This window comes from Drosophila sechellia, chromosome 3L, assembly GCF_004382195.2.
Source record: "Drosophila sechellia strain sech25 chromosome 3L, ASM438219v1, whole genome shotgun sequence".
In the NCBI taxonomy this organism is placed as follows: domain Eukaryota; kingdom Metazoa; phylum Arthropoda; class Insecta; order Diptera; family Drosophilidae; genus Drosophila; species Drosophila sechellia.
In genome coordinates this window covers 21,293,233-21,435,946 of record NC_045951.1, presented here as the reverse complement: position 1 = coordinate 21,435,946, position 142,714 = coordinate 21,293,233, and the positions used below count along the sequence as shown (strand labels likewise).

The 142,714-nt window shown below is 43.4% G+C and overlaps 8 protein-coding genes and 1 non-coding gene across 24 annotated transcripts; 2 read left to right on the top strand and 7 right to left on the bottom strand.

Annotated features, from left to right (window-relative positions):
• Positions 1-2,499: 2,499 nt before the first annotated feature.
• On the bottom strand, positions 2,500-13,171 carry LOC6616530 (delta-1-pyrroline-5-carboxylate synthase). The gene is made up of 12 exons (XM_002040853.2): positions 12,968-13,171; positions 8,724-8,888; positions 8,459-8,599; positions 8,290-8,397; positions 8,048-8,215; positions 7,802-7,990; positions 7,553-7,748; positions 6,802-7,043; positions 4,633-4,890; positions 4,301-4,526; positions 3,963-4,241; positions 2,500-2,993 (listed from the first exon to the last, which is right to left on the bottom strand). The coding sequence occupies exons 1-12, from the start codon at positions 13,061-13,063 to the stop codon at positions 2,731-2,733; spliced, it is 2,331 nt and encodes a 776-aa protein (XP_002040889.1). The 5' UTR covers positions 13,064-13,171; the 3' UTR covers positions 2,500-2,730.
• A 2,375-nt stretch (positions 13,172-15,546) lies between these two features.
• Positions 15,547-22,858, bottom strand: LOC6616529 (chitin synthase chs-2). 2 transcript variants are annotated; one of them, XM_032718961.1, is made up of 10 exons: positions 22,801-22,858; positions 22,497-22,738; positions 22,266-22,435; positions 21,669-21,795; positions 21,361-21,567; positions 20,672-20,847; positions 20,000-20,563; positions 18,935-19,184; positions 16,837-18,066; positions 15,547-16,715 (listed from the first exon to the last, which is right to left on the bottom strand). In XM_032718961.1, the coding sequence occupies exons 1-10, from the start codon at positions 22,845-22,847 to the stop codon at positions 15,550-15,552; spliced, it is 4,179 nt and encodes a 1,392-aa protein (XP_032574852.1). In that variant the 5' UTR covers positions 22,848-22,858; the 3' UTR covers positions 15,547-15,549. The 2 variants fall into 2 exon arrangements, with proteins under 2 accessions (XP_032574852.1, XP_032574853.1); XM_032718962.1 differs by lacking the exons at positions 20,000-20,563; positions 20,672-20,847; positions 21,361-21,567; ... (2 more) ...; positions 22,497-22,738; positions 22,801-22,858 and adding an exon at positions 19,246-19,340.
• Positions 22,859-24,466: 1,608 nt separating this feature from the next.
• LOC6616528 (organic cation transporter protein) lies at positions 24,467-27,360 on the bottom strand. The gene is made up of 6 exons (XM_002040851.2): positions 26,925-27,360; positions 26,615-26,861; positions 26,024-26,127; positions 25,191-25,960; positions 24,950-25,131; positions 24,467-24,888 (listed from the first exon to the last, which is right to left on the bottom strand). Exons 1-6 carry the CDS (start codon positions 27,170-27,172, stop codon positions 24,721-24,723), a joined length of 1,719 nt encoding a protein of 572 aa, XP_002040887.1. The 5' UTR covers positions 27,173-27,360; the 3' UTR covers positions 24,467-24,720.
• Positions 27,361-30,191: 2,831 nt separating this feature from the next.
• Positions 30,192-33,636, bottom strand: LOC6616526 (solute carrier family 22 member 3). Its single transcript, XM_002040849.2, is given in 7 exon segments — positions 30,192-31,109; positions 31,171-31,352; positions 31,411-31,547; positions 31,549-32,172; positions 32,784-32,887; positions 32,940-33,168; positions 33,224-33,636. Coding segments are annotated over 7 exon segments (1,668 nt in total). The 5' UTR covers positions 33,454-33,636; the 3' UTR covers positions 30,192-30,947.
• Positions 33,637-33,735: 99 nt separating this feature from the next.
• LOC6616525 lies at positions 33,736-41,315 on the bottom strand. Its single transcript, XM_002040848.2, has 7 exons — positions 41,082-41,315; positions 39,488-39,809; positions 37,431-39,432; positions 36,500-36,904; positions 34,983-36,438; positions 34,707-34,800; positions 33,736-34,647 (listed from the first exon to the last, which is right to left on the bottom strand). The coding sequence occupies exons 2-7, from the start codon at positions 39,798-39,800 to the stop codon at positions 34,307-34,309; spliced, it is 4,611 nt and encodes a 1,536-aa protein (XP_002040884.1). The 5' UTR covers positions 39,801-39,809; positions 41,082-41,315; the 3' UTR covers positions 33,736-34,306.
• Positions 41,316-41,704: 389 nt separating this feature from the next.
• Positions 41,705-44,879, top strand: LOC6616524 (DNA polymerase eta). The gene is made up of 3 exons (XM_002040847.2): positions 41,705-42,191; positions 42,245-42,741; positions 42,800-44,879. Exons 1-3 carry the CDS (start codon positions 41,760-41,762, stop codon positions 44,538-44,540), a joined length of 2,670 nt encoding a protein of 889 aa, XP_002040883.1. The 5' UTR covers positions 41,705-41,759; the 3' UTR covers positions 44,541-44,879.
• Positions 44,858-48,441, bottom strand: LOC6616523 (organic cation transporter protein). The gene is made up of 5 exons (XM_002040846.2): positions 48,227-48,441; positions 47,901-48,138; positions 46,253-46,356; positions 45,237-46,188; positions 44,858-45,171 (listed from the first exon to the last, which is right to left on the bottom strand). The coding sequence occupies exons 1-5, from the start codon at positions 48,439-48,441 to the stop codon at positions 44,974-44,976; spliced, it is 1,707 nt and encodes a 568-aa protein (XP_002040882.1). The 3' UTR covers positions 44,858-44,973.
• An 8,957-nt stretch (positions 48,442-57,398) lies between these two features.
• Positions 57,399-104,112, bottom strand: LOC6616522 (poly(rC)-binding protein 3). Of its 15 annotated transcripts, XM_032718830.1 has the most exons (12): positions 103,778-104,112; positions 75,744-76,321; positions 68,811-68,867; positions 68,634-68,750; positions 68,447-68,540; positions 68,218-68,381; positions 67,987-68,106; positions 65,107-65,247; positions 62,641-62,725; positions 62,301-62,586; positions 61,003-61,066; positions 58,589-60,954 (listed from the first exon to the last, which is right to left on the bottom strand). In XM_032718830.1, exons 2-12 carry the CDS (start codon positions 75,840-75,842, stop codon positions 60,457-60,459), a joined length of 1,725 nt encoding a protein of 574 aa, XP_032574721.1. In that variant the 5' UTR covers positions 75,843-76,321; positions 103,778-104,112; the 3' UTR covers positions 58,589-60,456. The 15 variants fall into 15 exon arrangements, with proteins under 15 accessions (XP_032574727.1, XP_032574726.1, XP_032574729.1 ...); XM_032718836.1 differs by lacking the exons at positions 58,589-60,954; positions 61,003-61,066 and adding an exon at positions 57,399-58,468; XM_032718826.1 differs by having other exon boundaries at positions 58,589-61,066.
• A 31,253-nt stretch (positions 104,113-135,365) lies between these two features.
• Positions 135,366-135,437, top strand: Trnac-gca. Its single transcript has one exon. It is a non-coding gene; the product is annotated as a tRNA-Cys (tRNA).
• The last annotated feature ends 7,277 nt before the right edge of the window (positions 135,438-142,714 follow it).

Genomic DNA, 142,714 nt, shown 5'->3' with positions numbered 1-142,714 from the left:
TGAATTCCGCGATATGCTACGCTGGCTGGGGATCAGGCGTTTCCGGGGAGGGTGGCGAACCGGAGGGTCGGATGCACATCATTTCGATTTCACAAAAGTGTTCTGATTTCGGGTATTGCGCCTACGACAACAAATTGGATTACGTATTAAAGAATAGCCGCAACATAGAGCAGAGAAATGGGTACTACATTTTGGAGAGTTACAAATCAAAAGTCGATTTCAATCTAAAATAAGCTTTTTTGGTTTATTCTTAGAATTTTAATCCGCAGCTTGTGAAATTTGGGAAAATAAGGGTTGTTCTGGTCTCAAATTGTTAACAAATCAAAAAAGGCTCATGGAAAAGGCGGTCTTCGTTGTTATATTAAAGATATTTAAGCCCTTAAAATTGTAAAACGCTGAGTTTTAGCTAGTTAGTTTTGATAAATATCAAATATAATATATTTTTTAGAAATACAATATAAATATAAGTATAAACATACATAATATATATATTTTTTTGACAATAGCAAAATTGGGTATTCCAATTACTTTTAATTTAAGCATCAAATGACAGAAACAAAGCTGACAAATGGACTTATCTAACGAGCTTCGATTAAAGCTCTGACAATAGGCTCCCCGTTTTTTGATAGAATAATTTATTTCCATCAGGCCCTAAGTCTTATTAGTCAGAGCATTATCGGGATTTTGCGCTTGTTCAGAGTATTCAATTTGCTCCATTCCCAAATACCATTTATCACTTAGTTTCATTTCGTTTTCGCTAAATTATGTCTGGCTGCCAACTTTGCTATGACTTCGACAAAGAACAGAGGAGAGAACATATCGAAATATGCGCCAGGACTTGTATAGGCATCTGTAGATATATTTTTAAGTTTTTATATAAATAAACCCCCGCAAAACGGCGGCGGCAGCAACAAGAACAACCCGTGAACAATGCAATGCAGTGGCCAGCCTTTCCCCCAAGTTCTTGTTCTTGGTCTTGTGGGCAGCTTTTCCCTGCTCGAGTAAGAGAAATTGGTGCCAATGCTCTTCGGGGCCCCCACTCAGTCCATAGATGGTGTGGCCCGAATGTTGTCACACTCAAAAATGCAGCCAAAGCACTTGCGTTTATACATCTTATAAATGTTGACGCTGTCGTGTGGATTTCATTGAAATCAAATTGAAAAAATAGAATCAAATAATTTTGTACGGCTATGCACGGCACATAGCCCTGGGAGCCCAAAAGGGAAGCGACGTTGGGGGGATAGCGTAGTGAGTGCATGCGGCCAACAGCAATTTTGCGCCTGTCCACCGATATCGCTCGATCTCATCGTGGCATTAGCCACAAGATTAATGCCCGCTATTCTAATTAAGTGTGCCCCATCCGAGGAGCTGCATGCACACTGCTTCCACTGCAGCGAGTGCATTCCCCAAAGGAGCAAACTTCTGAGCTCCAACTTTGGCCCGTTAACTTTGCCAAGTGCTCGCCAACTGCGGAACACTACGTGACCACCCAGCGGATCAGGTACGGACACCATCCACGTATCATTGGCCGTACGCGCGTCGAGCAGTTGAAAGAGGTAAAAATAATGCCCGCCAGCAGGGACTTGTGGTTCCTCCGACTCAGTAGATAACTGCAACCAGGGGTGGTGGAGCACTGAATGCTTCGATATATTGCAACTTTTTCAGTTCACAGCTTAATGTGGCAAGGGATCGGATCAATTGGGTGGGCAGATAGTATTTGTAATCAGTGCTAAGAAAGTCTTAATTAGTGCTTAGAAGGTCTTGTTTCAATTAACAATTAGGAGTTACCTTTTAGGACATCACATTTTAGTTATTTCTTTTTTTAATAGATAGTTTTCTTCAAGTAGATATAGACGGACTTACCTCCATTCTGGGCTTTTGGTACTGCTCAATCTTCCCTTGCATCCTTACGGGCTGACCCCAACATCAATTTAACTTGAAGTTTCAAAAGGAAAATTCGGCGAAAAAGTTGGCGCGTTGACAGGACGAAGGAGCCACCTTTGGTGGCAGAACCAAATGGCACGCCCTGCCCGTCCACAGCTCCACCTGCTGCTCCTCCACGCCTCCTCCGGCCAGCACGCAATGCAAAAAGTTTTTGGGCGGAGAAAGGGAGCGAGGGGAGCTGAGCTGGCCTAAGAAACTTGCCCCAGTGCACAGAAAAATTAAAATACTTGCCACGCGGTTGCATTCCAAGCTGGAGGCGCCTCCGAGTAGCCGCGGTGCAGAACTATGCTTAGCTGCATTTCACGTTCCATGGCTAATTTATGATTTGTAATAGGAATACGCGTTTATATAGAACATAATACTTGCGAGAGATTGAAACTTAAAGCGCAATTCCTCCAGCTTTCTTCCAGTTAATTTTATTTTCTTGTATCCTCCATCTGCAGCGCGGAACTTTCGCTGCAAACTTTACGGGCCCAAGACAAGGGCTGACAGTTTTAACAACCTTCGCCCACTTTCCCCCCTCACTTTATTAATTACACAAGTTGTCTCGGCAAATATTTTTCACTCAAATTAATATATCCCATGTGGCCACGACGGCAGCTGTCATCGGAGCTGCACATCCTCGTCCTCGCCCTCATCCACATTCGGATCCGTATCCGGATCCACCTATCCCCACGTAATTACCCTTCGCTCAAAATGCACTCCTCTAAAAGATGACGAAAGAGCAATCTACTTCGGAACGCGATTCGGTATGCTACATCTAAGTACAGTTCAGTTTAAGGTTATTTAGTCCAACGGCAGGGTCTCGTGCAGCCACGTGCGGCCACCTCCCTCGGCAAAGTCGGCGGCGGCGTGGTCCTGCCCCTCGAGGATCCACTTGGTGGTCAGCAGCCCCTCCACGCCCACTGGCCCGCGGGCGTGGATCCTGGCGGTGGAGATGCCCACCTCGGCGCCAAGGCCGAACCGGAAGCCGTCCGCGAACCGGGAGCTGGCGTTGTGGAACACACAGGCGCTGTCCACGCTGCCCAGGAACTGCTTGGCCGCCGCATCTGCGAATGGAAATGGAAAGCGGGGGAGAGTGTGTGTGGAAATTTAGAAACTGCACAAATTGTGGCACTACGGCACTTGGAAGTATGGAAGTGCGGCAGTGTGGCAGTGCGGCGGGGAAAAGTGTTGAATAAAATTAATTTCCCAAATGATTTAAATTTGTTGTGGTGAGCTGCGGGGAATGGGTAGAATGGCTGAGAATGCATGCATGCAAAAGTTTGCACGCTAAACTTGCCCGACTTGAATTAGGATTCGGCTTTGGTTTCGGTTTCAAGTCGGAATGGCTGAATCGCTGAAGAAGTGCCTGGTTGCATGGCATTGAGGGCCAAATTGAATTACTGGTGGCGGTATGAAGTGGTCATGCCATCCCCCACACGAAAATGTACGCTCAAGTAAACACTGGCATTTAGAATAATAGCACTGGAATTCTTGAAAACAAAATTAAATATTAATTTAGCACTGTCGTGCATTACGGACCTTCAAACTATTGCATAAGGTTGTGATGAGAAATAGTAAAAATTCAAAAGATGCACTTATAAGCGGATACATTACCGCAAGTATGTTTGAGTACCACAACTACGTGCTAAGGAATTTCATAAGCAGTTAGCACGCTATTTCCTATACTATCTCATAGGTGGTGTCACACTTTTTACAGACACCCTGTTCACTGGTGCATGCCACATAGATACAAACACATTTTCAGATGCAATTTTAGTTATTGAAAACCCCGCCTGTCTGTCACACATAAAATCGGACATTCTACCTACTAACGCGCAACTGCAGCAATAGCCATTATGATGACCATCCCGACAGCCGTTTGCGATTCTCATTACCCCACAAAGCCCCAATCAAATCGGAGTGGAATGAGCGCAACAAGGGCTCAAAATGGGGGCTCGCAATGGGGGAGACCATTTTTCAACTTCGATTGCCGGCAATCGAAATTAATTTTCAATTTTCGAACATTTCGTTACCATTTTCCGTAACAATGACATCCGTGTGGCTGCTGCCGTACGTATGGATGTGATTAATGGCCTCGTCCAGGCTGGGCACCACCTCGATGCAGCACTCGAGGGCGCCGTACTCGTGCTTCAGGCTCTTGGCCGCCGGCGGGCCAAAGGTCAGCTGCTGGTTCAGCCGGGGTCCGGCATAGATTTTGACGCCCTCACGTTTCAGCATGTTGCAGACATCGCCGAAGATTGCGCCACTCATCAGGTCCTCATGGATCAGCAGGGTCTCCATGGCGTTGCAGGCTGAAACGAAGGACAGCTGCAGCCGGCTTTATGGGTTAATTGAGTGGGTGGTGGCCTACCAGCCGGATAGTCGCACTTGGCGTCGCGTGCAATGCGCAGGGCCTTCTCCAAATCCGCATCCCTGTCAATATAGACGTGGCAGACGCCTTCGGCGTGGCCCAGCACGGGGATGTGCAGCGACTGCTGCTGGATGCTGCGCACCAAGTCGGAGGAGCCGCGCGGGATGATCAGGTCGATGTGGTTCTCCATGGACAGCAGATCACTGATCTCCTCGCGCGTGGAAACCTTTTATGGAAAAGCAAAATTAATTGAAATATAAGTCATATTCATAATTAATTATATAAGTTTGAAGTTATTTTAAACAAAAACGAGTTATCTCTCTCGATCTCACCAGTGAGACAGCGTGCTCCGCTCCCACGGTGGCCAGCGCCTCCTTGACCAGCTCCATGAGAGCCTTGTTGCTGTGTGCCGCCTCCTTGCCGCCCTTGAGGAGCAGTCCGTTGGCCGAGGCCATTGCCAAGGCGGCCACCTGAGGCAGCGAGTCTGGACGGGATTCGAAGATGACCAGCAGGACGCCTATGGGCACGGTGACCTGCTTGAGCTCCAGCTGATCCGCAAGGCGGGTGCGTCTCAGTACACGGCCAACATTCTGCAAGAAAAGCAAGTCCGGATGAGATACGGAATGAGGGATATATATTATTATTGGGGTGGAACATGGGGTGGGAAAGTCAATTCACAAGTCAGCATAAATCGCATAATGCATACGCCATGTGGGACCGGGCCATAAAAATAACTCGATATTTATGCGACAGTTTCATTCGCAAGGAGAACCGAAAGGCTTCTCCTCCCACCGCATCTCGATTCCCCGGCGTCCATTTTGAGGCGTTACATAAATCAAGTCGCTCAGCGCGTCGTAATCTTTATTTATTTTTAATGGCCTGCTGTCCAACGCCCCCGCACTTCTGCTGACCCGCCCCTTGAGAGGGCCCTTCCTCCTCCTCCTGCCGTCGTGAAAAATCTCTAGAAAATTGGCTGCAGATAACATAAAGAGATTGCGGGTTGGTCTGGGCTGGACGTCTGCCGACAGCAGTTGGCTGGCCTTGTTTACATAGTATGGATGGAATGGATGGGATGAAGTGGTCCTCCTGCTCTTGCTTAGCCATTAAACTCGACTCGGGCGCTGGGTAAATTTGGTTATATGGCCATTATTATTGACTCCGGCATTGCAGGACGTCAAACTTTAAATTATATTTGCAAAGGACAATTGGATAAGTCAGAGCTTATGTACGAGTAGTGGAGCCAAGCTTAAGTAGAAGTATCCAAAGAAAAGTTTGATGAGGTTATGGGGACCTGAAATATGCTGGAAATACATAGCTTTATGAGAAGTCCTCACTGGAAATGGAAAAATGAGTGAAAAGCAATTTCGTCGAGCCAGCTCAGTATATCCAAAATGCCCCGGCCTAACACTATTAAATTATTCAGTATTTATTGTGTATTAAAACTTTCCGTGCGATGCGTAAGTAGCCCGGGTAATTGAAAACTGAAGCACTGCCAGGACACTCACCTATCCAACATGCGAAGGCTTCTGTGGGCCAGAGGCCAAACAATGTTCGTGGCATTTGTTTGTCGCAGGATAATAAAGGACAAAAAGAGGGACAAAAAACAAACAACACTTTTCGCCATCCGAGCGACATTTATTGAGTGCGTTATGGTTTTTCAGTATTCCCAGCCCGCTTCTTTATGAGTGTGTGCGCGCTCGCCTTTTTATGATTTTTCACGCTGCCGCCATTTTGTGTCACAATTTCGCTTGCCATTTTTACAATAAACTCATGTCCCAGCTCCACGACCCGCCCCTGAACCCAACGGAAAACTTTTTTTCTAGAGAAAAACATGAAGGAAAACTTTCTGCGTTTCCGCACAATCACATCCAATAAAACGGTTGGCTTGGGAGGACCAAACTCAAGCCCCCGGACCTCCAACCTCCATACCTCCCAAGCGATATTCGATCAACTCAGTCTGCTCTAAAAGGGGACAAGGGCACGGTGATGGCCAGGACCAGGACCAGAAACAGGACCAGGATGCGGGCTAATGTCACTGGCAAGACACCAAACGAGTGCGCATACAAGAAAGTGTCTTTTATCTTCCACTTGCTTAGCTCCAGCCCCATCCCAAAAACTTCCGGGCATTTAAGGCTGCTCCGGTGGCTACTTCCCGGGTGGATTGGTTAGGTCACCAGCAAGGCGAGCATCGCTACCGACTGGGGTGTCAATTTTTGTTGAAGTGTAAAATTGCTCGGAGATTTCATAATGCTGTTAAGGTTTGGAAACTGCATATGGCTCTCCAAGTCCGCCTTTGTTGCAGCTCATGAAATGGCCATTTTGCCAGTTTGCCATCTTGCAGGCAGACAAATCCCAGCCCGGGGCTAACTCAATTTGGGGCTGACTTTTCGACACTGCAACAAATGCAATTTGCTCGAACTCAGGTCCATTTCCAGGTCCAGGTCCAGGGCTGGTCCCTTAGCCACCACTCTGGAAAGTGGCCAGTAATTAAGTTCTCCTACCTTGTGACTGTCCTCGGCGATTTGCTTCAGGCCAACGGAGAGGTTCTTTAGCTTGGCCGGGTTGAGCGAAAGCCGCGACAACAACGGCTTGGCCAGTCCGCTCTTTTGCGCCTCGGCCAGGTCCTTGGCATTGGCGTCCAGGATAAACTTTTCGCGGCTCACCAGCAGATCGGCCAGGGTGTTGACAGCACTGGCCCTCTGAGCGGGCGTGAGAGCTTGCATCTGGCGACTCCCGGTTCGTGCTGAAAAAGGGGGGATACAGGGGGTAAGTCTGGGACAACAAGTTGGATCCGCCTAATTAACAGGCACTTTCGCCCAGCTGCTGCAGTTAGCCCTAATAACAATTAAATTGTTTTCGCCCCACTCGAAATAGCAACAGTACCGCACCACCACCCACTACCTAGGATTCTTCAGCAGACCCAGTTCTGGATGACCCACTTTCTATTTTTACCACCCCTTGCGGCATCCTCCTGCTGGCCTTCTAACGACCATTTGCCTTGTCACTCTCCGTTACCATCTTGCAAGTTGTGCGCCAGTAAATGTTACTATCTGTATGAGCTGGATACGGCTTTGGTCCCCGCTCCGGATGATTGGCCATCGATGTGGTTGGATGCCCGTTTGCAAAACCGCTAATTATGCGCCCTACTTGAGAGCTGAAAGCCCTTGCTAAACCTCTTTTCATTGTCTGGCCACATCATTCTCCGTCATTATCCTGTCGTCCTATAAGCCATTTGCCCTGCGGTCCACTCACCGTTCTCGGCCATCACCTCGACGGGCACTGCATTGGCGCTCTCGGTGGCCTCCGTGAAGAAGGTGCCCACCTTCCGGCCGCCAATTATGGTCTTGATGGCCTTCTCCTGCATTCCGTTGCAGATGACCACGCTGACGCCCCGGTCCAGGGCCCAGGTGGCCGCCTTCACCTTGGAGTCCATGCCGCCAGTACCCACCTGTGGGTGTTCAGATAAGTGGGTTAAGAACACAGAGGACGAGGCTGGATTACCTTTGACTTTTTGCCAAACTCGATGCTGTTGCTGTCGTCGCTGGTGTAGGTGTGCATCAGCTTCGCCCCGTCCTCCCACGGCGGCTTATTGTAGATACCATCGACGTCCGACATCAGGATTAGCAGATCAGCCTGCACCTCGGCGGCCAGCATGGCAGACAAGCTGTCGTTGTCCTTAATGGGAATACCCTGGAACAAAGGACCTGGTCACACGACGGCATCCCCGCACTCCAGCATCCAACTCACCCTCCTGGCTCCGCCGGCTGGCTCGTCGTCACGTATGAACATCGGCGGGGAGACGGCGTCGTTAGTATTTATGATTGGCACAATATTCAGGCTAATTAATTCGGAGAGCGTGCAGAAGAGATTGTTGCGTGTCTCCTCGTTGTAGAAGTCCGGCTTGGTCACGAGCACCTACACCCAAACAGCCATCATCTCGCTTAAATCTGTGTGTTCTAATTAGCTGCTGGATGTGCACCTAGGCTTACCTGGGCTATCTTGACTCCGTACTGGGCAAACATCGCGTCGTAGAGGGACATCAGACCCGACTGACCCACCGCAGCCGCCGCTCGCGGTTCCAGCGTGGCGCCGTCGAACTAATTTGGGATAGCAAAACATTTGAGTTTATGCTCAAACTTGGCTAATTCCAGCAGATACCTCTTTGCTATCTTTTGGGTTCAGGGTCTCGCGCATGGAAAGCGACATGAGGAGCTCCTGGGCGAGCTTCTGCTTTCCGAAGGCCACCGCTCCGCTGGTGACCATCATCACTTCACGTCCCTCCAAATGGCACTCGGCAACCTATCGAGTTGTTGGGTGAAGAATTGAAGAAATTGCGAATGTAATAATATATAAGAATATTACTTTGTGCTAGTTGTAACTTTTCCTGGTGAAAATTAAGATATAACAGATATTTAATGCCTACCTGCTCCACAATAGACGCCAGTCGGCCGAGTGCTAGTCCATGGTTGTCCTCTCGAGTAATGACTGCACTGCCCAACTTGACCACCAGCCTCCGGGCGTACTTCAACTGACTCCTTTCCGTGAAGGTGGGATGCGCCTTTTCCAAGCGCCGCTCCGGCGACACCAGCTGAAACAGGTCGAAACATAAGGCAACTTATTCAGGGCCAAATCGGTGTCTTATCGCCTCAATCGCCAAAGCCATAGAACTAAGGGAGGTCATAAATTGCGACAGCAGAAGAGTAAGCCATAAAAACAACAAATCGAGGCATAAATTGCAATCCAATTAATTAAACAGTCCGCGTCGATTGCACCTAATCAGTGCGTAATCAGCTAAACTGAAAACTGCAATCCCGAATTCCCTTCCCCTGTGGCGTGGCTCTTTTCGAATTCCTAATATTCGTTGTGTGTTAATTGGTTTTTTAGCCAGCGGCGTGTGTCCCAGAAGTCAGTTAGCCCCACACGCAGTGCATAATCTATTTTAAATCGCGGCTAATTAAATTGCACAATTGCGACATGGGATCATTACCACATAATCAGATCTTAAACACGACGGCCTCTGATGTGAAGGGCTTTAACCTTAAATTCAAACTTTTTCACCTGCCTTCTGGGTATTCGGTGTTCTGAAAATTAAATGCCGAAAAGAAACCCCAGATTGATTCGTGGAAAATAAACTTAAAAAAGTCTTCTCCAGAGTCCCGAACTGAGGCGTAAGAAAAGTGATTATTTTTTAAAAAATTAACGACGAGAAGTCTTAATATGAGACTCGATAGTATTTGTTTAATTTAAAACCTAAAGTTTATATGTATACTCTTTCAGGGAACTTTTCAATTTACTGACCGTGAAATTATTAACAAATATTTGCGGCTGAAATTGGATAATTTTTTAACCTTCGTTCGATTCATCAATGTATTTTTCAAAAGCAAATAAGAAGAAAGCGACTTTCTAAACAAAGTCAAAATACCCTTTCAATAGAGTACAGAAGGAGGATAAGATTAGCGCGTTGAAGAGATAACTGCTCAGAAAACAAGAGAGTAAACAGCGAATTTGTTTTTCCTACCCCAACAGCTGCAGCTCATCATCCCACCTCGCTCGTCCATCAATCAAAAGTATTTTTATTAGCTTTTTCTTTTCTTTTTGGCCCCAGCTCCATCGGTTTGTTTGGGCGGTGGCTTTGATTGCCTTTCAGGCGCAATAACATCAAATCGGGGCTTTTTGTACGTAGAACTCGTCGCGTTTGTCGTGTCGATTATTTCAGGAAAAATCAAGTCAAATTGAGGCGTAAATATTTTGATTTCGTTATGTTCGTCAGACAATTCTGATGGCAAGTGTCAAGTGCAGCTCAATAAAAGCAAACGTCGACAATCACGAATGCTCTGTTTGTTAACTTGGTTTAATTGTTCGCCCGCGTCTTATCACAAAACAACTTTTTATCACTATCGCAAAGAAATCCAAAGCAAAACGACCAATAAGTTTTACGACTGCGTCTGCCTGAAAACCGCCGCTGGAACCAATTTTTGTTTTGGCGGCTCTCATGGCGTATGCGTGATACCGAATGCAATTAGTCGAAGGTCAGGAGTCGCCTCGGGCCTCGGCTCCCATTTCGATTGTTTTCTAATCGAAGTGCAGATAGTGACCGGAATCGACTGCCCGCCCCATCTTCTGCCCCTTCCGTCCCGTGTCTGAGGCCTGTCAAATGCGATGACAGTCCGTGTAATTACTGAGCAATTAATGCTGGTGCTGCCACATACATGAGTTGTGGCTCCTCGCGGGCTTCACACTTATCTACAGTCGGGCCCAACCTTGACGATCTCTCGCAGCCCTCGACAGATGTTCGGCAATGATGTTAGTGGATCCCCTGACACGATGTCTCCCCTTCGCTGGCTGCCATTTCTGATGGGCTACACGCATGTTTGCCAGTGCTTCATGTTTACACGACATTTTTTGTTTGACTTATACCTGGTACTCGTACAGCAGTAGATGGGAGTATTAGAGGCAAGGGAACTTATACTGGAACTCTAGGGTTAAACGGGAAATGTGAGTCCCAAAAATAGTTTTATTTCTATTACTAACCAACGACAATGAACTTTGTATATTTGCTACCCATTACCCAAAGAATTTGCTGATTTTGGGAAATACAATGAGCGGAGACTTGAGTCTAGCACAAAATATAAGTTTAGGTAACCCATTATTGAGTTGAAGTAAAGGGTATTAGCCCTCTTCCTCGTTTAGTTATAATATTACCATTAATTGCCTTGCAATGTAAATAGTAATTGTGGTTTATGAGCCATCACAGCCCTGGAAGTTGGAAATTCCACTTATACAGCTCACTAATGGGTAATAAAGGTCGGGAGGGTGGACCCCCAATACAGACTTTTATTCTTTGCAGTCGGTACATTGACAAATGAGATTGAGAAAGTATACGCATTTATTTAACTTAATGTGCACGTTATTTCTAACTGGATTTTGAGAAACTGCTCCTAAACTGAATGTTGTGTATATGGTATGACCACCAGAACCCTAGACTATAAAACACATTTGCTTCCTATATTTCAAATAACAGCAACATAACCCAGCTGCCAAAACTATAATGCAATTTTGAAATACATGCAATAGTGCTTAGGCATAAGTCGCAGTGTTCTTTTTTACATTGCTCACATGATTCGAGCGCAGGGTATCTAATAGTCGGGTGCATGTAGCTTGCCTGTTTCGGTAGACTTTTTATGATGTGCCTCACACACGCACAGCTTGAAAGAGAGTCGAGACGAGGACCAAAGGCGCCATAACTGCCAACACGTGTCAAAATGAAGTGAGTCAACGGGGAGGTGGCGCCGCATGGGAATGGTGTGGCATGGAAGGGGTGGCTGGGTGGCTGGGTGGCCTGGGGTGGCGGGTAAAGGGTGCTTCACGACCCTGACCTAGGCAAATCGTTTTGAGTGTCAAAGGCTGGGCCTGATGTACGACATATGCAAAAGCGGTGTGGAGGGGAAGGGGCAGCCCCAGGGCAGGACACACTCGCAGTCCTTGCCTGAGGCCAAGCGTCACCAGTGTTGTTGCATATTTAAAGGGGTTTTAAGTTTATTGTGAAGCCACCCTGCCTTTCATTTCCCTTTTCCCCCTCCTGTTGTGTGCAAATACAATATTTACACTTTTAGAATTTATTTGAACACGTTTTTGCATTTGCTGACCCAATGGTCCTGGCGGTCCACCAGCTGTCAAGCTGTGACAACATTTTATCAGCTTGTCAGGCACTTTTCCCACTCCCCACCTCTCGACAATCGCCTGGTTTTCATGTCAGTGGAAATCAGACCGAAACTGTAAATGATTTACAGCTCCGATGAGTGGGAGTGCTTCGCCCGATGCTCATTCAATTAGCCTGACTCCCCGCTTTTGACGGCCCATTTGCCCCAGTTTATGACCTGGTTTAGGGTTACTCCGAAACCCTTTCAAGCTGTTGTCGGTCGACCATAAAGAACTTAAAGTTAAATCGCACTATAGTGTTTTGCCGCTTCGATTTGGCTCTGATTAGACATAAGTGGCAGGGAAAATTTTCAGCAGGAAGGCATAGGGTGTCCCCCCAATCAGCAGAAGCTGTTGAAAAGCTTATGCAATCAAAACAAAGCACTAGACTGAGAAGGGCCCCTTGTTGCTCATCATTACTAAAGGCGTGTGTTCGGTGTATCTGGGGAGCCAGAACCCCCCAGACAATGGCTTCACGTTCAGTCGTCATGACTCGGGCTGTTATAAATTTCTTCACTGAAATGTACATTAATCGACGCTTATCGGTCAATATACTGTCAATTCTTAATAGCAAATAAAATATGTTTCTCTGTGTGTGCAAATGTATGTCTGCTTAATAGAGTGGACCTTAAGGGGCAAATCAAATATACATTTTTCTCAATGTTCCTTTTCATCAGATCAATAATTCTTTCTCTTTTATTAGCATCAATTTTGATGATGGGTAATTTTCCTTTGTGGCTAAGGACAAAGACTCCCACTCTGAACAATTTTCCAAGCAGTTTCGCCACTGCACACATGATTCTCCTGACCTAAACACAAAGAACTGATAAGGATTGATCATCATCCAAAGGTCCATTCCCACTAGAACAAAACCGAGACGGACTTTGCATTCAAGAACTTTTCCATCGCCACCAGACGTAGGTCGTAAAATCACTGTCATCGCACTGCGGTTATATAAACCTCACTCACTGGCTGCCGGGGTCCGTGGGAGCTGAACGCTCGCCAGGCGTTTCTGGAGAATCCGTTTCGGAGGCTCTGGGCCAGCTTGAAACTGTTTTGCAGCATTTTTGGGAATCAAGTTAGAGGGGAGGGATTTTTAAGGAGCTATTACAAATCACGGAACGCGCACGGAACCGCTCCGTTAAGCCCGACGATTTCTACTGAGGCGAACCAACGGACTGACCGCCTTGGTCGCTGCTCGAGATAATGTGGGGCAAACATGTGTAATTGTAAGTGTTCATTGCGATTGCGATTAAAATTTGGTGTACGGCGGACTCTCTCAAAGTGTTATCAGTCAAGCAGCTATCACTCTCCGGTAGCTTGGACTGGGACAAACATTGAGCCGGGGAGAGAACGGGTCTTATCAAGTGGAGCAGGCGGCGGAAAGTGGCCTTATCTGGCGACTGGGTGTTTGCCAGGTCAATGGAGCAGTGCGTTTGGGTAGTGACGATGCAAGGTGTCACACGAAAACCCCTTGATGCAGCCAATCATCGTTGGGCCTCCACTTCAACGGAAACTCAACTTGGTGTTCTTCACAGTAAATTACCCATCAAATATCACTGCCACTCGAGCACTGAAAAGTACTTATAAAAAACGGGCCGTTTCAAATATTAATTAACTGCTGCAAATGTCAACTTGTTTACTTCGATGAAAGCCCCTGACCTTGTGCCCGCAAATTGACAGTGGCAGAATTTCAATGGGCGCATAATCAGTGCACATTGTGCAATCATCCTGCAGCCTTTATTTAATTATTTTCAATAAGCTCCAGCACCATTAATAAGGGAAACGACTGTCAGATTACCTGTGAAATGCAGGCTCTTCTAGCTCAGAACGTCCGGAATGGATTCCGGTGAACAGCAGCAACCAGTCTGGACTGAATGCCCGACTGACACCCGGACGCAGAATTATTTTCATAATTAAGTGACATTTAAAAGTTTTGTTGCAGCTTTGTGCATAGTTTTGTCCCGTCGTGTCCTGTGTCCCGTGTCCTGTGCATTGTCCTCGATTGCCATTGCAGTGCATAGAAAAGCCATAAAGCACAATGCCAAATGGCAACAGGCTCCTGGAGGGGCGGGGTTAGTGCTCTGGATTGTTTTGGGTTGGGCTGCCTGGGGTCAGATAAGTGCTGAATTATGTCCCCGCTTTCTTCAACCCCACAGAATCTGGCACAAGTTTTTCAATCGAATTGTGCCATTGTTTATGACTCGATCTGGGTTGTGTTTGTTGCACCAGCAATCCAAGAACAGTCGCAAGAACACTCTCAATCTATATGCCTCGGAGCGAATAAAAGGACGAGAACATCACGCATATGCCAAGTAGGCCACAGGAATGCTAAGAATAGCGAAATAATATAGTTCAGTTTCTTCTGTTTTTGCAATACGAGGTCGTCATAACTCATTGCTGCTTTTGTGCTTTTTTGAGCCCTTCTTTGCCAGTAGCTATTCAATTCTGGAGTTCTTTCAAATTAATATGTAAATATCTTATCTGCTTGTTGTATGCAAGTTTCCTCTGGCTGAATGCATTTCGGAGTGCGCTTTCAAAGAGCTTCCCAATTTAAATCCGGTTCTGAATCACAGTATTCGGCAACTGCTATAAAGCCAACAAAGTTGTGCCCACCTTCATGAATATCGGTGCGCCATCGAATCGATGTCTACCTTCCGTTTGACCAACCGAATTCATTACTTAGTCGTGTTCTTCGCCTGTAATCTTGGGTTTCAGCACTTAGCAAACCAGAAGCAGAGCTGGCTGCTGGTACTGCGCGGGTGGAACTGCCGTCTTACCTTCTATCCCTAATGTATGCGCATTGCCAAAGTAAGTCCTGCCAGTCCTTGGCGAAAGGACTCTTCTTACGCCCTGGCTCGCCTGGCCCGCCTGCCCCCTTGCGCCTTTTTTGCGCAGGCAGTGAAAAATTCACTTACAAAACACTTACGCTGACACCTTGCCACGCCCCCGCGCACACACACCAGCATCGAATGGGCGCGGCTAAGGGAACTTGTGCATTGCTGCAGAAACTTCATCAAATCCAAGCTAATCACACTTTGATTTGCATTTTGTAACGAAGAGGAGCAAGAACTTTCCAAGCAAAAAGCGCATCGCCACCACGAGCACTTAACTCTAAGCGTTGCCCCGACATTGATGAATGAAGTAGCCCCTCCTCTGTCCTGCTCCTCCCCCACCCCCCGACATTGCCGTCGACTGCATCTGGTAATTATGCTAATGAGATGTCTTCAGTTAGAAGGGAAGTAGACTTGGCTGCCTCTGCCACTTCAGTTAAATGCAATTAATTATATTTTTTATGCCACCAAGAAACTTGGGGATTCGATTATATAAGCGCATAAGGATATGCAAATGTAAGAGTGTTTTGATGGCTTTGAACCGTATAATACATATTAATTAGGGTATTATTGATTAATGTGGGTATGTACGGATAAGAAATGTCAGCTTGGCACTCTATTCGTGAAGATTGTTTAACGAGTCCAGAGTGGAAAACACCTAGATATGTACTCTACAAGATTCTCTGGTTAATACTTGGGTCATCCGCTTGATTCTTTCTAGAACTCGGTGTGCTCGTACCCGCCGTTGTCGTAGATAGCCATGCTGTTCTGGTTTGAGGCCGTGAAGCTCACCTTCTTGGCCATCGGCGCCACAGGCGGTCGCTTTCCAGCCTTCGGGGTGGGCGTGCCCTCGGGCGTGGCCGCTGCATTGACCTTGGCCGCCGAGCGACGCGCCTGCAGGAGCTTCACTGACTTCCGGTTGAGTGCCAGATTCTTGAGGTTCAGCTCGTCGTCTCCGAAAAAACGGCGTTCAAAGTTGAACACCAGATTGCTGTAGTCGCTGTGCTGCTTGTCCCGCGTCTCGTGAAGCCGAAAGATCGTCTGCCGTCGCACCATGCTCTCCCTGTGCTCCCCTTCCAAAGAATTCATCATCACCTCGTCGTAGTGGGGGTCCCCGTCCTCGTCGTCGTCGAAGAGCCTCTTGGGTCGCTGCAACTTCCGCGCTATACTGACAGCACTGCCCTTCAGCTCGGTGGCGGCATCCTCGTCAGTAAACTGACCTCCTGTTCGGAACCAGTCCACCTGAGTAGTGGCCAGTAGCTGGCACAGGGTAGCGAAGCGGTGGAAGAACATCGCCAGGAACTGGATGATCAGGATCAGTCCAAAGAAAATCACAAAGCACAGGCCAATGGGATCCAGTTCTTTGTACTGCCTGTAGATGCCAACCATCAGGTTGTCCCTGTCGAAGGACACAAAGTCTGTGGGATCAATAGGCCACTCGAGGTGCAGGAACTCCTTCTTCAGCTGCAGCAGGAACACAATGAGCACAAAGATCGCATTCACCATCACAAAGGCGAAGGCGATCATGTTTCTCAGCTCCTTAAGTCCATCGGCCATCGCCTGCTTCTGCTCCCTACTCAGTTCCAGTGGCTTCAAATACTGCTTGATCAGATCCTTCCAGAATCTCTGCTCCATCAACGACACTTCGCCCAGCTCCGAATCGATCAATAGCGGATCATTTAGCCAGCCTGGCAGGTAGCTACTCGCTTCATCGGCTGCGTCCTTGCCGTCGTCCTTGAGCACTGGAGCCTCTCGAGTGCCCCACGAAACATCGTTCATGTTGAACACAGAAAAGATCATGAGAAGCATGTACATCGAAGGGATGGTTATGTAGTAGATGACTCCGCACAGCAATGCCCAGAACTCCTGCGGATGCATAAAACCTGGGAAACCGGGAAACGAAGATTAGAATTGAGAACTTCAAACGAATTGCAATTTCTTAACGTTACTTTTTAACTTTAACTTGCGGCCTAATTCAAAATTCTACATGGGCCAATCCCTCACCTGCAATTGTGATCTGCACAGCTACGAGCAGGAAGAACAGCGATGCAGGAGCCAGGGGTCCGTCCTCCAGCATCTGGACAATGATGCCGATGAGGACAGCCATCATGACCAGGCAGTAAACGGAGCTAATGACGAATGCTATCAGCAGTTGAAACTTCTGCTTAAGGTAGACACAGGCCAGAATGAATAAGAGGATCGGAAAGAAATTCCAGAGGAAAGCGGTCCAGATGTCAATGGAAAACACGGCCACCAAGGCGCCCACCATCATGAGGAATATGGTGCCCGGTCCTAGCACGGTTCCGATCATCAGCATTCCCTGATACCACACGTACATCGTTGATATAGAGTTGTTCTTCTTCACTACGGTGTCCGCATCAGCCAGGATATCGAAGATGTTGGCTATGGTGGAGGGCACCCAACGACGTCGTTGGTTGTAGAACTCGTTAAAGCTCTCTGGTGCGTGGGTGTACGCATCCGAGGCGGCGCAGTACTCCACCCGGGAGCCGGCCTTCAAGAGTAGCGTGCACAGCCAGCGGTCCTCGCCCTGGTCGTACTGCACCATCTTCATCGCCTCCGAGCTGATCATCGTGTACCGCTTCATCACACTGTTCTCCATCAGGGCGCTGGCCCGGAACAGACTGAAGCATCCCGGACTGCAGAGCACGCAACCGATGACATGCTCCGTCGCCTTTTGCAGCCAGTGTCCAATGGCGTACTCAAATCTCTGGTACCACACCATCGGACCCCTGCCCACCGGGTGAATCCGACCGCAGGCAGCTCCCAGCTCGTCCACGGCCTTCATTCGATCGATCAGCAACTGCACAGCCCGCGGCTGGAAGTCTATATCTCCGTCCAGGGCCAAAATAAAGGTGTTCTCTGCAATAACCGCCTTTCGGCGGGGCGACAGCTCCTTCGTCTCCATAATCCTATATCCCAGAAGATAGTACATGTACATGACCTGCGACCAGCGCTTCTTGTGCCGGATCTTGTCCTTGTTCTTCAGGTGGGCCACCATTTTAGTACGTCCTGGCAGGGTCCACACCAAGCGGCCTCCGTAGGGAGTCTCGATCTTCAGAGGGGGCTTTATGCGGATGTTCACTCCGTAGACCTCAAAGGCTGCCTTGTCGATAGTTCGGGTTAGGGTCTTCACATACTCGTTGATGGGTGGGTTACGCTTGTTCTGGCACTGACGCGGATCCGAAACGAATGCATCGTCGAAGAAGATGTTGGCTATGAAAATATAGGAAAAATAAAATGTTGAAAAATCTAATCCTTACTGTCACCTCAAGCTAGTTTAAGCTGCAGAAACATTTGGCTTCAAATTAGGTTCTTGTTACAGAATTGATATTCAAAATTTTTTTTCAATTCACTTTTCATTTCGACTATGCGTTATGATCAGATTAGTCCAATTTAAGTAGACGCACGATATGATTCTCACAGCAGGTTTAAATTAATGCTTTAAATTAAACAAGAAGGGGAGTTAGCTTCGGCAACGAAAAGCATAGATACCTTGCAGTCAATTTCTATAAGAAAAAGTCAGATTTATACCGAAAAAGGAAAAGAAATGGTTTGGCTTCCAAAAATTCTCAATTACTTTATCATCTGAAATTTTAAAGGCAATAAAATATTGCCATGACTAAAAGCAACTAGCTTTGGTGCACAGACACTATATTTCGTAAGACGGACAGACGGACATGGCTATTTCAACTCGGCTGTTGATACTTATTATGAATATCTATACCAAATCAATATACCCTGTGCAAAGGCATAAGAATTTTCGAGTTATAATCCGTTTTGAATTGAATGTTTGCGTTTAAGCCCATTATTTATTCTCCGTGTAGGGGCGGTGTTGCGGAGATCGTAAAGTTGCCGCCGACAGTTGCCGACGCTTGGCTTAAAGCCATTTTGGCAAGCGCGGAAATGAAGTCGCCAAGCGCTATAAATAGAGCTGCAAGCAGCGTGCCGAGCTGCATAAATTCCCACTTTGACACATTTAAATGCGCAATGCAAATGTAGCCAGTGAGGACTGGAGAAGACACCAGCTGCTTCTGCATCAGCATCAGCATCTTCACCCGCAAAGTTTGGCCCATTTACATACTTTCCAATTCATAGTACTCGTCGTCCGCCTTGCCGCCGTTGAGGTGCGTCCTGGCCATGCGGCGGGCGCATTGATCCTCATCCAAGCGGACAATTGACTTGAGGAACTCCATCATCTCGTCCTCGGTCTCGTGCCACATGGTGGCGCACACAATCAGCTGCGGCACCTTGTCCTCCTCCTGGATGTCCCGGCTGGCATTGATGTCGGCTGCCAGAGCCACCACAGGATCCCTCGGCGCGGTTAGGTCGCTCTGCCGGGAGAAACAGATGCAGGTGGGTTTAGTTTAAGCTCCGAATGATTGCAGTGCATACCAAGTGGGTATTTGAGAAATCCAATGCGGTATTTGCGGAGCCTCAAGAGCACGAAAATTCTTGGCAAGGGCTCCGGCATTAATTTGGCAACAGAGCACAACTGCACACAAGATAAACCTCAAAATTCATTTCAAGCTAAGCAACGTATTTGGTATGCAGTACAGCAGATTAATCCTAACTAGAATGAAAGTATTTATTAATATTTCACGTATTTTAAGGACTTAAAGGTCGGTTCAGCCTGCCTAATGTAGCAAGGCCATTACGAATGCACATAATTCGCATGGCCCCTAAATTATGCCCTTAAAATCAACTCGTATGCCCTGATTTTAATTACTTTAATGTCTTTATGCTGGGTAGGCCCCGAAAACATGCGAGTGGAGCTGAAGCACTTTTAATTAAGTTTACACCCACCGAAAACCCATCCCAGTGCTGGCATCCCAGCCGTGCCCCTCCCCGAAAAGGACGAAACGCAAACATTTCCTGAACTTTGCAGTTTCCCCGTCATTTAACTTAATTACATTGCCTGACATTTGAAGCGCACATCAGTAGTGCCGGCAGTCCGGGCCCCTCCGCCGGAATAGTCAAAAATGGATGTGGGTGCACGGATTGGCACAAGAGCTGCAGGAAGCTGCGAACTTGGCGAGATGATTGATGCCAGGCAGGCGCCTGATTACAATAATTCATTAACATGCCCTCAACTTGCCTCGCATCTGATTTGGAGCACTCAATTCTGCAGGCAGCGACCCCCGCTCACCTTGATGGCCAAATACTCCTCGCTCCAGTCCACGATCCGCCGGTTCATCATCGAGCACTGGTCCACCAGCAGGCCGCAGTACCATGGACACACGAAGAGCTTCTCGGTTGGGGCGTTCCTGTCATTGTGGGGCTGCCAGATGTGCAGGCAGGTCCACACCTGGGCCAGCCACCACAGCGGCCACAGCCAGAGGGCGTAGTCGAGGCATCTCTGGCCCAGCTCCTCCACACTCCCGCCCAGCGCCAGGAGCGAGAGGTAGTCCGGCATGAGGCCGTGCAGGGAGCACGGGTCCGAGGCCCGCAGCTGGGCCAGAAAGGTAGCCAGGCCGACGGTGGCAGGTCCTGCCAGGCTGAGGGGCAGCGCGTAGCTGAACTTCTGGATCTTGATTTTGCAGGCGAACTTACCGAAAATGTGGCACAGGTACGCGGCACCCACCTGGGCCGCCAGTGCGTAGAAAACCGCATTCGGACTAGACTGCATGGTGAACAGTGTCCTGCGTGGAGGCGCTGTGATTGATACGTTGGCCTGTGCTGAAAGCAGCGCATCGGGGTCACCATTAGACTGCTAAAAGTTCATAGAAAATGGGAAGCTTAAACACCTCTATCCTTAAATTTTACTATCTGTATTAAAATGAATGGTAACCTCGGGCCTTAATGACTGGACTACACTTACCACCAGCGTAATGAGATGTGGTCGCCAGGCATCCCGGAACCTACTAAAGTACTCCACAAATTCGTGGCCATGCAGGATGAAGCCCATCCCCGCGAAAACCAACACCTTCAGAGGCGCCAGGTACAGGTAGGTGTGGTATCGGGATCGGGTACAGCGGATGGTGCGAATTATATAGGCTGCCGGAGGAAGAATGTATGAGGAATCAGTACTTTCGCACTTAGAATTCTCTGAACAATTACGCTGAGCCTAATGCATTTTGTGTTGCATAATTTCAAAGGAACAATGTCGCATGCAATGGAGTATACGATGCAATTGCTCACAGTCGAAAACATAACATATAACTACTACGGCTAATGATATTCCATATAATATAATACTAATTAATATTGAGGCATATATGATAACCCCAATCCGGACAAAGTCCCCCGTGGAATTGCAATTATTCGGTCTAACTTTAAATTGGCACTTTACGATGAAAGTAAATGTCATCTATGACCACTATAATTAATAATAAACTAAGTGCTTAAGAGTCCAGGATGATAACCAGGGCCAGGGTGATAACTTTCAAAGCGCCTTTGAATACCAAAAGAGCCTAGTAGATATCTATATCTATATATCTATATATGTATGTATCTATATATGTATGTATGTACGTATTGTCGGGAACTAGTCATTAAGCAAGCACATACCGATGGCCTCGTGAGTGTTGGCGAAGTTTTCCCACCAGCGAAACGAGATGAGGAGCAGCGGAATGGCCAGCAGCTGGACCTCCAGACTGTCGCTCAGCGAGGGCCAGACCAGGAAGACGCTGCCCTGCGCCACCAGGGCCAGGATGGAGAGCACGAGGACCAGGCTGTCCGCCGATCTCCAGTGCACCCGCGTTCCCGTCAGCAGGTCTGAAACGTCGAGCAGCCGGGGCAATCAATTTAATTGTTGTCAGTCGGTGCCTAGGCACCGATAACATCTGGGCTCTGGGCTGGTCGGGAGGGGAACTTACTAAGCAGGGCAGGCACGAAGCAGACGCAGCAGCCCAGAATCGCTCCGCGCGTCACATCCAGGGCCGGCAGCACGGTGAAGGTGAGCAGGGCCAGACCAACGACGTGCAGGAGTTCAAAGAGCGTGACCTGATTGGCGGGGGCTTATCAATCAATCTATGTCGGGGTTAGGGTGGCTCGAAAGCTCGAGTGGGTGGGTGGCGCCATTTGAGGGGCTACACTCACTTGTGGTTTTTAAATCTAGTGACATTTTCAGCTTAATTGTTAGGCGCTGTGATATACTAAACTTGACGATTTAAGACGGCTAAGCTATTTCTTTTATGAAACGAATGATATAGGGGTAATTTGAATCGTATCGAACTTATTATATTATTTAGCTGAATATTGTGATTTGACACTACGAGTATTTAACATTCCAATTTCCTTTAAGTTATGCAACGCACATAAAACAAAATATTTATAAATATTTAACAAAATACAAAGCTTTTATCTAGCAAAGAGATTAGTCAAAAGTGATTTACTTCACTTCGAACGTGTAGGTAAACATATTACTCGGAATCGAGCCACCCTATCTGTACCCCCACGGAACAAATACCCACCAGTCCCACTTCGAGTCCGCTGGGTCGCTGCTCGCGCTTGAACATGCAGATGCGCAGGGCGCGCAGAAAAGTGAGCAGCTCGGGGGCGGTGAATGCAAAGATCAGGGCCCAGACCCAGGCGATTTGGTCCAGCTCGCTGGCCACCGCCTCCACTTGGCCGTGCCGGAGTACTGCGAAGCGGAAGAAGCGCAGTGGAAGTGCTACTCAAGCAAATAAGTTAACTGTACTCACGATACTTGCTGCACACTTGCACGCGTGGCCCGGTGCCACCTGTGTTTCCGGCCATGTAGAGATAAACCAAGTTGGCGAACACGCTCGTGGCAAGAACGACCGCGAAGACAAGGAGGTAGATGCAGAGCTTGAAGAGCTTAAGGCAGAACTGGAGCTTCTTCCAGTCGGCATCGGATCCGCTCGTCTTCTTGGACGGCGGGTCCTGGAAGGAGTCCCATAGCGACGGTTTGTCCCGCTGCTTCCTGGAAGCAGTCGGAAGCAATGGTTATCGGTGACATCATATCCCGATTGGGGACGGACCCACCGACTGCGCATGAAGTAGTCACCGCTTTCGTAGTCTCCTCCGCTCATGTCTATGTGGTCCCATGGGCACTCCAAAACTGATTGGCACTCGGCATTTGGTTCTCCGGACCTGGCCATCCGATCGGGCGATCGTCAGATCGGAGATAAGGTTGCGATATCATCGATGCAAGGCGCACAAGTTGTCATCGAGTCCCGATAAGAAACCTTCCGAAGCCACAGACCCACTGACTATAATTGCCATTACAAATGCCATCAAATCGAATCACAGCAGCGCTAACCATTCATAAAATTCACAAGGCGTGTTTTAGGGTTACTATTGTTCCCATTTATTATACCTCATTGTGGGTTTGGCTTTGTTTGTACTTCTTATTCCGACAAAGAACTCGGTGCATGTGTTCTTCACCCCTGCTATTGGTTACACTTAGTTGTTTGGGTTGTTTATTTGCTGTCCGACATGGCACTTCAAAGTTTCTACTCACCTTCTCCAGTATCTACGATATCAGCGGGCTACAACCGAGACAATGGTGGGCTACTCGAGTTCACTACAAACATTGAATTGTTTGTAAAGTGTGTTTGATCAGTTAAATGATCGTTACATTTACACAGTTTGAAGTGCTTCTCGCCATGAACAGATTACACTGGTGTCATTCATGGCTGAACGGAATTAATATGAAGTCTAATAGTCTGATTTTTGTTGCCAGATCTTTTTATTGCTATGACTTATTGCTATGACTTATTGCTATAAAGAAATGTCCAATTTTTATGCAGGGGTAAACCTGATTATTACTTAATAATCTAGGTTGAATGATAATTACGTTGCGATTTCAAATATTTCTATATATTTCAAAAGAATTATTATAGATAAAAACTCTTTGATCGTTTTATTGAAATTATGGTAATTTTTCAGATTGATCGCGCTTTTAGGCATCTCAAGATATCCCTGTGTATTGAAATATATGTACTGAACTTTAAAAGCTAGAAAGCTGATATTAATCATGTATTTTCGACACAAACTGACAAATATCTTTTTATTCATCGTTTGTCTTGCCAATTTGTATCGATTTCGCCGAAAATGTTTTTCTAACATCCACAAACCGGTTAAGCTGTCACTCGTGTTTTAAAAAGGAATCAAGAGAGAATGCTATAGTCGAGTTCCCCGACTATCAGATACAAAATGTTTATCAAATTGATAGAAACTTACAAGACTAAAAAAATATAAGAATTTTAAAACATTTGCAGTCTTGGGCGGTTTGTGGGCGTTAGAGTGCGCGTGGCACAACGATTTTAAATAAATAAAAAAATTAATAACATATCAAAACATTGCCGTTTTGGGTTGTTTATGGACGATCGAGTGGGCGTGGCACAACAAACTTCCGCTAAATTGCTAAATCGCAATTCGAAAATAACGTACTTTTGGGCCATCGCATATTTTTGAGTTGCCACCCCGATTTCTACACTTGTGTATTCGATACTAATCGACATTGGATTCTAGTATAAATAGTTCCTCCACCTCCCGTATGGGGGCGCCACAATTCGTGTAGATGTTATGTATAACTACACACGCCTTCATGTGTCTTTAAGTAAAATATTTTCCATACTTTGCTTTAAAATGAAGCACGCAAAAATGCTCTAATTTGCAGCCCCGTTTAAAATCTATTCGCTTAAGGTACGCTTACCAAATCCGAGGGGAGTTCAATTTTATTACTTACTCATAAATAAAATAATTGCATTGATCGACAGAGATACTTATGCACGCGCAATAAATTTAAACCTACATACATACATAGATAAGTACAACTTGTGAAAGGAGGAGACTCCCGATGTATACATATAAAACAAACAAACACACTAACAAAACTAAAAAATGGCTTCTAAGACTTAAAAAGGTTGCTAAATGCTGATAAAAAAAATATCACGGATATCACGACGCTTTCTCACCACGCCGCTTGGCCTGGTTCAAGTCGCGTGCCTCCTCCATGGTCGTTGGAAGCACCTTGTCCGCCGTCTCGGGAAAGGCCAGGGTCAGGAAGCCACTGATCAGGGCGAAGGTAGCGAACAGGATCTGCGGGGCGTAAATGTAGTACTTGGCCTGGAAGAAACAAGGGCATAGAATTAGCTGATCGAGCCCGTAAAGATAATTCCGTTCTAACCAGTAGAGGGGTTTGTGGGGCCAGCATGGATCCTATGCGTCCCACCATGGAGCAGAGCGACAACAGGGTGTTTCGCACGTTGGTGGGAAAGATCTCCGAGGTGAAGAAGTACAAGATCTGGAAGCTGCAGGTGATGGCCAGCTTTCCAATTAGGAACAGGGTAAGAGAGCCCGCGTAGTTATCTAAGGGGAAATCAGTCACATTCAAGAGAACTTTTAGCTAGAAGATCATGTTCATTCACCTGCTGGCACTGCGGCAGAGGCGCCCATGCAAATGGCACAGAGCAGCATCGAGGCGCAGAGGGAATGCCTCCTGCCGACGCGGTCCATGATGACCAAGGGGAGCAGCAGGCCAGGGATCTGGATGAAACCGTTCAGCATGAAGTTGGTGTACTTGTTGCCGCCCAAGTTAACCGAGTTCAGGCTAAGACCCAGGGCGATCAGCGTGTGCGTGAACCAGCAAAGGCAACAGTTGGCTATCCGCAGCGAGAAAAAGACCACGGCTCGCATTATTGGATACTGGCTCTCGTTGGCCTGGCTGAGCTTCTGTCGATTGCTGGTCAAGAGATCGTTCACTTGCTCCTCCGGCAGCGGCCGCTTGTTAATCCGCGCCGCCCGTCGCAGCACATTGGACGCCTTCTCCTCGGCACCCTGGCTGAGCAGCCAGCGGACGCTCTCCGGCAAGATCCACAAAAATAGGATCTGCAGCACAGCCGGAGCGTACAGCACCCGGAGCAGCCAGCGCCAGTGCTGCACTTGGGAAGCCAGGAATCCGAGGAAGGCCTCGCCCAGCGCGTAGAAGATAGTGATGATTGTGGCCGCAGCCACTCGCCTCTTCGGACCAACCAGCTCGATTGCCAGCAGGAAGGCGGTGGGGAAGAGGGTGCTACCCACGGCCATGTCCAGGAACTCGAACACCAGGAACATGGAGTAGTTGCTCGACAGCGACCGGATCACGCCCATTAGAGCACTCAGGGATCCGGCTACAGCTAGCATGGTGCGTCGTCCGTATCTGGGGTAGATGAAGATGCTGTTAGACTGCAAATACTCTTACCAAACAGGGACAGGTACTTACCGATCCGCAAAGTATCCTCCCAGGGGTATGCCCACGAATTGGCCCACATTGTTGATAGTGCCCACCATGGAAAGCTTCCACTCGTCCTCACAGTATATTCCAAACTTAGGAGATGGTATGTTAATATTGTTACTTTACTAGTTATAAGGTTTCCACACTTCATTAATTAAATTCATATATGCAAAGAAAATTATATTTATATCAAATACGGGAACAGCCGAAATACGATTAGTTGTGAAAATAATATTTGAATTAAATATAGGAAAAGTAATACTGTAAACAAATCGATACAAATATTTGAATTAAATATGCTTTTAATACTTTTAGTTCTTAAGCCGCAAATATTATCACGTACATTTATGATACGTGTTTAATTGGGTATAAAGTAATATAGTTACTGAAAATTGCACTATGATTGAGTTATTTACCTAGCAAGTAATTTGCAATATTCGTTTTAATGATTGACACTGTGTTAATAACTTCCTCCTGAAGATAACCCACTCCAACTTGTTATCAAATTAAAAATCTCACACTGAACTTCCACCAATTGAGTCTATCAACACACCTACGCCCTTAACTTCGTCTACCCACCTCCGTTGATATGGTCTTTTCCTCGTCCCTGAACTTGAAGTCGCGTCCACAGGTCTCCGGCGTAACAGTGAAGTACTCCTTGAGGCAGTATTGTCCAGATGGGTCCGTGTATCCCGAGATAGCCCCCGATAGGTTGGTGGCGTACCGATGACAGTCGTCCCAGGCGGAGTTCTTCTTGGGGATGGTGAAGCCCAGCCAGTCCTCTTCATACACGCTGCTGGGACTATCGCACTGCGGAACAGTGCACCTGGGACAATTGGGAAATCGGAGATCTTGACCAGCCATTTTATTTGATGAACCTATTGCCTACCTGTGCACAACGGTGCTCGCCGTGAAAACATAGGATATGGAGAAGAAGGCGTTGAAGAGCATGGGAACGCAGAGCAGAACATAGTTGATGATCTGATAGCGCCCGAACTGCCCGATTCGGACTAGAATCGCATCCAGAGAGTTGTCGTCATCCCCACCAGCCGTCTGCGTCGCCGCCTCCGCATCCGCATGGCCATTGGTCTTGGGATCGCTCGGCCTGTTTCCATTTCCCTCCTTCTGGCTGGTCATAATGTGTGTGATATTATGTATGTATATCCGTACAATCAATTGACCACCAGCCACGTGGTGGATGCACTTCTTCTAATCGCTGTTTTATAACTCGCGGCGCGCGATCTTTTCGCCCCGTTAGTTCTGCGGTGTATTTATAGACGCTCTGGAGCGTCTCGCTGGGAGCAGTGCCACTCAACGAATGATTTAACCACATCAACAGTGCTGTGTTTTGATTCTGGTCTTTGATTCTCTTCCGATGGCTCGCTCTCGCGTTCTATTTTTAATCCGTCCGCTCTTCTCCATACTGCCCTCTTATCGGGGTCTTATCAGGCCCCAATCCGAAACTATATGCATATGTGTACTTTCATGGGATGGGAGAGCTTCGACTTTTTATACCTGTTACTCGTAGACTGAAAGGGTATACTAGACTCGTTGAAAAGTATGTAACATGTACAAGGGAGCATTGAGATAATATATGTATATAAATTTTATGCTTAGCAACCAATTGAATGGTTTTATAACATAGAAACTAATAGTAGCAACGAAAATAACATAGAATGATAAAATTACAATTTTTATTAATAACTTAGATTGGATGAAAGTTCAGGCTACACTGACGTTCATTGCCTAACTCTTCAAAGATCTCATGGTCGTTGGGTTAGCCAAAGAAGCCGCTAGGTGGCTGGTGTCGCCATCAAGTCAGTCGTTGTACGACTTGAATTTCGATTGATTGTGGGGATGCTGAGGTCGTTAGAGATCTCGCATAGATTCTCGCATACCAGGCTCAACGCTCGGTTTTTGACCCTTTGCACTCTCATTATGTTGGAACTGTTAGCTGGGACTTATTTCCATTGATAGTCACCTCGCTACAGAGGTCCAAAAAATTTTGGGTTTGACCAGACGCTTCGAATCTACACGTCGAGCAGGCGATAAAGGCTGTGTTAGCCTACGTTTCCAAAGGAGAACCCGGTTCTCTGGGATATGGCATGTCAAAGGTGTAAGGGGTGTATAATTCAGGACCCAAATCACAACCTTGCGGAACGTTAACTCGTCTCTTTCGCCTCTCACTTCCACTATGAATTTTCGCTCATTACAAGAAGACATTACGAGAAGATATTGATCAGGAGGAGGGTTCTTAGCATAAAAGGCAATCTTCCTTCACATCTAAGAAGTTTAGTAAAGATGTATTGACCGTTTTCAATGTCATCTAGGATTTGCTGTGTTACTCGATGAGCTTGTTCTGGGGTTCCGTTGCGATTCCGAAAGCCGAGCACTTTAAGTTCTGAATGGGTTAGCAGATATCAATAGATATCAATGGTGCGCAGCTATGGCTTATCTCTCAGACGACGAGACATGGTGTCTGGTTTTGGGTGGTGGGTTGTAGCCAGCAGCTGTTTAGCCTGTTCGCTCCACTGGGTCAACAAGTTGGCCAGCCTGGCACGTTGGCCGCCTTATCTTACGCCATTTGCGCCATGTCATTGACTTTGGGTGTATGATTGCCTTTACACTTGGCTCGCACTACCCGCCCGTGTGGTGATTAAGCGGAGGGGCAGAAACTGTGTACCCAAGACCAGAGCCCGAATGACAGTCTATTCGATCGATCCGCCGATTGTTGACCAGATTGATAAATCAATGATTAGTTTCGACGAAGCCACAGTAAGTGGTAGGTAGCTCGTGAATTATTGGCGCGCTGTAATTGCTTGATAGATGTACGACACAACCCCTCTGAATGGCAGCCATAAATCGAAAATATCTCGCGGAAAGGCTTGTCATCCAGCTGATAAGCCCCGATTCCAAACTGAATTAGATAAATACCCAAAATGAGCAATTGTTGATTTTGTTAAGCCCTTCCACCGTAAGCGCCATTACAATAACAAATTTAGATAACCATTAATTAATATGTATACAAATGTGTTTGATATATGTACAAATATTAATTAGAACAATGCTGAGGGCCCCGCAATTCTTGGAAGTTGATTCATTCTCGTAGCACGTAAATCAGTTTGAACATTGTAATTGTAACGATTGTAACTTGTGGCGCCATCTGTTGGTCATGAAGGCTTTAAGTTGGCTCCTTCCCTCAGCAAATTTCGTAAATGAAGGAGCCGATTCATCAGCGTGAAAAAGTAGACGCGTATTAGTGCATACAGAAAAATGGGGTTTTCTATAAGAAAGGTGCGGGGCGCAAGTTCGTCATTGTAAATAATTGTAGGACCGCAATTTTTTTTTGTTATTATATATGTACAAGTTCAAGTCCCAATAGGAAAATAGTTTTGTCTCTGCCCCCCATCTTCGAATTTTTTTAGGAAACCGCCGCCACACGAGAAAATCGCTTTCGTCGTTGGAAAAGGAAACATTCTGTGAGTCTTGGAAAATTTTAATTGATGTGAAATGAGATAGGGGAAAGGAAGACCTAAATATGAATGGATAAAGAGGTCAGAGAGCAAAGCAAATGAGTTCGATCACACATAGGTCCATCAGACATCCACTCAGTCTTGAAGACGGTGATGTAAATGTTTGTGAAGCCTTGATGTCAGAAGAAAGCATGTAATAAGCCGAAAAGATAAAATTTAATACATGCTTATTATAAAAAAATGTATTTACCCCTCATAAACATATTAGCATTATTAGATTCATGCATATATTCACATAAAGAGAGTGCTTATGTGTAGTGAAAATAGATTAAAATGTTTTAAAAAATTCTCGAGTTGGTCGCGGCTAGCTACATGAACACTTTAATTAGGACTCGCTCGAATCATAGTGCTCGAATCCTAGCGAGCATAAACATCACTTCCATAGCTGGAAGGATCATTGATTTTTCACGTGTACTCGTATTACGTCTCGCCTGAGGATTATGTACAGTGTGACGATTCGTTACATAATATGATTCAAACCTATATATTACTTAAAATACAACATGAAATTCTGCTTTAACTCGGACGACATTATCAGAGGAACAATCAAAACATTACAAGCTAATTAATGGAAAATAAATCGTTGCTCAGTTCTTTTTGGTCATTAAGTGTTCTAATTCAGGTTTAAAATAATATAATTTCTTTTTATTTTGATTTTAATTTTAATTACTTGGAAATAGTACGACTATGTCGCAAATCTGACATAGAAACAGCTGGCAAACAAATTGAAAATATGTTCTTTGCTATATGTAAATAGGTATTTGTATTTAAAACTAACTAAATTCTTGTTTAGTCTGTTTTTACTATATCTATGTCTTTTTACATTATACTTACTAACGTTTTTATTCTTATTCTGCTTGCTTTATTTTATAATCAAAATCAAGACTTAGACTTGATAGACTTAGTAACCAACTTACTATAATTACATCCAATTAAACCGTTTCATTTTTGCACTGCGTTGTTATACTTTTGTGGTCTCTGCTGTAACTGATTTTTAGTTTGGTGTATTCCCAAGCACTTAAAAGGCATAAAGCTTGGTTTTTTTTGCTTCCATACAAAATTTAAAGTTTTAGAAGTGCAGTTTTCGCTCCTGTACACCATTAAGCACGTCACATAAAAGTTGAATTTTTTATTTGATTGTTTTTGTATAAGAAATGATAATATATTGCTTAAAGTTTGAACGTAACCTTCGCCACTGTCAAATAACTTATTAATAATTATTAATAATTATTCTAGTGTCTTTGTTTTTAACCTGTACATAATTTTGGTTCCAAAAACATGAATGTTGTTTGCCCAAACTTGACTTGCAAGTATTTTACTCGAGAAAAACTACAAACTCCAATGTGAGCGACGCGATAATGTCGATTAGTTAGTACTTTTTAAGACTTTTTCCTAGGTATACTCTTGTCCAGGGCGCAAGATTCAGCCAGCGTGGTGGGCAGCACCTTGTTGGTTGTCTCCGGGAAGAACAAAACCAAACCCGAGCAGGTGAAGCCGAATAGGGCGAATAGTAGGTGAGGCGCATATTTGTAGTAGGGGATCTGTACGGGGAATCGATTGACACTGGTTGGATATATAACCTCTAAGCGAAGGGTTACTTACCAGTAGAGTAGTCTGGGGGGACAGCATGGAGCCAAAGCGACCCATACTGGAGCAGAAGGAGAGCATGCTGTTCCTGCAGTTGGTGGGGAAGATCTCGGAGGTGAAGAAGTACAGGATCATAAAGCTGCCCGTGGACGTCATTTTGGCAAGGAAGTACAGGGTTGAAGAGGTCACAGGGTACACTAATCCAGCAAACAACATTTTAGTCTCAGTTAACCACGAGTTAGGTCACATGCTTACCTTCATCCGTGGCAGCCACTGCAAGGAGGAGGACTGCACAAGTGAACTGGCAGGAGCTGAGCGCCCGTCGGCGTCCTATCCAGTTCATGAGTGTGGTGGCCATCAGGATACCAGGCAGCTGCATAAGACCCGTCAAGCTTGCTCCCACTCAACTTGGCTGAATGCAGACTCAGACCGAGGGCGATCAGGGTGTGGGTAAACCACACGAAGCAGCACAGGGTGGTGCGGCAGCCCAAGGCCTGGAAGATCTGACGGAAACTGTAGTGGCCCCCGGTTGCGGAAGACTGGGTCAGCAGCCGGCGGTTTGAGAGTATCAGTGCGTTAAGCTGGTGCTCCGGCAGTGCTTTTCGGTTTACTTGCGCCACCCTCCGCAGTGTGGTCTGGGCCTCCATCTCTTTCGACTGGCTGAGCAACCACCGCACGCTCTCCGGCAGCAGGCAAATGAAAATCAGATGGAGCAGAGCTGGCGTATATAGCACACGTAGAAAGACACGCCAGTCTCTCAGATACTTGGCCACGAGGCCCATAAGGGCCTCTGCCAGGCCGTAGGTCAGGGAGATCACTGTAGCCGCCAACACGCGGTGCTTGGGGCCAACTAGCTCCACGGCGAGAAGGAAGGCGGTGGGGAAGAGCGTGCTCCCCACGACCATGTCCAGGAACTCCAAGCTCAGGAAGCTGTAGTACTCCGGGGCATGCGAGCGAGCCAGTCCTGCAAAGGAACTCAGGATTCCCGAGGCTACCAGTATGAATTTACGCCCATATCTTAAACAGGAAACGAATTGGGCATCAATTAACAAGTTATTGGTTACATTTATTTAGCCGTTCAAAAATAAAATTGCATGGCTAGACGGCCGAACTGAATGAACATTTTAGTAACATTTAATTCCGTTTCGATGATACAAAAATAGGTGTAAGCAAAGACATTCGAATTTGCACTTTTTTGATGACAACCAAAATTACCCTCTCTCCGCTCAATAAAAACTGAGAGCGTAAGAAATCTAAAAATAGAGCTTGCTTGCTTATGTAAAAACAATAAACGAGAACGTGTATATGTGTGCGTACTTGTGGTAAAAGATTTTGGGGCCGAAAAACGAATTTACATATTTTACATATTTACATATTTATTCTAGTGTCTTTGGTATAACCCATTAGAAGCCCCTTAAAATATTTGGTGTTTTGAACATTTTCTGGGGCATAGGAAAAATGATTTAATTTAAATTATCAAACAGTTACCAAAATCTCTTCGATATAATTTTACCAATGATTTTGATATGTGCCAACTTTGTATACTTTTAAGAAAGTTTATTATTGAAGTGAACCCAATCTTATCGTATCACTAAAACTTTAAAATGTGATTTTTGCTTTATTCTTACCGATCGGCGAGATACCCCCCCAGTGGTATTCCCACAAACTGTCCAATATTGTTGACGGTTCCTACCATTGACAGCTTCCACTGGTCAGCGCAGAAAATGCCAAACTGTGGTAATATAAATTAGATTAGGGTTCCTGGAAGTCACCTTGAATCATACCTCAGTTGCTATTGTCTTTTCGCCGCTCCCCAGCTTATAGCCAGCATCGCAGGGGACACGCTGACCCACATCAAAGCTACTGACATTGCATGAAGGTTCACCCACGAGGTCGGATCGTACGGCGTACTGCTGACATTGAGCCCAGTTGCCGTGGCGCTGGGGAGTGGTGAAATTTAAGAAAGGTTCTTCATACCTGGAGTCCAACCCATCGCACAGGGTGATGTTGCACCTATGAAGAACTTCCGACGTAAAAGTACAGCACCATAACCATTTCACTGACCCACCTGTGGGGCACATCGCCAGCGGTGAAAACGTAGGAAATGGAGTAGAAGGCGTTGCAGATAATGGGTAGGCAAAGCAGCAAGTAGTTGAAGACTTGAAAACGTCCGAACTGGCCAATCTCAACGATGATCGCGTCCAGCTGGTTCTCCTCCGACGTCTTCGGTGGGTCTATGTCACCCGGTCCGGATTTAGGCTTCTCCGAAACCGCCTCCGTTTGGTTCAGCTTTAGCATGCTGCTGCCGATATCGCCAAGCGCCGACAAGTGACTGACTTCCGGCTTGGAATGCCGCACGCGCGATGTTTAGCTCCCTTAATTGGCTAAGTTATTCACGGCGGAGAAATCTGTCCGCAAGCAGTTCCCTGACGCTTTCGCACGTTAAATTACCTTAGCACGACTACCGAAGTCAGAATTTAGTTGCCAGAATAAGTAGTGACTATGAGCGGCTCCAATGCAGCCGTATTTTAATGCTGGTAGGTGAATAAATTTTCAGGTCATCGGAAAATAGTAGGGCCATTATAATGTAATTATGCTTTATTGTTTAGATTCAATGAAAGAATTAAAAATATCACTAGATCTTGTTGTTTTTGTCGTAAAATGTGCTTTAAGTGGGCAAATAAAACGGTCGAGGAAACCAACGTATAACTAGGTTACAAATACTGCTTAGGTTTTAAAGCAAAGTTTAAAGAAAACTCGGTTAAAGATTTAGTACATTTACAAATGCAGGTATAAATGAATTTCTAACAAGTATCGGTCGCACATCTGGTTATATATGGCAACTAAAGCATAAGTGCGCGACGAGCTAGTTATTTTACAACCTACAGCTCAGGAGTTTTCCCCATCAGCTCAGTTCCATAAATCACCGAAAGCTGGAGTATTCGAATGTAGTTTTTTGTGTCAAACATAATTGTCAATAATTAACGCCCTGTATGGATGTGCCCTAAAATTACAAAATACATTTCGATCGATCTGTGGCAAAAGTGGAAAAGCTTTGTGAGTTGACTACTTTGCTACGTTAATATCAATCTTATCAATTTTCAATATGATAATTTTGTTTTAAACTATTTTAACGAGGAATGTAGATCGCCTACAGGTTATACATGGGATTACTAGTAGCGTCGAACAGCTGGGTTCCTGTTGACTCGATCATGGACCGCAGTGCAATACTCCGCTGCTTGGCCACCGCCTTGCGTAATGTTAACTCAAACACATTTTCCTCGTCTATGTTATCCATCGGCATATGATCCCTGTGACCCTCCTTTCGATCAGGAGTTTTAAAGACAAGCTCCTCGTTTTCATACAAGATACATGTCTCGGCAAATTCCGTGGCGAAATATTGTGCGGTGTTGCGATTTTGAATCGCTTCGCTGGGAAAGCATTGCAAAAGTTCCTCAAAGCTAAGCTCAGCCACCAGATTGTTTAAAATCTCTGCGAAAGTGTAAGCCATTGAATTACGTAAGTAGTTTAACATGGTAAAAGCAACAAACCCGTAATGTGTGCCTTCCAATTGGGCAGCGCCTCCTGCTTGCTTAGTATTTTCCGCAAGAGACTCTCCCAATGCTTTGGCGTAAACCCGCAGGACTGCAAGTAAAGAAATATTTAAAAGTCTTAATATAAGTTGATAATCAAACATTTTGGTTTGTTTAATTTTGATATCCAAACGGCATCATCCTATATACTCTGTTCGGCATTTTTTTAATTTACGTTATAAACAGTTTCATTATTTGAATAAGACACTACAAATTTTAGATTGTGAGCCTTACCTTTCCATACTGCCACAAAAAGGCGGGACAGAAACTAAGCAGGTAATTTATGGCCAAGTTCTTGGGCAACACGATCACCAGAAAACTGTCTATGCCGATTAAATTAGGCGTCTTCTGTATGAAGGCGAGGAACTCCGAGACGATTTCACGATCCACCTTGGTAGAAGCTAACAGACTCTGTATCTTCAGGGTGAGGGTCAGCAACTCGTTATGCCAGCTAAGGAAGCGCACTTCGAACTCTCCGTCATCCTTGTTCGGATAGCTAAAATCGCTACGCTCGAAAGGCGGAAGGCGGTTCAGATATTGCGGTCGCTCCAACAAGCAGGGAATTGGGCGAATGTAGGCCTTGATGTGGCGATCATACTCCTCTCCCTCAGGCAGCTTATAGTCCGGAATTAAGGGCACATAAATAAGCTTGCCGGCCAACGGATCGTTGGGATTCCTTACAATCGGTTTTGGGCTGTAGTTAGGTGCCATTCCCACCATGTAGGAAATGCATTCCATTCGCAGGTTCATAAATTCCTCGCGGCTTGTTTGTTGCTCAACGTCCGCTGATTGCAGATCTGTGATGAGATCACTTAGAGCCTTTAGCCGTCCCATGTACATTCGAAACAGTATCTTGAGACCCTTGAGATTAGTCGCAGCCACATCGTCGTCAGCCTGAGGCTGTGAAAGCGAGGCATTTGAATTGCGCTTTTGAAAAGGCGAGGACTGTTGTTCCTGCAGCTGGTCGTAGACGATTCGCTGCTGCCTGCCACTGATTGACAGGCTTGCCGATCGCTCTTCGTGCGCCGAACTGGCGCAAGAGCTGGACAGTGATTGGGCATCCGCCTCGCTGTGCAGCGAGGGAGCCCGCGAACTGCTGCACTCCTCGTCGTAATCGTCATCCAGTTGTGGCGGCGTTTGCGAACGAATCTCGTGGGGTTGCAAGGATGAGCTAACATCGTAGAGATCATAGAAGTACACTTGCAGAATGTTTACGAACACCTTCTGAGAGGTCTGGTTCCCCTTCTGGCCAATGTGCGAGGCGATGTAGTTAAGAAAGAGCTGCAGAATCACGTCCAGCGTCATGCTGTGCTCGATGCAAAGCGCATGAATAAAAGCATCACTGATAGCTTCAAGCAGTGCTGGCTGCTCGTTGGCCAACAGAATCGTCTCGCAAAAGTCCGAGAAGGATACTATGGTACTCGGAGCTGGCGTTCCGACTGGAGCTGGTTTGCTCTTCGCCGCCATCCGTCGACTTTTTCTAGCTCGCAAACTTAATGCCTGGGAGTCAGCTTGCTGTTGATTGCGTCGCTGATAGATCACAGTACTGTCGTCGAACAAAACGTTTTTGTGCCGTATTAAAGCTGTGGCTAGGTTGCGTCTCGTGGATTTTGAAACTACCTCCTGAGCCAGCAAATAGTTGGACATACGGCACGCAGTCACGGCCAGCAGAAGATTTTCATCGGGAGAACTAAATGGTAAACATATTTATAATTAAAATAACATATTTTTACCGAAATAAGTCTACTTACAGTTTGTCCAAGTATTTCAGGTAGTTTATCAACTCCCCGCTTATTGAGTCCGCTACAATAGGTGAGACTAGCATTATCTGCGGAATTTCCGAGGGTGCATGTTTGATGAACATGTTAAGGAACTCCAGCGAAATTGGAACCTGCTTGTAACCTTGCTGGATCACCCTAGCTGGTGTAAAGTACGGACGAACTGTCTGGTTCAAAAAGGCCGACTTCAAACGATCCGTACCCAGGCAAAGCAGAAACAGCTTAACTGTGTAGATTAGACCCGAGAGCTCAAGTGGGGTCACGTTTTCCTCGGTGTCCATTAAATTCTGTACGTAGTTATTGAAAATATCTACAAGATGAAGCTGACACATTCTGTAGAACCCTGTAGCCTGGAGATATACTTCCTTTTTGCTTGAACTGTTCGAAAGTTGAAGGATAAACAATATGAATATATTATGAACAGACAAAGCTATTATTTCTAATAATCAAAGGTTAAAGTCAGAAGAGGCAATTTGTTTATAATTTCAAATTTAATTTACATTAAATAAAAGTCAAAAGAATTTAAATCCAAGACAGGTTTTTTTGGTATATCAAATCAATCAATAATGATAAAGAATATACGTACACCACTTATGTGGTTTCTCCGTTACTGCGTTGGAAACTACTGACAGTTTGGGACGGGTTGTAGAAAGACAGACGGACATGCTCAGATCGACTCAGCTAGTAATCCTAATCAAGAATATACATAAACTAATAGGGTCGGAAACGCAATCCACCTGTTACATACTTTTCAACGAATCTAGTAAGCGTTTTGCTCTACGAGTAAGATGTATTAAGCCTAAGAAATTTATTTTCGGCAAGTCCAAGTGCAGTTAAAACCAGGTGATAAGCCTGCGTGCTGATCCTGATCAACAACATTTTTAAGAAGTTTAAGTTTTCGTACCGTATTGAGAAATCCGCTAGTTTTCTGCAGTTTGCCATGAACATTTTCCGAAGCAGCTGCTCCCGCTCCGCTCCCAAACGCTCGCCCTGCAGTGTGAGACTTAATCGCAGCATGACATGCGCCTCCTCCATGAGATCGAAAAAGTTAGAGCTGCTCGCGCTGCGGTACGATTCCGCAATGCCCTCAAGATCCTCTATGACGCACTCCACCCTAGGTACCTCTAGGTTGTACAGCGTCCACTCGTTGGCCACCGTCGAGGATTGGACTGCACTGCTGCTCCTTAGCAGACTATTGTGTTTCGCCTTCGCTTCGGCCAATAGGCGTGCAGCAATGTTTCTCTTGACAGCTACGACTTGAGTGCCAGGCACTTCGCTCATGCTCCGCCGCTTGTGCTGCTCCAGAGCTGCATTCGTAATAAGCACTAGCTGCTCTCGGTTCACGCAAACGAACTGAACATGCATAAACGCTGCCAGACCCACGACGGCGATGGGGGAACTCACATCCGGAGCGGACTCCTCTGGGAACAAACCTCCAATAGAAGGGTACTCGAAGCGATTGTGAAAGAGCCTGTGACCAATTCGTGAGGTGTGCGTTTCGACAGACTCGGAGGTCACTGCATACATGACATAGTCGTTGATTTGGACCTGGATAACAGGTGCCGTGAAGCTGTAGCTGGCCACTGGCTTTTCGTTCTCACTGTACCACTTTCCTTGCGCAGAGAACTGGTACAGAAAGCCGTCCACACTGCTGGCCACGAGGAGGGCGTGTCCTATGCACCTCTGGTGCTGCGAAGACTTAAGCGTCCGGCGGTTTACGTGCTTAAACGTGGTCACAGCACTGGGCACCTGTTGGTTGCCCATGTCATACTCGTCGTCCACCTGGTCTACTTCCTGGCTGTTCCTTTGGTAAATGGCCTTGAGATCCATGCAACGAAAGATGTCCAGAACGCGCGGTTGATTCTCCGAGGTCTTCATGCAGATCTGCAACAGCTTGCGCACATCATATTGCACCGACGCATCATCCAGATGACTGCTCCCGGCTATGCCCCTCACATTCATTGCCTTAGCCTCGTTCACGAGCTTGATTTTAATGTCTGAGGCGCGTTGAGGGCTGATGGTGATATCTAGGTTGTCATCCTGTCCCTTTCCTGCTCCGTAGTCCGTAGTCTCATCCCACTGAGATCGCAGTTCCGGCTCAAATTCCCTGCCGTACGCATTGTTAACTAGCTTGGCCACGTTGAAGTCTAACGGTGACCGTCCAGGCAAGGCACCATTCATGACAACCTGTGGTTTTGCACTACTCGTCGATTGTAGGGAATCACTGTCGCAGCTCTGCTGACTGTGACTGGAACTGACCACGCCCCCACCTGCACCGCTGGCACTGGCCTTACTGCCCAAGCTTAGGGATTCCGAAAGCGGCTCGTCTCCGCCACCGTAGTCGTTATCCAGACAGCTTACATCCTGCCCTCCACTGGCTCTGCTAGTGAGTGCATCCACCACCTTGAAGGCCACGCAGTAGCGATTGCTGAGACAGGCGATTACGTTCTCTGCTAGACATAGACGCACTGGGACGAAGTTTAGTTGCACGAAGAACTTAAAGGGCAGAAAGTCGATGAAAGCGAACCTAGGCTGCGTGTTCTCATGAACGCACTGGGTGTATTCGTAGAGGTAAATCCTGTCACGACTGCTCACAATGATGTTTCCGGATGTCTGGCAGCATTGCACCAGCTCCGGCGGACTGCGCAACGGCAGCTCAATCACATCGATGCTCTCCACCAACGGCGTCTTGGGCGTGGTCATCGATGCTATTCGAATGGTAATGGGCAACTCGTTTAGCCGGCTGTCCGGGAACTTCCAGAAGTTGGCGTAGATGCGTACGAACATCTTCGTGTCGTCCTCAGAGCAGACTGTATTGCTGTTGCTGCTTGATGTGCAGCTAATGGTGGAGGAGGAATGCACCGGACTGCCCGCCTGTTCCTTTTCAAGAGTAAGCAGGTATTTGCCTGAGGAAGATTCAGCTTTAGTAGCGTTTTTAGAAAGATATTGATATATACTCACCAGCTTCACAGTAAATAAGTTGCACCACTTCGCCCACCGTGGCCAGCGTGCTCCTGCTCGGCGTCCTCTCATCACCTGCGGTGGTGGTGGATTCTCCTGCCGTCTCATTGGATTGTCCAACGTCCTCCGGTGCCGTTCTTCTGGAGTCCTCAGATTGAGCCTGCTTGGCACCTATGTCGTAGATGTCGATGAACTGTTCAGCACTGCTGATGGCTATGCGGTTGTTCCCGATCAGGCTGGCCGCCAGGATGTCACCGTTGAGGGCATACGTCTGCTGCCTGGCAAAGTTGTAGGCCTGCAGGATCTTCACCATGGTGGCTCACTATAAAAAAGACGAGGGATTCTTTCACTACGGCACTCCAGAATTGCAAACTACGCCCTTAGCTTAGTAAAGTGACTTCATCGCCGGACGTACACAGACTGATGGCCTCACCGTGAATCAGACACTAGAGTAGAGAGTTCTCTAACTGAGCGTGGGACAGAGAAAGGGAGAAGTCCGAGTGACAGTGGATTGGCGGACCGCTTAGCGGGGCTCAAGTGGTTCTTGTTTGGGCATGTGAACCATTAGCATAATTGTGCGCTTATGCTGGGGTCAGGGATCGGAAGAGTGGATAAGCGGATGAGGGCTAAGGCTAGCGCATATGGGGTAGCTAGGCTAGGATAGGCCTTTTAAAGAGTGAAGCAATTAAATTAATTTAGACTTAGCCGTAGAATATTTTGGTATACCCCAATGGTGCTCACAAATATCTTTCGTGATTGCAGATACAGTCGCGATCAAAATGAACAAATGAATTTGTTACTTCCTTAACTACAAAAAGTAGGGAAACAATAAAAAAACTGTGTGTGATAAACACATTTTGTATTGCATATTCAAAAATATCAGAATTAAAGATGTGCAACCGAACTTTTGATCACCTTTTTTAAAAGATTGAATACACATAAGTGGTACATTTGGTAAAACAAGAACCCGCCCTAACGGCGTTCGGCGTCAAGGATTCCAATAGGTCAGTGCTGCACCTTCACTTCAGGTGGAAGTCCTGCGGTCTCATACGCTTTGACCATAAAGTAAACAGACAAGAAATTAGGTCACGACAGTATACAAAAACACGCCCTTCCTGATTTCCGACGCCCAATACCACCGGCATACCATGGGCGATTAAAGTGGGCCCGGTATCCCAACCCCGATTCCGAGTAGCTATACGTGAGTTAGCCCAATTAAGCCATTGGACATTCGCTGGACATACACTCGGCGCATCAATCAAAACAGCCGGCCAGGAGGCGGAACACGGAAGCGGCGTAGCCGGAAATAGAGCGCCCCCTACATGGATTGACATTTATTTCTGGTCGCTCGGTCAAATCAATAATTCCCGCGGCCGTAATCCGTGCATTAACCCAAATGAACTTGGGCAATGGAAACGCCAGGATAGGCAAATGGTAGTTGGATAAGGGGGAGGGGGGAGGTAGTCACTAAGAGATGTGTGTGTTTCCAGTTGCATTTTGGCAGCCGCTTATATTGAAAAATCAATATCTAAGCATTTTGTTAGGAGTAGCCGCTGGAAACTTGGCAAATAATTTACACTTTGCAATGTCTTACGTATTAACTTGTTTTAATATTCCATTCAGAAAAACAGAAGACAGGGTTTAAGGATTTTTGAAACGCATCATTCTTCGGGGTAGATGTTCGGACAATGTATGTTACTGTGTAATAGGTGGTAGTTATGCCACGTAAATATAACTTCTAGCCGGACTGCACATAATATTCACTCGTTTGTTTATATTTTTTCCGAGTGAGAAACGATAAACTTAAGAATATTCAATAAAGTGTGGCCAGGTTTTGCTCTCTAGAAAATATTGCGAAGCACGAATTGGGTAAACTACACTAGAGTACAAAGCATCGATACAAAGGAACATTATTTAACATCCTCTAATTTTAAATTTCTAATTAGCTTATTTGTAAGAGAGTCTTTAAATTATAAAGCCCCACTACTATCGAAGATATGTTGTCAACAAAATTCTTTACTTCTATTTATTTGAATATCTAAATAAGAAATGATTTAAATCGAAGAATTGAAACCGCTCTTCACAACTGCTTTAAAATGAGTTATAGAGCACATAATTATTATTATTATTCAAACTTTTTTCAAATTTGAATATGGGAAATACTTTAGTGTATCTAGTATTCAAATGCATCTAATCGGTATTTTAAGAAGTCCCCGCCACGGCCACACTCTTGGCGCGCAGTGAAATTCGCGTAATAATACGAAATGAAATCATGTCCAGCGCACGCAGCCATGTTAGCATGCAGAGCAAGTACGACCGCGTGGTCCTGCTGGTGGACATGGACTGCTTCTTCTGCCAGGTGGAGGAGAAGCAGCATCCGGAGTACCGCAACCGCCCGCTGGCCGTCGTCCAGTACAATCCCTGGCGAGGTGGAGGCATCATAGCGGTGAACTACGCGGCTCGTGCCAAGGGAGTCACTCGCCACATGCGCGGCGACGAGGCGAAGGACCTGTGTCCGGAGATCGTGCTCTGCCAGGTGCCGAATATACGGGAGAAGGCCGACACCAGCAAGTACCGCGATGCCGGCAAGGAGGTGGCCAACGTGCTGCAGCGCTTTACGCAGCTCCTGGAGCGCGCTTCAGTAGATGAGGCGTACTTGGACATAACGGAGACCGTTAATCATCGCATGCAGCAGATGCAGAGTGTAAGCGCTGGCACAAATTAAAAAACGTTTCCTTATTCTTTTACTCGTTGCAGGGAGCCTTTGCTCTGCAGCCGCAGGAATTGGTAAACACCTTTGCCGTGGGCTACCCCAACATTGGCGACTACGTCAACAAGATAACAAATCGCTTTGCCAATCCCTACATGGACGACGAACGCTACCAGATGTCCTACGACCAAAACGACCTTCCCGCCGTCCGACAGAGCGACATTCGGCTCCTTATTGGCGCCTCTGTGGCGGGCGAAGTCCGTGCGGCTGTAAAAAAAGAGACAGGCTACGAGTGTTCGGCTGGAATAGCTCACAATAAGATCCTGGCCAAGTTGGCAGCTGGAATGAACAAGCCCAACAAGCAGACCATTTTGCCGCTGGCGGAAACCGCCAGCCTCTTCGACTCTTTGCCTGTTGGCAAGATCAAGGGGTTGGGTGGCAAATTCGGTGAGGTGGTGTGTGAGACATTAGGCATAAAGTTCATGGGCCAGGTTGTCAAGTTTTCGGAGGTAGAGCTGCAACGCAAATTTGACGAGAAGAATGGGTGGGTTCCTCAAGAGGAGTAGACCACGTTCAAAGTAACTTATTTCCTCTTGTTCCAGCACCTGGCTATTCAACATCTCTCGCGGCATAGACCTAGAAGCCGTGACTCCCCGCTTTTATTCGAAAAGCATTGGCTGCTGTAAAAAGTTTCCAGGTAGAAATAACATTACGGGATTGAAAACCCTTCAACATTGGCTTGGTGAGCTTTCCTCCGAGATCAACGACCGCCTTGAGAAGGACTTTATCGAGAACAATCGCAGGGCCAAACATATGGTGGTGCAATATGTGCAGGACATTGACGGCGAGGAGGTGGCCAGCTCCCGCTCGACTGCTCTTAAAGATTACGACCAGGAATCCATCGTAAGATTTTCTTTAGACCTAATCAGGGCAAACACTAAAACGTTTCTGCGTCCGGGCAGCGAGTCTGCTTTGAACAATGCTATCAAGTTCCTTGGCATTAGTGTTGGCAAGTTCGAAGCCGTCTCTAGTGCGCAAAACAGGCTGCAGGAGATGTTTGCCAACCAGGCTGCCAAGAAACGAAGGATCAGCGGAGAGGAACCAGGGCAACCGCCTCAAGTTCAAATGGAGAAAAAGCAGAAGCAAACGGAGGAAGTTAAGATGAAGAACTTCTTTGCAAACTATTTGCAAGGAGCTAAGAAAGAGGATGCAAAAGCAGACGGAATTTCTGTGAATCCCTTGGCTGCTGCATCAGCTGCTCCAAAAAAGAATTTCGTAGAGGAGTACAAACAGAAACTTCATGAGGCCGTAAGGACTGAAGCTGCCGCCGAAGGAACTGTTCTCACATCAACACCACCGGAGTTTAAGGAAAGCTTTTTTTCACAGTACCTAAAACAACAAAAAAAGACAGGAGATCAGGGGTCGGTGACATCAAAGGAGGACTCCTTGGATGTGCAGGGGCTGGCCGAGGAATTGGACGCCATTGAGGCTGACAACTCGAAAGATTTTGAAGAAGACACTGAAGAGGAGACGGAGTTAACTAGTGATATCCACATGTCTAAGCCTGAAGGACAGTCATCCGATGCCGGGCAAGAACAGGATCCAAACACCTTGAGTGATTCAACAGGGAAAGACGTATACGTTAAAACTGATATAGTGCCTCCCCCGCTTACTGAAGACGAATTGAAGCCTTCAACGTCAAAAAGAAAGTTCGATGAGATCGAAAGTTCTGGAAGTAATTACAAGGAAAGTTACGTAGAGTTTGCAGTACCCAACCTTCGCATCGATCTTTTGCCTACTATTAAATGCGATCAGTGCGGAGCAAACATTCCCGACGAAGTTAAGTCCCTACAAACCCATAGAGACCATCACTTCGCTCAGGAACTAAGTAGAACGCTGAGAAGCACCGAGCGGGAAGAGAGGACGCAGATCCGACAGAAAATATCTCCTAAGCCGACGCCACCCAAGAAGAGCAAGAAGACGGCTGGTTCTGGTAGCAGTTCCAACAGTACGGCACCACCGAGTAACAGCATAATCAAGTTCTTCAGCGCAAAACCAACTCAGGAGCAAGCGCCCAGTGATCCACAGATGCAGCAGTGCACCGAGTGTAAGGCTTTCATCAAGTGTGTAGACATGCCAGAACACTTAGACTACCACGTAGCCAAAAACCTTCAACGTGAACTAAACCAGCAGGATCTGCGAACTCGAACCGCGGCTCTGAACAATGAAAAAACATCTCCAGCTCAGACAAAGAAACAAACTCAGAAAAAACTGAACTCAACCATTTCTGCCTCTTCAAGCGGAACAAAGACAATTGCCCAGTTTTTCAGCCAAAGCAATTAGAGAAACCCTTACACCGCTCCAAGTATTGGAACCTATATAAGTACCTACAAATGGACCAAGGACAAATTTACTTCACTTTAAGATTTAAACATTTTCTCATTCAATTCCGAATCAAAATCAATAATTTTTTGCTTGCACATATCCTAGTTATTAAAATCTCAATCTGGCTCTGGACAGCAAATTGATTGGACTTGTTCATTTTTTTTTCGAGTAATGAAACTCTTAGATTTAATTTTTTTGTTTTATTTTTCCAATTTTAGGCTTAAGTATTAATGTTGATCATTACCATCCATCCGTTGAATAATAAAACACAATGCTTTGTCAATGCTAAATATTATATATGTATAGTATTGTTTGTTCTTAGAGTTATAACACATTTGAAGAGAAATGTCTTTGTATTTGCAGGCTGCCTTAAAATAAGATTACGTTAGAATTACTGCGCTTGTGTTGCCGTGACGACTAGATCGAGATCCTTGCTCTTCGACTGCTTCTTGACGCCTATGGCGTCCGCTTCCTGCACTGTTGTCGGCAAAACTACGTTGGTGGTCTCTGGGAAGAACAGCGTGAGCAGGCCGCTCACGATGGCGGCGCCGGCGAAGAGCATGGCAGGAGCATTGGCATAATACTTGGCCTGTGGAGAAAGGAAAAGGAAGCAATTAGATACAGGAGGAGATCCTTATAGCATTGAGCACCCACCAGTAGAGGCGTCTGCGGGGCCAGCATGGAACCAAACCTGCCCATCATGGAACAGAAGCTAAGCAGACTGTTCCTCAGATTCGTGGGATAGATCTCTGAGGCGAAGAAATAGAGCACCTGGAAGCTGGCAGTGATGGTCAGTTTGCCAACAAGAAATAGCACCAATTGAAGCACCGGCTGATCCGCGCCGGTGAAGATCGTCCCGATGCAGCAAAGACCGCTGGCCAGCATCAGCCCGCAGAGGGAGTACCGCCGGCCGAAGCGGTCCATGATGAGCAGGGGCATGAAGAAGCCGGGAATCTCAACAAGGGCGATGTAAGCGAAGTTATTGTACTTGTCTCCATCCAGCAGCACAACATTAAGGCTCAATCCGTAGTAGACCAGCACGTGGACAATCCAGCAAAAGGAGCAGTTGGCAATGCGCCACTTGAAGTTCTTGAAAGCCTCGCGGATGGGGAAACGGCTTTCCGACGACTGCTGCAACTTGTCCCGATTGGCCAGCACAAGCTTGTCCAGCATGCTCTCCGGCAGCTCGCGCTGGTTCACATGGGCGGCTCGCCGAAGGATATTCTTGGCCCGCTCCTCCTTGCCCTGACTGAGCAGCCAGCGCACGCTCTCCGGCAGGATCCAAAAGTAGGCCAGCAAGATCAGCGAGGGCCCGTAGGTGATGCGCAGTAGGATCCGCCAATCGTGGAACGCCTTGGCGGACATGGCGAGCAGCACCTCACCCACCGCGTAAAAGACCGTAATCACGCTGCACGCCAGCACGCGTCGCTTGGGTCCCACCAGCTCGATCCCGATCACGAAACAGGTGGAGTACAGCGTACTGCTGGTCATGTTGTCCAGGAACTCGAACACAAGGAACCAACCGTAGCTGGGCGAGAAGGAGCGAATTACGCCAAGCACAGCTCCCAATATTCCGCCCAGAGCGATTGAGAAACTCCGTCCATATCTGTACAAAATTTTGACAATGTGATAATCAAGGAGCATAAAGTTAAGTTGTGGTGTACCCTTACCGATCCGCGACAAAGCCTCCGATGGGAATACCGAAGAATTGTCCCAGGTTGTTTATGGTTCCCACCATAGATAGCTTCCATTCATCATCGCAGAAAATGCCAAACTACAATGGAACTGTTTTTCAAATCTTTTGTCGCCCACACGTACTTAGAACTTAGAATAATTGAATTCGCTCATTTTGAACATTCACGTTCTTAGCAATGGCGTACACGAAATATTTATTAAGCTACGAGAGGTATTTCGAAATTAAATGCTGAGCTCAAAATTGTGATATACGTACTGTACAAAATTCCTTTTATGCCGAGCATAAATCAACCTTGTGAAAAATTAATGGAAATTGGATTCAGTCAAAGCTATCAGTCCCACTGAATATTTACCTAAATGGTAACCCAATTTGACTAGGAACATCTTAATCTCAATTTGTGTTTTCATGTTGCAATTGCTGTGCCACAAGCCTGGCAACTGTGGCACTTATCTGCCAGTCACTGTGCTCGCATCTACGTGTCCAATTGTCTGATAAAGAATGTTTTAGCAAGAAAGCTCATCAGGCCACTTAGGCAACAGCTTCCGACATTATCATAGGGCACATAATAAACTGTCCAAAGACCAGGGTAACAGATGTGACCGCGAAAACTAAATTTGTTTACCCTATGGGTGGTAAAATTCCTCGATTATGCCTAAATTGCTGACTAAATATTATGAATTCTGTTTACCTTTGGACCTTCACACTGGTCTTTCTGTTGATTCAGCTGGCATACTGGGCGTATGCGTTATACTCACTACTAAATATCGACTTATAAATACGTTAAGAGTTTTACGACCATTTACTGCAATCCCCTCTTCACTTTCCCAATTCGTTTCAGGCCCCGTCTGAGTGCCCACTATTTGATTACGTTTGTCAACTACTCAATGTCGGTTATCAGTAAAGTATTTACCGCTCAATTTAGTCATTGAACCCGTGTGAATGGACAGGTTTAGTGATCCTAGGTTTGGTTTGCTCCCATTAATCCTAACACAAAAAAACCTACAAAAATCAAGAGAGTTCCTCACTGTCAGGCCAAAGATATTAGAATAATTCTAGTGTCTTTGGTCAGACCCCTTCTATTCATCTCTATTTTCTAACTTTTATAGTTCCCGAGATTTTGAGGTTCATACGGACAGACGGACATGACCGATAATATGTATACTTTATAGGGTAGCAATTACTTTCTTCTTCAAGTCTTGTATACCCGTTACGCGTAGAGAATAATATCTCTGTAGCTACAATGATTGTTTATAAGCCTAATTAAAGAAGACTCAAATTACCAAAACGCGTAACGGCATAATGTGCTAAAATTTTTGAAGAATGAGGAATCTAGTATGTGAGCCCACGTTTTATAAACAAGCACGTTTTTTATACCACTCGGAGTTATTAGCTCCACCAGCGAGCTAATCAATCAGTAATCAATCCAATTTGGGATTTCATTCTGATAGTTCAAAGATAAGAGTTGGTTTGTTGTGATGAAACTCTTTTATGAGTGTGTAGCGGGGCTAATCGGATGACTTATTGACAAAGTCCAACGTCTGCCACATCAAGATTTAGTCGTCTAGCATGCAGTTTTCGTAGCCCCCGATAATAGCACCCCCCTCGGTAGCTTTGGAACTCACGTCATTGGAAATGGTAACTTCATCGTCGCGGAAAACGAACTCGTTGTGGGCGCAGGCCTCCTTGTTTCTTGTGAAGTGGTCGGCCGTGCAGATGTCCACCGAATGGTTCCATTGGGGCAGCTCCGAGTTGGTGTACCGATTGCATGAGTCCAGATCCTTGCCGTTCTTGGGGATACTCCAATCGGTGTGCGGCTCGTAGTAGTTGCTTCCAGGCAAATCGCACTCTGCCACGCTACATCTGTCGGTGAGAGGAGTTCCGTCATTTCGAGTCGCACAATTTAGCCACCAAGGACCCATTAATAGCATTAAATGGCCATTAACTTCACCTGTGCGTCACTGTGGCAGCGGTAAACACGTATGTGACCGAGAACATGGCGTGGAACATCATCGGCAGGCAGATCAGCACAAATATGATCAGCTGGAAGCGCCCGAACTGCCCCAGGTGCTTCAGGATGGCGTCCAGAGTGACGTCTTCCGAGTCCTTCGCCGGTGGCGACACCGCCACCGCCGGGTCTGCGGGTGGCGCTCCGCTGGCTGCCATTTCCCAATCCCTGCCTTCGATAATACGGGGACACAATTAAGGCACACGTTTTCGCTTTATTTATGCACTAGCGCTGCGTTATTTTCATTCACAGAAAATACGTATATATATTTATTTTTACCCTCGCGCCGAGCACTTTGCGATGTGTAGGGCACCGAACCGCGTCTCGGACTGCGACTGGCCTGCTGAGATCTCCGGTTCCACAATGCGAGCAATCAACGAGCGGTCGCGATCGCAGTCCGTCGGCGAATGGGACAGATCGCATACCGACCAACTGTTGATGGGCATGGGCATGGTTATGGGGCGCCTTGATAAGATTGCCGGATTCATGGGGTTCCGAGTTTGGGTAGGCTCGCCTGGAGATTATGCCGCGGTGTGTCGGTCCGGGATTGGCTGTGGTGAAGGTGGATCGCGGGAGTAGGGTGATAGTAGCCAAAGTCCAAAAGACAGATGTCTTGGTCTCAACGGCAAGAGAAAAAATATAGTATTTCATAGAATTTCGTCCTGATGGACTGCGTGCGGACTGCTTCGTCACGTAACTAATACACTCTTAATAGTCAGCTAACTGAATTAGTAGTGCTGTGGAAAATCATATGTGTTAAACTAGTAGCCAATCTAGTCAAATGAATGAAAAATTTCTACTGTATACATACAACTCCTTAATTAACATCAAGTTAATTTACTTAGTTAATTCTGTATTTAATATCAATTCCTGTACTATTTTGGAGGATCCATGTTGAACTTTTTCAACTATTTTAAGCACTTTTATTAGTCACGTTCCGCAAACGTGATACTTCCATAGTTTATATATCATTTCATTTTCCGATTTGGCCAGCAGCCAACCCATTTGGGGAACGCACTTGGTCAGTGGCAGAACATGTATAGAAATCTGTTTTAAAATATATATGTGTTAGGCATTTTTATTATATGTCTACTTCACTCATGTTCATGACCAGGGCTAAATAATTTTATATTAATGCAGCGATAACCATTTTGTACCCTATTAAGAGGTATTCAAACAATTCCAAAGCTTGATACTCCTCCGGATTTTATCTTAATTAAACAATTTTTAATGGTAACAATCTGCATTTTCGAGATCAGCAAGGTCATTTTTTTCGCATTGAAAAGTAGCATAATAAGCTCTCTAAAAGCATTCTGTTTCAATAAGACATACAACCAAATAGTTATGCCTAGATCTGGTTTGGAGGCCATCCATTCAATACCATTACATTACTATCACCTGACCGAATTCGGCAACTTCGACATATTGGCTAGTATCTCGCAGAACTAGTTTTGCCGAGAGCAATACGCTTTACCGATGTAATCCGACTTTGGGACTTTTCCCGATGATATTACCCTTCCACAGGTAATTACTCGTAGTTATTGCGCCACTTATAATGGGACCGACAATAAAGAGAACAGCGAATGAAAATGGAGCGAATACAATTTAATTACCACGCTAATATAAAAAAGCTTAGGATTTGGAAAAAACTAGTCTCTGGAATGTAACAAAATGGGATTTCACTGTACTCCATAATTCTACCTGAACGTCTAGAATTATTAGTTATTCAAAAGTACGTGGAACTGGAAAGCGGAAAGTGATAGCGGGGTTTTCATAGTCGTGCTTGAGAACTAGAATCGTAACTCTAAGCTGTCAAACTAAAATAAATTTTGTCACTGTTCGCAATTAAATCTGCGGTGACGTGAAGTCTAAAATTGTAATATCTTTTTAAGACTTCGCTCAGCCGCTATTCGGCATTTAGTGTTGCTTTTCTAATTTTTCTCGCAGACACATTCGTTTCTGCCCATTCCAATATGTCTTGTTTGTTTTGAATGCTTTTATGAATGAAGCTTGGTGGCCTTTTTGCGACTGGTCCTGCACTTTGTTGACCCCATGCCATTCGAGGTTTCCATCGACGAAATCAAAACGATCGCAATCACATCGTATACGTATTATCTGTGTCATTATTATAGATATCATACGTTTTTGAAAGCCTTCACAGTGTGAATTTAGAGTGTTTTATTAATTCAAAAGGCGTAGCTGACAAGGTTAATATACTTATGAGACACTAGAAAACGGTATTGTCGGTTTGTCGACTATGAAATACCCATTACTCCCAAGAAATTGACTAAAAGTATATTTTGCCTAGAAATCCCAACTCGGTCTATACGGGATATTGTAACTGGTTGAGTGTGTGCCAAAATCGATGCATCCCGAGTTATAATGAAATAAAAAAAAAAACACTTTTTTAAAAAGTGTGTGGGTGACAATTTCAGCCATTTCGTGATCAATATAATTTTGGATATTGATCCTGATCGAAGATATACATTTGACGGCTTGGGTCGAAAACGATTCATTCTACCCCATACACTCTTTTCCGCGAATCTGGTATACCCTTTTAATGTACGAGTAATGAGTATAACAAGCCGACCAGCTGTGCAACCCACAAAAAAGTAAAACAACATATCTGGTTTGTTTTGAATATATCTAAACACATACCTTTATTTAATGAATTCAAAAATTGTGTTAAATTCTTTTTTTGTTTCTGTTCTTTATATCTTGCTTTTTCCTTAGACAAGTGGTACATTTTTATGATCAATTTTTCTGCAATACTGCACGATTTTTACACAGATACTCTGTAAGAATGTATCTAGCTTAACGTTCTTATGTTTATGCCTGTGTGTCTTGCTTTCTATTAATTATGTTACTTTTTAAGACTTTATTTGTTTTCGAAGTAAAAATTTGACTCAAAAACATTTATTCAAAGAACGCAACACATTTACGTAGCTTTCAAAAATCGATCTTGATTTCCTACAATTTCTTTTGGTTGGGTAAACTTGCAGTAATGTTTGTGTTCGATATGATGTGGTATATGATAACTTATAATTTATTTGCTTATATGGATTGTTTGATCAACGAAAATATTCTTCAGCGATATATGCCATGTATATAGATATATATATATATTTATATATAGGTGTGTATATGAGTTGTGAGTAAATGCGTATGCATCGTTAATAATAATCATAATCAGTTAATCAGTTTAAATAATTCCACTTAGTAGCTTCGTTTAGCTCTATAAATTCAATTATAATGCACTTAACTTTGCGTGTGACTGTGTGTTCGAGTCTGTCGTATTGCACATCTGTGTGTCTAATGCTTTTTCTAGGGTATCTGAGTGTCGGAGTAATCAGAGAAGGCAGTCCCAGAGTGCCGCTCTCCTGCTCGCTCGTCCTGTACCGTTACACCCTGATGGCGATGCCTGCGTATGCGTGAGTGGTGTAGATGTGGTGTTGATGTGTGTGTGTGTGTGTGAGACCGTGTTCTCTTTGGGTTCGTTTGCACTCTTTGTGGGGTCGCACGTACTTACACATTGAGTTTGTTCTTGGTATATATGTAAATACTTTTAAATATAATTTATAGAATTGTAAATATGTTGTAAATAATGTTTGCTTTTCGAGTTTTGTTTCACATTACTTTGCTTTGTTTATTTTAACTCGCTATTCCGCTCGCTATATTTTCTTGTACATTTCGCCATTATTTAAGAATTTTATACTGTGATTAAGTTCTGTGTGTTCGGGCCTGTGGATAACATGTGAAGAGCATCGTCTATAGGGCTGTCCGGGTCTGAAATCAAACCAATCCGTCACTGATCGTGGGGTTTCGACTCTGATCGAATCTGCCCCAGGTCCCTTTCGATATAGCCGTGTGTCAATGGGTTCAGTTGAGTGTGGTTCGGTTTGGCTTGTTCTCTTTAGAGTCATAATACACATTTAAGAATTATTTAAATATTATTGTTGTACACAGATAAACAATATTCATTTCACTTATGGCTTAATTTTAATCTATATCTGAGATAGCCGCTCTAACATTGCATCGGTTCTCCTTACAGGCTTATGTATGTATGTATGTATGTTCCATAGTTTTGTTTTGAGTGTACTGTAACGCAAGAGTTCCTGTTCGGCTGATGCCTGCCAAGTGTACCCTGGAACCTATGGGTGCAAAGTGGAGTGGTGACGATGTTATGTATCTAAACGTATGTGGGTTGGTTAGCCTCTACACTACACTACACACTTTGGTTCAGATCGAAAACTATGCGGTGCTGGTGCTACGTGTGGGTTTGCGTTTGCCTTACGTTAGTCCGACGTCCTGGTCGGTCCTTTTTTAGGTCCGCGGTGTCTGTGATTTGAAAGTCTCCCAAAAATTGGTGGTTCTGAAACCAACTGTTCGTTTGCATTTACTTCTTTTTTACTGTGGAGTATCTTAAATAACGTTGAAATGAAAACAATTACGCAAAAATTTGCACTAAAAATTGGCACTAACTTTTGGTTTTGTTCTTTAACCCTTCTCCTTTTTTTACTTTGCTTTAACCACAATAACAACGCAAGTAGCTTAATTCATTTGTGAGTATTGCTCAAATATATATTCATCCAAAACACTCTCTAGGCATTTTCAACTGGGTTCATAGCCATAATTACTCCCCGTTATGACTTTTGTCCTTTTTTTATTATTGAAGCTCTAGTTATATGATTGCCTTGCAGTTTTCTTCAACTTGTAAATATGTCTAGTTAGTTTTTGCTTTGTTTACTTTTAATTTACCCATTTCCTCGGTAATTTACTTAAGGTGCGACTGTGTTGCCTTTTGCCCCTTCGTCTTGAGTCTGCAGAAGAGCAACAAAATCTCAGGGTTAACCGAAGTGCAACGCAAGTCTGAACGCCTCAAAGTTTCGCCTAAAAGTATGCAACGAAACCAATGGGGAATGAACTGCCGTCCAACTAAGCTTTGGTTCATCTGGGATCTTTGGCACCTTCTAGCAATAAAATTGCGAGTACAGCCAGATTGAATGTTATTTACTATGTGGAAATGATTACGCACATCTATATGAATTAGTATTCGTTTGGTTTTGGTTTGGTTTTTGTTAAATAAGCTCCTTTAAGTGCTTTGCATTGAGCAAATGTGAACATTTAAATACTTTTGCGAGTAGCTTTCTGTTTCTGTCGACTGTGAATCCATTGAAATTCGTATAATTCCTCTGTGTTGTTCCCCGAAAAAAGCAAAGAATTACATTTACTTTGTGTTCTCGTTTGTGGCTGCTGTTGCGCTTTTGGCCAGTTCAAGTTGGTGTCTATTCGTCTTCTACCTCATTGTTTTGGCACAAATTGTGTGATTCTCCTCTACGTTTTTGACGTGCTAGATTTACGTAACTTCTACAAACTCCGGGGCTTAATTAAGTGGTTGCCTAGGTTTGTTTGTTGTTTTTCTTGTTTACAATTTAATCTTATATTTAAAATATAAGTTGATCCCAATTGTTCAGTTTTATCAATTTAATGCTGCTTATTCATTCTTTTCGTCTTCTCCAAAGGTGAGAGTAAGAGAGAGTACGACGTGGCGGCAAATAGTTTGCCCCCTTCATAATCCACATGCTGATTAACAAGGGACCTTCTTGGTTTTCGGTTCCCATTTTTGGATTGAGAGATCTTCAACTTTATAGTTACACATATACAAACACACACATATATATAAACATATGCTTATTTCATTGAAAACCCCCACTGAAGTTGAAGTGTTTCCATCCGATTCCAATACCGAATACCCTATACCCAGTAACCAGGGATACGGGCAAATACCTATGGATATTGTCTGAAGAAGCTACAGGGCCCTGTCTATGTGTATGCATGCATGTGATGTGTCCAGTGGTTAAGTTGTGACTCTACGTACATAGGGCTATAAGATATTATGAACGATATTTGCTTTTGCTTTGATTCACTTTGTTATGCTGAGAAACCTTAGATGTTTCGTATATTTCTAGTGGCAAGTGGCCGTAGCGCTATGCTTGCCTAGGTGTTCTATTAATTCTTCAATTGCTTTGATGAATTGGAATACACGTAGTTATATTTCCCCATCTGTCTTTGTGTATGCGACTCATACGCGAAAATGTGGCAACTAAAATGGATTCTCGTATGTAATTAACTGAATCGACTAACAGGATTGGTAGCATTCTTCTGCGGGAATTATTGGTAGGGCAGACCCTAATACACTCCCCCGTTCCTTGCGTTCCAGCTTCCTCTCTCAGATCCTATCGGAGTTCCTTAACAATTCTAACACCGATATTTAGTTAGTTAAATACACGTATATTTGTTCATTACTTAGACCCGATCTCCCATTTCTCTCTCCATAACTCTGCGCCTAAATTAAAACTTCGCTCGTATAATTTCTTGTCTTTTTTCTGGATATTAAATAAGAATATCTAAAATACCTTAATGTTAAGTTTCATTTTTGCTTTATATTTGTATATAAATATGTTTTTGGATTGGTTTTCCTTTATACTGCTTTTCATACTCCTAGACTCTTTTCCTACAGTTGTGTTTCCTTTAACAATGACCTTGCATCCATCCAACGATCCATCATTCATTCATTCGACCGACCGACCGATCAAGTGCCTTAAATGCTTTTACTTTTGTTGCTTATTGTGTAGAGTTCTTCGACATGTATTGTAAAAATGTGAGCAAATACATTCAAGTGATTTGTAATTACACTGAGAGAAACATTAATATGTGTGTTTTTGCTGTATATGTATTTGCTGTATAAGTTTAATAATATGTTCTTGTTTGCTTGTGTTCTGGGTAATCATTTGTTCGGGCTAGTTGTCAATATTCTCCTGTCCTAATCGTATCCACTACGTGCACTTGAAGCTCAGTTCGCTTCTCGACCGAATCCAAGTGGAGCTCGGACTCAAATTCGCATTCGGATTGATGTGTAACGGGCAACTGCGCACAGACTCGGATAGCTTTGAGCAATTGTGGGTCACCATGTGTCGCTAAAAGGGATAAGTTCTTATGTCGAAACGGTAACAAGTTTTTTTTGTTTTGACTTTGCATATCGCACGATATCGGCGGGCTCTCCCAATTGATCTGACCCGATCTGATCCGATCGATCAAGGATGAGCTAGAGCTCCTGGGAAGTACCGAGAAGAGTGGGAGAAAGGAGTGGAAAACTCACATGCCATCCAGTTGAGTACTGAGTTCGCTGAGGGGGGGCAGGCAAGGCAGGCTAGAAGAAATTTGCTTGGTTGGTTTTTAAGGCACCATTAAAATTGCTTTTCTTACACGTATTTTTCCTTTGCAAATTTACAAGTTATCAACAAAATGTCGTTAATAATTACATTAATTACACGCATATTTAGTAAAAATTGTTTGTGAAATCTTTTGAGCTACTCCTCTTATACACACATACACATAAATTAATTATCCCTTTCATTAAGTTTATTTTACAAATAATCCCAGTTAGCCACTGTTGACCCGTCTATCTCCGTAGCCGCCCTCACCTTTTTTTAGTGTTTTTGTTTGTTGTTTTTTTTCTGTGTAACTTGCGCAAAAAATTTACTAAATATTTCAAATACATTTAAATACAAGTGTACATAATAAGTATATATTTAATTTATGTATATTTATATATATATATATCATTTATTTATATATAGATATACGGTTTCTTGACTGATTTACCATTTCTGTTTCTCAATATTCTCTTTCTTTTTTTCTTCCGGTTCACCTTAAGCTGGGAACCGAAGTTCTTGATTTCAAAATGATTGCTTCAAATTGTTTGTCGTCAGCGAAATATATTTGTCACTAAAATCACGAAATAGTTTCGCCATACTCGTATGATATCATTTATCCACCGCCTGCCTGGTACTTGATCCTCAAATAGTTCATCGGTTTTTCAAGAAGAGGAGCTACTGCTAGCTTTGGGCTAGGCTCGTCCTATTGTTTAAATTGGTTTATATGCTCATTTATTTATACTTTTACACTTTACGCTATTAACAATTTCCTGTAATCAAGTTTTGTTGTTCATAAGTTTGTCTTTCTTGTGTGAGCGGAAGATGTAAAATTGTGAATGACTGATGAAACTTAAGTTCAATTTCGAGGGTTGACAAGTGGAGTTGTTCAGGGTAAAAAAAAAAACACTTTTGAGTGGTTTTTTAGTCAATTCCTCACGTCAAAACGAATACCGCGATAAAATTTTGAAAATTTATAAATCATAGACATCTATAAAGATTCATTCATTGCGTTCTCTGGGATATGTTTGCCTATATATGTATGCATTGTTCGGTTTCATAATGTCATCTTTCTGTATTTTGTGTTGGTTAATATAATAAGTTGTGGTTAGATTGGTTTTCGTTTGCAGTGGATATGTTTTTTGTTTTCTTTTATGCTTTGATAATTCCTCTTACTAAATAATTAATATGTATAATAAAATTTGACACATTTTGCCATTTGCAAACTGATTCTATCGCTTTCACCTTCGGCTTTCAAAACCGTTTAGCTCATATTCAGAGGCTTTATTGTGAATTAGTGTGTATAAGTAACTAAACGTTTTAGTGTGTCTTAAAGTAATTACCACTCTTGTGTTTTTTTTTTTTTTTTTTGGTTTTAACTGCCCAGCCTATAAACTAAATTAGAATAAAATTAATTTAATTGTAACATTGAAAATCAATTTATTTTTGATGTTCTCTTTTGTTGTGGTTCTTTTTTGTTTTGTTTTTAAGTTTCGATTTGCATATAAATTTAACAGCTAATAAATTTAAATTATACTTTAATTTAAGCATAATTGTAATATAATATTTAAATCCATTTCTCGTTTTTTCCACGCTTCAGAAAGTCTTTTTAATCGCCGCAAAAGTGCTTAAAAAATATTATTGTAACTCGAATTGTTTTCGCTAATTTGTATGTAAATTTAATGTGGTCACCAATAGCAGGCATTTTCACTAGAAACCAATCAAAAGAAACTACAACGTTTTGATACGAAATTCAATTGTAAATCCCTTTGCTAGTTAGATAGATGTTCGTTTATCGAGTTGGTTGCTGCCAACAAATTAAGTCTAATTTTGAATAAATGAGTAATTTGATTAGAATATAGAACGAAGGAGAAAGATATCTAGTAATTAGTCCATAATTGTTTATATGTATGTAGTTTACTTGTAATTAATAAACAGAATCAATTTTGCACATCAGTCTAAACATATTCAAAAATCACAAATACAATTTCGATAACAATTACCATAATAGAAATAATAAAATAAAAATTATCATATCAATACATCGCCGTGTCTATATATAATATATATGTATACATATAAACAAACTAACAAACGCAAACATCAAGCTAGATGCAATTTGCAGTAAATATTTAAATTTATGTGGTGTCTGTGATCATCTTCTTTCTGTATGTCTGTCTTTGCTTGCTTGGTTTGTTTGCTGCTTGTCTGTTCAATGTCTCATTCATATCCGTTCTTTTAGTGCTCAAACATTTTGTTTCCTCGTGTTTGTCGCTCCTTTTTGGTCATGCTCGTGCACAAGTGATTGATTAGCTTACAAATAACTGCATTCTGAAAGTTCTGCCTTTTCGTTTGTTTTCTCGTATGTTAATTGTATGTGGTTAATTGATTCTTATACTTTTTATTTTGTCTTCATTTTGACTAATCTTACAATTAATTGCTGTTCTGTTCTTACTTCGGGTGGCCCCACGTTTTCCGCTGGGCCCCTTGAAAACGGTTTAACATAAAAGTTCTTGTATTTGTTTGCCCTTGCATTTAAAACTTAATGAAAGTATCATAATTAATAAGAATCAATGAATAAATATAACGTGTATGTATGCTTCTCTTCGAGTCTGTCTGTGAGTGTGTCCGTGGGTATGAGTGTATTCAGTAATGTATTCAATGTGTGATTGCCGACAGTGTCAAATGTATGAGCTAAGATCTCCTTCATTTGCCGCTTCTGTTATATTGCTTATGAATTAACATTTGACGTTCATGTTACTGCTGCTCCTTCTTCCTCTCCTGTTTCTGCTCCTACTCCCGCTCCTGCTCCTGATGCACCGGTGTCCTCCTACGGGTTCGGATTGATGCTGTGGCTGTTGCTTAGCTTGCGGTTGATTGTTGCATTTAGTGAATGGGTGTTTTAACAATTGCACTGGGCGCAATGTAGTGATAACCAGGTATGGGCAGACCAGCAGTCTCCATTGATATTCTGAAAGGAGAAAGGAAGAGTTGCATTAAGAGATTGTGATTGGACACCTCCACAAAACGTTCTGCCACAACGGTAACTCCCCTCCCACGACTAAGAAGATTTTGGGGCGCCCCTTTGGAATTCGTTTAGTATTCATTTTTCTCTTTATTACAAACTCATGTGTCTTCCATCATGTTTTCTTGCATATAAACTATTTTGCTTTGTTACCGACGCTGTTGCAGTTCCTACTGCTGTTGTTGTTCTACAGGTAAGCCTTTTCTAGTTGTGCCTATTTTCGTTAATACCAAAAGTATTATAATTAATTATACGATTTTATGTTTATACGCTTCTTCTTCACTTTTTAACTACATTGTGTTAATGAGCCATAATAAGTATGTTCGCATATAAGTTTAGTTTATGTATGCATGGGTATGTATGTATGTAGATGTATGTATGAATATTTAGGAATATAATTTGGTTATAAAATCGTAAGCCCGCTTAGCTTAATGCGATACATAATAATGTGTCATTCTTCTTAGAACTACCGGTAAATATAATAATAAGAAAATCATATCAAGTTCCATTAAAATAGCTACAGTAATTTCGTGTACTTTAAGGTAGAGAAAATCAAATTTCCAAATACTTTTCAACATTATTTTTGACCAATTCAAAAGTGTTTTGGTTACAAATAATAACAAAAATTTACAATCGCGTAATAAATACAAAATTGGGGTTGGGAAAATTGGTAAAACCAACAAATAAAATTCCATAAACAATCGAAGACTTAAAGTCTAATACAATATAACGTTCTCTTCAATTCTTTTCAAAAATTCTCCTTTTGCGAAACATACGCCTTGAATATGATTCTCTGACCGCCATTTCTAAGCGTTTTCATGTGTTTCTCAGTGTGTTCGTTTTTCTATTCAAATAGTTGGTTTTTGTACGCTCATTGCGTGGATTGCGTCAATTAGAGCGAATTGGTCCATAAAGGTCGTTGATCCCCCGCGCTCAGAGCTCAAATCTCATCGTTTCCTCTTGGCTCGGGGGCTTTACGCATTGGAATTTCTATTTGTAAACTTCTTATAGAAGGTTCTTTTTTATTTCATCATCTGTCTGTTTCACTTTCTTTGCTGCTGCTTCCTTAGTCGGAAAATGGCTTTTGGGTCTTTATGCTTAATGTTTAAATAATATAATCGTATATATAGGAAAAATACGTTTAGTGCTTACGATCTAAGAGAGTACAATGGATTATAAGTATTGGATCGTGTTTTATGTTACAATGAATGGATTGGGTAAAGATTGTTGGCTGTTGAGGATAAATTTATGCTCGGTACCTGCTCTATATCCGATATTCGGTATTCGAATCCGATAAACGCGATCTAATCTAATCTAAAGCTTCGAAGAACGCTACTAGGGGATGCGCTAAAATTTGGCAAATTCTGTTATGTTCGATACATTTCTATGTACCGGTGTATATAAGTCATACTAGGCATTTATCAAAAGTTTTGGGGTCCAAAATCTATAGCGCCCACTAGGGTCCTTGGTCACTTGGTCAAAATATTTCAATCGGGCCATACACAGATGACCCTGTCCCTACGTATTCGATACACAAAATGGTTTAAGTGCTTGATTTTCGATTCTGATCCATTATTCAAATCTCTAGCTGCCCTATGCGGCTGATCTAAGTGTGACTTCTTATTGTTGTGGTTAGATTGTTTTTCAAAAACGTTGATAAATATTGCGTAGGTTCTGTCTACATATAACTGGGATGATACTGTGCTTTAACTAGATGTAAGAATTGTCTTGAAACTTCGAATACGAATCTGAATACAATATGAATACGTTTGCAGTTTGTACGCATACCACATAAGTTTAAAACGAATTTTATACAATTTTTCTTCTTCAAGAATCTAAAGACTAAAGCTTTCGCAACGCTAACATGGAAATCCTATATAACTACGGGACTATAACTCCACTGCTCTCCAGCTGACGCAGCTGCAGCCCTACCCCTAGTACGGATTAAACTTGTTGCGCGGCTTCTCCGCCTCGCCGCCAGTCTCCGTCTGGTGCTGCCGGAATCGGGAGGTGGCATAGTGACCCTTGGCCCGATTTACGCCCGTCGTCTGCACTGGCGGTCCGCCCGGATTGGCTCCGGCCCCATTAGTGTTTCCCAGCGTGGTTAAGTTGAGCAGGTCGAGGGCGCTCAGGTTGGACAGAGCGCTTAGGGCTCCCGGCTTGGTCAGCAGCTGAAGGGCCGAGGCCAGAGGACTGGACAGGGCGGCGGCCGCTGCCGGGTTTACTCCGACAGATCCATTTGTGGCCTGGCCGCCATTGGCACTGGCGTATCCGGTGGCAGAGATGGTACCATTGCTGCCGCCGCCGTTGGCCGCCGGAGTTGCGCCATTGGCAACCCCGGTGGCTCCTGCAGCACCGGCTCCCACGACACCAGTGCCGCTGGTGAGGGTCACCGTCGTGATAGCTCCGTTTGTGGCCGAGGTCGGAGCTGCTGCTCCGGCGACTGCCGCCACTCCGGCAGCAGCAGCTCCGGGAGCTGCGGCAGCACCTCCATTCTGCTGGGCCTGGGCCTGCTCCAGGAGATTGGCCTTCTGCAGCTCAACACTGTGGACGAGGTTCGGTTAAGGTAGATAGAAAGAGAGAGAGAAAGAAAGGAACAAATTGGGATATTGTTGGTATTTGTTTCGGTTTCTTTTTTGCTTTTTGGCAGGGTATAGGTATTTTCAAAACATTTGGTTCTTTTTCGATTTTGTGGAATTGAGTTGGTTTCATTTGATCTTCTCTTGATTCTTTTCGTGTTTTGTTATGCAAAAGGTTAAGGAGGTTTTGTGTGGAGGAACGGTTCGGAGTTGACGGAGAGAGAGATAAAAAAGAAGTGCTTTTTTTTAGCCATTTTGGGGGGGTTTTGGTGGGAGAGCGGCGTTCAAATTTTGGATGGTAGGAGTAGAAAACTTTTGGTGAGCTGTTTGCTTTTAATGGGGAGGCATGGACCGAAAGAGTATCATTGACTTGGAGGATGAACTAGGTGGTAGTGGGATTCGGCTGGGTCGGTTTGTTTTTTGGACGGGAGGTGAGGTTTTGGATCGTTTTGGAGTTGAACTGCAGTTTGAAGTACCAATTGGATCAGGTCCAGTTTCATTTTTTTATTGTCATTTTCAGTTGTGTGAAAAGTGTGCGATGCGTAGATTAATTCGGTGCAGGCCTCATCCTCCTCATAATCATTCGCCTCCTGCTCATCCTCGGATTCGGCCGGGGCCTGCTGAACTTTTATATTATACATGGTTGGTTGGTAAGACTAGATGCTAGGTTTATACAGTTAGATATTTATAGTTTTCTATTAGCTAGAACAGTTGGTTAGGCTAGCGTTCGATGCGAACTACGATCTAGGGGTGTGAGGGTGGAAAATTATACGATTTGTGGTGCTAGTTTGGGCATTGGCAATGGCAATGGCATTGGCTTTTGGCCGGGCTTACGACTTACAGGCTAGGACATGTGTGTGGCTTAGGCTACGTACGGAACTGTGTTAATGACTCCACCGTCGCCCGCCCGCTTTACCGCTGCACCGTTTTGCACTTCAGCCCACCCACCAACCTCCCCGCAACTCATCATGGGCTGTACATATGAACGCACCGCCACTCCGCCTCTGAGAGTTGGCCTATACCCTACGAACTACCACCTACGACCGACGACCTCCTTATACCTTCTTTCTTCTTTGTCAATTAGCAAGTCAATTCGACAAAATTGATGTTAGACAACAACACAAGCAACAAACGCTCACACATACAGATAGAGAGAGAGAGATAGCTGATGGAAGGCTGAACAAGATCGAGCCACTCACCTCATATTGATTAAGTATTGGGCCAGGGCCACCGAGTCCGGATTGCCGCTGATGGTGATGGTGCGGTCAGTATTGCCGCCCTCGCGCTCCTCGCAGTTGGAGATCCGGATCATGGCGCCGGATATTTGGCGAATCTCGGCGATCTTGGTGCCACCCTTGCCGATGATGCAGCCAATCAGGTCGTTTGAGACGGTCATCTCGTGCTGCTGCTGCTGGGCTCGGTTCGCGGGATTCGCTGTACGCAGTTGCGACCCGGCCAGTGCAGCCAAGGCTGCTGGGGCAGAGCCTAGATTAGATTGGAAATCTGTCTGGCATCTGGCCGCAGAAGCGCTCAACTCACCTGTGTGGTTGATGCCCCCAGTGCTGGCCGGATTCATCCCAGCCAGGCCCAAGGCGGCCAGACTGGCCAGCGGGTTCTTGGCCACCTGTTCGCAGAGCGGGACAAAAGTACGAAACGGATTAGATTGGATTAGATTCGGAGTGCACCTTCTTCGTTGGGGCTCCGGGGCTTCGTGGGTTAAGGTGTGTGTGTATGTATACAGTTGGGTTAATTATCATCTATTTATCTGGGGGCGGGGCTGTTTTCGGGGAAGGGAGAGATCACAAGATCACAACACAACGCGCGTCAACTTCCAGTAACAGGTAACGCAGATGGAACATAACAAAAGGGAAGTGGTTGGAACGGAAACGGAAAAGCGTCAAACAAATAGATACAAGAACAGAATGCAATAGGAAAAGCAAACGGGATACAAGATTATGCTCCATCCTCAGCTCTTTTTACAAACACCATGAGGTTGGTTGTAGTGGGATCGTATTTCTCTTTGTACATGGATCCAGGAGTTCGGTAACGAGTGTATGTAAGTATTTATTGTGCGGTGTAAGCTGATGTGTATGTATGTATCTGGCTTTCCGCAGTCTAAAGCCTCAATTCGAGTGTTGCTCTGGATAATGGTTCTACACAATTTACAAGTTGGCTATACGAAATATAATAATAGATACGGAGGCAAATAGATGGATGGACAAGGATAGAGAGAGATAGACAAAAAAGTGGACACATTGAATAGCTTTACAGGGAATACACCTAGAGGAAGCTTGGGCTTGAGTTCTTCTCACACAAATTACTGAATCCATTAGGATTTAGGGCGACGTGTCCTAAATATCTTTGATGTTTATGCTTGATTTTACTCCGAAAAGTATGCTAGTGCTTTTGTAAATGATTTCCGTTTTATTTATATTAATCTGGGTTAGGTTGCCCTTCCTTGAGGCGAAATTCAGTGCTTCCTCGAGTATTTTTTGTTTTCCTCTTTTCACCAATAACACCTACAGCAAATAACATACACACACTGGCACGCACGCACGCACACATGTGCATGTAAACTAGGACTCGAAAGGGTGAAGATTCGGGGTGACTTTGGGGCTCGAAAAATGGGGACTCTGCACGCGCTCCATAAATTAATCAAATCAAATGCAACACTTGCAAATATGTTTCAAATAATTGCATCTGAATGCTGCGGGGAGGAAAAGGGAAAATGGTGGCAGATGATTCACTAGAAAGGAGCGCACAAAAAAGGATAGAGAAAATCTCAAATAAATCATACAATATTCAAATGCTTTGTGTGCTTTTATTTCTGTGTGCATGTGTGAGTTGGCAGATGCATCTGGGTGGGTGTGTGTGTGTGTGCCTGAGTGGGAGGCGTGTTTGTGTGAGAGCTTAGGAAACGAGAACTGAAATATTTATCAAATGCAATACGAATTTCAAATGAAACAAATAAAACATGCGCATGGAAATATTTTATGACCCAAAAATGAATCGCAACTCAATAAAGTTCAGTGACAGAGCGGTGGGAGGGGACGGAAAGGGGGAAACTACAATGGATTATCTAGCAAAAACTGTCATACAAACTTGCGTGTGTTGGCATATTAACAAACACTTCTTGCCAAGCACAGACAGTACATATAAGAACGCTAACACACAGATACAGATATAGATAGAAAACAAGTTGAAACAATTTCCAAAACTACGAAAAACTTTAGCTTTAGCGAGGAAAGAGAGGCGGGATGGGACCATAAGTGCATTTTTTGATGACTTTTGGCTGGGATGAGGGGTTTGCTTTCCAAGTCCCCTCGGTCTGATTTTTACTGTGACTTCGGCCAACGACTCTGTGGCGACAACAACTTCAGGGACCTGGACTTGGCCAAGGAGCTGCAGTTTGGCCCAATGTCATTGAAATGCGGGCAGCGGTTGCGCCGCCTGGGGATCGTAAAAGAAATGCCAAAGGTAGTAAACTGGGTATACAAGCTACAAAAACCGGAACTGGGGGCTACTGAGGAGGGTAGAATTACAACAGCAACATATGAACACAACTATGTACACTCAGAAAAATAATCAACAGCGATCAGCATTAAGTTTTCCCAAAGCCGATTCAGTTATTTAAACCGATAAAAGAAATGAACGTATTTGGACTAATTAAAATGAACTTCAATGGAAAATACAATGAATGGATAATTTAGTTAATCTATAGAATGTTATAGTTTAACAGACAGATATAATTGGTAACCTTTCAGCACTAGGAATTTATTAGCCTACATTTGACTGTTTTTCTGAGTGCCCAATAGTGTGATGTGAGGGAGTGCAGGTAGGTGACTGGGCAGGGGACGGCACATCATCATGCTCTGCCTGGCGGAGTTGGGTTCTCGAGTCATGTTGCGTTTGATTATATTGGTTAAACGAGTACAGTTTCTTTCAAGAGTCTGGTGGAGATATTCGTGTTCTTGAACCGAATCGCATCGATAGCTTAAAACTCACATCGGGCATTTGCTGTAGGTGATGGTGGTGTGCTGGTATCGCTCCTTGTAAATGTGCCCCCTTTAACAAAGGATCCGCCAAGCCTGAGATACCAGCATGTAGGCCGCCGGTAGCCAGGGCAAGTGGAAATACTGGACAGGTCTATGTTCGATTGATTGATTGATTGATCATTACGGTTGTGTGTGTGTGTTTGGTGTGCGTGTGTGGAATTACAATTGTGTTTCGTGTGTTATTGCGATTCAAATTATGTGGCCAAGGAAGAAAGAAAAGTAGAAGAACGAATATTGTATACCACAAATAAATGTCTTTCAGAGCAAGTTGGTTAAGATCTTAACTTTGTAGTTGCTATGGAGAGATGTAAGCTTATCAGATACATGTTTAAATATAGACGTATCGCTAGAGAAACTCTTGTAGAAAGCTTTCGAGACGTGTGTGCAGTTTCTGGTGTGGAGGCGGGGATTCTCAACGGGGTTCGTTGCAACGCAGAACAATGTTAAATGATACCAGGGGGGGATGGACATACTAAAAACAAATGAAGACATCTAAGAGGGTTTGTACTTTGATTTCGAGGGTCCGGTTTTAGGGCTCGGATGATCCCAGGGTTTTCAGGTTCATACAACAACCAATGCCGACAGATTCGCAAGGGATGAGGTACAGTTGCCAACTGACTAGACTGCTATTGCAATGTAACATCACATTGGGTACTCTATTATATAGAAATACATTTTACCGCAGCTCAAAAAGTTAACCCTGGAAAACAGTACCCATTGTGAACGAAATTGACAACTGTGGGGGCTTTGCACACTACTGCCTGCATTAGGCTAACGAATTGTAAACCAACACCGACAATAACCAGGACCAGGAGGAGAGAGTGAGAAAGAGAGCGATTTGTGGAAGAGAGACGGAGAGATATCGCAAATGGATGGTACAACTAGTTTTTGATTTATTACATTTTTTTCTGGACATTAATTGAATTTGATGCGACAACAAAAACTTTGTCTGTTTTAGTTTTGAGAAACTTTTATTTTTCGTTGGGGCAATGGCTGGCGAGGGGGCTCTGAAGGTCGGAGAACTGAACTGAACTTTACTGTGCTGTACTGTTGTACTGTACTGTACTCTAGTGGACGGGACTGTACTGGGGCCTGAATTGGATTGCGTGGAATTTAATTTGTTTGCTGTTTGTTTTAGCTGTTGTTTGCTGTTTCCTGCGGTTCTGTAGAGCACAAAATTCGATTTTGACATGGGATTTTGAACAGAGTTATAAACAATATTTGTAGATTAGGATGGAAAGAGAGAAGCGAGAGAGTATAAGAGTGTAAGAGATGTAGGGCTCGGGCAGGATGGTATTGGATCAGTATGCTGTTGTTAAAATGGCTTTTGGCATTGTGGTTCTGGTGACAACTCATCTAAATATGCATATGCGCTTAAATTGTTTTAAAGGTGAATTCCGCAGTTTTGTTGACTATTCATATGGATTAGTCCTTTGTAGAGAGAGCTAAACCTTAATGATTGACTGTACTACACGAAAATCATGAGAGACATCAAGAGAACGCAGGTCGTTGGCAAATAAGTGAATATAGTAATATAAAGATGGGAGTTGAATTACTTAATATTCGATACGATACGATTAGTTAGCTGGCGCTCAAAGAGTTTATAGGAGTTTATATTTTTGTGGATCTTGTCGTGTGTCGAGGATTTGATTAATAGATGTTTACTTTCGGTTCGGGTTGGATAGTTATGGCGGATATATGTACGTAGATGGGGTTTGGAGAGAAAGGTGGACTAGTGTAGTTTGAACATACTTCTTAACACACGCTGCCAGCGAGCCCTCTTCAGAACAGAACTTAGAGACACAGAGAGACTGAGCAGAGAGTGAAGAGAAAGAGTTCGAGCCCCCGCTCCCCGCGAGCCTTTCTTTCTTTCACACGAACTCACTCGCCTCGCCTCGCCACGCCTTGAACACTTTTCACTGAGGCGGAAGAAACCCAAGGCTTCTCCCCTCAGGATGCTGCGGATGCGATTCTCGGAGATCGGAGATTCCCGGAGACTCTCGCAGACTCTCACAGTGAGACAGAGACAGGTGCCGGGGCAGACTGAGAGAGAGACCGAACGCGCACGCACTCTCCTCGCAGACACACGCTCTTAACCTGAGAGAAGAGAGTGCAAAAGAAACTAAAAGCAAAACAAAAGTACATATTTTAAAGTTTAATTCAAATATTTTCGTTAATTATAATCGTCGATTCGATGGCTGTAAAGTTTGTTAACACATTAGTTCACTGTTCGGGGTCACCACTTGGACTTGAAAATAGATGAATCTCATGGGTACGACGAGTGGGAGCGGTAATCGGTTCGGTATCGGTTTTGGAATCGGTAACTTTAACGGTAATCGGTACAGTAGATTGTGAGGTTGGGTTCAGAAGGGTCAGAAATGGGTCACAAATCGCAGGAGGTGTTCTATGGACGGCAATCAGGGTCTCCAAGTAAAGAGATTACGGAGAAAGAGATTACGGAGAAATGATAATCGGGGTCTATAGAGCAAGGTAACTGGCACTGGATAATCGGCGGAAACACAAGAGAAATAGAAAGAGAGAGAAATACGGACAGAGAAATATAATAACATAAAATGAAGAAATATTAAGAGGATAAACAGAAAGTGAAGTCGCGCAATAACCAAAAAGATAGTTGGGCTAGGTCGGGGCAAACTCAAATAGATACGAAATTGTTTAGCTGGACTCATGTGGGGTCGGTTAAGATAGAGACAGAGCGAGATATATAGCTGCGGTGGCTAGCAATAGAGTACACAACACTGTTCACTGATCTTAACAACACGTATAGCCTAGTTTTCTGGGTGAGAATTCGGCCAGACGTCCACCTACATACCTCTTGTGTGGGCACCGCGTAGTTTCCTTGTATGGTGAAAGCCTGTCCATTGGCCAGGATGACGGGGCCAGTAACCTGTGGTTTTGGTCGGTACGGGATGGTAGCACCGCGTGGCGGGGACTGTTTGGAAAGAAATTATTAATTTTCGGACATAATGGGGGAGTTCCAATAAACTTAGTCGACTGAAACTCTACTCAAGGTAGTTTCCCGAATAGTGTATAGCAAACTCACCTCCAACATGACAAGACATATCTGATAGATGCACTGGGTGATCTGCTCGGCACTGCCGCTCAAGGTAACCGCCCGCTCTGTGGAGTTGGGTAGCATTTCACTGGCCACTTGGATGGAGCAGCCCGTGGTCTGACGAATTTCCTTGATCTTTGAACCACTCTTGCCTGTCCCGAGTGTGAATTGATGGCATTAGTGGTGTGGTGACTATTTATATTTTCAATCCGCTTACCAATTAACGATCCACATTGACTGGCGGGCACAATCAATCGAATGGGTATTTGAGTTTTGCCAACTTTGCCTACATCATTGAACTGCGAGCACCACTGAAACGGGTCAGAAGTTAGTAATGTGAACCGGGAACGCTAGGGCATGGGGGCGACTATGATAGGGAATGGCCAATTGTACCGCACACATACCTCTTCGAACTTCTTTGTAATGAGCGTGAACGCCGAAAAGATTGCATTAGTTGTACCAGACACAGTCACAATACGTTCCGGGCATGAGCCATCCGAAATGTTGATTTTGGCACCAGACTAGTGAAGAATACCGAATTAGTTGCTGACATCTGAAAGCTCTTATGATGAGTGACTTACCTCTTCACGAAATCTGTTGACAATTTCACCCTTTTTACCAATAATACTACCAACCTCCTGCAAAATGAGAAAAATAACGATTATATGTTGAGTATTATAGTTGGGAAACGCGGTGCAAAGAAACTCTTAAATGCTTTTAAGATGTATCTGGCTCGAGCCACCCCGGCACTTTGTGGACATCGAAAAACCTTTAAGTGAGTTTCGTATTTTTGTTTTCTGTCTGATACTGTCAGCGACGATGCTCAAATTTGATTAAATATTAAGTGATATTATGCCGGAGCATACAGCGGAAGAGCGATGGCTCTGCGTGTGTGTGTAACTACTTTTGCATATTTAATTGCCACAAAAAGCATTTCACACGCGCCGCACCCGCGTCACCCACAGTGGCAGCCAGAAAACCAGCCCAACCAGCCCGAAGCGATCCCATTTCCCTTTCACAGTCAGTCGCCTGTCGTCGCTGGAAACTGTCGCACGTAATGAAATTTGCGGCCAGCGCGTTTTACGCGTTTTAATTGATTGTAAATATCAGCACTGCCACAGCCAGTAACTGAGTTTTTAACCAAAAACCATTGCGAAAATTGAAAGCGCAGTGTCGACGGCAGGAACTGAGCTACAAAGAGGGAATGGCCAAAAGATATCCTCCGTTTGGGTAGCAATTGTGTCGCAGCGAGAGCATGGTTCCCACCTTGCGGCTACGGTAATCAATTGCCACATATCAAGGAGTTCAACAAGGGAAGCTTCGTCGTTGAAATGAAAGCTAAATGCATTGCTATCAGTAAACTTAAAATATGTTGTGAAGAAATTTAAAGGATTAGATATAAATCTAGTTAGAATAGCACATTCATTTACAGATTTCAAGCCGACTACTGGCTGATTGCCTATGTTCAATGTGTGCACCCCATTTATATTTCAAGCCATTTATTTGGTCGTTTTAAAATGTTGCCACTCGCAGCCATTCAATTTGCTGGCCATAAACCATAGAACAACCTTCACAAACCCAAAGTGCAGCAATCCATTGTGCCAGACTGAAAGACCAAAAGAGCGCAGCCAGAGTCAGCAAATACATCTTGATACGGGCAGCTTGCCAGACAAAATGCAAACTGGGCAAAACAATGTGCGAGGGAAAACTGCCTCCGCCTTCGAGCGAGCCCCTTCTCTCACTTTCGCCTCACATCATCTGATTTTTTATGCGCTGCTTGCGTTCTGGCCACTCTTCGCCAAAATATTTATGCCCACGAGAGCGAAATGGATGCAGACCAGTTCATTGGGCAGTATAGATATTTATTGTACACAAATGTCAGAGCGAATTGGCATAATTATTGGCGTAATTATCGTCGAACCCAACTCAGATGCGTTCTACGCCTGTCTGCACTCATAGACGAATTTCTCGGCGACCAGTGTAATTTATAGGACAAGTTAGCTGCCCCAGATATGTTTATGTATGTAAATTGTATCTGCGCCACGACATCTAAGTGCGGAGTGGCCTAGAGACTACGCACTTTCGGTGGCCCTCGTAGCCATTCAGGTTGATGGCTGCTCATCAGCGCCTCGGCCTCGTCATCATCATCATTAATAATGTGGGCAAAAGCCGCTCAGATGCCCCATCCGACCGTTGCGTAGCTTCCATTCAATTATCCCGCTGCGATTGCGGGCCAGTTCAGTTCCGCTCCGCTCAGAAGTTTGCGCAATTTGCATAAATCGGATCTCATCCCCATACCTTTCCTATCGTCCGTCCTAAATCCGCGGACGCCGTTTTATTACAGTGAATAGAGCGAAATTCGGGACTTTCACTTGATTGCATTGATTTGGCCTTTGCGCACTTCACCCGCCTCATCCATACAAACACCAAAACCAACCCACCCACCAACATCCCGCTGCTCGACTGTGCGAATGGCCTCCCTGCCGGCAATTAAATTCACAGCATTCCTCCGCACAGCTCAGCTCCTGCTGCAACAATGAACCAGCGCATTTGGCATTTGCCATTTTCGCATTTTCCGATTTCCACATGCGTGCGACTCTCGTATGCGAAAAACACTTTGCGGTTCGGCCCGGCTGGAGCATTTCGACTGCCTTTTGTCGGATTGAATGTTTTGGGTTCGGGCCACACAGCTCGTTGGGCTCAGACCGATTCTGGCTGGGATTGCTTGCATAAAATATGCATAGGAAAGTTGACATGCAGGCGGCGGGCAGCCATTTCACATTCACATGTCCACATTCCGTCCTGTGGTCAGGAAATAAGATTTGATTGTTCGTTGTTATTGATTTCGCTTTGTTTTTCAGCTCAAGGGACTATTAAAACTTGGATGCTTGGTCTCGCGCCAACATAAGCCTTGGAATAACAATGTTAAAACTGTGGATGGGACTAGACTGTATGTGAGCTTTTGATAAACTAAATTCACAACGAGGATGAAAACCAATAAATGATCCCAAATTCAAAGTACCAAACCCCGAAGCAATGCAGCATGTTATTTTATGAATATAGAATATATATATATAAGTATAGTATTTGACACTATCGAAAAACCCATTCTGGTTCAGATACTTAGATATACTGGTAGATACATTGGTTGCATAATCATCGTATTTAGATCGGCAAACCCATCTTAAATTGTTCGCGCACATCTCTTTGCGTTTTCCCACACAATATCCAGCCAAGCACAACATTTGGCCAGTTCCATTTATTACCAAAGGGCGAAACATGGACTGTCCGCCCTAAAGATTATGGCAATAACAATGGCATCGGAGGAGAGAAACAAACAATAACTGAAAACGCATTAAAGCTAAGGCCCGAAGAATGGACAACGCTAATTGCGGGCCACAATAAAAGCGGCTGAATGGGGGAGTTGGGGCAAAGAGTTTTTGATGTTAGTGGAGCAGACAGTAAAAAGACGGAGAAAATAACGAGAAAAAGCAAACAATCCCAAGCAGCTTTGGCCTTAACTTTAACTCAGACAACAACCGAAAATAGTTGGAGTAGCATGACTTGTCCCATGTTTTTCCCCCTTCCGATCTCTGCGATTTTTGGTCTTAATGTGTGGCGGCGTTGAAAATTGTATAAAAATAAGCGAGTTGCAGCAACAAAGCAGCAGCCACACTAGCAACACCATCAGCGGCACAAAAAATCTGCGACAGCCATTGCGAAACCGTGAGAACCATTTATGGGAGCTGCAGTTTGCTGTTGCAAAGGAAAAATGCAAGAAAAACTTGCCACAAATGCTGGAAAATGCAATCTGGCAGAGGGTGGGGGAGCTCACATATGGCCTGCTGTGGCACACATGTGTCACTTCCCCTCCCGCTCCTCCTCCTTCCACACCACCACCTCCTTCCCCACCACCTCATCCAATAAATCATCCAGCGCATTTGTCGCCCTGCAAACTTTTCAATTCGCATTTTTGGCTGTAGTCTTTTACTGTTGCACTGTTGTTTGTTGCTGCTCCTGCTGCAGGCAGTCGAAACGCAAAAAATTGTACAATTAAATTATTTACAATTTGCCAGGGCCAGATGCTGGATGCTGGATGCTGGACAGGGCCATGCCACGCAGCAAGTGGCACATTTTTAATTTGATTAAATAACGAAAACAACGCACGGCGAATGAGAAATGTCTCCTGCAGGCGAAGGGATACTGAATTGCACTCCGGGAGAGCTCAGAGCCCTAATTTAGGTAATTGAGTTGGAAAATATACGTAGTTGTGAGTTGTGGCGAGGAAAACAAGAGCTCTAATATCGAACGTATTGAAATCCATTGCACAACGCACAACCAAGCCCCGAAGTTAGACGGACGCTTCGGAAAATAGTTAATTAAAATTAGACAAGTGCTTGGGAAATGTGGCAGACTGCGATGAAAATTCGCATAAAGGTGCCGTCCGTCGACGGCGTCGTGCAATTTCACTAATTAAAAATGCATGATTCAGAAATAAGAACAACTGCAAACTGCAACAAATATCTCTGTCTACTGCCCTGACAATTCTAGGCGAGAGAGCAACCCACATTTCGGTTTCTTTCTATGCAATTTGCGTATGGCTGCCAAGAAATAAAAAGGTGTACAGAAAAACGAGCAATTTGAAGAAAACCCAACAGCCGGGCCCAAAAACAAAGAAAAAGGTGCTCCTCCTCTGCGCACTCCGTCGCTCGATTGCATGGCTGGGCAAAGTTGTTTGTTTTTCCCTCCCGGTTTCCAGTTTTCATTTTTCATAAATTAATTAACTGCATCACGACTTTGGACGCGACTGCAACTGCGATTTTGACTCAGACCCAGACTCTGAGTGCGACTTTCGTCATGGAAATAATGAGCCAAAGTTAATTAGAGACGCTGGAAAATATCAAAAAATATATATACTTGCGAAACAATGGCAACTCTGGCCTTGCACTACTCCCTGCCCTGAAAGTGCATACGATTGCGTCGCTGACTGTACCTACCACGCAGAGATTATATACTCAATATTTCATTAATGAATAATTGCAATTATGACCGGCTTGCAGATTTATGCGATGATGACTGGCATTAATCACAAAAGGCAATCGAGTTCAATATTATTTAACTCGTTTTGTATGTATGTACATATTAAATATTGAAAATTCAGCGCAAATTCATGGTGATGTACTGTTTTAAAGTATGGTTACAAACAAGAATCCCCTCTTGTGAAACCAAACCTATCCCAACAATACATTAGTTATATCTCATCTCATCTTATAGCAACAATAATAAAATACAGTCTTCCCTATTTAAAGGCAATTAAGCTACATATATCGCTAAGGCTGTCGAGATTTGTGTTCAATTCATTTCCAAGCCAACCGAGTTGACATTTCTTGGCTGTTTATACGCCGCGCTGAGCTGGCGTTTCGTTGGCTCGTTTTCCTGCTCGCCACTTGATTTGCATTGCGCTTCAAATTTATTCACATCTGCGCGGCTGTTGAAAAAATCGCATAAATCATGCTAATCTATAACTATCGATCAAAGGCAACCAGCAACAACGACAAGCGACAGCCTCAGTCTCTCTGTCGGCGCCGCACAAAAGTGTCTTGGGAATTTATTGCCCGAATCCTTGTGATGGCGCGCGGAAAGGAAAAGAAAATCGCGGCGAGTGTGCAGAATTCGCATTTGCATTTACACAATATCTATTCAGCCATATTGTGTAAAAGCCCAAAAGTGCGCAATTACTCACGAGCTACGCGATCGGCGAAGGGATTCCACACCAGGTAGCCAAATCTCTGCCAGAAACACACTACCCCCACTCCATTTTGGCTTAATTTGCTTCTTTGTGTGCTTGGCTGCTGCTGCTTTTGCTATAAATTGTCGCGTCTAAACATATTTCTGGCCTTTTTGCCAATTTTCGACGGCACATCATGTAACGAGCCCCTTCCGCACACCTCGCTGCACTCCGGCCGGCTGTCGCCTTATCTGCACCTGTCTCGGCCCCTCAAATCTTGGTGGGATAAAAATAATATTCAACGACGACCAAAGACTTATAATTAAATCGATGCCTGGGCAACTGAAAACCCGCTGCAAATCAACTTCAGCCGGGCTGAACGAACTGAAAAAGACAAATGACGGCTTTGCCTGCCCAACACGTGCTGGGGGAGTTGGGCTCCCTCGCCCCCTCCAATCTTCTGGCCAAGATCTCTCAAGTGGCAAGCCTCTCATCGCATCGCATCTTAACTCAACTCAACTTGAGAAGCAACGACGATGCTGCGGATTTGCGTGACAGCCTTTTCTGGATTGTTGTTGGCGGCTAATGTCGTTGAATAATAGTTTTTAATGGCTGTTGACTGTTATTAAATAAATAAGCAGCTATTTAGTGTCTGCTTATCTAGCTCTTTGTTTAAAGCCGCTCATAGCTGACTACTTTGACTGCAGCAAATAAGTCAGTGGAATAAAGAGGCTGCAGTTCAATATCTTCGCTCTTTGGCAATCTTGAATAAATCCAAAATCAAGACCAGCGCAATAATTGCTGTCGCCGTACTTTGATAAATATTGATTAAACAATATTTGAATGCAACTATTATCGCATCATTTACGTCAATTGAACCCTCCGCAATTCACATACATTTTTTTGTCCAGCCAGAGAAGAGATTCGCTTCGGGGTATTTGCGCTGAGCAATTGCTATCAAAACATTTCCCTTGATTAAAGCACACACACAATGCGCTGCTGTCCTCGATTTGTGGTTAATTTCGTACCGGTAAATATTTAAATATTTATTTTTATATGCCATCTTTTTGCGACTGGTTTAACCTGTCGTCCCGCGGGGCAAGTGAGTTGCTATGCTGGTCCTGAATGTCCGTTTCTCCGCTCAGCATTCACATATGATATGTTCGAATTTTGTTATTGTGGGCAATGAAAACAATTTATAAAGAGGTGTATTTTATTTGTTTTTGTTTTTGTTTTTTGTTTTTATAGCTCATATCTGGGAGCCGTAATGATTGTTTAATAGCCGGTGCCTTACTTCGCCTCGTTTTTATGGCCCTGTGTATAAATGTGTATCTCTACACATACATATTTCCCCGACTCCCGCGCCGACTTTTCACTCACTGCCCCCCATTTCATCTACCTTAAATGCGTGACATGGCGCGTATTTAATTGTAATTTGCATACAAAATTCACGCGTTAATGTGTAATTTTTTCATTAATGTTTGCTCTGCCCGCGATGCCCTTCGTTTGCCCTCCCATCGCAGTTGTGTATTGATTTTGTGCGAATTGAAAAAGAGTTCCATAAATATTTAAGATGTCAGAACTCAATGGTGTGCATAAAAGCGTTTATATTACGGGTTTGCCCACATTGATTGGACGTCGCAGGGAGTGGAGTGGCTTCAAAGAGATTGCTTTCTTTTTACATACCTACACATGAAATCTATAAACATATATACATATATAGACTATATATATGTCTTAATGGTGCATTTCTAAAATACCTTAGGCTTAAGTCCACTTAGCTTACCTTTCCTTGCATAATCAGCCTTATTGTGAGTGTCACCGATGGATCCTCGTGTTTGATGGACGCACCGCCCGCACTGCTGCTCGTGTTATTGTCTTCCATGGTATCTATTTTGCTGGCTTTGTCTTAACGCGGTTTGGATGAAAGTGTATGTGGATCTGACCGAACTCGGCGGTCTGTATCGCAGCAGTTGTTGTCTTTGCGGGCTCACTTGCGATTATGTTGTGGGATTTGTAAATATAACTTTGCTATGCGAGTATATCAATCATAAATGAGCGATACACGTACTAAACATATAGATATTTTGGCTACTTTGCTTGCGTATGCGTATTGTATGTTTCTCTAGATAAAATTAAATTGGTGGTGTCTTTTGCTAGTCGTACTACGTTGTTGGCTTAAGCTCGCTGCGTTCTGACTGCTGCCCGTATCTTCGAAGTTCTTATTCAAATGCAACAAATAATCACGGCTACGGAAATATTTCTTGTATTTACGCGTTCAGAGTTTTCGTATATTTATTGTTGAGCAAGAATACTGTTGCTTAGCTGATGCATTTAGAGATGTACATTTGTTGGGTGCCTAAGCTGCAAAGAGACAGAAGAGTATTGAAACGGTTAGTTTGGCACGCATAAATCATTTTGGGCATTTCTAAAGTGTAATTGCCATTAAGAAATTTTTAATTTTCCACTCGGCCCAATAAATCACGAAATTAGTCAAATTAGTTTATGCACACAGTGCCAGCAATGCATTTAATCACATTCCCATGCAGAGTTCACGACTTCCGGCACTTTTGGCCGAGCTGAACAACGACAATGCGAACGGGACAGAGGTCCCCCAGCCGGACTCGTTCATCATCCACATTTTTCTGGCGGAGAGTTGGCCCCTGTCCTGGGCCTGTTTGTAATTTTGATATGAAATTCTTCATGTTTTTGTTCTCTTGTTTTTCGGACTTTTTTTTTTGAACCTGCGCCAAGTTTTTCCGCATATTCCAAACGCTGCGCCCCATATGGGTGTGTACTCGAGATACAGATATATACATATTGTACATATAATATTGATGTACTCCCGCTGCCGTCGCTGGGACATTTCTTACGCTTGAAATCACTTCATATGCAATTTAGTACAGATACTCGTACTCGTACAAATTTTCGCCGGCTCCCTCCCCTCCCCTGTCCACGAATTCCCAGCATAACTCGATGTACCCCGTGTTCACATGCACACGAGTATGAGTATGTACGGATATGTACGATGTTGCCGGCAACATCGGCATCAGGCAAAAATGATTCCCGGGGGGCACAAGAAATATTTGCGCAGCGACCAACGCGATGACTACCAAAAGCTTCCTGTCATTTCCCTTGGCTCCACTCCTCACTCCCTGCACCACACATCCCCATACCCATGCCCATCCCCATCAGGGATGCCTGATGGCAGAGTTGTTTATGAAATTATGCGCACTAATTCCCCATGTAACGGTGGCTCAGCTCAGCTCACCTAGACGGAAAGAGGAATACCATTCTGGAGCTCGGACTCCCCACCGAAAATGCGCATAATTTGTCCGAGTTCGCTGCACTTAACTTTTGCCAGGATAACTGGCAAAATAGAAAAAGCTGCTCCAGGGCCACGCCCAATTTGAATGTTCAGAGGTAATTCTCCTCCTATCCGAAAGTCCAGCCTAAGTGGTTATTAATGCCAGACCAACTGCGATGCTGCCTATGCAAATGAGTAGAAGTTTGATGAACGATACACCACGTAGCTCTATTCTTCCACTCTGGAATTTTGCTCTATATGCGGTCCAAACAACCAGCGTGATTTTGGAATATGATTGAATCCGTGTGGAAACAGTCCCGGGAAAAGGATAGCTACCTGTCTTTTTTGTCATGGTTTTCTTCCTGCACAATATTCACACAGTTTATTTTAGCTTATCATCACTCCTGACATCCCCCAAGTTGCTAATATGGCCGACTTACTAAGGTCATTTAGTTCCATTCCTATTGAAAAACGTTTCCGACCTTATAAAGCACATATGTACATATGATCTTGAGCAGGATACATATCTCCCTCTGTCTATTCGTTTTAATGTAATGTAAAATGTCTTATATGTTATAAGTTCTATAAAAGCAAAAAGTGAGATCCTTTAAATCGAGAGTGGCTTGCATGTATAATTACTAGGCTTATATCTTCTTACCAGACATCTGCCCGCATCAAAGATGAAAGCATATTAGAAATTACATTGCTAGCTGCGTCCTGCCTAACTGAGCTGGGAGTATGTAAATTGCACCCCAGGTATGACAATAGAGCCACCATTGGAAACCAGTCGTTTTCCCTCCCACTCCATCCCGGCCGCCGAACAAACCCATGTTAATATCTATTGCTCGACTCCGGGGAACGCCCGCAGCGATGTCTTAAGGTTGCACACCGGGGAATACCGCAGTTGAAGGTCGGAGGCGGAGGAGAAGGAGTTACGCAGCAGGAGCCGGCAGGACAACAACAATGACAGTTCTGGTTTCACACAATGGGGTTTCACTATGGGAGAAGGATTAGGAGAGAGAACCGCGAGCGTCCGAGTGCCAAGTGCAATAAAAAAATTGGTTTCGCTGCAAGAAATGTGCATTCTTGGCATTGGCCAGACAGGATGGGCTGAGAAAAATGAAGATGCCTCAACAAAACGCTATTCTTCCGACCCATCCAACTCGTTTCCGTCTCTCAACTCATTATCAATCATACGCACTGTGTGACAGACAGACGAACTCTGGCTACGACTCCGACTCCATTCCCACTTTTTAATGACTTTTTCTTGGTGGAGAAGGAGCCGTACACTAGCATAACTAGTTTTCTTTTAATTAACTCGACATAAAAATGCCAATGTCTGTAATGGCAACCAAACCAGTTTGCTTTCTAATTTTCTTTGGCTTTCCACACACACACGCACACACACCGAGGACGTCAGAGATGGTAAATGTGGCTTGGCTGTGTGAAAAGATTTCTAATTTCCTGCAAGACAAAAACAAAGCCACAAATCACAAAAGAATCTGCTCATCCGTCCTCTGCTCTTGTTGTTCACCCCAGCCAACTTCATCAGAGTTGGCAAATAGGAGTAACGCAGACATAACTTTGGCTTCTAACTCATTTACATTTCATTTCAATTCAACTTAATTCAAAATTCTGACAAGCGGGCAGCGAGTTATGGTTTAATATTCCGAAGGACAATCGCCGTAGTCGACTTCAGGTCTCCCCAACCGGGAGAGCTCTCCTAGGCACCTTTCAGCCAGTTTTTCAATTCAATTTTGGGCCATCTCGAAAATAGAAAACAAATACACAGATACAGACACAATAAATGCTAAATGCTGAACGTGACACACACATGTCTCAAAAGTGCTGTCATGTGCTCGGCGATGAGTTGGGAAAACGGAAAAGCGGAGTGGAAGAGCGACTTTGTTGACGCCGTTGACTTTATACGTCAATTTCATCGCCGTCGTGAGGAGTTTTCGTTTCGTTTATGGCAGCCAAGGGAAAATGAGAGGAGGCACTGTGGCAGGCACCCGGGGTTTGGGCTGCAAGCAAACATCAACAGCAGGCGGAGGAGGCTGTTACTCGGCGCGGAGGCTTTCACCCCGGCTGTCTCTCCTAGTCACCAGACCTGGCTTCCATGTCAAGTTGTCGTTGCCGCCGACGTCGTTGTTGTGGCCAAGTCAACCGCATCATCATCGTCATCGCCGCCGTCATCTGCCTTTAACAACATTTTCGTTACACTGCTCTTGGCTGACTATATGTTTTCGCTATTCTGCAAAAATGTTGCCATTTAAAAACTCCTGGAATATGGTTTATTTACCTAATTGTTATTTAAAGCTTTCACAAGGCATTACAAAAAGTAATATCTGACTTGTTCTTAATGTGTAGCATATACATATACGTAGGAATATGTTGGATTGCATGAAAAAATGAAGCCCAGCACTTTCGAAAATCATTTCGGCGCACCGAAGGCTACACGCCTTTAAAAGCCGACATCTCCTGTATACAGAATTAATTTTTCAAATTAATTATGCACATGTGCAGTTGTCCTAGCAAAAGGGGCTGGAGTTGTGGACGGGGTGGGTATATCTGTGGAAAGGATGAAGGTAGAGTAGCCTGGGGGCTGCGACAGCAAAGAGAAAACTCATTAAATTGCATAATTATGTGTACACACACGGCCTGAACCACATGCCAAAACTTGTGTCGTCTCCTGTAATAATATTAATATTTATAACGTAAAATACTCAAACAAACTTTGCAGTCGAAAGTGGTCAAGGGTTTTAGGATAGCTCGACGTTCTTGGGCCCGAGTTCTGGGTCTCTTGCTTTGGTCCCTTGGCTGCACTTAATAACATTTCGGTCATGATTCCCGCTTCTCGTCAGGTCGTCATAATTTGATTTATGATGCGGTGGATGCCACTCACACGCAGTCCCAGGAACTTTAAACATTTCCCACTTGCCACTTGAAGGGTTTCCTCTCGAAAGGCTGGTTCCTTCTTTCCTTTTTGCCCTACTCAAAGTGGCATTCTTCTTTGCTACGTAACCCAACCAAAGCGGAGCAGCAAGTGTTGCAGAAATATTTAATTACCCGAGAACAGAGTTTAGGGGAAAATTATAGCATACTTTCGTGGATTCGACACGGTCGCTCGGAAAGGGGGAAGCAAATGGCGAGTGCCATATTAATTTGTGTCAAATAAGTAAAACGCAATTAAACGCACATGTCATCGCGTGGGCAAATGGGCAATAACCATGCGGAGAAATGGGTGGAACATGGGCGCCAAGTGGGTGGAAAGTGGGTGGCAGCCAGCATCCGTAGCCAACCACACAATCGATACACAAACAAAGCGGCCCCACTCCGGGAATAACAACTATAACCATAACCAGAAAGCGAACGAATTGCCCGGGAATCCCTTAATATGATGACCTATTAAAATTACTCTATGCCATAACCATAGAGCCCCCTCTCACCAGAAAAAGCAATCTTTTTCCGTGCCTATTACAGCATTTCTATGTGTATTGTATAGTTTTCTATTCCAGAAAGGATTCCCCCTTGCTACTCCATTAATGGTAAAATGATATTCTCCGCTAGTCAGTGCGCCATGATAAAGCAATTATTGGCCATCAACATGGAGCAGCCGCTGGATCCAAAAAGCCAGCAATGAGTACGTGAGTCGTGAGTGGGTTACGGCTTTGATTGTCACGTGGCTGTCACTTCCACTCACGCAAATCCCCCAATTTAATTTCCAATTACTTTGGCTTATGACCGGTCCCTTTACAATATGTTGCCTAAGCTTCTGCCTTCATGTTGGGCAAAGGATTTGCATATTTAGGAGAAACAGTCCCTCATGTCGATTCCCTTTTAATGACTAAGACTAAACTGCTGGATTAATAAATAGAGCTGCACGAGTAAAATAAACATGTTCAATCAGAGTGCCAAAGAGTGCATTTCATGAGTTGAGTTTTGACTTGATTGTGTCAAATACAAAACAGTCTCCGGAGGCTAGAACATCCGGTGACCTACATAGTTGAAATAGCCACCCACTTGGGTGTGTGTCTTTCTTGGCTGCTGCTTGCTTCATAGGCTGCTGTTTGTTATTATGATTCTTGACCCAGTCGGTCATCAGTTTGGGACAGTCTAATTAAATGTCACTTCGCATTGCCTGACGTCTAGGTATCCAAATACTTTGAATGTGCGAGGGGGGCTTGCTTCTGGCTGTGTCACATATATCATCGTTTTGTCTTCCTTTTTGACAAAGCCATGTCCACATCACCGTCATCATCATCCACACGAGGATGTATGATAAAGGATGCTGAGATGTGCTGATGCCAGGCAGAATGAAAAAGTTAAAACAGGGCAGGGGAAACCTGTGCCAACATTTTTGTCACTCCTGTCATTGTTTGTTGCATTGTCTCTCTGTGTATCCACTCCACCTCCCCACTTCTCCATTCATGTGTGTGGCTGTGACATAATCCTTAATCCTTCTACTTTATTGTGCATTTACGTTTCCATTCCGCCAGTCGGTCCAAATCATATCCAGCTCGAGCTCCTCGTTTCGACATCAAAATCCCCCCGATAGCTCTTTGTTGTGGCTGCCCGGCCACACGCACAGTGTCAGCAAAAAGTTTAACAACAGCCTGTGCGCTCGGCATCCTGATAATAACTTTAATGAGGCCACTCATGCCGCCAAACTGTCCGAATGCATGTTTAAATTTGACTTTCGGACGGATTTTGAGAGCGGTTCATCATTTTAGGGGTAACTACCCCTAACTGAGAACTATTTGCCATTTGAATGCTTGTGTGCGGAAATGAAGGAATGCTTACTGAGGGAGTTTTCCCAAATGTGGTAATTGTTAATTACGTACGGGTTGTTATGGTTAAGGCAAAAATAGTTGTTTGCTTTAATTGTGGCGTAACATTTTGTTTGGTACACGATTTGAAACAATAAGTGATAGTTTTGCTATACCCATAAATTTTCTATCCAACATCGAAATTATGTAAAATATTTTATGAATTGTGGGCACTGCTAATCATGTTAATGGGTTATTTAGTAAGAAATTGAACATCTTTCATCTTTCTTTTCTGTATTCCATTAAATTATCCGTAAAGTTTCCTCCCGATTCCTATTTACCCCCGATGCATTTCATCACCTTTGCGCCCGTGAGGAATCATCCATTTGCACAGCTCTCATTTTGCTCCTCATTTATTTGCCCTAACGCGGTCAATCACACCATGTTCGCCATGGCTTTCTGCAAATTATCCGCTGTGTTCCGTTCTATTCTGTTCCGTTGTCGCTGCTTGTCGCCTGCGAGGCACTAAGTATCTGCCAGATACATTTTCTTTGGCTGCAGATTCACGCTCTGCACCCTGCACTAATTACGAAGTGCAAATCCCCCCCACAGCTCCATCCTTCTTTTCCTCAGTGCAACGAATTCTCGCGTCTCATAAATTAAGTAGGCCACCCATAGACAAGTGAATACGGACGCCACCTAGCTTTTGCTGCAGCTCAGCGGGCTTAGGTCCAAGATGGAGGCGCATCTTTATTAACGCCGTCGACGTCAACGGGGCGAAACATTACAAATGTTGCCTCGCAAAAAAGAACAGAAAAAGAAGACGCACACGCACGGGGAAGCAGCATATGGACTTGCACCTGTGTGGCATGTACACCTGTCTTGAGACATCGTCATCGTCTGCTTGAAGAAATCTTATTAAAAACAAGAGGAGAAAACTAGAAAAATAGGGAGAAAAAACAAGCGACTGAAAAATATGGCCCAGGCCATGTTTGTTTCTATCTTTGTTTGTTTTGTTGCAGTAGCGGAAGGCACCGTTGCAAGTCGCATAAATTACAGGCACCACCCTCCGCCCCAAGCCACCCCCCTGGGCGCCTTCACTCTTCAGGGGGCATTCGCCTTTTTAGCACCCAAAGATGATTATGCCAAAGCATGAAATGCGATTTGGCGTGCCATCATCATCATTATCGTCCATCTTCATCATCATCGCCAGACACAGCCATCAAAGGCGGCGTTAATTTCTTAAACAAGATTTGTTTCCCATTGAATAGAACAAAGTCTCTCTCAGCCATTTCTATCTGGGTGAAGTGTAATGGAGATAGAATTCGAGTTGGCACAGAAAATGATTTAAAAATTCCATCGAGAACGATGAATACGTTTAGATAATTCGCAAAGAAAATGTCGAGAATTGAAAAATAATTACATTAAATATAAGTAGACTCAATACTGCTCAGATCCTCACAGATAACATGCACTATATGTTCATTAAAGTGACCATTTCAATTGACCCTAAATTTAAGTTCAATTGAAATGTAATCGCAATGCAACCACAAGTAGCCCTCCAGTAATTTTAAGTCTGGGATTTCGAAACCAATTAAGGCTAAGAGGGAACCCCTTCAGGCCTGGCCATTAATTAGCTAATTGAATATAACTGACCGATCTCGTTATCCTTTCGCTAATTAGAAGCGGATGTGCAGGATGTTGCTGCTGCAATCGTTGCAACGCCGAGGGGAAAACGGGAAAATATTTTTGGAAAAAGCCCAGCTCATGTCGTCTCAATCCCTTTTCTCCCACTCGCTCTTTGATATATCCACACACACCTTTGGTAACAAACATTTGTCGGTCAAATGTCAACGGATACAATCTGAGAGGCGTGGCGATTTCAACTTTTTCGACTGGTATTAGCTTACATGGTAACTGACGTAAAAGTTGGCCATTGAAGGGGTAGTGACCGAAGGGGAGCTTTTCGCTCTCGGCTTTTATGCAACAGTGCACTTCGAAAAGTATCTGACAGTGCAAGTCTAAGCCACCCATTCACTGGGTGCCTAGTATGGTTTCGCAACAACAATAGCAACTAGAACATGAACCCAGTCAGCATATGAAAGTCGCTTTAAAGGGCATTAAAATTCATTTAGGTTGCCCCCACACCCCAGCACCCGCACAAAACGCCCCGGGGAACTGGGAACGGGAAAACAGACGGGGAAACGATAAGGTTACCGCATCGATATTGAAATTTTTGCTACAGATTTAACTAATAATGCAGTTAAATCCTGTCAGACCAGACCATACCATACCATACCAGACCATCTTGGAACGGAGCAGTAAGTAAAGCAATCACACGCTTCATAAGCCAAGGCAGACGCGACTTTGTGTCCCGAAGAAGTAGAAGGAGTAGGAGGTGGGAGGTTTAGCCCACCCGACTGGTTTAGTGGGGATTGGAGGAGCATCGAAGGTGGGGGATACAACAAACACAATTGAATAAGCGAGGCAATCAATCAAAATACAAAATCTATTAAGGAGCAGGAAGACGCAGACATTCGCCCGAAGGAAGTTTTCCGATGTCAGACACAGTGGGACAAAGTCAAAAAATAAGCAACCAAAATTGTGGTGAAAATACGAACTACATATGAGCAAAAAAAATAGTTCATTGAGAAGAACGTAAATGTTGTTTCGAGATAGCGTTAAAATATATTTTTAATGTTTATAGTAGAAAAATATACTTTTCTTTTGATTTCGTTGAAAACATTAATTGATATCAATTTAAATGGTAATTTCTTTATTAGGAATTAAAAGAATTTCCATGTTAGGCCATTTGGTACATGGTTACATCCGACTCCAACTAACTATAACCCCTAATGAGCTTGGCGCTTTGCAGGCGGACCGAAACTCAATTCCAATTATAGAGCGTTAGAAAATCTCTTCCGTTCATTTTAATAAAACGTCGGGGCTAATTTAAAAATGTTACAGCTCCGAGTAAGTAAATGACATAAATTAATAATTTCATCGCTTTTGTGCCCAAAGAGGGAAGTGGAGCGCTCTGAAATGAAGTCTGAAACAAAGTGCTTTCCATTTTAATTTATTAATTTAATGATGGGCCAATGGCAAGGGCGGCTGGCTGTCGATGCCGTCGAGAGGAGAAAGAAATTGCCCTGCCAGAGCAAATTTTGAATTTTTAATTCAATAAAGCGACAAAAATGTTTCCCACTTCTCATTGCAGAAAGAGCTCTTCTGCTCTTCCAGAAGGGCGTTACAGGCGGGGCAAGGATCTGGACCAGGAGCTCGGATATTTAGCGCGACAGTCGTTGAGGCCATAAAATTGAAGGCGGGCCAAAAAGTTTTCCTCCCAGCTATTTTTAGACACAAAATATGGGCAGTACATTAAATTTTCCGGGCGCTGTGTGCCGGGCGGAGTATGTGAGGGACGATTTCGGGCGGAGGCCAGGACAAACGATGTCTTGAGGGCACTGAGAGAGCGGCAAGTCATAATGCTTATTGGATTTGAGATGGCCAGAAATATAATTATGGCTTAGCGAAATAAAAAAAAACCTGTGGGCAAAATAACGCAATGGAAAAGGAATTTCAATTAAAGTAGCAACGCTGTGTACGGGAAAATAAATCAGAGTCTCGGGACTTTTGTTGCGGCAAATAAATGTTTAAAAATTTAATTAAAACAGAGCATAAATAACAAATTGGTTCCCAATAAAGAGCACTTTTAGGCGCTCAACCCGAGCTTTCGCATAATGGAAAGGCTGCCCACAGCATTTCGCCAACCCTTTGTTACCCTGTCCCCTTCCCCTGGCTCTACCCACTCTCTATACTTTCCCGTGGTAAAAGTTTGCTTTGCCTAATGAAACCTGAGCAAAACGCTTAAGGAAATGCTTGAAAAATGCTTTTGTTCAGGCTTTACTTTTATTTTGTATTTTCTCTCCGTTTGAAGATCTTCATGTAGCGCCAGAGGCCACCTGGAAGATATGTTCTGACTCTGGTGCTGGTTCTGAGATAGCCAAATGAAACTTTTGTGATTGATGGTCCAGTCTCCGGCTCCATCTCCATTGCCTCCACTCTGGTTCGGTTTCGGTGCAAATTGGTTAGCAAACAAAGTTGGACAAGAAGCCGCTGATGAAGTTGGCAGGCTAGAAAGCAAACATTTCAAGTGCCGTTTAGCGGCCTCTTTCAATGATAATCCACAATCGCAATCTCGAATCGGGCCAAAGAAATGGCAGAAATGCCAGTTCTTAAAGGTTAACTAAGGCTGAATTCGAAATCCGCACCAAAACAACTCCTTCAGAAGTGCCCTCCCCGGTTGCAGCTTTTCCCTGAAATTCATACATTTTTCCGAGCCAAAAAAGGGAAATAAAAATCAAAACAAATACCGCACAAAGTTTAGGACGGGCAACAGGGGATACCCGAAACGAACCGAACCAAACCAAGCCAAGCCAACCAAACCATAGTCCAGCCCAACCCACACTCGCAGCTCATACCACCAGCAGAGCAGTTATGCAATATTTTTGTATAACGAAAATCACTTTTTGAAATAATTGCCAGAGCCAAAGCTCTGGGGTAATGTGTGGGTAGCTGGAAGCTGCTGAAAATATGCCAAACGGCCGGTAAAGAAGAGCTCTAGAACGGGAGATATGCGAGTCATGCACATAAACGTACATATGTACAGGTGTACAGATGGTGTGCAGCTTGGTTTGCAAAAGAGAACAATTTCGGTCAGTCCATACCCTACACATTTTAAGCAAAGTACAAAGGATCATTGCATTGAACCAATTTATAGACAATTTATACACGCGTTCAGCGTTGGTCATAAGAAACTAGAAATAATTTCAAAATACGTAATATAGTTGATGGATGAGAAATGATCCTTTGATTTAATTTTGATTAGTATTTTTCCGTTTTTACGAACTACTTCTGCACTCGCCACTCAAATTGATATACCAATTAAGCAAACGGAAAGCAAAACTATCCCAATCCCAGTATATCCTATTTGCATTTTTGGGTGCAGTCGAGAGCATTTTTAATTTGTTTACCCGCTCTTCAGGAAAAGATCCAGAGAACTAATGCTGCTTCACTGCCCAGAAACATATATTCGCACACACACAGATACAGGCGAAAAGGAATAAATAGCATTTAGTGCACATTTAGTACAAGCAACGACAACGTGGAAAGCCATTCCGAAAAAAGAGAAAGAAAGCGAACCTAACCGAACCGAGCCGAGCCGAAACAGACCAGAGACCAGACCGGGCCAACATACCTGCAGAAAAGAGAAAAACGGCAGGGCCCCGCCCTCCTCTTGGCCACAACTGGCCGTTGTTAGCAAGAAAAATGCATCAATGCATGCTGCAGTGGGCAAAAAGCGACGAGAAACAAAAAGAAGCCAAAGCCACATAAAGTGCAGGGGAGAATGGAGCGACGGGAAGCGCGGAAATCGGGGCTGCTGCCAGCAGAAAATGGCCAAACATGTTCTATGAATAAACGGGGACCGTGGCTGGTTTGGCCAGGAAAACTTGGCGTTTGGCGTGCCTCCTCCTCACCATCCGATCCGATCCGCACCGAGCCGAGCAGTCAAAGTTGTGGAACCTGCAGGTTTTTCTGCTCTTTGTCTTCGCTTTTTCCAGCAGTTTTCATTGCCACCTAGCTGGAGTTGCAAACATGTTTTCCTGGTTCAAGTTGAGTCCCAATCTTGGCTCGGCCAAAGCAGCAAAGATATCCGGATTCGAAGCCACCGCACACATCAGTCGGTCGGCCATCCAAGACTGGCCAAGTCTCTCTGCTTTTGGCCACAGAAAATCCTTCAGTTTGGGTTGGTTTTGGTGCAAGTAGCTGGTAGCTTACTACATGCCCCAGATGAACCCGAGAACATGCAACGTGCAGCAATTAGGAACAGCTAAAAGAGCTGGAAGAGGAAGCTCAAGAGTTTCCCGCAGAAATCCCAAAAACTTCTGGTTGAACTTAAAGTTGCGGTTTCTTCCCAACTTGCGTCAAACTTTGGAGCAGTCTTGGGTGAATGAGGATGCAACTTTGATGGGTGGATACATTTCCGCGAATGCTATATATTGAACTTTCAATCAATATGCAGGCACAGCAAGCCCATGAACACTGAATTTACCCAGTTGTAGTTCACTTCATTCGAAACACTTGGCCAAACTTCGCCGTCGCGGGGGGGCTAATCTCTTTTTATCAATTTTAAATGTTTTTCGGCCACTTCATCTGGAACCAAGTAAGGGTAACCCAGAGTACAACAAAAAGTATTCACTTCAGCATGGCTAAACGATATAAAAAGTTAATATTGTGTTCGATGTAGGATAATGTATAACAATGGAGTCGGCAGAAGTCTGAGCTTAAAAAGAATTTTAGGTCTGGTCTGTATTGACTCCGCTGAATTTAGATGCTGGATTTTGTGTGACACGTATTATGACAATGATTTACAAACACTATGAATAGTATTCAGTGTGGACAAGTCATCGTAGTGTGGTTTTGAATTTAAACTGTTCCAACCAGGGGTTTCCCGATGGCAATAAAACCTCTGGTTTAGTGTATATTTTAAACATACTTTCAACGCACTTACATTTGCATCTTAAAAGAGCTTAAAAGAGTACAGCGAACTAATAGATTTCTGGGAAATTAGTTTCCCGGGTGCATTTTAACTCCGCTTCGCCACCACTATATATGCACACAAATCGACGCGCGAAACTTTAAAGAGGAATTTAATTATAGCCAAAGCTCCTACTCTCCATCTCTTTCTGGCCCGTTCTCATCTCTCTCTTTCGCACTGTTATCTACTTTTTAGCTTGGAGGGAGGATGAAATAAAAATTAAAATCAGCAACACCAAGTCCCGGGTCCACTCCCCTTCCTTTCCTCCCCACCAAACGGATCCCCCTTGAGGCCCAAAAGTCCGCCTACGGTGGTTCTCCACTCGCTATCGCCGTCTCATTCAGGGGGAGTACTTTCCTCTCTTTCCGCCCCACAATGCTTCTGCGGCTGCTGCTGCTGTCGGGTTTAATGAACGGAAATCTCTTGCAAATATTCAATTGCTATACAACTCTGAAGCGCAGACAGTCGCAATATACACACACCGATATGTACATATCGTACCGAGTGGAGTATGCCCATGCCCGGTATATACATACGTATATACACATGTGTGTATATATGCATACTTGTAGGCACATTGATGCACCCAGTGGAAGTCAACAGACAAAAGAGGCTCATGTCGGCGTTGCCCACGAGCAACGTGCAATGTGCAATGCGCTCTGTCCGATATGCGTTCTCTGCCAAGACGATGATGATGTTTTGATACCGATAACGACGTTGCCCTACGGCTGAGAGCACCGGAGGAGCAGAGCTGGAGCTATGGAGCGCTGACTCCACGCAAGAAGCGCCATTATTTCTAGCAATCAACAGATCATCTGCAATCTCGGTTGCGTGGAAAGTCTAAAATCTTAATCTACGTTCGCTTTTTAAAAATTCAAGAAAACTTCGTATTATTAAATATAGTTATCGTGTTGTATTTGTAGTAACTCTTAAGGCATTCTTAAGACATTCCTTTATAAAATACCCAATCCTTTGTATACATACTAAAACCGAAGAAGTTTTGATACTTATTTTACTCATGATACTTATGCGGTTGGCTCTACCTCAACAAATCGAAACAGCCATTAAAAATATGTGGCAAGATTAAACCCGTTAATGAGCTCAAGTTTAATGGTACAGACTTGAAGCTGTAACCTAAAGATAGCCGAAACCCCCAAAAGGGGCCCGACTTCTGAGCACCTCCATTTCAACCGGTTCCTTACCGATTATCTTCCTGCATCTGCGAGCCACTCGCCTAGCCTAATCCACCCCGAAATGCCATCTTAGAGGCAGATAAACCCATAGTCCTAATGCCAAGTCACATTTATAGGCTCGGATGCTCAGTCGCCGCTCGCCATCCACATCCACATCCACACCGCCATCGCCATCTCCGCTCCGCCCTGCTCCGCACACATTTGCAATATTAATAATCTGCTTGCCATTGAAAGCCATACAAGGCGCGACTTCGTCGTACGTGTCAACATTCGACGCCGACTGAGGCAGCGACTGCATGCGCGACGGCGCATATAAATTTTGTGCTTTTTATTTCTCTCTTTTTTGGAGTGGTCTAGGAACTTTTGCGCCGTTGCGAGTGGCATGCAACCCACCAACAGCAACAGCGACTACGAAACTCATTTGGCAGCCAGGCAAGCGGGCAGGGGGGCCAGGGGGAAAGGGAGCCAGAGCTGGCACAGTGGTGGCCATAACCATAAACCATCAGGTGTGGGAAGCTCTTGTGGTCGAAACGGGGATTGCGGCGTAATTCCCAATTGAAGCTAAATTATTTATTTCTTGAAAATTGTGTCAAGTCATGTAGTGGAAGAGAAATGGATCTGGGATTGTTAGCACAACGTATTTCCCATGCTGACCTTAATAAGTCGCTGACTACAAGAAATTCACATCTGATTTAGTTGTCCCGACTATTAAGTCGAAGAAAGAAACGATCAGTTGTCCGCAGTTAGTTAAACCACAAAGACTAAGTGCAAGTATTTCCATTATAATAATCGGTTTCCATTCAATATTATAGAGGGTTCCCTATAGAGGTGATGTAAAGACTGATATTCGATTGTTTTCCATAAGCAATTATTGTTTTCTCAGAAACAACCACTGGGTTGCATTCCTATCGTATTACATTTCTATTGAAATATATTTATGCAAGATCCGTCAGAGTCTACCTGTTAATTTAATTTAATTTAACTTTTTATTAGAACTCGCTTGCATTTTGATCACATTTCTGCGCGCTTGGACCACTGTAACCGCAAAAATGCCTAGGCTCCTTCAGTCTAGTGCTAGAAATGCCGGACGGGCTGCCTTCCCATTGGCCTTTGTCTGGCCCCTCGGCGCGCCCCTTGCCCCGTACCCCTGCTATTTTGCAGTATACCCGCTTTTGTGGATCCTGGTACACCTCGCTCCCCGCTCCACGTCGCGCTTCTCCTGGCTTTCCCGCCTCTCCTGGCGGCTTTGGCGTCGAGTGCACAACAAATATTGTCGCCGGCTAGGTCGGGAAATCAACGCACTAAGCCCTCCGCTCCGCCCCCCTGCCACGCCCCTTGCAAATGCCGGCGGGGACAGTGAGCGACAACAACACAAAGTAAATAGTAAACAAAAATAGTTGGCAGGCCAAAGTAAAAATGCGAAGCAAAAGGCAGCAGCAAAAACAAAGCAAAAAAGCGGCCAGCAAAACGCATGGGCAAGTGAATAAAAATAGAATTTCAAATAAAATGCGATACAGCTTGTACCGCCCGCCTCTCTTTCCCGCTGCATTGTGACTGCGATTCAGTTAAATTAAAGCAGCACATTAAGTATTAAGTACAGCAGCGAGTAAATGTGGCCCTTTCCACGCGGAGCTCTCTAAGTACAAAATGCACATTCATATACGTTTAACCGGCTGATTGGGTGACTGAGTCCAACGGCAGGGCAAAAAAAATGCGACTACGACCATAAATTGATAAGCAATCGGCTGTAGCGATTATCAGTCATCAAAAGGCGGGGGAGGGGTGGGGAAGTGGGGTACAAGCGCCATAAAAATGAAGTAATAGGCCCCCAAATCGAGGCGATTAGAACACTATAAAAACCATTACAATTATGTATTAAGTTTTAGTTTAGAGAGGATCACGTTTGACTTTTAACACGCCTGTTTGTAATTAAAGAAACAATATATTTGCTATTATTCGTAATATTTATCACTTAGACCATTGTCTAAAAACCCTAACTTTTCGTTCAGTGTGGGTAAACTTTTGAGCACGAAATTTATAATCGGTCGTATTCTAACGATAACAGAAAATAGCACGATCTAATGCGAAATACCTGAAATCTATGAAGACAGATTACATAGGAAGTACAAATTATTATTGCCACATAATTGATCTCCTCAGCTATTAATCGATAGTAGATTTCACTTTAAGTTCAACTTATTTTCTAGCCACCGCAGAAGAGATGAGTATTTGTAAGATCAACACTGTAACCTTGAAGGCGTCGATTGCTAACCCAACACCCATCTAGCATTTCTAGCATAGAAGTATGTGTGTATATCTGACTGGATCCTAACAAAATGCAAAATTATGCGAATTAAATATAAAAACAGAAGAGCACAGCGCAGCACAGCGAGGCAGATTAACAAATTGTGTGTGCGTTAAAAATAAAATAAAATCAAAATGCAGCAAAGCCAAAGCCAAAGAAATACAAACAACAGGGCGAGAAAAAAGCAGAAACAGCAAATCGCGGGCAATGAACGCTCGACATACGCAAAAAAATAAAAACAGGCAACCGACCGCCGAAGAAAAAGCAAGAAGAGGATGAGCGCAAGTAGCCAACGGATCGCAAAACACACACATGCACATGCGATTTCGCTGCACATGCACTGAAATAAAAAATGATGTACCTCCAGAACTAACCTCTTCCATTGAAACTTTAAAAATGAAGAATTTATAATTTTAAAGTTTAAAGTTAAAATAATGTCTGAATATTTTACAAGTATGCTTTGAATGGTTAGATAAAACCTCTGTAATATTTTAGCTATCTAAGCCTTGTTCCAAATATGTTTCCGCGATTCAAGCAACTTGTTTGCAGTGTATCAAGCGAGCGGGATAAGAACTTAAACATTTGATTGAGTTTGCGATAGAATAACAACAAAAACGGATAAGGAAGAGGAGAATGAACCTCTTTCCCCGCTCTCACATTTCAAATGCACATAATTTGGCGAAGAACTGAGCTATTCTCCGGAGAGAAGTGCTAATGTTCCACTTGGCGTATGAGTAATGTCGCGCACTGTGGGGGAAAACTGGTTTGCAAAGGTCTGATGCGGAAAATATCACAGTTCAAGTGATTCAAGCGATGGCGTCCCGAGTCAAGCTGAAGGTCTTTGGGTTGGACTATTTTCGTACATTCGTACTTTCGTAGCTATCCAATTACCCTGTCAGAGGAACAACAACGGAGAAGCAGAGCCGTAAACAGAGCCCTTAACTAATGCACAATGCAGGCGACTCTCTCTCTTTCCCGCTTAGTAAAAGTCAAACTATCAATTACAATTATGTGCGCAAACGAGACAACAATGCAATGGCAAATAGATACTCGATACTCACAGATACATCCACTTACTCGCTCAGATAGATACTGCCAACAGCAATAACAAAGCGGCAGCAAACAATTAGCCAGAAGTCAGTAGAGCACAATGCCTTATACTCGCACCAAATCGAAAAGAGCGAGCGAGAGACTCATGTGCCAATTTCGAAAAACGAGATACTTAGATGCATTGGAAAGAAGAGGGCTTTGGGGGCTTCATGGTTCAAATTGGGATGCTTGACCCAAGCATCCCAATCCCCAGCCAAATTGAGAGCTGGGAATTCGGCCCCAAGATGACTAAGAAGGTCAGTCGAAAGTTGATTAGTTCGATATTTCTGTAGGGCAAATCATTCGTAAGGTGATATACAGTTTCATATATGGTCGGTAAGGCAAATCGTTGCTGGCGTTATATAAGTAATAATAGTAGGATAAACCTGAAATTATTACCCTTGGTCAGGGATGTTTTTATTCTAAGTCTCAAGAACTAAATAAATGTTCCCAGTCTATGCGAATATTAATACTAAATAGTATGATATATTATGTATATCTCATATATTTGTGATCCATAAGTTATCAAACGAACTAACGAAGAAGTTCTTTGAAAAAGGCACTGCTAAGCTCAAGTTCTCCACGTATTTAATCTTTAGTTGCAAAGCACCTCTTGCCCATTCCATTTGTTGCCGTAGAGGAGAAATCATTTCCCGTCGTTTGCGATGTAAAGAACATTGCCCTTTGTTTGATAAATACGCTGTAACCTTCGCTTCTGGGCGAAACCAATAGCTTTCTTGTTTTTGTCCAATACTATTAACAAGCTCAACAAGACTGCACTGCCAGGCGATGGGCGACAGCAGCGGGTGCAGAGAGGGCATTGGAATAGGTAACAGCAATTACGCTTCAGTGCATCTTTAAGATATTGTATCTACAGAATGCATGTGCCGCCTGTGGGCTGTATCTATATCTGCGAAGCTTTTGTGTGTGTACTCTCTCTCTCTTTGTGTACGTATTTCGATAGCTTTTGCTTGTAGAAGAAACTCGTGCACGGTGCCGTTGATGCGTTTGTATCCGCTGCTGAGGCTACACACATACTCGAAGCCGGACGAAACGCAGATGCATCCGCAGCCCAGACTATGCAAAAGACAGGCAGCAGAAAGTTGCAACTGCACATCCCCCCGTTTTGCACTGATAAGATAAGCGCGACTGACAGACGCCTCTGCCCCCCTACGCCATCTGAAAAACATTGACAACTTTTCTATTAACGGCCCAGCCCGCTCAACAAATGCGAAGAGGAAAGGCAATGGCAGAGGCAGAGGCTGAAGCACTGGCAAAGGAAAAGTATCTCTCTGTTCGTTCTGTATCTACACAAAGAAATCTTGCACAGATATGGGCGGAGAACCGCCTGAGAGGAGGCTGTGTAAAATGCAATGAGGCGGCACAACGCTGCTACAAAAGTCTGCAATTGATTGCAGCAAAAGTTAAGTAGATTATGATGGAAAAGTTTCTGGTCCAGGCCGGGCACAGAGCAATCGGATGGAGGCGAACGCTTCTCGGCCATGATACGAGTTTTTGCTACTGGATAACCGCCAGCCAGCTGCCCGGGCTGGGAAAACTTTTCATAACCCGAAAAAAGAGGCAGAAGAGATGCAGGAATAACTAGTTTTCCTCCTTGCCGGAGAAAAATGAGTTTTCAACAATTTCTCTGATACTTATTTGTCAGCCATCAAACTTATACGCCGTTCTTAGAAGCCACTCCCGAACCGACCGCAAATGAAACTGATTGAAAGCGGAGATCAAAAGTCCACACTGCGAAATAAGCAACTTCCTCCCTGGCCCGGAAATTGTTAACCATTCTTGGGAGCGCCCCGGGTCCATAAGCCTAATTGTTCAAATATTGATTGTGCTACTAATTATAGCAAGTTTTTGTTGCCACATATCTAATTCAGTTAAAAAGTCTACAATAGCAAAGTGCAGAAAGACAGAAATGCAGCGCTATTAGCAGAAATGCACGATATCAAGGGTTTGTCTTGATATCATCGATTTTCGGCCTATTAAAATAATCACCACGCGATTGTCTTCCCTTAATCTGCACCACTTTGTTCCCATTATTAATCCTAATTTGTTGATGGCTAAATCGCTTGCGAGCCAACTAGACTGATGAATGCCGTAATTACTAAAACATCTGCTACTGGAAAAAGTCCATTCCGAGAAATCTATTCACAGCCAGACATTTTATGGGCGGGGAAAAGACCTTACACGAAACGGGAGATGTATTCAAAAATCGCTGGCACAAAATTCAATGCATGGACACGTACCTGAAACGAGAGAAAACAGTGATTTTAATGAACATACGCTGTTGGGCAAGTGGAAAACAAAATAGTTTAAATCATTGAAGTAATAAATCAGAATCTCCACCGGAAACATTTGCATATGGAATTTCCCTCACTAAAACTTCTAATTCACTAGCATCTCAGGCAAAGTAAATAATTTTAAAGCGGAAAACTAAATGAGCTAGGGAGAGTATCTCTAGGATAAACAAACTTGGCCGCTAAAAGATGAATTTATTGGATTTCTCTCTTGGGGCAAAGTTACTTTGGCAACCAGCTGTTGGAAAACACATTCGAAATGTTTATTTTTGGCCAGGAAACGGAAAATTACTCCTCGGTCACTGCAAACGCATCATAGAGAAGACATTACGTTCGATTTATAAATTCCGTTTAAGTTAAACATGCAAATAAATAATCTGATTTAATCTACTGAGACAGTAGATTCTTAGCATCAGGAAGCTACCAGATATTGAATTCGGCTTGATTTCTATGCTGGTTTTATTGAACCGGTACTATACACACTTGTACCCTTGACTTGGATTCAAAAGCGGGTGTCATGCTTATCCTCAACGGCGATTCGCACGAATATTATGCGAATTATGACTGATATGGCATAATCCATTGTTGTCCCATAGTCAGGTGCTCAACTTTGCCTAGCCTCTTCTGGTTTTTAATCATTGTGACGTCATTTTGGACTACGAAACGGAACTGGTACTGCTAACCCCTAAACATACAGATGTTAAAAGCTAAAGTAAACCAGCTCAGCAGGTAGCTAGTCAGTCAGTCAGTCAGTTGGACAGTCGGTCAGTCAGTGTCTCCATCAGTTGGTGAAGTGGGGCAGCAACAGCTAATCAACGACAAGTCCAAAAATTAAAACCGGACACAACTTTGCCTGGGCCTTCTTAATTGCTTGGTCAAACTTTTATTTGGTAGCTAGTAGCATGTCAAACATAAATAGGAAATTATGGAGAAGAAATGCTCAGCTCACACCGCCGCATATGGGTCAGTGTGGATCGAGAGAATCCGAGAAAGAGAATGAGAACGAGAAATAAACAAAGTATAGACAGAAGTTATGTGCACAAAATCCGGGCATATAAAATAATAATTAAAAAATCGCATGTCTGACAGAATTTTTGACAAATTGTTGCCCCCGCGCACAATTCAAAAGTTAATGAACTTGCCTGAGGAGGAGAACGAAAATTCCCAAGAGCTAATGATAATGCCGTAACACACAGAGCACACATTTTCACCTACAGATACATGTGCGCATATTCAGATACAGATACAGACCGTGATGAGTGTTTGGTATGAAAAAATAGCGCGTGCTGCCCCTCGCATAAAAAGATTTATCATCTATAACTGTCCGACCGACTATGAATGAAAATGCCGACACATAAACAAAGTCCAAGCCAACAACTGTGACACACACACTCACACCTCTTTAGTTTAGTAGAGCAAAAATATTTAAAACCAAATAAACACAAACAGTAGGCGTTTTTAGAGAGCGTTTTTTCATAATTGTTTATCAAACGCCGAGCTGGAGAGAATTTCCACACGAAGCGAGAGCAACAAATAGCTTCTCTCGCTATGCGTCACGTTTAAAATAATTAATTGCCGGACAAAATGTTTACACGAAATCAGCAAAATAAACCATTTGCCTAAATAAGAAAGGTAAGATAGTACTGCCGTCGAAAAGCTAATCTCAGAACGCGCGGGAAAAACGTATAAATATTATACAAATTCTGGAATGGCCTTTATTTTGGCAAAATAACACACGTTCATAATTAGGTTACATTGTCTTTCTTTTAATCTACTACTTTAGATTTTAGATAGAGCAAAGTTCGCAAAGGTGTACTCGTACAATTGAATATAATCGAAGGTTTCAATTTACAGGGACTGGGATCGACTCAGAAATTAAAGGCTTCTCATGAAATATTTCAAATTACAGACCACGAATTCACTAAACGATTTTCGCTTTAAAGTGGAAAGTAGGGTCGCTATAAGCTTAGGGCTCTGTAAAAAAGAAACTAAATTCCGTTCCAAGCCAATCATGCGCAATCTCTGATACGCTTCCATTACTACGAGCTCAAGTATTAATCATCAAATTGCCTTAATAATCTCGTACGCCCCGCAATTGAAATGCTCCCCCCACTTTCCGCCCCTCCTGCTTTTCTGCTCGTTGAAAGCCTTTATAGGCCAGCAGCCCACACATTGCAGGCAGTTTAACTCAATAAAAATGTTTTTACTTTTTTCTCGCCTTTGTATATTTTTGATCAACTTTTGAATAGAAATTCGCGAACAAGATATTCTCGGCCTCTCGCCTGATTTGCATAAACAGGTCGCAGTCTCTGTCGATGTCGACCCGTTTATCGGCGTATCTCAGAGATACATATGTATCTTAGCTGCGAGTGGAATTGATATGTTGACATTTGGCATCGGGGAAGCAAGGCAGCTTACATGCGCTAATGGTTCGGAGCTGGAGCTGGCTGGCAAGGTAAAAACTATCTAGGCAATGCGACTCCGACAAATTGGGCAACTTTTTGCTGCAGTTTCTTGGGAATGAAAGATCTTTTTGCCCTGGCCAAATATGGCCCAGCGACGACACCAATATGGTCAAGTGGTTAAAGCCGCCTCGACGTCTATGGAAAATCAATGTTTATTGCAGTTTCTCTGGCCTGCCTTGTTGCGATTCGGTATTTGGCTGTGTGGTAATTAGCAACAACAACATGGAAAGACAGCTGCTGCGGCGGCTCAAAAAGTTCCTAGAAATGGTCAAAGCCCATGATTGAGTAGACGGATGAATGTCTGACCAGACACATGCCGCACGAGATGCCACATGGCAACAGGGGGCATCGGGCGGAGTAGTGCGTTTATGATTCGGAAAAAAGATTGCCTGGCCATCGGACGGGCTGCACCGAGATGCAGTTTAGCCAACTGGCCGATACATTTTGCAACTGTCAGCAGCATTGATGAAACATTGGCTACTTTCGGCTTAATGTGCAGACACACATTTCGAGATGCAAATCGAACTGGTTGAGATTGCGAATATTTTTCAGTTTAACCAGATACCATTTTGATTTGATAAATACTTCCTGGACAACGGGTTTAATCGAATATGGGTACAGGAGAAAATATGTATCCGGAATGCAATCGAAGATCAAATCAAACTTGCTATCACTGGAAAAATATACATTTCCTTAGTTTTTGCTATTATTATAATAGGGAAATGAAAAGCATCAAACAATTGATTTTAAATATATATTTTGATGGTTTGAAATGTATTAACTTTAGTTAAGCAAATCTTATAATTAAAAACAAAATAAAATAAAACTAATTATTAAATACGAAACAAGTTGACTGAGACTTCAGTGTCAAAGAAAAAGCTTACTTAGATGTATAGAATATTTATTCTAAATTACATAAATGCTTTTCAAAGATTTCTTTATCGTCTAGAATAAGGTTCCTATCCAAATTCAGTGAATAATGGTTGTGCCATGTATTTGCAGATTACAAAACCAAGGAGCAAGCGAGGGATACTTGCATTTCCAGCTTTACCATTCGCGTGCAATTATGAAGATTGATAGATACATTCCCTTCGAATCCAGAAACACCCCCCAACCACGCCCGCCTTCAAAAAAGCTCATGCATTTCCCCCACCCGTTGGTTGTGCCGCCAAAGCAACTTCCTGCCACACAAGCTGCCCCAAGTCGCTCGAGTCCTTCACTCCTTTGACAAATCTGACAGCTGGCCCGAAAAAGAAGCGAGTGTTTCTGTTCCTCCAACCCCCAGAAGGAGCTGAACAACATAAAGCTTATGCTGGCAACAAAGGGGGTGAATGGAAGGGATGGGCTGGTTGGTTAGAGAGGCGGCAGTCATTATCAAGCCCTTCAAGGTCTCTCAAGGCAAGCGTCTGCTTTTCAGATTTTTATGTTCACGACACGCACACACTCGAGTGGGGGTGGTGGTCTCATATATTTTATGAAAATTAGGAGAGCCTGACTGAGTGCGAGGGAAGTCGGAATGTGGCCATAAATAAATGGTCTCCTTTACGACTTTGGACATTAACCTGTTAAATTTCTAATGTGTGTGACGGGTCCTTGGTCTCCTTAGGCGCCCCCATCTCTTCGACTGCCCTCTGCTCCTCCACACCGCTCCGCCGAAGGATCGTCAACGGCTTGCATATTTAAGCAGCCTCAGCAGCAAACGGCTCGGATTATCTAACATACTAATGTGTGCGAATGCCCAGTCAGCCCCCTCCTTTCCGGGCCGGTTCAGCTCAGTTCAGTTCAGTTCCGAGTTTTCCGTTCCAGAGAGACCACAAAATCAATAATGATTACATTTGCCTTGCATATTTCACCAGCCAAGAGAGCGGACTGGAGTGGAATGGGTGGACTGAGTGGGCTCGGGTGGGTTAAATGACATTTGGTGGCATACGCCAATTGGTTGGCAGGTCAGGTGGTTGCTCCTACACCGAGTTCCCCGCCTCATCCATTCGGCGGAGAGTGTGAAAAGACAAAAGCCAAAAGACGGAAAAGCGGTTAAGTGGCAAGGTAGCAGCAGCACCACCAGCCAAAAGCCCTTACAGAAAGAGCCTATGCCTATGCCCACTTCTGCACGACAGGGTGGACTCGATATGACCACTCATTTGGCATTCCACATTGACATATTTGTCTGACATCGCTAAAAATAACATATAATTAATAGACTGAAAATTTAGAAGATTCAATCAAAATTCTGAGTAATAAGTAATGCTGATACATTACAGATCAGATAATAATGATGCTGAGATAAGGCCTCAACAGATTCTATCAAGCCAAAAAGCATTTACTTAATTATTAATTAATTAATCACATAAGATACCTGGGCAGAATCACCCCGTCTTAGTGTACTGTCCTTATTAAAGTCCACGCCAAGTTCTCTCACGGAGTGCTCACTGTACCCCAACTTAGCCACCGCCAACAGGGTTGAGTGCTCGGCTCTGGTGGGGCTTCGAAGCAAAAGAAATGCACTGCGCTGCCGCCGAAGCAGCAGAAATCAGAAGATGCAGGCGAAGAGGAACGCAATAAGTGGCGCGCAGGGTCAACGATAAGCGTCGGCAGAGGGGGTGGTGGAGTGACAAGCGGGCGAAGGGGGCAAAAGGGGCAGCGGCGGCAGGAAGGCGACGCCACTCGATGCAGTCAACGGCCTACAGAATGCAGAATGCACTGTGCAACGGCGATGGGTCCTAGCCCAACCAGTTAGAAAATGCAACAAAGTACAGGCCTCAATCTGCAGTTCAGCCAACGTACACACAGCTACTCACACACCGTCGCACCGCCGCTCCACCCACCGCCCCCTTTCGCCCGCCTGACAGGTTGAAATCCAACGCAGCAGAACGAACGAGCGAGCAAAGCGACGGGGGAAAAGTAAATGGAAAACGGCAAGGAAAATGCACACAACAAAGGCGAAACGCTGATGACGTTGACGACGAAGACGATGGCGAAGAGGAAAACGACGGCCACGGCGACGGCGACAAAGCGATTGCACAAAACAGGCCGAGTGCGAAAAGTTCGCAGAAAAGAAAATGCAACAAAAGCATGAAAAGCGTGCAAAGAAAAGCGGCACGGGAAACGGGCTGGGAATGAGCCTAACAAGAAGTTTGGATACCTGTGTACCTACAATGAAAAACAGCAATTTATCTTTAGAATGCAAAATAGTGGTTAGTTTTTTAGCCAGCTAACTGGTGGGAAATGTAAATCCTACCGTTCACTATAATTCAGTTCAACTGAATGGGATTCTAATTCTTTTTCTTTATTTTTTTAATTTTAATTTGATTATGAACTTTTAATAACTTAAATACAAGAAATTGTCCATTATGTAACTTGCATACAGGATAATATAGAAGTAATAGTAAAAACTGCTAATTTGTTTACCAATATTTCAGTATACGCTTTTACATTCTTTTGTGTAACTTCATTCTTAAATTCACGTGAAATCGAAATTGTTGCGCATGTATAATAACAAAATTAACTTCAGTTAAATAATGTCTCCGCCGACTCCATGTAATGCAATAAAAAATTGTTTCAGCTCCAATTGGTGGCTATGAATAGCCGATGGAAATAATTGCAGTGGGCCGAGTTCGCCAAAGTTCCTCCCCCATTATTCGTAGATATAGTAAATGATATTACCCAACAATAACAAGGGAAATCAGGGGGTGGGGAAAGTTAGTTTAGGCGCCGCACTGAAAAAAAAAACAGGCGTAGGAATAACTTGGCATTTACCAGACGTAACTGAAAAAATATTACAAAATGTTCGGTATTTATATTTGAATTTTACAATCAGCTCGGTGCTAAAAATGTTGTATTAAATGCTTGCCTTGTCCAAATCACATTTTTCATTGAACTTACAATTAGCAATTTGTTCAAGTGATAAGTAATCAACACCATATTAAAAGTTTCGAATTTCATAGTCGAGGTCTCTGCTATAGGAAAACATCCAACTAAAATCCCTTTACGTTAATAAAAGTAACAAGTACATATGAGATTTTAAATATTTTCGATGTCGTATCATTAGATTCTTATAGGACCAAGTTAAGTTCCTTCCCACTAAAGACCACAGTAACTTAATTAGATCTGAAAATACCTCTTAACGTGGGGTTTATTTTCATTTTTTGGCACGTTTAAAGTTTCGAAATCGTTTTCGAGTGCAGCGAGGCGATGAAGGGTTCGCCTTCAGAAGTAATCACAATTGAGTTTTCCAGCTGCAGGCGGCAACAAAAACGAAAAGTTTCGGCGGGATGAATTTGCTGCTTGGCAGGGTCTGATAAGACTTATAGTTCGTTCGTATTATAAATATGTACCGAAAAGGAGCCCAGGCAACGCCTTTTTGCAAGTCAAACGTTTGGCGACGCGGAAGTGATTAAACACCACGGAAAATGGAAATGGGGAAAAGGGCTGGCTGCCAAAATTGATTCTTAGCCCTGGAGATTGGCGAATCTCGTTTGTATTGTTTGATCACCTTGAAGAATGATACGTTATAACCATATTCCAAAAACTGATTCTTCAATCCAATTCTCTCATGCTCATTAATTTGCTTTACATACCTATAGAAATACATACGATTTTAAACTAAACACCTCGAAGATTCAATAAAATATAATTTCTACTAAAACAACGGAACTGATATGGATATGCAATGTACGTAGTTGTCAGACTTGATAGCAATCTGCATACACAAAAAGAAATCGGATGGAAAAGTTCCATAATAACAGCTTTGAAACTGAGTTCGAAAAATAAATAAAAACGGTATTCTCGACTTCTTTGAGGGCGCGTTTCAAGAATAATTGTCCAAATATTTCCAGTTCGGAAATCTCGCATTTCTTCCTATTAAAATTTAGGTTTATAAGGAATACTTTAAGCTAGAATAAAAGTCCAAAGTGTGCTGAAGACAAGTACGAAAAACGCGCGTTTTGCTCGAGTCGCTGCCCACGCCAATTAGAATTTTTAAGTCCAACTTGACGGCGCTTTGCAACACTGGCCGACGCCACTCGCACACACACCAGTGCACCCAGAGCCAGTTTGTCTGGCAATTGAACAATTGAGAGAGAAGAACGACTTGCGCTCAGAGCGCGAGAGACAAAGGAAGGGAGAGAGCGGGAGAAAGACGCGCGTTTATTCGTTTTCTTTGCCAGGGTATAGAGAGCGTATTGGGACTGGTTTGTGGATTTCTGATTACTTGGGCAGCAGGAATGCAGAACTCGTTACGGAAATGGGAGCACAATGCTTGCGCCTCCCTTAAAGAGGAGTAAATAGGGGTGGTTCGGCACCAAAACAATCTGGGCTCATCACATTCCTGGCCGTTCCCGGACTTTACAGGGTAGCACGGCGAATGCAGGCACAAAGGCAATCGGCAATGACAACAAAGAGCGGAGAACGCGAGAAGGCAAATAGGAAAAATAACGACGGAGAACAAAAATCAATTTGAGTGGATGCTGGACTTATTTTGTTCGTTCGTTTGTTCCACCTCTTCCTTTGCTTTTCGTTTTTGCACAAAGTTTAAAAAGCTGTATGCAATGCACACACACACACATGTATACACACACACGCAACGCAGGCAAACACACAGACAGCAACACGCGACGGCTTTTTTTGCCGGTTGGAGTAAAGTAAACTACGGAGAAAAAGCGCTTTACGGCGAGAGAACGCTTTAATTATGCTTAATTTGTTGTTAATCAAACGCACAGAGCACACAACACAGAACACAAAACACCGCTTGGGAAAAATCTGCAGGTAGAGGAAAGGAGCTCACGTTTTTCTGATGCAGATCGGAATCGGTATCGGGTTTATTCGCTTTGCCGGATTGTTACTTCACGTTTCTTAATTGCGTTTCTTTGTTTCTTATTCGCCTGCGCACACTTTGATTTGCGTTTGCAACTCGCAATTCGCAATTGGCATTTGCTATGCGACAACTGCCGTTATTTCGGTTGTTACTTTTCGATGGCTTGCCTACACACCGCAAACTTGGCTGAACTTGGATATTGGCTGCCGATTTTCTGAGATGTATTCTTAGCTCTGCGAGACTCTAGAGACTGTGCCTTGCGCGACGTAGAACCGAACACCACCATTAATTTTCGCCGAATGAGTGGCCAAAGCAGGGGCGAAGCAGATACATCGATGAACAACGGTGCAGGCGGCGCTCGGGGTGGGTGTTTGCGCTCAACGGGAGAGAGAGAGCGCGATACCAGGGAAATTCTGGTACTTTTGCGCTTCCGCAGTATTTTCGTTCTGCGCACGCGTGGTCACACCGCAGCATGGTAGCTACTCAAGGCGCCCACGCCACTATGGTCATCTCACTCGCACCAGTAACTGATTGAGTTGAGTGGACCACAGAGTTGACTCCGCTCGAGAGAAATCCCAATGTTAACCTTAACAGAAGCAGAAATTCTGATTCGACTCCCGATCACTGCAGTTTGGGAAATTGTGTGTGCACTATGGGAAATTTAACCCCTTTTTTGGACCAAAACCTATTTGATGAAAGTCGGTCGATTAAGATAATATTAAATGCATACATTCATAATTGACCAATGTTTAGTATGCAGATACCAGAAATAAATATAAATGGCGCCACAACTAAGAAATCAGCTGTTGCACGCACAATAAATGGTTGTCTGCAACGTATACTCAATTAACAGTATTCAATTTATATTTTTTTGTTGCTTTTTTTTAAATTTAAATTAAATTTATTATTTTAGGCACTTGACTTTTTTCTGATTGTTTGTCTTCTCTATCCTCCGTTGTAAGTGGCGAGCACGATCGGCACACCCGGGTGCTTGCCTTCACATGCAGATTTTGGCACCCGCACTTAAAATTATTGAGTGTGAGTCGAGTGGCAAATAATGGCACCCTTGCAGTTCTCTGCATCCAACCCCTCCCATCACACACACACACTCACACATTTCACACCAGCATTCTGGCTCCAATTAATGCAAGGGATTATGGCCAAGAACAACAATACGCAAATGCAAGTGTAATGAATTGCTTTTCAAATTAAATTATGTAATTAATTTTATGCCAAAACAGCGACAAAGGATTACACAAATATTTTCAGTTCATTATAAATGGACGAGCCACAATAACAGCCCGATTCCAATTAGAACGCGGTGGGCGTTTGCATTTCTGATTGGATTCCACAATTTCTTTTCAACGTCCCTAATGACCTTCAAAACTGGTACAACTACAAATGATGCTAAAATCGTCGTTTCTATTAAAGTAAAATAATAACTTAACTTTTAGAAGACTCTTAAAACATCGCTCCAAAGCTACAAAACATGATTATTAATAATTAGATTACCGAATATAATATTTTATTAAAATTATTTTTAATTTTTTTTTTTAATTTTAAAAGCTACAAACACCCTATGGGAAAACCAGGTCAGATGATTAGAAAAATATATAAATGTAAGATTGTTTATTATTATTAATTTAATTATTAGTTTAATTCTAAATGCGGTAATTATATAAAGTATTCTTAGTTTGTGACCGAACGACTGCTGCTGAGAACTCGACTGACTGCTACGCTGACTTCCACCCAACTCTACTGCTGCCTTGCGATCGTTCCTTCGATGACTGATTGTCGATAACTTCGATTTCCGACAATCATGTTGCTGCTCAACAGCGCTGCCAACCGGGTTGTTGCCAGCCTTCAGCCTTACTCCATGTTACATTCGGCCCTCCTGATCATCATCATCCGACCCGGATGACAATAGGTCTGCATTTTCGGCTATGTACTTCCACAACTTCATGTTGTCACAGCTGGTGGATGTGACATTGGGTCCTTCGACGTTTGCTGCTTTTTTAACGTCATATCTGCCATTGTCTTTGACTCCTGTGACTTCGTATGGACCTAAATACCCGCTTGCCATCTTGCGGCCAGCTACAAATTGGGTCCTTTTAATTGCAACCAGATCACCTGCTTTGTATTTGTATTCAGCTCGGCGCTTTTTGTCGTAATTGCGCTTGTAGTCCTTCTGCGCCTGCTCGATGTTGCGTTTTACCAACTGTCTCATCTCATAGCGGTCCTCGTTGAATTGACAGACCACTTCTTCTTGGAGCAGTTCCAGTAACCGATCCTCAACTCGGGTGTACATCTTGGTGCCAAACATGACCTCAAATGGTGACAGCTTCAGTGATGAATGCACGTGACAGTTGATCGCCTTTTGTACCTCAGGCACATATTTGTACCACTTCGACGGTTCGTCTGAAGACAGCTTTGGTATTATTGCCAAAATTAAACGATTTACTCGTTCTATCTGGCCGTTGCCTCTGGCCACTCCAGTAGTTGTGCAGACGTGTTCCACGTTATGGCTGCTCATAAATTGTTCGAACGCACCACTCGTAAAGGCCGTTCCTTTGTCGCTAACAATTCGCTTAGGGAAACCAAAAATGTTTGACCAGTCGGTCAGCCTCTTGACCACTTCTTCCTGTCCGGTTGATTTGGTTGGGAATAACCAGACAAACTTTGAAAACGCATCGACTGTTGCCAGAATGTATTTATACTGTTTGGCCGATGAATCCATTGGCCCCAAATGATCGATGTGTAGTGTGTGCAACGGTGCGTCTCCTTTATCTATGCAATTTAGATATCCCTCCTGCTTTCCCAACTTTTTGCTGTGGATGATACATTTTATACAGTTAGAAATTAGCTTTTTTACCTTGTATTCCAAATGAGGAATAAAAAATTGCTGCTGTATGCTATGCATCGTCTTTTGCAACGACAAATGGCCCACTTCATGTGCGCTTTGAATCACCTCCCTCTCCATTAGTGCAGGGACAACCAGTAGTTCATTGCCATTGACCATACTATACAACAGGCCACCTTTTAGCTTGTAGGGTTGGAATAGACGATCTTTTAGAATTTCCAGGATTGCTCTAATTGAATCATCGTTCTGCTGCGACTTTTTAATACGTGCTGTCAACTCGGATGTTATCATCATGCATGCTTGGGGATGGCGGCTTAAAAAATCAACGTGTCTCATTCTTTCTCCTGCACGATGTTCGGGTTGAAAATTAAAATCCTGCATATAGAGAATCCATGGGCCAACTTCTCTTGGGACATCTGCTTTTTTTGTTGTCTGTTTAAATGCGACACAGTCCGTGACGAGCTTGAAAGGGACTCCCAATAAATAGTGTCTGAACTTTTTCAGAGCTAAGTATGCGGCTTTTACTTCAAGGTAGTAACTATGACGATTTGATTCGGCTTTTGTAGTTTTTCTGCTCCAAAAGCAGACTGGGTGAAAACTGCCTTCGAACTTCTGCAATAAAACGGCTCCTAACCCGTCCTTAGAGGCATCTGTATGAAGTTCGGTTTCTGCTTCTCGTGAGTAGATCCTCAATACTGGTTCGTTTACCAGAATCTCTTTCAGCTTATTCACCGACTGCTGCTCTACTGGTCCAATGTTGAAAATGGCATCTTTTTTTAATAGGTCCGTCAGTGGTCTCGCAATTTGGGCGTATCCAGGTATGAATTTTCTGAAGAATCCTGTGAGACCCAGAAATCCTTGAACGGCTTTTACATTCTGAGGTGTTCCAAAGGAATTCACTGCTGATGTTTTCTCTTTTCCAGGGCATATTTGTCCACCTTCGATAATATGTCCCAGGAAATGAATTCGCCTCTGCATAAAGTTGCACTTCTTCCATTTTATTTTTAGACCAAATTCTGCAGCTCTCATAAGTACCATTTCCGTCTTTTCCATGCATTCTTCTGGGGTAGCGGCATATACAATTATGTCATCCATATATAGCTGCATTATATTGGAATTAATTAGTTCTTGAAAAATAAATTGAACGAACCGTATAAACGCTGCTGGGGAATTCTTAAAACCAAAGGGCGCTTTGTTAAACTCGAATAAGCCTTCTCGGGTAACAAATGCTGTGTACGGCTTGCTGGCTTCTTCTACGGCCACATGAAAAAATCCGTTCTGTAAGTCCATGGTTGTAAACCATTTGGCACTCTGCAGTTTTTCAAGCACCTCCTCCATTATGGGTACCGGAAAACAATCCATCAGAACCATGGTGTTCAATTTTCTATAGTCCACGCAAACGCGTAGGGTACCATCCTTTTTCTTGACAACGACTATGCGACTGGCAACATTTGATGTAGATTTACGGACGATTGACTGCTCGACCCATTCCTCTACCTGCTTCTTTACAGCTATAGCTTCTTCTTCAGATAGTCGGGTGTGTCCATGGCGAAAGGGTTTAATCACGCCATCAGGAATAATTTTGAGTTCGACTGGACATTGCTTTATCTGCTTGGGTGGTGTTTCGTATGTTCTCTCTATCATGCGTTCAACGTCTTCTCGGTATTGTGGTGCAACTGTAAAAGAAGATTCTTCACAAATATTAAACATTTGGGAATACTCAACCGCTTGTTTTTTATCTGCTTCCAGGTCAAGAAAAGTATAGCCTTCTGCACTACAAATAAGACGAAACTTGCTGATAAAATCGTGTCCCACTATTCCATCGCAACTGAATTTAGAATCGTGGACGACTAAAACGTTGTGGCTTGCTTCCACCTGGTCGGTCTTGATTAATGCTCTGAAGCATCCAATCGGCTGTGTTGAGGCATTTCCCAAACCTCGCAATACTGTTGCAGTGCGGTTTAAATCAACATCTTTCATCTTCTTGAATATAGCTTCTTTAATTATGGTCACATCTGATCCTGTGTCCACCAGACAGTTGATGATAATCCCATTTATGATTACTGGCTTTGTTCGTGCACTATCAACGTGAATGCGCATGCTGTTTACTTTTTCCGGACACTTGCTTGAGATATGGCCCTCTTGATTACAGCTGAAACATTTGGTAGGAAGTGTACAATCCTTTCGTTTGTGTTCCCTCGAACCACAGTTGAAGCAGTGATCTGCTTTTACACCTTGTGTAATTTGCTTTGGTTTTGGTTGAATATTCGGCTTGTCAACAATATTCAGACTCTCGTAGATTTCGAATTCTTGCTTTAATTCCTTAAGAGTTTTACAACGGAGCATAGCACCCTTATACTCCTTTTTAATGTCGAGGCCGTTTACGATATGAGTTATCAAAGCAACTGTTTCAACTTCACCTAAGGCTGCTATTTTCTTCATTTGTAACAAATAGTCGTGTAGAGTCTCCTCCCTCTTCTTCTTCCTGTCTTGCAACTTTTTGTGAATAACGGCGCTATTATAGCTGCCTGAAAATTCTTCAATTAGTAACTCTTTGAGTTCAGTGTATCCACTGACACATTCAGATTCTAAGAAAAGTTCTGCTGATCCAATCATCTTACTTCTGGCTTGAACATATTTTTGTTTCTCCGAAAGTTCATATGCCTCGGCATTTTTCTCAAAAATTTCAAACCATTTTTTAATAGGAATTGATTTGCCATCACAGTCACTTACAACTTTTTCAAATTTTTCTGCAGCGATAATTACTTGCCCCTCTTGTTTAGATTTTGCCAACATGCTCTGGGTTAGAGTATTCATCATTTGTTCAAATTTCTCTTCGACTTTAGCACTAGCGTCTTTATTCTGCTTCTTTGCCTCTGCTTCTCCTACAGGCGCCAACTTTTGATCTTCTTCGTTCATTTTTTCTTTTCTGCTTTCGTCCTCGCTTTCGTTCTCTAGAATTGCTTGTATTTGGTCGGTGTTAAGTTTTTTATTTGTAGGTGGTGTACGTGTGAACATTCCGCGACAAGGCACTAACACCAGCAAACAACGACAATGTTCTAACGGCGCGACGGTAGTCGATTTTGCAGACGGCGCCACCGGTTAAAAGACAAATTTTGATTTTCGTTAGAAACGAATTTCACCACCTTTGCAATTTAATTGTTTTAAATTCCACAACAGCAAAACGACTTGAGTCTGTATGAGTTCAACCGATTTTTTCAACTTTCAATGCAGTAGACGTAGCCATAACTTTACAACTTTAAAGACTAAATCCACGCACACGACAATTTCAACTTTATCAGTTCTCTCTAGCAGCTTTCCCGACTTTTACCGACTTGTGTTCAAACAAAATCTGTACAACTGATTTTTCCAACTTTAAATGCAATAGATATAGCCACAACTTTACAACTTTTAAAGACTATACCCACGCACACAACAATGTCTTTTTTCTTTAAACAACTGCACCTTCATATAACCGATTTAGGACTGGACGAGCCCCCATGTAAGATTGTTTATTATTATTAATTTAATTATTAGTTTAATTCTAAATGCGGTAATTATATAAAGTATTCTTAGTTTGTGACCGAACGACTGCTGCTGAGTACTCGACTGACTGCTACGCTGACTTCCACCCAACTCTACTGCTGCCTTGCGATCGTTCCTTCGATGACTGATTGTCGATAACTTCGATTTCCGACAATCATGTTGCTGCTCAACAGCGCTGCCAACCGGGTTGTTGCCAGCCTTCAGCCTTACTCCATGTTACATAAATATTCCATAAGTCGCTAGTAAACGTATTCCCGAAAATGGTACTTAAGCTTAAAAACCAAATTTTAATTACTTCTGATGATATAGCACTCTAGCTCGAAAAGGTATTATTGAATTTTGGAAAGATATAATAATATTTGATAAACACCTTGATATTCTTACCAAAGCTAAGAAGCTATGGTCAATGAAAGAGAAAATGTATGTACACAGTGTTTTATTTACTTAATTGAGAGTAATTTGCTTTAAACAATAATCATATGTATATATCATATGTATTATTATTACCCATTGACTACAAGGGTATACAGATCGTTGAAAAGTACGTAACAGCTAGAAGAAAGCGTTTCCGACCATATATAGTATATATACGTATATATATATATATTCTTGATCACGATCAATAACCGATCTCAGGAACTATAAAAGCTAGAAAGTTGAGATTAGGCATGCAAATTCGTTTACTGATGTGGCCACGCCCACGCTAACCACCACAAACCGCCCAAAACTGCAATGCCCAAGCCTTTTTTGATTTTTTTCCCAATTTCTATAGATGCACTCACTAAAGCTTTCTAGTCATATCGAGATTTGGAAACTATGTCAAAGCATGCAGATTCTGTTTTCATATACGATGTTCAAAATATGTTGATGTTTATATAAATAAATTGAAGATAATGTTAATACATGTATAATATAATAGTTTTCATACAAAGTGAACTTTTTCAAGGTGTATACAAAATCTGGATTAAAAAAAGCTTAGTGTTAATAAAAAGAAAGACGAAAGATGTGCCGTTAAATAGATAGTGATAATGATCAATAATAAAATTAATTTTTTAAATTTTTTTTATGAGCTTACAAAGAATATCGATAATTTTAAGATAATGAGCATAATAAATTCATCATTACGTATAAATGACAATTATTGTGATCATAACTATAACTAGCGCGTTTAAAAATTCAAATTTATAGGTTTTTAGGACATTTTCTAAGGACATTTTTTCTATAAGACAGGTAAATTTTGCGCTGGCGGTATTTCAAAGAAGCTGCTACATGTTTATTGGTCAGAAACGTACTAGCCATCATTGCCAAGGGCTATATTTGAAAACGTAAAAAAGGGGCCTTATTTGAAAAATAAAATTGTTAGTTAGGCAGTCAATTTATATATTTACTTCATGAATCTGTTAGTTGAATTTTAAAAATATTGTGTCTGCAGCACCTGACTGACCTAAACAACTAGCCCATCGGAAAAGTCAATTAATTGATTCGAAACAAGAGAACACTAAAGAAAACCCTTTCATAAAAAACTGACAGAAAAGGGGGCCTGCATTCTAGCAAAAAAAATAAAAAAGAGGTCAAAACTGCATGGACTTTGGCCGTGCATTCGAATGGCAGCCCAACTTCCGTTTGAAGCCTTTGTCCGTGTGGGTTGTGTAAAAGCGATAAGTGCAAAATTTAATTAAATTTCATTTCAGGCATAAAAACCCTAGAAAAGGAAAGCATTGCGCATTGCGCGGGAGTCTGCATTGAAGTCCGTTACAAGCGAAATGCATTAAGCCCACGAGTTTTAATTAAATTATTATTAATCTCATTTGACTGCGTGCATGTGTGGGTTAAGTCCGGCCGCACCTGGCTCCACCTGATAAAAAACAGAAATTGAATTCCGCACACAAACGAACCGAACCGGCGTGAAGTAAATTGAAGGAAATCAGGAGGCAAAAACTTTGACATGGCCCACAAAATATTCCTATCTGTGCCAAAAAGTTAACTGCCTGTGGTCGGCGGTTAGTAGGTTGTGGGTGGGTGGTTGGGTGGGTTGGGCTGGTTGGGTGGTGCTGGGCTAGCTGTCGAACAGGCTGACATATGAAATTAGGTCGTCTGAATTTTGAATAAACTCTAATTGCCATGAAATGCGGCTGAAATTGTCAATACAGCCGATTGCCACCGATTCAGTGGTATGCCCACTCCGCCCACTTATAAGCTCCACAATCCACTCATTATCGATTTGGATTATGCAAATCGTCGCTGGGCCAGTCCATAATCAATTTGCTCCTGGATTGGCAGTAACTTTTGCTGGAATATATCCATTGGATGGCTGGATTTCGCCTAAGAAGCCATATCATTTGATATAAATTCAAACTAATAACTTAGTTAAAGGAGTTTCAATTATTCACTGATAGATACAAAACCACAAACAGATGCTTTTCACAAAAGATGGCCATAGATTAAGATATGACTAAGCTGCATCAAACACAGTAGTGGTGAATTACTAAGAATATGCTATCTATTCCCCCTATCATGGTCCTTCCATGTCCTTCGGTCCCTCATTCTCAATATTTCAATTTGCCTCCTCTATTCGTTGAATCATTCACCTTTCATAAGCTTAAATTCTTAGCAACATTTAAATGTAAATCTATTCGAGTTGGCCTCTTCCGGTGGCTTAGTGGTTGCCAACTGAAACGGTAAAGCCGTGCTCGAGCCAGAAAGCGGCAAGTTCATTTAACTAATAGCCAACAATTTATAACTAGCTTCAGTTGCTCGCCATCCTCTGCAACTGCAAAAAGCCGGCGACGACACACAACTAATGGCCTCTGCCCACCTGAATGCCCACCGATGTCCCGCCCGATTCCTGGGCAGGAAAACTAATCCGCTTAATGTTTTGCCTATCTGCTAAACTATGGTCCTGCAGGACGAGACAGCCTCCTTATGGCTTGTGTGTGTGAGCCGAACCTTACTTCCTCCATCGATAAGACGAAAGAAGTCCAAATGGAATCCTTCTAGACGGAGAAATGGAGTAGAAACGCTCGGGATAAGACTGGAGTAAAAGTGTTGTACAAGTGCGTGAAGAAACTTTTCTGGAGAAAACTTAAATAGCACCAAAGTTGATAATGTGATAGGCATTTCGTGCTGGGAAATTGAGAAAAGTGGGACCAGAGTCTACATGTGAGCCTGCTAATTAACTAAATTGAAGACAAAACTTTTGGCTCTCTGCGACTCAAAGGACAAAGCCTGAAACTGCACGGAAATAGGATAACAATAGAATAAGCCAATACCCGGATAAATTTAAAAAACTTTTTATGCGTTTCGCTGCCATTAAATTAATAAAAACATTTATGAGGAAAAAACTTACTTGCTCTCGAAATTGATTTCGTTTTTATCCTGGAAAGTAAATGAAAATGTATTGATAAAATAGGAAGCTTGCATTCTATTATTAATAATTTGGGCTTTTCAGCTTTTAATTTGAGATTTAAAAATACATCAATTGAATTTTTTACAACAGTTTTTAGCAACGAGTAAGGCTAAAGGACTTCTGATTGAAGAATAGTAGCGTGTAGTTCCACGACTAATAATCACGTCAGCTTCGATTTATCAGGTTATTCTTCTAATACATACGTTATGTAATTCAGCTTACCTACTTACATATGGTATACAACAAGAGACAAGGTTTCTGGGAAAGTTTTGTGTATTTATTTCAATAATAATATGCATTTAGACAAGTAAGGGTAAAGAAAAGATTGTATTTTTATACGTTTAAATTCTTCTATAAATAAATTATTCTAAAGTGCATCTTCTACATATCAGTAGATGCAATGTGAATCTTTACTATATAGTCTTCCGATTCTTAAAATTAATATTAGTTTTGTGATATTCATGACAATAGTAGCTATGGTTAAAACTTATAATGAAGATCCTGAATTTCGGCTTGATAAACAATGAACAAAATACCTATTTTTATAGCCACAAGTATATATCTTACTTCTTAGCCCATTCAGAATGTTTCATGGTATTAAAAAAAGAACAGCTTATCTCATCATTTTCCTGATTGACTACTGAGACCGTAACCCGCTAATCCAGACCCAAATTTTTCCACATGATGTGCTCACAGACTGGCAAACTCACTTCCGGCAACCCTTCTCGGAAAAGGACATCCTTAAAGCTGAGCAGCTTGTTAAGCTTTAAATGCGGCACGAAAAGCGCGGTTCCGAAATTTGTGTTGCATACTTTGCTGCGCTCCGACTCGCAGCGAGGTGTTTTTTAACGCACACATGTACGTAAATGGTTGTATGTTTCAGGGTTTATGTATGGGTGCATAAACGCTTCGCTTGCTTATTTAATTTGCCACAAAATTGTAGACACATAGCCAAAAAAGCCGAACCGGAAAGTTGAAAGGCTATGAAAGCAAATTAAAAACTTTTTATTTCGCAACTGAGCGAAGTCAAAACCAAAAGTGGAATAATAACAGTTATAGTTTTTCTGGCGACTTTCGCTCTAAAGCACTCAGGATATTAATTTTACGCTACCGGCTAATGGAATGACTTGACACAACGGCTGAATAAATGCAAGTGACGAGCAATGAGATAAATAAATATATTTATTTATTTAAAATATATACATACATAATTATACAAATGTAGCGAAGAGAAACGTAAAAAAATGAATATAATAGAGGGTTTATATCGATATTTCATTGCAGACCGTAAAGTTGTACGAAGATAAATATTTGCATTATATCTGTATGCATTCATTTTGTGGGTACATTTATCTCCAAAAACTATCTTGCAGCTACGTCTAACTTTTTTCGTTTCTTGTGCGTCAGAGGTCATGGATAACTTTACAGGTGTCCCGTTGGAATTCCGAGCGGGCTGAAACATTTAGTCTCAAAATTTGACTTCACCTCTGGACAATCCAATGCGAAGTCAGTTCATGAATATTAATGAATTCTTTTCATAAGCACACACACATACGAACATGTGGCGAAGGCGCCTCAAATCGACAAACCATCGTGCTATGCACCCTGCTCTAATAAAAAGGAACCTCAAAAGCAAATTCAATTAACCCTACAGACCGTAGAGAGCATAAGCAAATACACTCAACCAATGCAAATACGACGACCGAGACAGACAAACCAAACTCCCTACTTGCAGGATCTCCTCATCCTTCTCCCACAACTCCATTCCGGGCCTCCGTTGGACTAAGGCACGCGCCAACTACAAATCCGCCCATCAGCCACTGGCGCCCCGAGCAGGGTGGTGGGGTGGTGTGGCTGAACAACCGCAAGGACACAAAGTAACTAATTATCTCGCCTTAACCCCTTACCAACAGCTTCCTGCTGTGTTTACTTAGCACGCCACCCTTCTAAAGTTCCCCTGCAGCTTCATCGCACGTGGCTGGGAAATGGACCCGAAAAATAAAAAGAAAGCTGGGGAAAATCGAATGCAAACCCGATATGTTTTTCACATTTGAATGGACAATGGGCAGCAGGCCTGGGAAAGGGAAAACAGGAAAAAATGTAAATGAAATGTGTCAAATGCTGACACATGCCGCGTCTGAAACTGGAAACTGGAACTCTTTGGGTTAGGCGAAGGAGAGGGACTCAAAGGATGCGGTGATGCAGGGTTGCAGAGTTGCCCGAGGAAACGAGGGAGTTCCCGCCTGGTACAGGGACCTTGTCCGGGGAAGTGGGACTTTTCACAGCAATCACCGGCTGAGTGAATATTTATCGATAACAAACTGAAAACATCTCACCCCGACCCCAGTCGGCAATTCCATTTCCACTCAACACAACGTCAAACTAGCGAGATTGGGTTCGGAGTAAGGAGTAGCCTTCCATCGGCTTTGCAGGATACCGCCTGCCAGGATACCCGGGACTGGCCAGACTTTCATCTGCAATCTCGAACCGGGATGGATGGATGTGTGCCAGCTATTATTTGGACAGCACTCGTGGCGCGTACACGAAATGAACATGGCCAACTACATCGCAGGGGTGGCGCGGGTCTGATTTAGGAGGATTCCACGTTGGCAAATGGCACGAGTCATTGAGCTAACGATCGAAATTGTATCTCGCACGCATGTTTTGTATCTGCAACTCCAAGCGCAGCACTGAAAGAAGCCACTTCCGTGATTGGCGCAGATAAATGCTTGCAAACTGCACTTGGGTTGATTTGAAGTTAACAAGTTCTGAAGCTGAAGGCTAAACAGTTTGAAATCCAAAAGGGCAGACTTGGATACATTTTACTTATTACTAATTAATAGGATTGCCAGTTAATTCATAATTAAAACAAATAAAACGTGTGCCCAGTCACTACTTTCATTTATAAGATTAATTCTTGTCTTATTCAAACAAATACCAGCTCGGGCACTTTTGTTTAAAAACCATAGAGCAAAATCCAAAAGGGTTTTCAAAACAATGGCATATTTTCCTAAAAGTCTAATTACTGTTTTTATAACATGTAAATGAATATTCATTTTTAACTATGTAATGGGCTTGATTTAGTAACTTCGACAAAATAAATAATTCAATTTAAATTATTTTTTAATTTCTGAGTGCCTTTCAATATGATCGCAGTGTACTACTGCACACTTCGACAATCGAATCTGAAGTCCCGAGCGTTTAACGTCAAATAAAACTTAGTAAATAATTTAGCAGCAAAGGCAGCACAGCGAAGTGCTCGATGCGAAGTAGGAAAACTTTAGCGTATTTATTTGCAATTTTCGCATTTTAAGCCGATAAAAGCAGGGCAGGGTGTGTGTGTGTACCCAAGTGTGGGAGGTGTTGGTTGTTCCGGGCATGTCGGTGAGACGCCGGGGGTAGTGACCGTATAAAATGACAAGCGTTTGACACAAGCACCGGAATATCCGTCAGTGTGGCGACGAAGCGGACGACACTGCGTCCTGCGTCCTGCGTCCTGGACAAGGGAGCTCCGTGAAAACGACAGGATGGCGAAGATGAGGCCGGAGGAGAGCGGTGAACGGTGTAGATGTGTGTCCTGCGCGTGCAGTGTTTGCTAGCGTGTTACGGCCACATCCATAATACAAAAGGATGCTCCGGCCAAACCGAGCGAGCATCATTTCCCGGTGCCATTTCTAGTTGTGTGTCAACTATTCTAATAGTTCCCGCTTAAGTGGGTCGGAGTGGGGTTATGGGGTATGGGGCATGGCTCTGTGTGTAAGGGTGTGTGTGTGTGATTTACAGTTGCGCTGATTGCAAGGATAATGCCAAAGTACTCGCCGCTCGAGCAGGAAGTCTCTGGCGCGCTTTCATTCCTCGGTAGCCAAGCAAGTCGCTGCCAAAGCGGATGTTAACTTAAAGGTATTAAGAAATTGAATCAAAGTGGAAATATAAGAAAAAATACGTACTTCAGTAGCAGATAGAAAGCGAGAAAGTGGATGCATCTAGGAAAATTGCGCATTCGAATTGGCTTGATTTTATATATTTAAATGTATAAATCATTGTATATTTATCAACTAAAAAAGGGAATGAAACCCGTGAATTTCACGGACAAACTAGTTTTAAATACCATATACATATGTCTTCGAACTTTTCCAATGCATCATTTTTCTTCGAGTGTATAATGAAGTGGTTGGGGTGGTGGACTGAAGCAATGGAGTGGGGGGTGCTGCAATTGAACTTGCCGTTGCCTAAGTGCCGCTCCGACTTTGAACTATGACGTTGGCTTTTAGTGTATTAAGAAAATGTCAAAGGAGCTGACAGCCCAGGCTCCGGCTCCAGTCGAAGCTGAACCAGGTGCCTGGCTGCGAATTCTGAGGGGATCAGGGCAGGGGAACTAATACATAATAATGCAATTTTGCCAAGGACAACGGCAATGAGGAAGGCGGATTCATTTGGCTTAGGCCAAATGCCGGTCTGAGTTTAAAATCTAAAAAGCAGGAGAAAAGTAATTGGGAAAAGTGGAGGAGCTGAAATGAGGGGAAACGCGGTGCTTACAGGATTATAATTTTCTGCAACCATTCCAGGCGTTCTCTCGAACAAAAATGTATGGAGCATTGCCGGCACTCAATGAACAGAATAAGCAAAGCAGAATATACGTTCATCCCAGCAAAATTCCATAAGCCCAACATAACAATTACTGCCATGTTGGAACACATAAAAGTTGTAAAGGCCCTTAGTCCCAGGGATCCCCGTCCGGGCATCCATCTGTTTGTACACACCCACACACACACATAATTCTGCCACCTATGTAAAACCACTGGCAGCCCCAAGTGTCCTGACTGCACTTAATCTCAATTTGATGCCTACGCATACCCTGTAATCGGGTAAGGAGTGTGGTGTGGCAAGACCATAAATGCGTGTTTACAAGGTTTTTCATTTAGATGGTGGATAATAATGATAATGCATATAAGAAGAATAAACTTACTTATTTAAGGCAAGTAATTAACTTCAAGCACGGCGGCATTGAAAAGTAAGGCATCAGAAATACTTATTTAATAGAGCTATTCATGTTTAAAGATACACTGAAGAATCACTATAAGACTCCTCTCAGATTTTTACAGGGGGTTTTGTTTTGTCAATTTATTACAAAATCCCCAGCCTTGGCAAAACACAGGATATATCCCCTGGCCCTCCAATAATCGTATATGCCATAAGCGTATTAACGCAATTCAATTTCGAGCCATTCTGCCTCCCTCCAAAGGCAAAAAAAGCAGTAACAGCAACGATAGGAATAACTACAGCAATAAGAGCTGGTCGAAACAATGTAGATTGCGCCACCTGCGCTGAGCTGGCGGCTAAGGACGAATCTCAGATGTCCTTTCAGGGCCTTGTTTATTTGAATCGAAGAAGATAGATATATATCTGAAATGATATATGTACAAATATTCAATATAACAAATGGATATATGTTCAGGATTTAAAAAAGACGTCTAATAGGAAACCATTTTCATTTAATTTTGCTTGTATTTGGACTTATTGGTGCTGAGGGACTGGTGGTGCCATATGCCGTGCTACCTAAGATAGGGTATCAACCGGTAAACGTATTAACTTCCGTTCACTTTTATAGGCACAGACAAACACACCTACACGGCCACCAGGACCCATTGTGGCACACATATGCCAAACTGAACTCTATGATGACCAAAGGACACGTATGGGCACCGCCTCCTGGACAGAAAGGGGGAGAGCTCCGGTCCTGGGAGAACGGAGGCCGAGGCAGGACGCTACTACATCGCGTGTTTGTCCCAGCTCACATGCACATAGATACATACATCTGGATGTATTTGGGCCGGACGAGGGGATCGGCAAACAATTGGATGCTGTGGGTGAAAGTTGGCGTTGGTATTTTGCACATCACGGAGTACAGAGCACCAGTGAGTTGTATAACCACGCCTTTTGCTTTCTCACTCAAAAAACTTATGGACTTTGCAACTAACCTTTTAGTTGTATTAAAAAGTTGCAGAGTTGCATTAACAATAATTGTATTTCCTAGAGGTACACTAAAAGTATGATGATAAGTGACTATAATCTTAATGTTGACTAATATTTACATCATTTTAAGAAACCAAGTTCGTGGTAGGAAAATTCCCATCATTAACCTATTTGTTGTTAATTATTATTATATAATATTGCAATATGTATCTGCAAGAATAGGTTTTAGAGGACCTAGGGCCTAAAGTACCCAAATCTTCCTAAGTATTAAACGAAAAGTAACCTTCAAGCCAGCCTTATACTTTTGTATCATTATATTCTAAATAGAATCAATTATACCCTATAATAATAATCTCGGAAATACCAGGTATTAAAATTCCCAGATGGTTCCAGAATATGACTGCTTCTATAATCATTTTGACCACTGTATCTATGGTTGTTGCCTGCCGCTGGTGGCCACGAGACTGTTCAGTTTAGCATGGCCACCTTCTTGGTCAACACACGGATGTCGACCTATACGTGCATTGCCCTTAGCTATTTGGACGTTTTTTGGGAATTTTGCCTATTCCTTTTCCCCGATTGTGATTCTGGTTCTTCGTTTTTTATGGGTCACCAGAGCGAGTGATCACGGACAAAGCGAAAGGAAAATATTTGCCTGTTGTGCGTTAGACATTTTCGATTGTGTCCTGGATTTGGAATATGTGCTTAAAAAGGGTCAAGCGGCGAGTGGTGTAGGTGCAATGGGTCTTGAACGAAGATTGGGGATAGATGACTGGTGTTTGCCTGCAGATGTTCCATTATGGGAGAATTATACTTTGTGCCGACGAGCAGAGCCAACTATATCTTAATCAAAAGATATTAAGGGCAGATCAACTGTTGACACATTTCAACGAATCTAGTATACCCTTTTACACTACGAGGTACTAGTATAGTAATCTTCATGACATATAGAAAACTATCTTTTATGGATAAACAATCAATAAGCAATAATTGAATATTTTCGCCAACCCCTTACGACAAATGTGGCTTAGTAAAGCACTCAACTATCATTCATATTCATGGAATATATAAATCATGAGATAAATGGCAAATTGCTCCTCATGCTGCTACAAACTGAAGATCGGCGACACCCTTTTGAAGGACCTAAGATTTAAATGGTATAAAGCCGTTCAGTTGGTTAGACATGAGAAAGGAGAGGCGCAGGGTACGACAGGACGTGCCACCCGAACTTATCAGTCGACATCCGGTGTGTGTCCCACAACAAGACAAGACAACAAACCAGCTACCAGCAACCAGCAACCAGCAACCAGAAACCAGCAAGCCGGCAACCAACAGCAGTGACAACGAGCCACCCACATGCACATAACCAGCCTCATCCACATTTACACCCACAGAGAATGCCAGCCAATATCCTGCACAACATGGCGATACAGTGCAAACAATCCTGCCCCTCTCCCTTTCGGCCATGTAAACCAACTAATGAAACTGTCAACTGGCCACAACAGTCGGTCGGAAGGAGACGGATCGAAGGGGAAGGGGGGCAACGGACGGGGAAGGTGGATTGAGTTGGAGCTGCCCGCCTCAGCCTGCTGCCTTTCACTTTTCACTCATCCCAGCCACCGAACCATCTGACCCACCAACCGAGGGGCAACAGGCTGATCCTCTGGAGCGGCGCGGCTTCATTAAAAGAGCTCGCCACGAAATTGATTGCCCAGTCAGCGCTTGATTAGCACTCGAAGGCTTAAAACTTATCAGCAGCGCGCCACGTACATATGGCCAAGACACAGGGCGGCTCCTTTCCAATTCGAAAATCCAATTTGGCCCGGACAATGGCTGCCTAGTGGCATATTGAAAATTTCCATGTGCCGCGGTATTTTTAGCCCGCTCATAATCGCCGCCCAAGTCCCGACCCCGAAAAGGAGAAATGGAGAAATGGAGCCGGGGAGCATGAGACTCAGCCCCAGACTGACTCGGTTATGAAAATGGATTTTCCAGCCATTCACACACATGTGTCTATTATGCATAAGCCTTCGTCTGCCTTTCCTCGCTGGGTGGCTGAGAATGGGTGGCGAAGTGGCAGGTGGGTGGGCCGTCGCAAACGGAACAGCTGCTCTTGGATGATAGGTAGTGCCTATCAAAAACGCTCCACTCATTGCCTCTAACAAATGGTTATCTGCACTTCGCCCGGTGAGAAGTTGTCTATGAAAAATAAGGAAATATGAAATAGCAATGCGTTAAACTTTCTACAAAATATATTTTTATATTATTATCCAAATGTACGATCTTTGAGAGTCTTTAGGTAGTAAAATGTTTATTTCATTATAGATTTAAGATTGCCGCTGGTCATTTCATATCAGTTATCAATCTTAATCTTTATCAATAGATTCGCTGGTCATTTCATATCAGTTATCAATCTTAATCTTTATCAATAGATTCGCTATCAGGATTAAATTTAACGCATATGAAAGTGCCACGTCGATTTTCGATCCACAGAAGTTCCTAGGTTTTTGCATTGCTTGGAAGCCGTTCTTTCGAAGGTCTTGGATAGCACCTAGAAACTCTCTTCAGCTGGAATTGTCCATATTTTAAAAGAACTGCGAATTTCAGGAGGCCTTCTTCAAGATCGATATAGTAAGCTACGCCTGCGAACAGCAATTCGTGTTTTATGTGGGACTCAACCTTTGCGCACATGCAAATTTATGACAGGTGGCACTGGGCTGCTGGCTGCTGAGATGTGTGTTCGCTGGAAACAAAGGCGGTGGGGGTGGTGGGGGCGGAGTGGGTAGTGGGCGGAGGGCGTGTCTGGGGGTGGGGCAGGTACATCGGATGTGTGCGGATATGTTTTGCCGCTCGAGTGAGCGTGTGTATGTGCGAGAGCTTTTTTCCGTGTGCTCCTTCTATAAAATAAAAGAGTGGCTTTGTATGTTATGAGCGGGCGGAGGGGCGGTTTTTTGTTTGGGTGGTTGAATCTGTCAACACGGGGCTGACACACACACACACACGCCGTGACACATACATCCACACACAGGAAGCATTTGTTTGCTCATGTTTGTTGCATGTGTTTGACGTTAACGCGACACAATTAAGTCGCTGAAGTGCGCCTACATACACACAGGCACACGAACACATAGACAGATGGACCCACACCCACAAACACAGTCACACTCACACCCACACCCACACCGACGAGCCAGCCATTACACATTTCAATTTTGAAGTGACATGAGCGAGAGGGGGCGAACAGCCGTCCCTGTCTCGCACAACTTTCTTAATGAAATTTCAATTTATCCTCGTCCATGAGAGAGAAAGAAAGCAAGTACATGTGGGCATGCAAAATACATTCCCTATTCCGATTCTCTGTGCGACTCTTCGTTCCATTATTCCACTGCTTTCCACTCCCACTTATAATTGAAGGCATTATATGCACACATTTTAATTACACGATTTGAAAGGATTATGATTATGCTCGCGATTGTGCACATGGAAATCTCCTGCAAATTTCCCCGCAGCAAAAAGCTTTAAATGCCATCGCTCGCCTTTCACTGGGTTGAGTGAAAGTTGCCTTGACGCGAGGTGAGCTCTTCAAGGGAAATCAGGCTTGGCCTGATAATCAAGTGGTTGCATTGAGTGGTCATTATGAATCGCAGCCAATGCCACTGCTTCCGATGAGGTTTCTGCTGTCCCCCCGTCCCGAGCTCACCTTAAAGACCCTGTCCTTATTGCTGCTGAATATCATTCTGGGAAGAACTGGGCTTATCTTTATTATCTGTATGAACCACCCTCTTCTTCACTTAAAGCATTATGGTAAGCATGATTAACTCATCCTGTGGAAAACACGATGTATGTTATGAGTATAAAGTTCCTGTTTCGCTTAAATCGCATGCTTAATTCGATTAGCTTTAATAGTTCCTGAGATAACAGCGGTCAAACGGACAGACGGACGGACAGATAAGCGGACAGTCGGGCGGACAGTCAAAAATGGCCATATCATTTTGAAAACCCTTTGCTTTTCAGTTGCGTAATTTTGTGTCAAATGGAAGATGCGAGTCAAAGCTCTGCTCATTGTATTATATACTAATTTTTGTAAGTGCATGTCTACATCTTTTTCCCAGGCAATGCCTGACTCATCCGATGCGAAAGAATGCCCGTCATCTAATTGCAACTTAAAACGGCCATCCGGCAACACATTGTCATTTAAAGCCAGAATTAAGCACACACATGTCTAATTAGCAACTCATTAGCCAGCCCGTCGATGCAACACAATGTCGCCCCATTCGGCGCAAATGGGAATCCCCTGGTTCCCAGCGGGGGGTGGTGATTCGGGGAGGTAGGGTGGTCACGTGGAATCAATGCTTATCGGTAAAGTGCAGCAGCAACCGCAGGAGAAAAACCAAGGGGAGCGGACTGGACTGGTAAACTGAAGTTTATTGTTTCAGGCGGGTGATATAAAGTCCACATGTGAGGAATTGCTGCCACCGACTTTCCTTTGGCCACCACGACATTTTCAGTGGAGCATTGTTGGCCCCAATAATCGGGGTGCCAGCGTCACACAGCAAAGAGGTTATTGTCATATCACTGACCACTAACCAACGAGGGTTTTAAATAATTATAGATGATGGTTAGCCTAGGTTTCCCAATCAATTACAAGAATCCTTCTTCGAGAACTGAGTCTAGATAATTTAAATGAAATGGATTATTCGGTCCTCAGCCAATAACCCCCTTATATGTGGAACTTTTGTATGTGATGCAAACGTATTCAAGGATCAGAAATTGCAGCGAAGTGAGAAGCATGGGTTATTTGATATGAAGGACAATGAATGGCACATGCAAATGGCCAAAGGTTGGCCCATTCTATTATTGTGCCTGCTGCTGTTGTTGGTTGACTGTGTGGCAGCAATTTCCAATTATCGATAAATAACTGAAGTGAAGAGCTGGCAAAATTGTTGTCATAAAAAGTGGCTTGTAAATTCAGCAGCTGTTCATTCGATGTTGATGAGGACGACGTCGCCAGCCAGGCAAATTACAAAGAGAACACAAGGAGGATGAAAAGTTTTAACCAGGAAGACACCAAGTCGAATGGGGAACACACTAATTTGGCAAATCAATGATGATGTATTTGCTTAGTGGTCAAGATAAGCTCTTGGCTTATAGAAGATCCTAAGCCATACACACCATAACCATATTGTATAGTATTACATTTTGAAAAGAAGATATCGCAGGCCTAACTCAGAATCCGCCATGTTTGTTATCCATCAGTATACCGCTACCCCTTAGCAATCAGATTTCTTTTAGCAATTTTAATTATAACAGTTTATTAAACTGCTATGGCACATTATGTCCAACCATATGGAGATGAGGTCACCCATAAACAGTTCCTTGCCCAGGATGAGTCAAATGAGTTAACAGGAAGTGGAGCGAAGGATATGGCAGCAGGACATTGCCAAGTCGATAAACAAAGAGGCAACTTCGGACCTGGACGAGGTCCTGTGCACATAAGCAGACGTTTTAATTTTATCGAACGGATGACAAGCTGGTGGACATCGGAGGACATCGGAGGACATCGCAGGACTTTGCAGCACTTCGCAGGACAGCGCAGGACACCGACCGGACAGGCCAGGACCAACATCGGGCCTCACAATTGAGTACGCTTGGCGGCGCAAATAAGTCCAGCACGGTCCGGAGGAGGCGATGCCCACTGGACAATGACAAACCCGTTTCGGAAACTGTGGGAAACCCAGCAGAAAGGAAAAACCGCTCACATGTGAGGCGGGTGGCCGTGGAGGGGGAGTGCATTTTACAAGCCGTTGCCTCTTAATTTAAATATGTTCCAATGCACAAAGCTAAATTAAAATGTATTTATAAAGCACAAAGGGGGCGATGTGCGCCGAGGGGGCGTTCCAACGAGCAGGAACAACCCTTTTAATGACTATTTTTATCAATATGCGCGCGCTCACCTTGCGAGCGCTCAGCCCAGCGTTAAGTACAAAATCCTTTAATAAGGCTAAGCCCGTGTCACCCAGATCCACCCACTCCCCTCTCCTCTGAACTTTCCCTCTAAATTCCCCCTCTACTCCCACATCCTGTTTGTGTGCTCTTGCTTCATTTAACCAGCTCTCCCGCATCCGTTCACTAAACAGTGTCAACCGCGAAGCCAAACCGAAGTCCCGCTTTTGGGTCCAAAGTAGCCGCACATTTTTGGACACTCACACGACGGGGGAGTCCAGAACCCAGGACGAAGGGAAAGAGGGCAGAGCCAGATTGCCAAAGGCTTCCCTGTCTCGCATGCAATTAGTGGGGCAAAGTCGGGTGACGGAAGTGTACCCACAGACAAAACAGTTTTGCGGTGGATACGTGTGCTGAAGCTGGGAAAAGGGCTGGGGGGTGGGAGTAAAGGGATGTAACAGGATGCTACGCATTAAATAATTTATTCAAGTGAATCATCAGGAGAAGAAAGGGGGATATATCGCTATGCCCAATAACTGTGGAGTGCTTTCAGATGATGTATCATTCCCTTTGCCACTTAAGCCTTTGCAACAACTTTCCACAGGCGGCTACCCCACTTTAGATTATTTAATTACTTTAAGCGGTGTACCAGGTATCAAGGATTTGACGAAATTCTTTCATAAGAAACTAAGGTTTTATTGATTCTAAAAAGTACACGTATACGCAAAATGTTGAACGTAACACGCTTCTAACCAAGCGGCAAATGCGAAACAAATCGTTGCAAGATGCGTAATCAATCAGGCAATAACCTTTGAGGCAACTACCGTCGGTAGCTCCGACTCACTGGACACCACCTGGAAAGAAGCCATAGACCAGGAGTTCAATTAACGCTGCCAAGCCAAACAGAATCACAACCACAATTAGCACCCAATCAACAGCGATCCATGACTTGGCTAACCCCATTGCAGTTGGACAAGCTGTTGGCAGACGGCGAAGCGAGGAAGTAGGGGGTTCCCACTGCAGCTTTACACTCGAAGAAAAACCTCTCATATTAGGAAATTTAACATATTTTTTTAAAATAAAACACCCATTCATAAGGGATTCGGAATATTCTTTGCACTTAATAAAGAGCTCGACTTTACTTTTTTAATTACTCATAATTTTGGTTTACAAACTTTGCTTTTATTTTGTGACAGCGACAAGAGAGAGAACCTTCTGAAAAAACGGAGGCGTCACTAGAATCTTCATCTATAGAATCTGAATAGCTTTTATAGCTCCCGAGAACACAGAGGTCATACGGACAGACATACGGACAGATACGGACAGTCGGAAATGTCCAGATCAATTCGGCAAGTAATCGTGATCAACAATAAAAAATCTTTATAGGGTCTTACACACATTTCAACGAATATACTATACCCTTCTAATCTACAAGTAACGTATATTATGCGACGTTCAGATTTTCAGGCAGATTTTTACCGATCCGGAAAGGAATGCGAGCTGTGCAGCAGAAGTTAACTTTCCGGACGTAAAGAGCCGTTTCCTAGTCACAGCCAGATACAGATTCAGATTCAGTGCCAGAATCGGAATCCGCATCGGAATCGGAACTTGAATCGGACTCGGTCTTGGCCAGAATGTGTGGGCCTGGCCAGAACAAGCTGAACAGACGGCTTCGTGGCCGCTTAGGTGTAGTTCCCTTTGATGATGATGATGGCATGTTTTACGCGACCATTGGAGCATGCAAGGGACTGGCTCACCACAGCAAACAGCAGAACCAGAAGCAAAAGCAAAGCAAAGCAGGAGCAAACGGAGTGGGTGGTTGGATGGCTGGGTGGATGGTCGGTTGGATGGTTGGATGAATGAATGCGCGCTTGAATAGTTTACCCACTACTTACTCCTTTGGAAACTTTGGGCCAACTCCTTTCCTCTGCTGCAATTACTTTGCGCAGCGAAAAAAAATTAACTTTTATTGGCTTCATAATAATCAGGCTTAAGGTTTCCGTCGACTCGAAATAATTTTCCTTTAATTTCACATTTTTGCCGACCAGCCTAGATGAGAAAATTGGAAAAAAGGCCAACTCAGCTGCCGACAAAATTGAATTAGAGTAGAAATTTAAATGGCACAAGGCAAAAGACCGAAAGAAAAGCAGCGATAAAAGTGGAAAAAGAGCAGGGGCACGTAGCAGTTCGGTTGGCCGTCCTTGTTTGTATATTATTTATTTTAATGATTGTGATTACCCGAAAAGGAGCCCACAGCCAAAACTCAACAGGGCACAACTCAGGTTTTATTTTGTTTTTTTTTTTTTTGCCCGAAAAGCTCAGCCAAAAAGCGTGCTAGGAAATCATTTGAGAATTGCTCTGCTAGGTTAAAAAGGGCGTTGGGTCGGTTTTCAGTTGGGCATGCCAACTTAAACTTTGATGGTTGAATGCGAAACCATGTGAAATATTAAGGGGTAATTTGTCACGAAAGGGACAGGCAAAGGGGTTGGCCACCGGAGATTGGTATGCAATTTCTGGGCCAACAAAAGTCCAACTTTACAAGGAAGGGTAAAGAGTAATGAATATATTTCGAACCTTCAAATCATGCTACGTCAGGCAATGAAGAAACAAAATGTGTTTGAACAGATAACTAAGTGATGAAACCAAATTTATACTAAAACCAATTTAAATAATATTAAAGTTTAATTTTACTCAATAGTCAAAACATATTGGAAAATGCTTTTTCCCAATAGCACCAAAATTAAATATTGGTTGGAAAAACTTAAAGGAAAACATTTAAGTGGTATGGAAAATAAAACCAATTCTTGTGGCTTTTAAATTCTAGTGATCAGCCAGATTTATATAAGTTATCTATTGCCGAAAACAGTAATTTGTGGTTTCGTTAAGGATGTGACATAAACATTTTTCATCTCAACATCGTCTAAAATGTAGATTCTGTTTAATTCGCTGTTTTTCCCTTTCACAAAAAGTTTTAAAACATCTAAATGGTCGCCCTTTCCATATCTCGTGAAATATTTCCTGGCAAAAATACTTCCCACAATGGGTTTCAATGAACATTCAACAAATGTTTAGTGCTTGCCCCAAAGCATTTTATGATTACAGACACATCATAAAAACCCAATTTATACCAGTCACGCATCCTTCCCCGCTCCTCCGCCATCAGCCAACATTTACGGGGCTCGTCTCTCCATGGATATTGACTGAAATCTCAGCTGCGGAAATATTGAAATCTAAAAAGCAAATAATTTAATTCGCTTAAACTTTCAGGCTGAGTCAGGATCAGGATAGCGCCAGGTAGTCGTGGTGGAGAGGGGCTGGCGAGGAGGCACAAAGGACGACATAGACAAGCTCCACTGTTGTTGCCTCACATCCGGAACTGGAAGAGGGTGGCGGAGAGGGGAGGGGAGGGAGGAGCAGGGGCGGGCACGGAAGCCACAGCCGCCATCAAATTTGAATTTTCCAAATGGGGAAGGGGGCGTGGTGGAGGATCGGCTGCAGGGGTGTTTCTGTCACGCATTAACTAGGAGCCGGGCAGCAAACTTCCCTTTTTTTTTTTTTTTTTTTGGAGTAACTAATTCTATTTATTAAGATTTCAAAAGGAATCGTTCAGTAATTCCTCTGAACTTAACCTAATGTGTGATAAAGATAAATGAGACCAAGTGGTATCTTAATTATAAAGTACAAAAGAAAATGTAATATGTTATGTTATCCTCCGTGTAAGGAGATCGCTGGGGTGTACCCTCTTCAGTCTTCGGAGAGAGATGGGATCAGCTAGGATAGTTGCTAGTCGGTTCGGGTGGGCCATAAGCCTGTCGGCATAACGGCTGCTGTGGAAATTAATCTGATCCCCAAGAAGGGTAACTTTCAGATCTCTTTCTATGACTATGTTCGTCACGTACCAGGGGAGCCCAGATGCGTGACGTGCAGCTCTTGACTGGACCACACGGAGCCTATTAAGCTGGGATTTGGCGGCAGTTCCCCACACCTGGATGGCATAACTCCACGTTGGAGCGAGAATGGCTTTGATTAAAAGAGCCTTAGAGAGCAAACTTCCCACCCCACAAGACACTCAACGTTTCTAGCGCAAGCTGTCAAGGCACAGGACACAAAGGACGCAGGAGAAAAAAAAGCACACTGCACAAGCAAAACGAATTTGGAATACGCTCTTGTTTCTTAAAATCAATAAATATATATATGTTAAAAATATTTTCATAAAAAACATATATATATATATATATTTTGTAACAATAATTCTTTCAGAAACACGTTTCAATATTATCAATATATACATATAATAAATATAAATATGCCTAAGCCAGTAAGATTGCGCATGGCAAGGCCTATAATTGAAGTTTATACATAATGTGCTAAGTATACTCTTGTAAAACATAATGAAAATATTTATTAAATTTAAAATAAATAGTTACAAGTAAAATACTTAAGGCATTAAAAGCCGAATTCCAAGACACGAAATTAGAAATGAATAAGAGCGGCTTTTCTCTCAGTGTATGCGTGGAGGATGGTTTCCTGGATGGAGCAGACAGGCCATCTCTGTCTCTCCTGTCTCATTTGCTTTCAATTTTTATTTGCCGTGTTACAACCAACACGGAGAACGGAGAAAGGCAGAAAGAGAGAGCGAGGAAATGGGGCTAAGAACGGGAACTACAACAAAGTTGCCGTGAGGCATTTGACGCGTCGCAGAGTTTGCCTCTAAATGCTTTTGGGCCAGCACTTTAGTGAATATGTTAGGAGGGGGCAGGGGCGGGGCGTTTGCTGGGACTTGGACAGGTTCTGCTGCTCCTGGTCCTGCTCCTTGCGCTCCTTCCCCGCAGACAGCACCACTTGAGCGGATAATTTTCACGGTTGTGTTTTTATAATGATGATGTGAAAATTCCGTTGCTTTTTTTATGGGGCATGGGCGTGGGGAGTGTCTGACCGGGATTTGTTGTGACACTTTCTGCAACCAGCATTCTCCATAGTTTGTCATATTTTGGGCATTAAAATTGTTCAGGTTTTGGGCGACATTCATCCTTTCAGAAGTGGTCAATTAAAATTCATAGAAAAGGGAAGGGCATTTGGGGAACTGCTTTGTATATATTTGGCAAAGTTAGGTGTTTAAGCATTACCATCATTATTAAAAAAACAAAGTTATATCACGTCGTTAAACAATTTCGCTTACCGATAAACTCTTCATTTTCCGAGTGACATTATCTACTTAAAAGTCGATTGAATATTTCACTAGTAGTCGTAGGTAAAGAATACACATTTTTATAAGTAAGTAACAGGCAGAAAGAAGCGTTTCCGACTATATTCTTGTATATTCTTGATCAGGATCTTGATCCGCTTGTCCGTATGAATTTCGAGATCTGAGAAACTATAAAAACTAGAGGGTTGAGATTAAGCATACAGATTCTGGAGACATAGACGCAGCGCGTTGACCCATTTTGCCAAGACACTCTAACGCCCTAGAACTGCCCAAAACTAACAAGTCCACATAATGGAAAATTTTTTGGATATTTTTTCATAATTTTATTAGTCGTGTAAATTTCTATCGATTTGTCAAAAAACTTTTTGCCACGCCAACTCTAAAGCCCCAAAGCAGCCAAACCGGTCACGCCCACACTTTTGAAAAATTTGAAAATTTTTTCTCATTTTATTCCCCAATATCTGTCGATATCCCAGAAAAATGATAAAATTTCGCGTTTCCACTAGCTGAGTAACGGGTATCTGATAGTCGCAAAACTCGACTATAGCATTCTCTCTTGTTTTGAAGTAATATTTGCCGCATAACAATGAGTCTATATGAACCAGGTGAACAAGCTCGATTTCCAGTTAATGTTTACACAAAGACATATTACATTCAAATAACCAGTCGGTAGTTATCTGACACACTTGATATCTTATCTTTATTTCCTTCTTATCTCTACGCCTCAGAAACATTTTAGAGCTATCAGCTTAACCACCCTCGCTCGTCCATCTCAAAATTCCTGCTTAAAGTTGGTCACCAACCACTCAAGTTGAAGGGTCCTGGCCAACTTCTCCGTTTACATGCCATCAGGTTGCTTCAAATTTTATAGCCTCCCCTGGCCCAGGTGAGTTTTGATTACCGTTTGAGCAGCTGCATTCGAAATCAGTTTTAGTTTGCATGTCCTTTAGCGCAGAAAGCGGAATTGAAATTGAATTTTCGATGGAACCGACACTTTGATGTTGCTGTTGTCGTTCCTAAACAAGGATAAACAAGAGGACAAAGCATAGGACACTTAACGCCTTTGGGCCATTTAAGGACTGGGTGGCAGGCAACCTTCGACTCCCGGCTTTCTGATTTGTCCCCTCTAGATTGACTGACTGACTAACTGAATGCGTGAGCGAATGAGTGACGGATTGACTGAGTGATTGACATGTCCTGCCCCATGTCAACTTGCCCATCTTCCCACTCTCGCTCAGATTTGCAGAATGCCTGTGGGCCTGTTAGTTGAAAAAGCTAAAAAGCTTTTTTGTGATAATCGCAGTTAAGTGTCAATTTTAATCTAATGCCATCCCCTAATGCTTGTCTTAAGGCGAGGATGTCTTTGGCTCTTGCAACTGTCCTAAAAGCTACGGATGTTATGGGAATACTAACAAAGAGTGTTTTAGTTTTTAGTTGTTTATCATTGTACACGATTAATCTAAATTAAATGTACGAACTTATCACACTATTAACCAAAAGCGTGTTCTGTAACTTGGTTTGCTCATAACTCACTTGGCGATTTTTACTCCAATGATTATATTTAGGTCCTCCTTTACAGTTAACCTGAAGAACTAATTTGTATACCCGTTGCTCGTAGGATAAAAGGGTATTGGAACAGTATGGAATTGAAAGAAGGTAGCCTTTCCGACTATATAAAGTATATATATTCTTGAGCATGATTGCTCTCAAGTAGATCTGGTCATGTACACTCATCCGACTGTCCGTATAAACGTCGAGATCTCCGGAATTATTAGAGATGGAACGTTGAAATTAAGCTTTTAGATTCTTGTGATCCCTCCATCCCGCATCAGAGTGTTGCCACGCCCACTCCAAAATCTACTAACCACAAAAACCTGTCAAGCCCACAATTTTGTTTGATTGTATAACTTTCGTTACGGTTTTCTATCGAAATTTTCAAATATTTTTACATTTAACATTTTTCTATTGTATTCAGAGCATTGAGCTTTAAAGTGAAATATCAAATTGTTGATGAACCTCATGTGAATTTGTTTTTGTTGAAGCCTTTAGCTTCTGTTTCGTATTTTCTCAATTAAATTGGTAATTTTTCAATTTCACATAAATTTTTGCACGCTCTCTTCACATTTTACCCCTATCCACTTTATCTGTTCTTGCTCCTATTTTCTATCTCCTGTTTATCATGCAAATTACTTTGATTCTAATTAAAATATCTGAGCACTGGTTTTGCTGGTTTTTCTGCGTTATTTTCACTTTTCCTCATATTTTTGGCTCTGTACGAAAACACATTTTGACTAGGACTCGGTGGAAAAGGGCTTGGGGATCTATTACCGGCGGCTAATGGAAAGTCAGAAAAGTATTACCAAAAAGTGGGTGTGGCTGGGCCACCGCATAAAGTAAGCGTTTGCTGGCTTTGGGAATGCGTTCCAGTCCGAATTCCCCGTTTGCTGTCGGCTGCTTGAATTTACAAAAATATTTTCCGCCAGAGTTGCCACAGTTTGCGCACGCCAATTATATAGGTCCTCCTAACCTTGCTTCTAAGGGTTGATTTGGTTAACTTATATAAATTAGATTGTTGAGCTTTAATGAGACTATAATGAGTTAGGTCCTGGTTAGGACTCAATTGTGCTTGACTTAAGCTTGTGAGGATAATGGCAACAGATTACCAAGTACACAAAAATATGAGTAAAATATTTCTATCAAATATTGAATATTCGAGATCGCTATGTTCGAGTCCCTTAAATATTAGATACCAGATACCCAGCACCCTTAGACTCTAAAAATTGTTGTAATTAAGATGCAGCTTGATAAGCAAATCGAAATCATAATAAATCTCTGAATCTTTAAGGATTTTGTGCCAGAGAGATGACCAGTACTTGAGGAGTGCCCTGTAGGGTCATAAGCGTGTCCTGCATACATTTAAACGAGTTAAGAATTGCCTTTTCCTCTACCAGTAACAAGTAGAATAAGAATGTAAGGTATCTAAAGCAAAACATTTCGATATCCATTTCAATTCCGCTGATGGCTAGCTTATAGTTATAATTAAATTTCCCAGTTCCACGACCATAAAACGCACGCATACAGCCACTTGCCATTTAATCAGAGTAATTACTATAGAATAGCAATAATTCAACAGCTGCAGAGACAAAGGGAGAGATAGAGGGAATTCAGAGAAAGAATTCCATTTGCCAAATGCCTGGCAAATGCAGACAAAGCCGGCAAAGCCCCAAAACATCTGCAACAAATCAATTATTGCAACAACTTTTCAACTTTGCCCACACATCGCATCCACTGTTGTGCAGTTTACTCCAACGAATTTTTATTGGTTTTGGGGTTTTCGGTTTTCGGGATTTTAGAGGAGAGAATGAGGGCTTATCGATTAACTTTCGAGTGAAATGGGGGTCCCGAAGGTGGGGAAAGGCATCCAAATTGAATTGAATTGACCCAAGTTGGTCCAGGTCCTTTCTGTTGCTGGCGTAAGTGAGTCGAAGACTTCACTTTGTTTCTGATATATCAAAGGACTTTAAATCAAAATTCAATTACACTCCACCCCCCAAACCGCTCCGCACCACAGGATTGCGGGGCAACCGGGAATGGGACTGGGACAGGGACATGGGCTGGGACATGGGCACACCTGAATATCGACACCGTGGCAAAGGGAGGTCGGTCGATCGAAATTGTGTCGAGAGGAGCCGCCTGGCAGTGACAGAGTTCAGAGGCTTTTCAGGCTCACTTTGAAGTGTTTGATTGTGGTGCTGGCACACCTATCCATTTTCCATTTCCATACCGTTGCCCCCTTCCCAATTTTGCCACCCCCACTGCAATACCACCCACCGAAATGAGAGCAACCTTCTGCAAACAGAGGCGAAAATCAATCCATGCAACATTTTGCATATTTAAATTAGCCAAAAACACCGCAAAATATTCACCCGCCCGCAGAAAGCCAAGTTTAGTGCTCAGCTCTCCAGGGAAAATTCCCAATTTTCAATTTCCACATGGCATTTACCGGAGGCAATGCATGATCCAAGGGGCAGAGGCAGCAGTACGGGGTTGGCTATGTCATGGCGAGCTCTTACAACAACTTATAAATAGCCTGAGTCTGTGCAAATTTTCACATTAATTAAATTTCAGCAGCGACGACGACAACGCAACCAGAACAGAACTGAACTGCACTGAACAGACCCAGACTAAGAGGTAGTGGCAGGGGTGGGTAGAGGTAGTACCACGACAACGTTGACATATTGAAGGAAAACGACAGATTTAGTACATAATATATAGACAACATATATGCGGTTCGGATGCAGACACAACAGAGAGAGAAATCCGCTAGGGTTGCATCCTCGGCAAAGGTAATGCACTGAAAAAAATATGGTGTGAATCTAATGATTATAAAGATTACACAGAGAATTTATTTTTTTAAAATAAATAAACTGTTATAAAATGTAATATTTTTAATTTCATAAGCTGTCATTTGCTAAGCAAGAAGGTATCTAACATTTTATTAGTTTTAAATGGGGGTACACATATGCTCACCAGTTGGCAAGGACATCAAAGTAAATCAAAACGTATGTTAAGGCCAAGGAAATATTGTTTTGCTTCTCGACTTTTAAACTCTTTTAACTTAAGTGGGGGTATAGCTCAGGGGTAGAGCATTCGACTGCAGATCGAGAGGTCCCCGGTTCAAATCCGGGTGCCCCCTTCTTTTTTTTTTTTGAGCAATACTCGTTATTTTCTTTGCCCACCAGCGAAATATTGTGGACTCTCCTGGAGACGTTTTTCACGGACATTCTTCGCAATGCCCTCAACTATTCCAGTGGCAAGCTCTCCATGCCCGATGAAGCTTAAAATGTTGCCATTGCCGTGGCATCATGAACCACTTCTGGCCTGAGCTGCGTAAACATTTTCCACCAACGAATGAGGGGAGGCACTCCAAAAGGATGCACAGTGGAAAGATTCGCCAATTTTAATAGACCAATTCTTAGTTTTTATGATCATTTTCTTTTTCCCCAACAGCTAGCTAACTATCTCTTAAGCTGCGTGAAGCGATTACTAACATAGCTCGGTAATGGGTAGTTTCGTACAATCACTCATCCGCCATGTTGGCCATGTGGAACCTCAGTGACATTTCCGAGGTCCTGAACACGCAGGACTACCCCTGGTACTGCCCCACTGTGCGGGGCAGGAGGGATGGTCGAGGACAGACCCCAGTTGTTGCCCCCAGCCCTGTGACGACTCTCGAGCGTTGTTGTGGAACTGAGGCCACCGCATTTGGCATAGAGCGAAGAAGCTCCGTCCATCCGATCCGTCCCGCCTGCAAATTGGTGGGAGCGGCAACGGGGAAGGCGGTAGGATTGGGGGGCACTTAGGAGTGCCAGCGTGTAGTTGTCGTTGTCGCCGTTCGCTGATGTCGTGTATTTATAGCCGAGATTTCTCAGCTTTTATTTTTCGCTTATTTTCTTTTCAGCAATTTTCCCGTGCCATTTACATGGCTACGCAGAAATATGCAAAAATTGCAAGTACAGCAGCAAAACAAAACGAATACATTTATTTCTGTAATTATTTTTGATTTTCTGCATGTTTTCTGCGTGGCTAAAGCACACAGAATTATTGTTAAATTAATTGAAAGCTACGCAAACGGGCAAAAAGTATGCAAATAGCTAGAAGTGCCGAGTATCACATCAGAATTTCGAAAAAACTCACTAATTGGCTTAGGGAAACATGGGTCGAAATGACAAGCCAATAACAGATATATATTAACGACACCAATGAAATAATAAAATTGTTTCCGTTACGATAGAAAATGAAGCTTAGAAAGAATTCATGGTGATTAACCATTTCGAATTCAAAATCAAGACGATAAATTTGGTATAAGTAAGGCAGATATCTTCTGGTTTACACTCGAATTTGGCTGCAAAAGGCACTTTATATCTTCCCTAAAAAACACACGCAAGAGCAGCCTTAAAATTCTATATATCTTAGCTATTTATACTGCACAGGATACTATTCCCCTGGATGCATCAAGTTGAAATCAGTTTAAATATATTACGCACACAAATCCCCTCAGAAAAGCCGAGAAAAGCGAAGAGGAGGAATCAAGCTTGAAACGTTATTTTTTCTGGCAGCCTCGGCTGGAGATACGTATGATATATCTAATGGCCATGTAAAGAGCATGTAAGCTCCCATCCGAACGCCCACCTCCGCATCCCTCCATACCCGAGTGCCATTGTCGTCCACATCAATCACACGTCCCGTGTCCTTGTCCAAGTGCACCGAAAAGTATGCAACGATGTTTGCAACTAAGTATCTGTATCTCTGCGTATAAGACTACTTCTGTGTGTGTGTGTGGAAATATATTGTGGTGGCTGCAGAACCGCACAAATATGCTGTATGTCGACTCCTCGCAGTCGAGATTTGTCAAGGCAACCGCAGGGAAGTACGAGTATTAGAGCAGCAGCAGCCGTTTCCTGGGACCACTCACTCGCACCGCCTCATTAAAATTTTAAATAAATATTATGGCGGGTCGAGCACAGTCGAGGGTGCAAATAATTAATGCGGAGTAATATCAGCGCCACCGACGTCGAGCTGCCTTCGTCAAACTTCGGTTGACCGCAGAAAGTAGCTGTCTCATAATTCAGCAGGCAGCTAGGTTGCCATGTTGCGCTAGCTTTGGCATTCTAATTTGATTAGCGGCACATACCACTGCTCGGGATTGGAGCCGCCTCCATTTCCCGATTGATGGCTTGCCCCAACCGAAAACGAAAACGATTTCTTGTGGGGCACGGTCCCAGTGGCGGCAGCTTCATTAAAACTTTTACCTCGCCACCAAGCGGAGCATCTCCGCGATGGAGATTGGTTGTGGTCTGCGCTAGAAATGAAAGCAGAGAGGGAAAACCGCAACTTTTCATTACCGCTCAGGTTGCCAACATGGCTCAAGATGCGACAGGATTCCTAATTGCAATGCAAATCGAAATCAATTTGTCCTCCGGAGCCTGCAGGTAATGGACTCCTCCAAGCCACGAGGAGTTATAGAGAATCCTGTTGTAAAAGAGGCGATAGATCCTGGATAGTTTGCGTATCTATATATTTATCGGATAAATGAAATCTTTTGAATGCTTGCAATAGGGCTTTAAAGGAGAATTATGTTATGTAAAGATTTATGTGCTTTATAGCACGACATGGGACTAATTGATAGACGAGAAAATTCCCCAGCACAAGCAATCCAAATGTCAGCTTAGGAATGCTGCCAAAGTTTCTCAATTCGCATTCATTACTCTACTTCTAAGAAACGCAAAAGCCTTTCCAATTGCCAATTTTCATATTCCAGCATTTTATAGGACCAATGCAGTTCCTGGAGAAGCTCGGCTCAGCGGCTGTCAAGCAAATAACAAATAAAATGCCAACGGGGCTGGAAGAAGCAGTCGGAGGAGCCGGAGGCGGAGGCCAGGAGAATCCTACAAAGTGCGCCAGTTACAAATCAAAAGAAGAAGCCGAAAAGAAAAGGATTTTTATGCAATTTTTTCACTGCTTCAGATGATGCTACTGATAAGCACAGAGCCGAATTTAATATTATATATTTAATATAATTTATTTATTTACATCTATGAATAGATACATTTTACGCCATTAAGCCCCTGATTTCAGATTTTTAATATTATCAACTAGAATAAAGAGAATTTAAGTGCACCAAATTTGATCATTTTAGTGATGAACAAACCTTCCAAACCAATTCGTGACATTCTGTCATTAGAATTATTCGAGAATATTAAAATAATCTCAATAATGCATAATGATTTTAGCTCTCCTGAACCAATTTAAATGCTTATTTTCGAAAACATAATCATAAACATACTCACTATGTTTTTCTTGCAGTGATCTGCCCGGATGCCAAGCAGAAGTACCGACCAGCGGGATGGTAAAAGGGGACGGTAGGTGAGGCGTGTCTATGCGGGGGGTGGTGGGGCGGCTATACAAAATTGGCCAATTTACATGCGTTTGTGTTTTGTGCTGTTGTTGTTGCACGAGGAGGAAGATTGAAGTTCAATTTTGAGTTTTTCTGCGAGTGTGTGGGTGAAGCAAATGCAAAGTGGCAAAGTTGCAGGGAATTGGGGGATTTTTGGCTGCTGGTTGGGGGTTAAAGAGTGGAGGATGGATAGAAACCCGAGGCTCGAGGTGGTGGGGAGTGAAATTGCAAACTGCTGCAGCGTTGAAATGCCAGCAAAGAGTTTAAACCCAGCCAAGCGAAGCACTCAAGAGGCATTAAGACAGAGACACAGACGAGAAGAAAGATAGATAGATAGATGGATAGCTGGATAGCTGGAGAAAGCTGGGGGGGATCAAGGCAGGGTAAGGCAGGGGAATGGAAATCGCTTTGAAAGCGTCTGCAGCGGAAGGGCTTTAATAAGCTCCAGGTGAGTGGGCGGGCTGCTCCGGGGAGCACGGGCTGCTCTCGGGCAAACTGTGGTTTCCATGGTTTACTTACAATTTAAGCAGCCGCCTCCTTGGAGCCCCTGCCCGCAGTGCACACGTTGCGTATACGCAACGTGTCCCCCAGACACCTCGGGATCGTCATGCAACCGTGGCGAAATGACAACATTGTTACTTGCATTACGCTAATGAGCTTATCAGGGCTGCAATGTAACTAATGAAGCGACTGCGGCTTTTAGGAGTGTTTATATTTATCCTCGCAGAGGACTTATGCGCCATGCCAACAAAGACTGATTTCTCAATTTAGAGCAACATTTGAGGAGATTACAAAAATGGGTAGGATTAAATAGGCATGCACATCTTGTATGTGGCTACCATAAAACCATGTCGATAAGTATCTATCTGCAACACTTAAGCAGGACTATTCAATGCAATGAGGTAGTTTAAGTGATTTGCGAGTAATTAAATGTACACATTCAAAACACAGCTGTATTAAGTTACATCAACCATATCACAATATCCACCACTGTGCAATGAACAAATAATTGACCAGTTCTAGGGTTACAAACCAAAATTAAATAGTTAAAACGTTTTTTTTAACGTTAGAAGTTAATAAATATGTCAAATAATTGGCACGTATAATCAGCACTGACTTGTATTTCACAAAGTTAAATAAAATGCTAGTTGGTTTCGGCTGTGCAATCGCATAGCTTTCGAGTACTTACATTTTATAGTTTGTCTTAAGAGTTTTGATTTTGGTGGTAAGCGTCTGCATTAAATCACTGCACCAAGCTAGTTAATTAAAATCCCGGCTCTTGTGTGCAGCAAAGAAGAATTTTTGCCCCACATCCAGATCCATTCTCTGATCCAGCTTACCCCCATATCATCACATCCTGCTCCCCTGCACTGTGTGCTAATCCCAACACTTTTCGCACTTTGGCCAAGGGCCCCAGACGAACTTTATCAACAGAACATCGGAAACTTTGGCTGCACATGTGAACATTGCTCTAATTACTTGCCCCCGTTCGGGGCATAACAAAACAATTTGAAAGTCGGATGTAGCGGGTAGATGGAGGTGAAACCGCACACATGAAGGACAAAGTATCCCTGGAGGAGATGGAATCAAGCCGAAACAGGAAACATCAACATGACAGAGAGGAGACCAGGACAAACATTTAACAATTTGGCAGGAACAATATTCAATTTCCGACTGTCTAATAAGTTTTTGGCCAGCACACTCACACGCAGAGCAGTTGGCCCATGTAATAAGCCAACTCCAGGCGTCTGGCCTGTCTATCCAAATCCATTCGTCGCCCCACCCGTTTTCCCCGGTCTCCTTCAAATGCTCCGACCCAACAGAACTTCCATTACTCAAACCAGAGGAGCACCGACGCAACATTTTCCTTTAATTTCCTTTTTAGTTTTTTTTCGACGCCAAACTAACTTGCCGTTCCCCGCCGCATTCAACTCCTCTCCTTCCGTCCGTTCGTCCGTTCAGCTGGCAGTCCCGGAATATTGTCAGCTTAAAACTGGGCGGGCACCACCCACTTACCACGTGCGGATCCCTCTGCTTTAATGAATACCCGCGGGCCAATGCAAACACAACTGTAACGGCTAACGGGCCATATAAAATGCATTTCGAGTAACAAACTTTAAACACTGCCAACGCGTTCACTTGGGAGTGCCCCGGATGCTCCCCAAAGGGGTGGTGCTGGATAGCATCCGGGGACTTGGGGGCTGCAAGTCGGGGACTCGCGGATCCGGGGGCTCGGAGCTTGCGGGCGGGGGTGGGAATCCTAGAGCGACAGTTGCGGGTGAATAGTGGATGGTTGCCTGCACAACAGTCAATTACGGCATGGTAAAAGGCGTGTTTATGCGGAGGGATTTCACGATCAATGGCGCAAGGTTCAAGAATGATGGAATTGACTTCATTGTGACTACTGCTATGGTAAAATGGAAGAGAACAGAAAATCAATACTGGGTGTACCACAAATATTTTTAAAAGAATTTATTCCATGTTAAAATTTTCTTGTTTTTTAAGATAAAGTCATTTCAAATTTGGTAATTTCACCAAAGTCTTACTTTATTTCATAAAAAGCTTCGAAACACGAGCCCTAAAGTTGTTAAATTTTCAGTTTTTTTTTTAAAGTTTGTCTTAAATGATAAGAAATAATAATATTTTACACATTAAGATAAATTTTAGTTTAAGGGATCACGATCATTGGGCATTCAACACTTCAAACCGCATAAACGTACAATTTTTTCGCTAGGCCTCCCCCAAAGTAAATACAGGCCCTATAAGGACGACCTCCTCCGCCCGTTCGGGAACCAAAGCCATGCAAATAGGAGCCAAATGAGTATTGGAACGAGGCAGACATGGGGGACTCGGCCCAGCAGGAAGAGCGAAGGATGAGGTGCGGGGTTCTGCTGCGGTTTACACTGCCGCCATGGAAATGACAGACGATGTAAAAGAGTTCATTAATATTGCAAGGTACGCTCACGATGACGACGGGGCAGGTCAGGGGTTAAGGCAAGGAAAGAATGAAAGGAAGGACACCACAGCCCAGCAGCAAAAACGAGGACATCGTTTTGACTGTGCGCACAATTATTTTGTAATTTGTCATATTTTGTAGGCCTCGTCGGCTCAAGTCAGACAACGTTGCAACCGGCCCAGGATGCTGGGCGGGCGGAGAAAGTGGGTGGTGGAAATTGGAAAGCGGGGACATGGACCAGGTCACCTCTGCTTTGTCCAAATTTTCAAGTAGAAAAGCCTCGGCTTGGCGGCCTAGTAAATGGAGAAGATGGCGGCAGAGTATGCACTGAAAGTTATGGACATCTTGTACGATTTAAAATAGTAAGCCTCTCAGCGAAACGCCTTTCAGCAGATAATGTGATGATTATATTTGCTCAATCAATTTAACAATATGGTAAAAAGTTGAAAAACATTATTTCAATACTTTCAATACTAAAATCCATATCACAATACTGGTTTCTATATCCACCGATAAAATGAAATGAAACAAAAGTTCATTCGAGTGTGCTCATAAATACTGAATAGCTGCAAATGTGCATTGAATAGATATATTGTTTTTGCCATTGAATTTATAATTTAGACCATATATTATGTATTCATGAAGTATCGGTATTTGTTTCCAGCTAAAACTTCCACGACACGAATAATAAAAAAATCATAATTTGCTGTGCATCAAGAAATGGGTTGTTGGATAGAAGATCACTGTCTACCAACTGCTTAATTGTTTATATTTTACGCTTTACATGAAAGCTAAGCAATCCTTTTGTTAAACTTTCTAGCAGCGAAATTCGCTCATTCTCGATTCCCCGCCCACTCGCTCTTAGCCTTTTTGTTAGCCTTATGCTTTGTGTGCACTTTCTAAACATGGCGGCGCCAAACAGTGGCTACCTCAACCTACTTTCAGTTCCTTCGCCCGCTACACTGAGAGAATAACTGGTGGGATGGATGGTTAGGAAATTACCGTTGAATTCAAGGATTTTGTGGTCTTGTCCTAATATTTAATACTTAATATTTAAGGT

Bases quoted from the DNA above. Each gene is read 5' to 3' on its own strand.
- LOC6616530 (XM_002040853.2), bottom strand. From the start codon at position 13,063: ATGCTGCAAAACAGTTTCAAGCTGGCCCAGAGCCTCCGAAACGGATTC. The intron at 7,991-8,047 runs GTGAGTTGGATG...CCTTTGTTCCAG, and splicing joins CAGCCGGCGGAGCCAGGAGG to GGTATTCCCATTAAGGACAA. The intron at 2,994-3,962 runs GTAACGAAATGT...TTCCATTCGCAG, and splicing joins TGTCATTGTTACGGAAAATG to ATGCGGCGGCCAAGCAGTTC.
- LOC6616529 (XM_032718961.1), bottom strand. From the start codon at position 22,847: ATGAGCGGAGGAGACTACGAAAGCGGTGACTACTTCATGCGCAGTCG. The intron at 21,796-22,265 runs GTGGGTATTTGT...CCCGCCAATCAG, and splicing joins GCGGACTCGAAGTGGGACTG to GTCACGCTCTTTGAACTCCT. The intron at 20,564-20,671 runs GTAAGTGTAGTC...ATGAACTTTTAG, and splicing joins CACATCTCATTACGCTGGTG to CAGTCTAATGGTGACCCCGA.
- LOC6616528 (XM_002040851.2), bottom strand. From the start codon at position 27,172: ATGACCAGCCAGAAGGAGGGAAATGGAAACAGGCCGAGCGATCCCAAG. The intron at 26,862-26,924 runs GTAGGCAATAGG...CAATTGTCCCAG, and splicing joins GCGAGCACCGTTGTGCACAG to GTGCACTGTTCCGCAGTGCG. The intron at 25,132-25,190 runs GTGAATGAACAT...ATTTCCCCTTAG, and splicing joins CTCTGCCGCAGTGCCAGCAG to ATAACTACGCGGGCTCTCTT.
- LOC6616525 (XM_002040848.2), bottom strand. From the start codon at position 39,800: ATGGTGAAGATCCTGCAGGCCTACAACTTTGCCAGGCAGCAGACGTAT. The intron at 34,801-34,982 runs GTAAGGCTCACA...CTTTACTTGCAG, and splicing joins TTTTGTGGCAGTATGGAAAG to TCCTGCGGGTTTACGCCAAA. The intron at 34,648-34,706 runs GTTTGTTGCTTT...ACACTTTCGCAG, and splicing joins TTGGAAGGCACACATTACGG to AGATTTTAAACAATCTGGTG.
- LOC6616524 (XM_002040847.2), top strand. From the start codon at position 41,760: ATGTCCAGCGCACGCAGCCATGTTAGCATGCAGAGCAAGTACGACCGC. The intron at 42,192-42,244 runs GTAAGCGCTGGC...TACTCGTTGCAG, and splicing joins GCATGCAGCAGATGCAGAGT to GGAGCCTTTGCTCTGCAGCC. The intron at 42,742-42,799 runs GTGGGTTCCTCA...CTCTTGTTCCAG, and splicing joins AAATTTGACGAGAAGAATGG to CACCTGGCTATTCAACATCT.
- LOC6616523 (XM_002040846.2), bottom strand. From the start codon at position 48,441: ATGGCAGCCAGCGGAGCGCCACCCGCAGACCCGGCGGTGGCGGTGTCG. The intron at 46,357-47,900 runs GTGAGTTCCAAA...GTTCCATTGTAG, and splicing joins AAGTTACCATTTCCAATGAC to TTTGGCATTTTCTGCGATGA. The intron at 46,189-46,252 runs GTAAGGGTACAC...AATTTTGTACAG, and splicing joins GGAGGCTTTGTCGCGGATCG to ATATGGACGGAGTTTCTCAA.
- LOC6616522 (XM_032718826.1), bottom strand. From the start codon at position 75,842: ATGGAAGACAATAACACGAGCAGCAGTGCGGGCGGTGCGTCCATCAAA. The intron at 68,868-75,743 runs GTAAGCTAAGTG...CTCATTTTGCAG, and splicing joins GGCTGATTATGCAAGGAAAG to GAGGTTGGTAGTATTATTGG. The intron at 62,726-65,106 runs GTGAGTTTTAAG...CTCTGCGAACAG, and splicing joins ACCTACAGCAAATGCCCGAT to GTGGCCAAGAACCCGCTGGC.